The sequence below is a fragment of the Cervus canadensis genome, chromosome 18 (assembly GCF_019320065.1).
Source record: "Cervus canadensis isolate Bull #8, Minnesota chromosome 18, ASM1932006v1, whole genome shotgun sequence".
Lineage (NCBI taxonomy): Eukaryota > Metazoa > Chordata > Mammalia > Artiodactyla > Cervidae > Cervus > Cervus canadensis.
The window spans coordinates 29,439,224-29,552,428 of record NC_057403.1 but is presented as its reverse complement, the minus strand read 5'-3'; the positions used below and the strand labels follow the sequence as shown (position 1 = coordinate 29,552,428).

Genomic DNA, 113,205 nt, shown 5'->3' with positions numbered 1-113,205 from the left:
AGAAGGAAATCCTGGCACTTGTGACAACATGGATGGACTTTTAGGACATTATGTTGAGTGACATGTCAGTGAAAGACAAATGCTATACTATCTCACTTATATGTGGAATCTAAAAAAATCTCATAGAAAGTGGTCAGAGGAGCAATCTTCCAGTTGTAAGATAAATAAGTTCTAGGGATGTAATGTACAACATGATGAGTACAATTAACAATACTGCATTATATATTTCATAGTTTCTAAAAGAGCAGATGGTGAAACTTCCAGGTGGTCCAGTGGCTAAGACTCTGCCCTCCAATGCAGGGGGCCCTGGTTCAATCCCTGGTCAGAGAACGAGATCCCTCATCCCGCAACTAAGAGTTTGCATGCCACAACTAAAGATCCTGCATGCCGCAGTGAGAATTGCAGATCCTGAGTGCTGCACCTAAGACCTGGCACTGCCAAATAAATATTTTTTTTAAAAAGAGTATATGATAACAGAGGAAGAGAACAGACTTGTTGCCAAGGGGTGAGGGAGGGAGAGATTGGGAGCTTGGGATTAACAGATGCAAACTCTTATATACAGAATAAACAACAAGGTCCTACTGTATAGCACAGGGAACTATACTCAATATACTATGATTAAACCATAATGGAAAAGAATGTGGAAAAATACATATTTCCAACTGAATCACTTTGCTGTACAGAAATAAACATTACAAATCAGCTCTACAAAAATTTTTTTAAAGTCAGAAAGCTAAAAATGTTTAAAATTCAAAGGTTGAAAAACAAAACATTAATAAAAGTAGGAGAATACAAACAATTGAAATAATTTTTTTTTAAACTTACAAAAAAAAAAAAAAAAAGAGTAATGTCCTTGGTGGTCCAGTGTCCATACTCCCAATGCAGGAGGTGTATGTTCAATCCCTGGTTGGGATCCTAGATCCCACATGCTGTAACTAATGATCCTGCACACTGCAAAGATTGAAGATTCTGAGTGTTGCAACTAAGACCTGGTGCAGCCAAATAAACATCTTTTTTGTTTGTTTGTTTGTTTTAAACATCTTTTTTAAAAGAAAAGAGTAGATAGGAAGTTTTTGTCTCTAGGGGAAAAAGTTTTTTTAACTATGTTATATAACTAATGGATATTAACTAAACATACATGGTAATCATTTTATAATATATACATCTATCAAACCATTATGTTGCACACTTCAAGCTTATATAATGTGATTAGTCAATTACATCTCATTTAAAACTGAAAAAAAAATTAAACCTAATTATAAGTTGCTTAAAAACAGTCTTGCATGAGGGCTAAAAATAAAAAGAGGGAAACAAAGCAAAACCTCAGAGAGTACTAATCAAATGAAATTCATCACAGGAAGCAATAAGTTAATTTTAGTTTGTATGTACAGTTAGAAATGGAAATATGAGAATCTTTCAGTGAGTAACACAGTATTGAGCTATGGAAAAGGTATATCAGAAACAAGGGTAATCAGACAGATGTATAGTATCAGTGGAAACCATGAAGAAGACCTTCTCTGATGGACAGAGCAAGTCCCATCAAAGATAACAGGTGTCTGGGGAAAAACTCTGGACAGGCACCAGGCTTCTGCTTTTGGGTTGAATGCCATAACGTCAGCGTTCACTTCCTCTTGATTAATGCAGAATAAAAGAATTTAAAAAGTTCCAAATCAGGTGACAAAGTAATGAAGCCAGCTTTTAAGGCCAAACTTGTTTTTTATCCCTTTTAAAACAAGAATATTTTAAAACTGGGAAAGTACACACTGCTTATGAGTACTGATGACTCAAAGGTAAGATCATCTGAACTACATTTGGTGGAGGAGGGACCTGGGAGGGAGGGGAGCAAAGAATGTCCCCATCATGCCCGTTTTTTAGAATTATGTCAGTACTGGAAAACTTAGATCAGCTTCTCCCAATACCTCTCAAGCCACCATGAGCACACCAACAGAAGAGACTGGTCTAGCATGACTACAGGTTCTGTTAACTCAGACTCCTCCTCCTGCCATTCCTAATGCTTTGTCTTCTCTCCCGTTCTCCCTTCTCTTGGGGCTGGGGAGCAAAAAAAATCTAAGAACAGCTCTCTCTCCACGAAGCCCTTTGCAGAACCAGAGTATCATTCCCAAGATGGGGAGCCCTGTCATCTCCCCATGGTGCCTGCGAGAGCCCATCAGTTCAACTGATGGTTGCTTGCTGGGTCACGAGCTAGCCATGTTCGTGACTGACCAATATTAAACCTTCCTGCATTCCTAATTTTTTTCTGGTCTTAGGTTTTACTGGTAGCATTTTATTGGGATTTCAGCACCTTCATTGTCTGGAGTTGTGTTATCTTGGTCAGGGTTTGATACCAGAATTAAACCACTTTATAAAAATGCACCATGCTAAAATCTTTTTGTATTCATCTTATCTTTCCATCACTTTAAAAGTGCTTCCCACTAGCTGTGGGAAGGGGAGACAGGTACAGATACTGACGCCCTTCAGCCCCCAGAGGTCTGTGTGGCTGAAGCCCCACACAATGACTTCCCACTGCAGCAGTCTTGATGCTTCAGCCCAGACTGACAAGTATTTTTGTTTCTGTGAGCCATGCTGTGAGAAGTTTGCGAAACACCATATAATAGCAGGGTATCTAATCAGTGATACCCACCAGGGTTCTTGGCCTTCCCCAATCAACAGAAATTGACTAGAGAAGGCAGATAAATTCAGGCAGGGCTTTAATGGGGCCCCTGTACCCCTGAGTATGTGTGGGGCGGTGAGCTCGTTCCTTATTTGGGGTGAGGGTAGGGGTGTGGCCAGGGGTCAGGCTAGAGGGATGGCCTAGGTGGTTTGCCCACCTCTTTGTGATGTTGAGTGCAGGTGGCATGTGCAGTACTCTCCTTTTGCTCCAGACACCCAGGTTTTTGCTCCTAGCTCTTAAGAAATGGCAGTTGGGTTTTTTGGTCTCTATATCATTTGGGGCCAGAATTTGCCCCAACCACACAGTTATTTTTAGCCCCATATAGTTTCTTCATATTTTTTAGCTGGTGGGGAGGTGTGTTCAGACGCATGCTTTGCAGCACTGCAGCAAAGAGCCCCAGTTCAGTTCAGTCGCTCAGTCGTGTCCTACTCTGCGACCCCATGAATCGCAGCACGCCAGGCCTCCCCGTCCATCACCAATTCCTGGAGTTTACTCACACTCATGTCCATGGGGTCGGTGATGCCATCCAGCCATCTCATCTTCTGTTGTCCCCTTCTCCTGCCCCCAATCCCTCCCAGCATCAGGGTCTTTTCCAGTGAGTCAACTCTTCACATCAGGTGGCCAAAGTATTGGAGTTTCAGCTTCAGCATCAGTCTTTCCAATGAACACCCAGGCCTGATCTCCTTTAGGATGGACTGGTTGGATCTCCTTGCAGTCCAAGGGACTCTCAAGAGTCTTCTCCAACACCACAGTTCAAAAGCATCAATTTTTTGGCGCTCAGCTTTCTTCACAATCCAACTCTCACATCCATACATGACCACTGGAAAAACCAGAGCCTTGACTAGACAGACTTTTGTTGGCAAAGTAATGCCTCTGCTTTTTAATATGCTGTCTAGGTTGTTCATAACTTTCCTTCCAAGGAGTAAGCGTCTTAATTTCATGGCTGCAATCACCATCTGCAGTGATTTGGGGGCCCAAAAAAATAAAGTCTGACACTGTTTCCACTGTTTCCCCATCTATTTGCCATGAAGCGATGGGACCAGAGGCCATGATCTTAGTTTTCTGAATGTTGAGCTTTAAGCCAACTTTTTCACTCTCCCCTTTCACTTTCATCAAGAGTCCCAGGCCTGTCTCAAAAGTAAAAAAGCATCAACTGGCTGTACTCTGTATCTACTTTGGGGCTTGAGAGCTGCCTCAGGGACTGCCTATTTAAAACAGACCTGGCCATTTCCCATCTTTTTTTGACAAGGTTTGGAGCTTTCAGGTGCTCTGGTCCTGACAGGTGCCTGACTGGGGGGGTGGGGCCTGGTTAGCCCAATTCAGCAACAGGTGAATTTCATGTACTTCCTGTTGTGTTTTCCTCCTGACTGGCGACCACAGGCACATGGTTCCTCTCCAGCTCTCCTGCTTGAAGCTTTAAGTGAACGTTTGCTTGACTTGTAAACTCAAGCTTATATTTAAAACTGGAAGCTTGAGACTTCCCTGGAGGACTCTGCCTTTCAACGCAAGGGGTGCAGTTTCTAATCCCTCATTAAGGAACTAAGATCCCACATGTCTCCTGCCCAAGTAAACCAAAACATAAAACAGAAGCAATATTATAAAAAGTTAAAAAAACAACTTTAAAAATGGTCCACGGTAAAATAAATTAAAAAGCTTGAAAGCTTTTGAAAGCTTCATTGAAAGCTTAATGAGAATCTTCTGTTTCCCAAATATATAACACTACAATTGTCATGTTCTTTCTAGACTGGTGCATCTTTTGCCATCTTGTTGACATGAGTGTAAGAAATTTTTGTGGTTTTTTTAATCTGTAAAACCACCTAGGCCCAGCAACCCCCCCCCCTTTTTTTTTTTAAAGCTGAGGTTCCTTCGATATTTAAGTAATATTCTTTTACTTTCCTGTTTGTTGGCTTACTCAAGCCTTGGAAACAGATCCCTGGGACAGTAATAAAAGTTAACCTTCCTTGAGTGCTTCTTGGGTGTCCTTTATTTCACACAGGGTGAAAGTAAAGTGAAAGTTGCTCAGTTGTGTCCGACTCTTTGTGACCCCATGGACTATACAGTCCATGAAATTCTCCATGTCAGAATACTGGAGTGGGTAGCCGTTCCGTCTCCAGAGGATCTTCCCAACCCAGGAATTGAACCCAGGTCTCCCGCATTGCAGGCAGATTCTTTACCAGCCATCAGGGAAGCCCCTCACACAGGCTGACCTCATCTAATTCTGAGAACCACTGAATCCTAAGTTTCAGGTGAGATACCAGAGGTTTCCAAGCGTTGAAAACTTCTAAGAACCCTATGGCGCTTCAACAACAACAAAAAACAACACATCCGGGCCAAAACATGGTCCATGACACCGCAGTCTGCGATCTACGGTGATCACAAGCGTATCCAAGACACGTGGGGAGGACTTCCAGGTGAGGGCCAGGTGGGAGGGAAGTGGGGACTAGGAGCCATACCGGAAGCTGGAGGTCGGAAAGGATGTGGTCAGGAGACCAGGAAGGCGGGAGGCGGGGTGGGGAGCGAATGGGGGTGGGATGGGGGAGTTGGGTCGGGGGTGTGTGTGCTCAGGGACCCTTCCTAATTCTCAAGGCCATGAGATGGACTTTGGACAAAGTGGGAGTCGGAGGACAAGGGCTTTCTAGGCGGCCACTCCGCGCCACGCCGACTCGCGCGATCGTGGGGTCGCCGGAAGCTCGCGTGGACCCGGGAACGAGCCACGTGACGCCCCTCCCCGAAGCTCCGCCCCCCGACCCCCCAGCCCCTCTGCCCCCGCCTCCAGGCGCCGTGCGCAGGGCGGCGGCGGTTGTCCGGCCGTTGGCGTCCCTGTGGTTTTTGGAAGTCTCGGGGGTTCTGCGGTCTGGGGTTGGGCGGCTGGGGGCGGTGCGGGCGCCGGAGCGTGCCGCCCTCACCCCCGCCGGCGGCGTCCGGGTGGGAGCGCTGCGAGTCGCCCGCTGTCCGGCGGTGCGTGGCCGGAGCTGGGCTCGCGGACTCCGCGGCGCTGACCCGGGAGGAGGCGCGGCCCCCCTCGGACGCCGGCCCTGCAGGTTTTCGCCTCCAAAGTTCGTCGCGAGGGAGTAGCGACAAGGACAACAGGACTGGGGCGAGGCGGCGGCGGTGCGCGTCTCTCCAGGGCGAGGCCGCCGGGCGGCGGGCGAGGCGCGGGGAAGATGCTCCAGGTCCTGGTGCTTAAGGTGAGCGAGCGCGAAGCCCCGGGCCCGGCCGTTCACCCGCTCGGGTGCAGGGGCCGCCCCGTGGGGACCCGCGCGAAGGGGTTCCGGATGGGCTTCTCCTGGACGCTTTTCAGATTAACAACCGGAAATTTTCATTGACGGGGTGCTCCATGCAGTATTTGGGACGTACTTAGGAATAAAGTTATTCGTTGTTTCCCGAAATTCAGATTGAACTAGGTGTCTTGTATTCAGAACCTCGGGGGGAGGGACGGAGTCTGACACCTTCTCCCACGCACCCGGTCCGGGACCCGCGCAGGGGGAGCCGCCGTCCCCTCCGCCCCGCGTCCGCAGGGTGTAGACCTGTTCCTCTCCCCGGATGCGGGTCTTCTCCGGCGGGCCCCCATCCCCGTTGGACAGGGAACTCTGAAAGCTGCAGGCTGGGACCTCACTAAGGTGATAGAAACAACTCTTCTGCTGGCTGAATGTGTGACTTAAGTACTGTCAGTGAAATCCACAAACAATGTCAAGAGTGGTTTTTCTGCTGGAGCTGCTTACCAGGGGGGTGGTTTGCCCACTGGAGGCTGGATTGAGATTGAAGCAGTGTCTGTCCAGGGACTTTTCACGACAGCACGACCAAAAGTGGACCAAGTGTACATAGTCTGGCATTTTTATGACGTTTTCAAATTAACATCTTAATTCTTATAATTGATGTTGGAAAGTGAGCTTGACTGAAACATCTGAAGTCATTATGCAAATACTGTATACTAAGGGGAGCTGAACGTGAATTGATGATTAATGATGAGTCCAGCTACTGATGTTCTAAATTACACTTAACCCACTCCTGTTACTGAATGTGGGAAAAGACGCACTCATTACATAGTTACTCAGATAAATGAAGGTAAAGAAAACTATAGGTAGGAAAGATAAGTTACTATTCCTGAGAAATAATAAAGAACACACTTTAATTCAATTAAATCATATTAATTTAATGGTGTGGGGTATTTCTCATGCCGGATAGCTAATCCTACTTTTACTTGAGTAATAGCAAAGTATTCAAGTTTGAATGGTAGAGGTAAGGAGAAGAAAGTGGACCAAAATTTTACATAGATAATATTTTTCAAAGGGCTTCCCTAGTGCCTCAGATGGTAAAGAATCTGCCTGCAATGTGGGAGACGTGGGTTCAGTACCTGGGTCGGGATTTATCTAACGGAAATTATGTAGACATGCAGGGGGAAAAAATGTGTAAGGTGATGACTGAGTGTGGGCAGCTTTACCTATGGCACTGGCTGGAAGCAGGAGGCCCTGACCTTGGTATAAGAGGTGGATGGGGTGACCCTGAGTGTTGGGATGGGGGAGGGCGGTGGGAGGGGGGTTCAGGATGGGGAACACATGTAAACCCATGGCTGATTCATGTCAATCTATGGCAAAAACCCCTACAATATTGTACAATAATTAGTCTCCAATTAAAATAAATAAACTAATTTTTAAAAAAAGAGGTGGAGGTGGGGGGAATTGTGAGCCCAGCAGGGAAAGTAAGCACAGGGAAGAAGTTGCAGTTTGATACCGTTGTTCTGGCTGGTAAAACTGATCCTTTGTACATTTTTTAGGTTCTAGTAGCAGATTTTTTTTAGTTTATAGTATTTTATTAGTTTCAGGAGCACAGCACAGTGATTATGTATTTTTATAGATCATGCTCCATTAAAAGTTATTACAAAATAATGGTTGTAATTTCTTGTGCTGTACAAGATATCCTTGTTGCTTATGTATTTTATGCATAGTAATTTGTATCTCATCCCTTAATCCTTTTTTGGCCCCACTTCCCTCTCCTGACTAGTAACAACTAGCTTGTTTCCTGTATCTGTGAGTCTGTTTTTCTTTAGTAGCAGATTTTTTGGAAAAATTTAAACATTCTAGAAACTTCAAAGTATCTATGGTACCTTAAAAATTTTTTTAACGTCCAAAATTTTTTAAAAACATCTTTCTTCAACGTGGTATTTTGTAGTTTCAAATTCCTTGAAAACAGTTTACAAAAGCAATATTTGAGAATAACCATATACTCTATACCTAGCATCAAAATTGTTAACATTTTTGCACATATTTGCACATTTCTTTATGCACGCTAAGTCACTTCAGTCATGTCTGACTCTTTGCGACCCTAGGGACTGTAGCCCGCCAGGCTCCTCTGTCCATGGGATTCTCCAGGCAAGAATACTAGAGTGGGTTGTCATGTCCTGCTCCAGAGGATCTTTCCCACCCAGGGATCAAGCTCACATCTCCTGTGACTCCAGTATTGCAAGCTTTACCACTGAGCCAATGGGGAAGCCCATATTTCTTTATTTTATAGAATTGTTGACTTCTTTTGTTGAACCATTTGAGAATAAGTTGTGAACTCTAAATACTTATGCATGTGTTTCTTAAGAACAAAAGACTTTGTCTTACATAACCATAGTATAATTATCACACTTGAGAAATGTAATGTTGGTAAAACAATACTAATACATAGTCCATACTCAAATTTCTCCAGTTGTTTAGGTAATATATTTTATAACTTGTTTTCACTGATCCAGGATCCAATAAAAAATTACACATTTAGTTGCCATGACCTGTTAGTCTCCTTTATTTTGGGTTAGTTCTCTGACTTTTTTGTATCTTTGATGTCATTGAAACTTACAGAGTTACTCCTGCTAGGCAGTTGCTTTGCAAAATATCCTTCAAGTTGAATTTGTCTGTCAGTTTCCTCATGATGGTGTTCAGGTTGGACATTTTTAGTAAAAATACTGCATAGGTGATGCCACATCAGAGGATAAGAAGTTTTTTTTATTATTAAAAAATCATTACTTTTGAGTAAAAATAATTTAAAAATGTAACTTTCTATCAGGAAATACTTTAGACATATAAAAAAGCATAGAAAATATTATAAACCCCTGGACATCTGCCACCTAGCTTTGCCAAATTTTAACATTTTGCCATATTTGCCTCGTATCTTTCTTACTCATAAAATGTTTTATTATTTTTAATATAGAATTCTGTGATATTTTGAAAAATGCATAGTCATGTAGTCACCATCATGATCAACATACAGAACAGGTTCTTCACACCCTGAAATTGTCTTGTGCTCCTTTGTATCATTCCTTTTCCCCACCTCTTGTCTGTGACAACCACTGATATGTCTTCGGTCCTTGTTAATTTTGCCTTTTTCAGAATGTCATAAAAATGGGATTGTGCACATGGAATCACAGTGGTATGTAACCTTTGAGTTCGGCTGCTTCAACCCTAAGGCATTAGAGGCTTATCTACCTTGTGGCACTTTTTAGGGTTGAGTAGTATTCTGTTGTATGGATAGGTGACTATTTATACAATCACCAGTTGAAGGCTGACTCAATTGTTTCTACATCATGTTTCCATTGCTTGTTTTCCCAATACATCTGTCTTTTTTTGTCAAGTATCTCTTCAGGTCTGCCCATTCTTCTGACATGGCGGGTTGTTTTCTTATTGACTTTGAAGAGTTCTTTATATATTCTGGTTAAAGTTATTTGGATATGTGACTTGTAAATATTGCCCCAGTTTGTGGCTTATCTCTTTATTCCTCTAACAATGTCTTTCAAAGAGCTTTAAGTTTAAAAGAAAGTTTAAATTCGGATTAAGTCCAGTTTATCAATTTTTGCTTATACAAATTGTACTTTTGGTGTTTTATCTAGGAAAGTTTTGCCTAACCCACAGTCACAAAGATTTCACCCCATGTATTTGTCAAAAAATTTTTATAGTTTTGTGCTTTACATTTAGATAAATGATCCCTCAGAGTTAATTTTTATATACATTATGAGGAATGGATCAGGGTTCATTTTTTTTTGCATATATGTCTAATTTTTTCAGCATCATTTGTTGAAAAAAACTGTCCTTCTTCCATTGAATTGCCTTTTTGCCATTATTGAAAGTCAGTTGAGCACATATGTGTGATTCTGTTTCTGTTCTGTTGATTTATATATTTGTACATTCTCCAGTACCACACAGTTCTGATTGCTGCAGGTTTATCAGTTCAGTCGCTCAGTCGTGTCCGACTCTTTGCGACCCCATGAACCACAGCATGCCAGGCCTCCCTGTCCATCACCAACTCCTGGAGTCCACGCAAACCCATGTCCATTGAGCCGGTGATGCCATCCAACCATCTCATCCTCTGTCTTCCCCTTCTCCTGCCCTCAGTCTTTCCCAGCATCAGGGTCTTTTCCAATGAGTCAACTCTTCTCATCAGGTGGCCAAAGTATTGGGAGTTTCAGCTTCAGCATCAGTCCTTCCAATGAACACCCAGGACTGATCTCCTTTAGGATGGACTGGTTGGATCTCTTTGCAGTCCAAGGGACTCTCAAGAGTCTTCTCCAACACCACAGTTCAAAAGCATCAATTCTTCCGCGCTCAGCCTTCTTTATAGTCCAACTCTCACATCCATACATGACCACTGGAAAAACCATAGCCTTGACTAGATGGACCTTTGTTGGCAAAGTAATGTCTCTGCTTTTTAATATGCTGTCTAGGTTGGTCATAACTCTCCTTCCAAGGAGTAAGCGTCTTTTAATTTCATGGCTGCAGTCACCATCTGCGGGGATTTTGGAGCCCAGAAAAATAAAGTCTGACACTGTTTCCACTGTTTCCTCATCTATTTGCCATGAAGTGATGGGACTGGATGCCATGATCTTAGATTTCTGAATGTTGAGCTTTAAGCCAACTTTTTTCACTCTCCTCTTTCACTTTCATCAAGAGGCTCTTTAGTTTTCCATAAGGGTGGTGTCATCTGCATATCTGAGGTTATTAAGTCTCAAAATCAGATAGCGTGAGTGTTCCAACTGTGTTGTTCTTTTTCAGAATTATAGGAGCTGTTGTAGTTCCATTGGCCTTCCAATAAGAATTTCAGAAATAGTTCGTTGATTTCTTAACTCCTGCATTTTGAGGGGAAATCAGAATCTTAACATTCCATGGGTACAGTACGTCTGCATTACAGGCCGCCTTTGATTTCTTTCATCAGTGTTTTGTACCTTTTAGCATACATATTTTGTTAGATTTCTTTCTAGGTAATTCCTGCTTTTTGGTGCTGTTGCAAATGGCACTGTTTTTTAAATTTAAATTTCGAATTTTTAATATAGACATACAGTTGAATTTATTATATGACCTTGTACCCTGAAACCTTGCTAAAGTCACTTGTTAGTTCTAGTATATTTTTTGTAGGCTCCTTAGAATTTTCTCCATATATATTCTTATTGTGAATAGAAACACTTTTCTTTCTTCTTTTCTGATTTTCCTAACAATGTTTATTTTGTAATCACTTATTTTTGGCTGTCCTGGGTCTTCATTGCTGCATGGGTGTTTCTCTAGTTGTGGCGAGCAGAGGCCGCTCTGGTTGTGATGCGGTGGCTGCTTTTGTTGAGGAGCATGGACTGTAGAGTGCATGGGCTCAGTAGCTGTGGTACATGAGCTTAGTTGCTCCGCTCCATGGGGTGTGGGATCCTCCCACATCAGGGGTCAAACCCATGTCCTCTGCATTGGCAGGTGAATTCTTCACCACTGAGCCACCAGGGAAACCCACATCTTTTTCTTGTCTTACTGTGTAAGTAGGACCTTCAGCACAATGTTACTGAGTAGGCATGGTAAAGATATCACTAATAAAATTTTTGTTTGTTTTAATTTTTGGTTCTAAAATTGCTGTTTTCCAAAGGTTTCTTTTCTTTTTTTTTTTTTAATAGGTTTCTTTTCTTTTGTGAGATTCTTCTTTAAATAAATTAAAAAAAAAAACTTGCTACAGCAGTCTTCTAAGTTTTTTAACTTGGTATTATAATAGCTGCTTTTAAGTCCTTGCCTATACAACTTCAGGGGCTTTTTAGGTGGCACTAATGGTAGAGAACCAACCTACCAGTGCAGGAGACGTAAGAGACGTGGGTTTGATCCCTGGGCTGGAAAGATCCTCTAGAGGAGAGCATGGCAATACACTTCAGTATTCTTGCCTGGAGAATCCCATGGGCAGAGGAGCCTAGAGGGCTACAGTCCATGGGGTCACAAAGAGTCAGACACGACTAAAGGGACTTAGCACGCATGCATGCTATTCACCTCATCTTCTGGGCAGTCTTGGGTTCAATTTCTGTTGGCTGCTGTTTTCTTGGCCTTTCAGACATGCTCATTTCTTTGCTTGTCTAATATTGTTCATGCTACCCTGGGGGTTGTGATAGGGAGCCACTGTATAATCAGTCTTTGCTTTGGGAGGCTCGGTTTATAGTACTTTGGAGACTTCTTAAGATGGCGGAGTAGAAGGACATGCTGTCATCTTCTCCTGTGAGAACTCCAAAATTGAAACTCACTGCTGAACAACCATCGACAGGAGAATGTTGGATCCCACCAAAAAAAGATACCCACGTCCAAGGGCAGAGGAGGAGCCCCAACAAGATGGTAGGAGGGGTGAAATCACGTTTAGAATCAAACCCCATACCCACCAGAGATGCTCAGAGGACTCAAAATTTTGTGTGCACTGGGACCAGAGACCCCACAGAGACTGAGCCAGACCTACCTTTGAGTGTTTGACTGTCTCCTGTGGAGGCACGGGTGAGCAGTGACTGCCATGGGGAGGGGGGCTCTGGCTGCAGCAGACCTGGGAGGCACAGCATGCGGCATAAATCCTCTTGGAGGAGGTTGCCATTAGCTCCACCATAGAGCCACTGAGCAAATGACCCACAAACTGGAGAACAGTTATACCAAAGAAGTTCTTGCACTGTTACGAAAGTTCTAGGACTCACAACAGATTTCCCAACCTGGGGATCCTTCAAAGGGACTGAGAACCTCCAGGGAATTTGACTTTGAAGGCCAGTGGAATTTGATTACAGAACTGCGACAGGACTGGGGAAACAGACTCTTGGAGGACACACACAAAGCCTCGTGAGCACCAGGACCCAGGAAAAATGAGCAGTCACCCCACAGGAAACTGAGCCACACTTGCCTGTGAGTGTCCAGGAGGCTCTGGTGGAGATGTGTGTCAACAGTGGCCTGCTGCAGGGTCAGGGGCACTGAATGCAACAGTCCTGGGAGCCTCGGCATGCTGGCCTAAGTCCTTTTGAAGGAGGTCTCCATTACAGCCATTACCCCTACCATAGTTTGGCCTCAGGCCAAACTACAGGGAGTGAACACAGCCCCACTCATCAACAGAAAATTGGATTAAAAATTTACTGAGCATTCAGTTCAGTTCACTGGTGTCCAGCTCTTTGTGACCCCATGGACTGCAGCACGCCAGGTTTCCCTGTCCATCGCCAACTCCCGAAGCTTACTCAAACTCACGTCCGTTGAGTTGGTGATGCCATCCAACTATGTCATCCTCTGTCATCCCCTTCTCCTCCCGCTTTCAGTCTTTCCCAGCATCAGGGTCTTTTCAAATGAGTCAGCTCTTTGCATCAAGTGGCCAAAGTATTGGAGTTTCAGCTTCAGCATCAGTCCTTCCAATGAATATTCAGGAGTGTTTCCTTTAGGTTGGACTGGTTTGATTTCCTTGTAGCCCAAGGGACTCTCAAGAGTCTTTGCCAACACCACAGTTCAAAAGCATCAATTCTTTGGCACTCAGCTTTCTTTATAGTCCAACTCTCACATCCATACATGACTATTAGAAAAACCATAACTTTGACTAGATGGACCTTTGTTGGCAAAGTAATACCTCAGCTTTTTAATATACTGTCTAGGTTGGTCATAACTTTTCTTCCAAGGAGCAAGTGTCTTTTAATTTCATGGCTGCAGTCACCATCTGCAGTGATTTTGGAGCCCAAGAAAATAAAATCTGTCACTGTTTCCATTGTTTCCCCATCTATTTGCTGTGAAGTGATGGGAACAGATGCCATGATCTTAGTTTTCTGAATGTTGAGCTTTAAGCCAGCTTTTTCACTCTCCTCTTTCACTTTCATCAAGAGGCTCTTTAGTTCTTCACTTTCTGCCATAAGGATGGCGTCATCTGCATATCTAAGGTTATTGATATTTCTCCTGGCAATCTTGAGTCCAGCTTGTGCTTCATCCAGCCTGGCGTTTCTCATGATGTACTCTGTGTATAAGTTAAATAAGCAGGGTGACAATATACAGCCTTGACGGACCCCATTCCCAATTTGGAACCAGTCTGTTGTTCCATGTCCAGTTCTAACTGTTGCTTCCTGACCTGCATACAGATTTCTCAGGAGGCATGTCAGGTGGTCTGGAATTCCCATCTTTGAAGAATTTTCCACAGTTTGTTGTGATCCACACAGTCAAAGGCTTTGGCATAGTCAATAAAGCAGAAATAGATGTTTTTCTGGAACTCTTGCTTTTTCAATGATCCAACAGATGTTGGCAATTTGATCTCTGGTTCCTCTGCCTTTTCTAAATCTTGCTTGAACATCTGGAAGTTCACAATTCACATACTGTTGAAGCCTGGCTTGGAGAATTTTGAGCATTACTTTGCTAGCATGTGAGATGAGTGCAATTTTGTGGTAGTTTGAGCATTCTTTGGCATTACTGAGCATGGCCCTGCCCATTAGAGCAAGACCCAGATTCCCCCACAGCCTGTCCCTCCCATCAGAAAGCTTCCACAAGCCTCTTATCCTCTTTGATCAGAGGGCAGACAGAATGAAAACCACAATCACAGAAAACTAACCAAACTGATCACATGGATCATAGCCTTATCTAACTCAGTGAAACCATGAGCAGTGCCATGTAGGGCCACCCAGAACAGATGGGTCACGGTGGAGAGCTCTGACAAAAGATGGTCCCTGGAGAAGGGAATGGTAAACCACTTCAGTATTCTTTCCTTGAGAACCCCATGAACAGTATGAAAAGGCAAAAAGATATGACACTGAAAGATGAACTCCCTAGGTCAGTAGGTGCCCAATATGCTACTAGAGAAGTGTGGAGAAATAGCTCCAGAAGGAATGAAGAGGCAGACGCAAAACGGAAACAGTGCCCAGTTGTGAATGTGACTGGTGATGGAAGTAAAGTCTGATGCTGTAAAAAACAGTTTTGCATAGGAACCTGGAATGTTAGGTTCATGAACCAAGGTAAGTCAAACAGGAGGTGGCAAAAGTGAACACAGACATTTTAGGAATCAATGAGCTAAAATGGGCTATAATGGGAGAATTTAATTTATATGACCATTATATCTACTGCTGTGGGCAAGAATCGCTTATTAGAAATGGAGGGGCCCTCATAGTCAACAAAAGAGTCCAAAATACAGTAGTTGGATGCAGTCTCAAAAATGACAGAATGATCTCTGTTCATTTCCAAGGCAAACCATTCAATATCACAGTAATCCAAGTCTCTGCCCCAACCACTAATGCCAAAGAAGCTGAAGTTGACCAGTTCTATGATGACCTACAGGACCTTCTAGAACTAACACCAAAAAAAGATGTCCTTTTCATCATAGGGTACTAGAATGCAAAAGTAGGATATCAAGAGATACCTAGAGTAACAGGCAAGTTTGGCCTTGAAGTACAAAATGAAGCAGGGCAAAGATTTTGTTTTGCCAGGAGTACGCCCTGGTCACAGCAAACACCCTCTTCCAACAGCACAAGAGACGACTTTACACATGGACCTCACCAGGTGGTCAATACTGAAATCAGATTGATTATATTATTTGCAGCTAAAGATAGAGAAGCTCTATACAGTCAGCAAAAACAAGACCGGGAGCTGACTGTGGCTGAAATCGTGAACTCCTTATTGCAAAATTCAGATTTAAACTGAAGAAGGTAGGGAAAACCACTAGGCCATTCAGGTAGGACCTTAATAAAATTATTTATGATTATACAGTGGATGTGACAAATAGATTCAAGGAATTAGATCTAACAGAGTGTCTGAAGAACTATGGATGAAGGTTTGTAACATTGTACAGGGGGTGGTGATCAAGACCATCCCCAAGAAAAAGAAATGCAAAAAGGCAAAATGGTTGTCTGAGGAGGCCTTACAAATAGCTGAGAAAAGAAGAGAAGTGAAAAGCAAAGGAGAAAAAGAAAGATATAGCTATCTGAATGCAGAGTTCCAAAGAATAGCAAGGAGAGATAAGAAAGCCTTCCCAAATAATCAATGGAAAGGAATAGAGGAAAACAGTAGAATGAGAAAAACTAGAAATCTCTTCAAGAAAATTAGAGATAACCAAGAGAACATTTCATGCAAAGATGGGCATAATAAAGGACAGAAACAGTATGGACCTAATAGAAGCAGAAGATATAAGAAGAGGTGGCAAGAATACACAGAATTATACAAAAAAATATCTTAATGACCCAGGTCACTGTGATGGTATGATCACTCACCTAGAGCCAGACATCCTGGAGTGTGAAGTCATGTGGGCCTTAGGAAGCAGCACTGCAAACAAAGCTAGTGGAGGTGATGGAATTCCAGTTGAGCTATTTCAAATCCTGAAAGATGATGCTGTGAAAGTGCTGCACTCAATACATCAGTCAATTTGGAAAACACAGCAGTGGCCAGAGGACTGGAAAAGGGTCCGTTTTTTCATTCCAGTCCCGAAGAAAGGCAATGCCCAAGAATGTTCAAACTACCACACAGTTGTGCTCATCTCACACGCTAGCAAAATAATGCTCAAAATTTTCCAAGCCAAACTTCAACAGTATGTGAACCAAGAACTTCTATGTGTTCAAGCTGGATTCAGAAAAGACAGAGGAACCAGAGATCAAATTGCCAACATCTGTTGGATCATAGAAAAAGCAAGAGAATTCCAGAAAAACGTCTACTTCTCCATTGACTGCACTAAAGCCTTTGACTGTGTGGATCACAACGAACTTTGGAAAATTCTTCAAGAGATGGGAATATCAGACCACCTTACCTGCCTCCTAAGAAACCTGTGTTCAGGTCAAGAAGCAACAGTTAGAACCGCACATGAAACAACCAGCTGGTTCAAAATTGGGAAAGGAACACGTCAAGGCTGTATATTGTCATCCTGCTTATTTAACTTATATGCAGAAGGCATCATGCAAAATGCTGGGCTACCTAAAGCTCAAGCTGGAATCAAGGTTTCCGGGAGAAATATCAATAACCTCAGATATGCAGATGATACTACCCTTACGGCAGAAAGCAAAGAGGACTAAAGAGTCTCTTGATGAAAGTGAAAGAGAAGAGTGAAAAAGCTGGCTTAAAACTCAACATTCAAAAAATGAAGATCATGGCATCTGGTCCCGTCACTTAATGGCAAATAGATGGGGAAACAATGGAAACAGTGACAGACTTTATTTTCTTGGGCTCCAAAATCACTGCAGATGGTGACTGCAGCCATGAAATTAAAAGACACTTACTCCTTGGAAGAAAAGCTATGACAAACCTAGACAGCATATTAAGAAGCAAAGATGTCACTTTGCCAACAAAGCTATGGTTTTTCTAGTAGTTCTGTATGGATGTGAGAGTTGGACTATAAAGAAAGCTGGGCACCGAAGAATTGATGCTTTTGAACTGTGGTGTTGGAGAAGACTCTTGAGAGTCCCTTGGGCTGCAAGGAGGTCAAACCAGTCCATCCTAAAGGAAATCAGTCCTGAATATTCATTCGAAGGACTGATGGTGAAGCTGAAACTCCAATACTTTGGCCACCTGATGCGAAGAACTGACTCATTTGAAAAGACCCTGATGGTGGAAAAGATTGAAGGCAGGAGGAACAGGGAACAGCAGAGAATGTGATGGTTGGATGATATCACTGACTCCAATGAACATGAGTTTGAGCAAGCTCTGGGAGTTGGTGATGGACAGGGAAGCCTGACGTGCTGCAGTCCATGGGATCACAAAGTCAGACACGACTGAGCGTCTGAACTGACGGACTGCGTTTCCCCTTGATGACAGAGCATGTTGTCTTTAACCTGAAACATGGGCTTTATTTCTCAGGCCTGACACTGCACGGGTTCTGAGGGAGCCTGAGGTATTTACTGAGCCTCCTTAACTTGGTAGGACTCCTGCTCCAAACTCCGTTTTCTTGTGATGGATGTCAAAGAGAATCAAAGCTTGTGGGTTCTTCACTGACTCAGTTGTGTCTGACTCTTTGCGACCCCATGGACTGCAGCATGCCAGGCTTCCCTGTCCTTCACTGTCTTTTTCTTTTATTTCAATTTTATTTTCTCTTATTTTTCTTTTTCTCACAATTTGTTTTTCTTTTATTTTTCATCTACTGATGAAAATCTTGATTTTTAATGGCACTCGTAGATGATATCTATTCTTATTCTCTGAACAGAGAAGTCTGACTTTCATTTGTATCCCTTCTACCCCATTCTTGGCTTCCTCTGTAGGTAATAATTTGTATGTTTTTTTTTGTGGTTGTTGTTCATTTGACATCATTTGTTTCTTTGAAAGTGAGAAGAATGTACATGCATTCATATTTTCTTCTCTTTCTTACAAAAGAGATGGAATACTGAAAACATTGTCTTGAACCTTGCTTTTGTATTTTATTATGAATATTTTCAAAATACTGATCAAAGATTTTGGTCTTTGCTTTTTGAATCACAGTAGACAATTTAAAATGACAAAAAACCAATAGAGTTACTTACATATTTTTGGTTTCATGTTTAACATTTTTGTGTTTACATCTTTCATCTTTTTTCCCAGTTTTATTGAAATATAGTTGACTTATCATGTTGTATAAGTTCAAGATATACAAGGTGATGATTTGATATACATATATATTAAAGGTCTTTTATCTTCTATCTAACCCTTTAAGACAGAGGTACTCATCAAGAATTTGTTAAAGCACTTAATTTTGAAAGTTACTGTGATTCTGAGGTTTTATAGTTCCACTTTTAAATGATGGATTGTTTTGTCTTTTGAAATTTTTACAGATTGAAGATCCAGATTGCTTCTGGGTTATTATAAAAGGATGTAGTCCTTTTTTAGATCATGAAGTTGACTATCAAAAACTAAATAGTGCCATGAATGACTTCTATAATCGCATGTGTCAAGATATAGAAATAAAACCACTAAAGTTGGAAGAAGGGCAGGTATGTATCAGAATGTGCTTTGAACACTGTGTCTTGAAATACTACTCAGAATATAGACTGTTTTGGCAGCTAAGTTGGTATTTCAGTTGTTTTTAATTACTGTTTTGTATTGGGTTCTTTTGATTGCGTAAGTCGGGCTAGTCATGAGAAGTGGCAGCTGTGTTAGGTTCACGTGGGGCAGCGGGAGATGGAGTGTCACGTAAACCCCGTCATTGGGGCCCTTGGCCTGGGGCTGGGAACCGGAGGATGATTCTGGATCCTTCATGGGGGCCTTAGCAGAGAGAGCTTGGAATTTCCAGTCTGGTGCTGCGATGAACATTGGGGTACGTGAATCTTTTCAAATTATGTTTTTTTCTGGATATACGCCCGGGAGTGGGATTACTGGGTCATATGGTAGCTCTGTTTTTAGTTTTTAGGGAACCTCAATACTGTTCTCACAGCGGCTGTTACCATGGACATTCCCACCAAGAGTGGGAGAGTTCCCTTTTCTCCACACCCGTTCCAGCATTTATTATCTTTAGAGATGGCCATTCTGTAGTTTTGATTTGTATCTCTCTAATAATTAGTGGTATTGAATATCTTTTCATGTGCTTTTTAATCATCTATAGATATTCTTTGGAGAAATGTCTATTTAGATCTTCTGCTAACTTTTTGATTGGATTGTTTTTTTGACATTGAGCTGCATGAGCTGTTTGTATATTTTGGAGATTAATCCCTCATCGGTTACTTTGTTTGCAAATATTTTCTCCCATTCTGAGGGTCATCTTCTCATTTTGTTTACGGTTTCCCATAGCTCAGTTGGTAAAGAATCCGCCTGCAATGCAGGAGACCCTGGTTCACTTCCTGGGTCGGGAATATCCGCTAGAGAAGGGATAGGCTTCCCACTCCAGTATTCTTGGGATTCCTTTGTGGCTCAGATGGTAAAGAATCCACCTGCAATATGGGAGACCTGGGTTTGATCCCTGGGTTGGGAAGATCTCCTGGAGAAGAGAAGGGCTACCCACTCCAGTATTCCAGCCTGGAGAATTCCACAGTCTGTATAGTCAATGGGGTTGCAAAGAGTCGGACACAGTGAGCAACTTTCACTTTCACTTTGCTGTGCAAAAGCTTTTACGTTTAATTAGGTCTATTTGTTTGTTTTTATTTTTATTACTCTAGGAGGTGTGTTAAAAAAGATCTTGCTGTGTTTTATGTCAGAGACTGTTATGCCTGTGTTCTTCTCTAAGAGTTTTATGGTATCTGGCCTTACATTTAGGTCTTTAATCCATTTTGAGTTTGTTTATGTGCATGGTGTTAGGGAGTGTTTTAATTTCATTCTTTTACATGTAGCTGTCCAGTTTGGCCAGCACCACTTATTGAAGAGACTTTTTCCTCCATTGTATAGTCTTATTTCCTTTGTTATAGATTAGGTGACCATAGGTACATGGGTTTGTATCTGAACTATCCATCCTGTTCCATTGATCTATATTCCTGGTTTTTTCTTTCTTTTTTTTTTTTTTTTGGTCCCAGTACCATACTGTTTTCATGACTGGCTTTGTAGTGTAATTTCAAATCAGGGAGCCTGATTCCTCCAGCTTTATTTTTCTTTCTTAAGATTGATTTGGCTGTTCATGGTCTTTTGTGTTTCCATGCAAATTGTAAAATTTTGTGTTCTAATTCTGTGAAAAATGCCATTGGTAATTTGATAGGGATTGCATTGAATCTGTAGTTTGCTTTGGGTAGTATGGTCATTTTCACAATATTGATTCTTCCAATCCAAGAATGTGGTATATCTCTCCATCTGTTTGTGTCATCTTTGATTTCTTTTATCAGTGTCTTATAGTTTTCTGAGTATGGCTAGAGAATTTAACACTGAAGTTTTCTTTTTATTTTGTAGGTTTGTGTGGTTTATTGTCAGGAACTAAAGTGCTGGTGCAGGGCAGTTATTAAGTCAATCGTGTCTTCAGCAGACCATTACCTCACAGAGTGTTTCCTTGTGGATTTTGCTAGATACGTTCCAGTGAAATCCAAAAAGTAAGTACATATTTATTTTGCTTTATGCTCTCTGGAGGGACAAATGTCAGTTTTGAAGGAGAGTGTTAATTTTCAAAGAAAGGGATGAGAAGTCATAAACTGGAATTTCTTAGCTTCAGGAAGAGCAGATTGCAGGTCCCAGTTTTACGAGCAGTGAATGTAAGAGCAGGTGGTTGGGATGAGGGGTCAGCAGGCGGCTCCAGCCCTCCTTCCACCATCCTTCCTGGAAAGGGCAGGTGCTCTTGGCCAGGCATTGCCTGGCCTGGTGTGACCTGTCCCCTGCTCAAGTGATGGAGTGGGTCCTTTAGGAAGACCTCTCTTTACTACACATGGGATGGCTTGCTGGCACGGCTTCAGATTACAGAGGTAAGAACATGTGTCCCTGGTTGTCCCACTTAGCAGAGTGAGGGTGTGACTGTCACAGAGTGATCCTTGCTGACTCTAGGACCACACATTGCAGTTCCCTAGAAAACACTCTCAGCAAGTCAGTCTTGGTGTTTTTGCTAATTTTTTCATGTTTCCTGCCCCAGTGTCAGCGGATGTCAGTTTAATAAATAATAAATAAATAAATGTGAGGACTCTTCTTCCGAAAGAGAAAGAACAGTCCCAGCTACAGGAGAGGCGACGCCCTGACAGGGAGTCTGTACTAGGAGGCTGCTCCCACATGGGAGGCTGGCAGGTGTTCACGGGAAAGGTGATGCCTCTCCAGCTTATGGTTCTGCACCTTTATAACCATCAGTTCAGTTCAGTTCAGTCGTTCAGTCAAGTCCAGCTCTTCACGACCCCATGGACTGCAGCACACTGGGCTTCCCTGAGCGTCCAGCACCAACTCCTAGAGCTTGCTCAAACTCATGTCCATTGAGTTGGTGATGCCATCCAACCATCTCATCTAGCCATCTCACTTTATAGCCATACTGGTTATTAAAAATAACATGATAATTAATGGCTTGGGAGATTTCCTGTTAGCATTTGGGTTTTTAAATTTAGTTTGTTTTTGGCAAAAGAATTGTTTGATTAGAGCAAGGAAGCCTGGAGGGGTGGTTAGTGCAATCACTTTCTCTTAGCTGTTTGAGACGAGGTGGCCAGGCTGCCCACACGTGGCCCTGAGAACATGTTGATGTCGAAACTATGTGCAAATGCTCTATCATTTTCATGAAGGAGAATGGAAATAAAAATGTGCAACAACTTACTTATCAAACTGCAGTCCATCAGCTCTTTTGTGCAGAGTTGACAAATAGGGATTCTGAAAACATCTGCTTATTTATAGAAACTTAAAGGTAATTCTGGTTATGCGTTGAAATTGAAATTTTAAAATCTTAAATAAAATTTGCTTCCAGGTTTGTTCGTAATTACCCAGTGTTTCTCAATCTAAGGAGACAGTATTTTTCTAATCCCTCCCTGCTGCCATGCCATGAAATTTTAATGCCAAAGATTACTGCGTATCTTTTAGGTACTGTATGTATTTATATACTACATGCACTTTTGTGCTTTATACATAGAAAAGTAAGTTTTTTTCCTCTGCTCCCAAGAACCAGTTTTCACCTTATTGGGCAAATGTCTCCAAGCATTTGCTGTTGTTGGTGGCTGTATTAGAAATAGAATCCGATTTTGTGTATTTTTTGTTAAGTATGTTAATTATATAGGTGGACTTTAAAGAAATGTGTTACATATAATTTTATTTTAATCATGAAACTGTTTCTGTTTCACTGTTAAGCATCCGAGTTGCCATAGAAACTTTTATGCAGCTTCCCTACAGAGCAAAAAAATTCAGACTGTACTGCACAAAACCTGTCACATTGCACATTAACTTCTGTGAAGACAGTGCTGAAATTGTGTAAGTACAGCTTCTAATATATGCTGAATCATTAGTAAAAGTCTTAAGTTGAGTGTAGGAAGTTTATGTGAAATCAAGTCTTTATGTGAAGTGCTAAAACTATTTCAAAGGTCTCTTTGTCCTTCAGGAGGAATCTTCTGAATCAGCCTGTCAACCCTGGCCGTGCAGCCATCTCCAGAGGCTGCAGTGTAGGGGGTTTAGAGTAAGACCCGAGCTCTGTTTTTTGTTTTTTTGCTTTTTACAAAAAAGGGCCAGTTAACTGCAAAGAGAAACATGGATACATCGGATCATGGAGCATTAGCGAAAAGTCCAGGCATCCTTCTCCAGCCCTGTTTCCTCCCTCCTGCCCTCCTTCCTGGGAAGCCTCTGTGACCTTTTCAGGCTCTGAACTGGCAGACCTTTGTTGGTGCTTTTATGCTTAGTCACATTCATGGAACTTTTAGTGAAAATTAGAGTGCAGTGTCTTATTGGCGAATTTACCAGCTGGCTTAGTATCTTTTGGTGTGGATCCCAAGGCAGCTGCAAGAGTGATGTTTTCATCGGCCCAAGGGAACTACAGGTGACGAGGGCTGGGGCCATGGAGATGGGAGGGTCTCCACAGACCTCACAAAAGCATTGATAATGGAGGCAGCCTCCAAGCTGAGAGAGAACAGGCCATGCAAGCCGAATCAGAACTGTGCTGCTTCCTGCAGCTTTATCCCCCACAAAGCCACAGTGATGGAGGAGGAGGAAAGACAGAGTGCCAGGGCGGGGTGGGGGGCTGCCCCCAGGACCTCAGGTCATGATCATTCAAGACAGCAAAGATCACAGTCATAACCCTGACACACCACTGCCCAGTGCAGGGACCCATCCCATACAAACACCTGCAGTGTGATCAGATCACGAGATGGGGCGGTGTGTGTGAGAGATACATGTGTACACATGTGCATGCATGTGTGTATATATCTCTACGTGTATATGTTTTGTTTAGATGTATCTGTTTTCTTACAAGAAATGTACAATGCAGAATTGTTTGGCAACAGCCTAGCTGGCTAGCAAGAGAGGAATGGTTAGGGGCAGCTAGTTTGCCAGTTATATGCCCCCAGGAGAAAGACTGAGAGTAGAAGGGAGTACATGTCTTGGCAAAGAGCTTCAACAAACATTCTTAAGGTAAATTCGCCAATAAGACAGTGTACTCTAATTTTCACCAGTTTAGTATAAATGAAATAACTTGGGAGCAGCCAGATGGAAGAGATGCACGGGGCAAGGTCTGGGGAAAGGAGCTGCCTTCCCTCCAGGCACACCTGTTCCCCCACATTTCCAAGTGTTCACCAGCCCAGAAGCTCCCAACCTAGTCCATTTTAGTGTTTATGGAGGCTTCATTACCTAGTCATGATTGATTAAATCATTGGCCTTTGACAGTTGATTCAACCTCCAGTATCTCTCCCCTCCCCAAAGGTCCAGGGAGTGGGATTCAAAGTTCCAACCTTCTAATCACAAGCTTGGTTCCCCTGGAACCAGCCCTCATCTCTGTTACCTAGGCACTTTCTACAGGTCGCCTCATTAACATAACAAAAGACACCTTTTATCACTCTCATCACTGAGCTCTGTGCCAGAAACAGTGACAATGACCAAGTTTATATTTCTTACTGTCAATCACAGTATCACACAGAGGAAAGGACAAGATGATGGGGAGAGATGGGACACAGTGAAAGGGAGTCGTCAGAGTGAGGAATACCATGAGACAGCAGGGCCTGGGCTCCCCATGGCCACTCTTAGAACTTCGGTTTAACCAACGGGTAGGGAGCCATCACTCTGCCAGCCTGTGCTGAGCGTTCCGCACTCAGGGTCCCCGTCCCGGGGAGTTAGCACCCTGGCTGGGGAAACGGATGTTGCAAGTAAATGGGACAATGGTGTTGGGATGGATGATGCCGTGGAGGTGGGCACGGTAGCGCAGGAAGCCCCACAAAGGGCCCATTCACAGTGAGTCTCTACACTGGCTCAGAAGTTGGTGGGAGAGAAGCCTGCTGTGGGGTGCAGCTGGGGTCACCACCCCAGGCCAGAGCTAGACTCCCCATTTCCTGCATCATATGTCCCATGTGTAATGTCTGAAACATCCAGTGTGAAGTTTCAAAGTGATGTTAGCATGACTAGCTTTGGCTTTTATTTAATGAGATTGCCTTTGTTCTCTGTTCCAGACGGGCCAAGAAGTGGGACAGTGCAGCTATTCAGTACTTCCAGAACATCCTGAAAGGTGAGGCAAGTGCATGACCACAGCTGCCTGCTATGAACTGACACCCAAGGGTGTTTCACCTTCTGTTGGGGAAAGGGTTTGAGATGTGCGTGCTTAGTGTTTGACCTCCCTCCTCAAGGGGATTCATAAGTCACATGGAGCTTTTTCCACTCCAAGTATCACAGTGACTCTGCACCCTTGGAATTTGAGGGATGGATGTGGACATCAGTAATTGACAAGTGAAATCAGCAAGGAATTGTGTGGGTGAGGCACCCTTACACGATGATAATGCCTTTCTCTTAGTCTGTATCAAACTACAGCACTGCAAAATAACTTATGTGCATTTCATTGAACCAACAATCATGAAAAGCCTACTTTTTGGCAGGCAAAGGGTAGTAAGTGGGTACTTACTGTGTGATCCCCATCCTTGCTAATGAAGATATATAGAATGTCTCAGCACCTGTTTAGCGTGCTCTCTGTTTAAATCGTTGGCCATAAATTAGACTGTCCTTTGTGGCATCTGTCCTAAGCCCTGGTAGTCTGAGCCAAGTAACTGGGCAGCCTCTAGGGTCATGCTGAGGAGTAGTGGGTGTGCAGTGGCTGGGCTGCATCCTGACGCCTCTTGGGGCCCTGGCCCCTCTCCTTCACTGCCCTGCTGTCCGGGTGAAGGAGCAGCCAGAGACATTGTTCCTGGAGAAAAGGGAGGTGGGGGCGCCTCTGGTTTTGTCGTTCGGGCCCTTGTGAGCCCACAGGGGCCCTGGGAGGCTCAGATTTGGAGGAGGCAGGGTGCTTGGGTTGAGTACTGTTCTGCTACCTCTGAGCAGCCTTCTGAGAGCCTGGTCCCCTCACCTGTAAAGTGATACCAGCGCTACCTCGGAGGCTTGAGGTGAGAGGGAAGTGGGACACGCTGGTAGAGTGAGCAGCGTGCCTGTTGGCACCCACACGTGGAGCTGCTCTTCAGGCGTTCGGAGGGCGGCACGACTCGGGAAGACTCTGGCTGGGCGTGTGGGTTTAGGGATCACTGGAAAGAAGAGGGGCCCAGAGCTGTGCTCGATCGAGGTGCTGTCACAGGGCGGCCGGAGGAGGATGGGGCTGGGGGGACAGAGGACATTTGGCTGACTGCCTGGAGAGCCTTCACCTTGGCTCGCCTGCTGCCAGAGCCCTTCTGAGGGAGGAAGCTGTCGGACAGTGTGGCACTGGGTAGTCGTGAGTAGTTACCAGAGAGTAACAGGCGAGAAATAGTCATAGTTGTTTCACCCATTCTTATTTTTTTGGCCATGAGGCATGGCATGTGGGATCTTAGTCCCCCGACCAGAATTCAGACCTGTGCCCCCTGCAGTGAAATTGCGGAGTCTTAACCACTGGACCCCCAGGAAAGTCCCTCAAGCATACTTTTAACATCATCTTCTTTATGTTTTCATTTATGCTATTTAGCAACTACCCAGGTAGAAGCCAAATTGTGTGCTGTGGAAGAAGATACTTTTGAGGTTTACCTTTATGTAACTCTAAAAAATGAAAAGGTAAGTGAAAGAGTTGTACTTTTAAAGTATTTTATTATTATTAAAATGCTGTTTTAATAAAACAACGCACACAAGAAAAACAGTATCATTCACACTTGCTCTTACCTCAGGCTGTTAAAGAGCAGAGGCATGCTCAGCAGAGAGGACTGACAGTGGGTGCATGAGGTCATAATTGCTAGAAAAAAAAATTGGGCTGACAGTTCTTTCCTAGCTCCTAAAGGAAGGAAGCACAGGGATGTGTCCAGGGTGTTCTCTCTCTCTCTCTTTCTTAAATGTGTTTTCTTTCGCACAGAATTTTTAGGAGACATGCATGTTGATCCTTTTATTGTCAGTATCCTTCTATCGACTGGATATACTACAGTGTTTACCCATTCACTTGTTAATGGACACTTGAGCTGTGGCCTCTGTGGGGCAAGTGCAAGTGAAACTTCTGTGGTGATTCATGTGCAAGTCTTCCTTGGACCTGTGCTTTCATTTCTCTTGGGTAAATACCCAGGAGTCACATTTTTGGGCAGTTTTATAAGTGTTAAGAGACTACCAAACTGTTTTCCAGAGTGACCATTGCACAGTCCCATCAGCAATGAGAGTTACACTTCCTCCACCTCCTCTCCATTACTTTTATGGTCATTCTCATTGCTGTGTAGTGATCCCTCACTGTAGTTTATTTGCACTTCCCTAATGCATTTTCCTTCTTGGAGAAGGAAATGGCAACCCACTCCAGTACCCTTGCCTGGAAAATCCCATGGACAGAGGAGCCTGGTATGCTACAGTCCATGGGGTCACAAAGAGCTGGACACAACTGAGCGACTTCACTCACTCACTCAATGATGTAACAGTCTTGAGTGTCTTTTCATATGCTGTTTGCAATCCATATATCTTTAATGAAGTATTCAGATATTTTACCCTTTTTTTTTTCATTTTCTCTGTTTAAAAATTTTTCATCCTTTTTAAAAATTGAGGTATAATTGATGTGCAACATTCTATTAGTTGCAAGTGTACAACACAATGATTTAATGTACATATGCGTTGCACAGTGTCTAGTTAACATCTATCACCATACAGTGACAGAATGTTTTTTCTTGTTCTCATGACAAGATTTACTCTTAGCAACTTTCAAATATGCAGTACAGTATTGTTAACTATAGCCACCATGCTGTACATCATATGCCGTGACTTACTTATTTTATAATGGAAAGTTTTTACCTTCTGACTCCCTTCTCCCGTTTCACCACCTTCTCCCTCTATGCTCCCGACTCCGGCTCTGGCAGTCACCGGTCTGTTCTCGGTGAGCTTGTTTTGTTTTGTATTTAGATTCCACATAGAAGTGGAGATTATGTAGCTTTTGTGTTTCTCTGACTTAATGTCATTTAGCGTAATGTCCTTAAGGTCAGTATATGTTGTCACAGATGGAAAGATTTCATTCTTTTTTGTGGCCAAATAATATCCCATTGTGTATATATGTATATACACCACATTTTTTTTTATCCATTCATCCACTGATGAATACTTAGATTGTTTCCATAATTTTGGCTATTGTAAATAATATTGCAGTGAACATGGAGATGCATGTGTCTTTTCAAGTTAATGTTTTTGTTTTTCTCAGATAAATACCCAGAAGTGGAATTGCTGGATTGTATAGTAATTCTGTTTTTAATTTCTAGAGGAACCACGGTACTGTTTTCCAGAGTGACTGGGCCAATTTACATTCCTACCAATAGTGCCTAAGAGTTCCTTTTTCTCCACATCCTTGAAACACCTGCCCTGGGTGTTTCTTGTCTTTTTAATAGTCACCTTTCTGACAGATGTGAAGTGATACCTCACTATGGTTTTGATTTGCATTTCCCTGGTGGTTCGTGATACTGAACATCTTTTCTTGTCCCTGTTGACCATCTGCATGTCTTCTTTGGAAAAATGTTGATTCAGATCCTCTGCCCATTTTTAAATTGGATTATTTGTGGGTTTGTTTGTTCCTGTTATTTATGAGTTTTTATGTATTTTGGATATTAACCCCTTATCAGATAGTAAGTGACTTACAGATGTTTCTTCTTACTAAAAATCTTTTTGTTTTATTGGTGCTTTTTTTTGCTCTGGAGAAGCTTTCTAGTTTGATGTATGAGTTCAGCTGGTTTATTTTCACTTTTGTTGCCTTTGCTTTTGGTGTCAAACTCCAAAAATTATCACCAAGACCAGTGTCAAGGAGCTTATTACCACCTATGTTTTCTTCTATGAGTTTTATGGTTTCAGATCTTATATTCAAGTCTTTAATCCATTTTGAGTTTGTTTGTATATGGTGTGAGTTAATGGCACAGTTTCATTGTTATGCGTGTAGCTGTCTAGTTTTCCCAACACAATTTATTGAAGAGACTGTCATTTCCCCATTATATATTCTTAGCTCCTTTTTAGTAATTTTATTGACCATATATATCTGGGTTTATTTTTGGGCTATCTTTCTGTTCCATTGAACTATGTGTCTGTTTTTATGCCGGTGCTGTACTCTTTTAATTGCTATGGTTTGCCCATTTAAAAATTGGTTTTGTTTTCTTTTAATTGAGTTTTTTGAGAGTTCTTTATGTATTCTGGATACATGACCATCCAAAGGTATTATCTAAAAATATTTTCTCCTGTTTTTCTTCTCAAGAAGGTTGGCCAGAAGTGTGTAGTTCACCATTATGAAAGCAGAAGTCACGAGATCAATTTCTGTCAAATTCTGTTCTATAAAATAATTTTTCTGAAGATTAAAATTTTCAGTTAAGTTCGGCATGTATTATGAACAGTCACATGACTGTCTGTCTTATTCATGAAATATTTATACAGGTTTGTGTTAACGATGATCTGGTTGCAAAGAACTTCGCTTGTTATGTGTCGCCTTTGGAGAATAAGAACTTTGATTCTTTGGAGAAGCCAAGATTGAATATAAAGTCAGCATCCTTTTCCAATAAGCTCAATCCAGCACTTACTCTTTGGCCAATGTTTTTGCAAGGAAAAGGTTCTCAAAGGATGGAAAGTGAGTGGATTTCACCAATGTATGTTTCCCTTAAGCTGTCTTATTTATAGAAATCTTAGTGTATTAATATAAATTGTTGTATTGACTTTTCCCCTTATGGAGACAGAGACTTTGATTCTGAATTTAATATTTTAATTTTTTTTGAAATATTTTAATTTTAATCCTAGTGAGTTTGTTAGGTTTGAGTTTTGAGGTTCTAAGAGAGCTGTTGTGGTTTGTTTTTATGAGAGCAGGAAAAAAAGATTATTATTAATTTCTTATTAACTTGGAGTTATATTTTCACTCTGTGGCTAGGTGGGTAAAGAATCCACCTGTCGTTCAAGAGACACAGGAGATATGGGTTCAATCCCTGGGTCAGGAATATCCCGAGGAGAAGGAAAGGGCAAACCGCTCCAGTATTCTTTCCTGGAAAATCTCATTGACAGAGGAGCCTGGTGGGCTACAGTCCATGGGGCCACAAAGAGTCTGACTTGATTTAGTGACTGAGCGGAATTACACGTGTTTTCAGAAGTCTGTATGTTAGTAGTGTAACGATATTATCAAAACAAGGGTGTTTTTTATAATTTTGAAAAAGAGCCATTTGTTAGCATGAAAATATGAGAAGAGTCTGTCGTGGACAATGGAAACAACTGTAAATATTTCCTCTACACCCATGTTTCTTAGTCCCCTCACGTTGCTCCCCTGCTCTGTGTTAGGTATCCTGTAAATCATACAGCAGAGGTGATTTACAACAAATTCACGTTTGTATTTTGGGTTTTATTTCATGCTTTAATCTTGAAATGTATTCTTCCTATCAGAGTCATGTGGTTTAACTTTTCTAGCGGAGTCTCTCCAGCATCCGTGGGCCCAGGGTGCAGGTGACCTCAGGCCAACCAGTAGGATCCTGGGTGAGTTTTCCTCTCTTGTTCCTTTCATTATAAAAGAATACTCTTAAGTATCTTAGGACTGTAAGAGTTGTTTATAAGGGCTGTGGTAATTCTGTCTCTCTTTTTCCCTTAATTTAATGGGACCAATTTATGCTGTAGTTGCTGACAAAGATAATTTGCCTTGTAGTCTGTAGGATTTTGCTGAACCTAACAGGCACTTGTTTCTGTGTAGGACTGATTTATTCCAGCCCAGCCATAGACCAGTGGCTATTATTTGTCATCAGAATATACCTAAGGATTTGATTGGTTTTTATTTTAAGCAATAGGATGAGTAAAAATAAGAAAGAGGCATTTGTGAAACCAGATCTCTCCCATCTTTAACTCCGTGTCTCCAAGTCCTTGAATGAGTTGGAGTTGCTGGACGAGGGTGACACTTGCTCAGCTCGCCCTCTGTGGTGACTGCTCTGTGCTCACCCCACGTTGGGGGTGTGTGTGCCTACCAGTACTGCAGATAGAGCCATAGTAAACCTCTACTGAACTAAAACTTTTAAGTGCGTGCTCAGTCGTGTCCAGCTCTTTTGCAACCCTGTGGAGTGTAGCCCGCCAGGCTCCTCTGTCCATGGGATTCTCCAGGCAAGAGTACTGGAGTGGGTTGCCATTTCCTACTCCAGGGAATCTTCTGGACACAGGAATCAAACCCATGTCTCCTGCATTGGCAGGCAGGTTCTTTACCACTAGCGCCTCCTGGGAAGCACCACCTTTGATGTACCTACTTATTAAAATTTTACAGTCTTTTTTCTCCCAGTTTTTCAGGTGTGAGGGTGTGTCTTATTTCTTAAGAAATAAGATTCTGCTGTACAAATGTGTATGTGGTGTTTTTCATCTCTCTGTAGGTTAGCTTCATCCAGTGTGATGTGGTTTGAGGCTGTGGACTCTGCCATGAGACTGTCCGTCTGCCCCCTCCTCTGGCACAGGGAACATCATTCCCTGCTGCTGGGTTGGTGAGATGAGCTCTCTGCGTGCAAAGTTTGTGTGGCAGACTTGGGCGCATGTGGCCCCACCTGCATTCTGGTGTGCCTTATAGGAAGCATCGTGTGCCATAGGAATTCCTGCTAAATGGAGCCCATTACTGATGGGGATGTTATTTCCATTCTTGTTTCTTCCGATTCCATGGAAGCAAGAAAAATACCAGGCATTTACGTTGTGTTTAACCACTGCACAGCTTTCCATTGTGTAGAAAACTAGGAGGGACTTTTGCTTCGCGGCATGTGAGATCATACTTCCCTGACCAGGAATCATCCCCATGTCCTCCGCACTGCAGGGACGAGGACACTGGCCCACCAGGGAAGTCCCTCCTAGTTTTCTTTATTACAGTCAGTGTTGGAATTAACCCTGCATATCTTTGAAAAGGAAAAGTTTGATGGTAAACAAAAGAAAGCTCATATGAGATGTGACCAGACGATCATGTAGAAAATTATTGGATGTTATCTAATCAGGCAAAGATTTTTTTTCCTTTTTAATTTTTGTGAAAAGCTATTTCAATTTCAATTATATTTTTATTAAATTTTGATACTTCTCTTTGAAGTTTCTTCAGTTCAGTCAGTTCAATCGCTCAGTCGTGTCCGACTCTTTGCGACCCCATGAATCGCAGCACGCCAGGCCTCCCTGTCCATCACCAACTCCCAGAGTTTACCCAAACTCATGTCCATCGAGTTGGTGATGCCATCCAGCCATCTCTATCTTCTGTCGTCCCCTTCTCCTCCTGCCCCCAATCCCTCCCAGCATCAGGGTCTTTTCCAAGAGTCAACTCTTAGCATGAGGTGGCCAAAGTATTGGAGTTTTAGCTTCAGCATCAGTCCTTCCAGTGAACACCCAGGACTGATCTCCTTTAGGATGGACTGGTTGGATCTCCTTGCAGTCCAACGGACTCTCAAGAGTCTTCTCCAACACCACAGTTGAAAAGCATCAATTCTTCGGTGCTCAGCTTTCCTCACAGTCCAACTCTCACATCCACACATGACCACTGAAAAAACCATAGCCTTGACTAGATGGACCTTTGTTGGCAAAGTAATGCCTCTGCTTTTTAGTATGCTGTCTAGGTTGGTCATAACTTTCCATTCCTTACTTTTTCAAAAATCAAAGTTCAGTGCTTTCTAGCACTTGGCTAAACAGTCAAATAGTGCAGAAAGTCTGTAAAGGAAAGTAATTTTTTCTTGTCCAGCTTCTTCTCACCCAGGCTCCTTGCTTGAGGTAAACCTTTTTTTTTTCTTAGCTATTTATTTTGGCAGTTATCCCTTAAGTTTTAAAATACCTGTGGTTATTTTACTTTGTCCATGCTTACGCATTCTGGACCCTGTCCTGAGTTCTGCAGTGGTTAGCTATCACACCCCTAAGCCACACATCTTCAGACACTGTTCTAGGGATTCACCAGAAAAGGAATCAAAGTCTGTTTTCATGGAGTTTTCTTTTATTTTCTCAGTAAACTTTTGTTTTAGAATGATCACAAACTTCCAGATAAGTTGGAGAGCATTACAGAGAACTTGTTGCACCCTAAACCACATGAGAGTAAGTTGCCGACTGGAACGCCCCATCTCTCCCCAGTACTTGAGTGTGTTTTTCCTAGAAATAAGAGTACTTTGAGAAACATTCACAGTATAGCCATCTACATCAGAGGTTACCGTTGCTACATTGTGATCGTCTGACTTTCAAATAACCCCTGTAATTTTGCCAGTCATCACACTGATTCCTCTGGGGAAGGAAGACGCAGCTCAGCATCAGGTGGAGCATCTCCTCTCCTCCCTGGGTCTGCAGCAGTCCTCAGTCTTCCTGGACTTTTCTGACTGTGGCACTTTGGCGGATTATGAACCTGTTATTTCGTAGCATGTCCCAGTTGTGGCAGATGATTTCCTGTTTCCATTTTCATTGATTTTTGTTCTGAATTTAATTTTTTTTGTCTGCTTTCTTTACCTTTAATTTGCTCTTTTTTTTTAGTTTTCTAAGGTGGAAGCTTATATTATTAATTTAAATTTTTCTTCTCTTCTAATACAAACATTTAATGCTGTCAACTGCCCGTCACTGAATCCCATAAATTTTGATAAGTTGTATTTTTATTTTCATTTTGTTAAAAACATTTCAGAATTTCTGTTGATATTTCTTCTTGATCCATGGATTATATAGAAGTGGGTTGCTTAATCTCCCAAGTATTGGGGGATTTTCCAGCTCTCTTGTTGTTACTAAGTTAGTTTAATTCCGTTGTGGTCTGATAGTGTACTTTGTACAATTTCCACTCTTAAGTTTATTTAGGTATGTTTTATCTGGACTCATTAGAAAAGACCCTGATACTGGGAGGGATTGGGGGCAGGAGGAGAAGGGGACGACAGAGGATGAGATGGCTGCATGGCATCACCGACTCGATGGGCATGAGTTTGAGTAAACTTCGGGAGTTGGTGATGGACAGGGAGGCCTGGCGTGCTGCGGTTCATGGTATTGTAAAGAGTCGGACACGACTGAGCGACTGAACTGAACTGAACTATATGGTCTACCTTAGTGTCAGTTCCACTTGAGCTTGAGAAGAAAGTATCTGCTGTAGGATGAAGTCATCTGTAGATACCAATTCTGACCACTTGAGGTGGTGCTGTTGAATTCTGCTTTACCCTTACACTGATTTTCTGCCCGCTGGATCTGTTCATTTTTGGTAGAGGGCTGTTGCTGTCTCTAACTGTAGTGGTATTCTCGTCTATTTCTCCTTGCAGTTTTATCAGTTTTGCCTGACATATTTTGATGCTTTCTTGTTAAGCACATACACAATAAGGTCTCATATGTCTTTTTGAAGAATTGGGTTCTTTATTACTGTGTGATGCTTCTGACCTTCATATTTTCCCTTGTTCTGAAGTCTGCTCTATCTGAAATTAATACAGATACTTCAGCTTTTTTTAAGCTATAAAAATTTTACTGAAGTACAATCGATGTATAATATTATTTGTTTCAGGTGTACAACATAGTGATTCACAATTTTTAAAGGTTATATTTCATTTATAGATATTTTAAAATATTGCTTATATTCCCTGTACTGTACAGTATATCCTTGTAGGTTATTTATTTTATGCATAGTAATTTGTACCTCTTAATCCATTGCTGTTTTTTGGAACCTCCCCACTTCCCTCCCCCTACTGATAACCACTAGTTTGTTCTCTGTATCTATGAGTCTGTTTCTTTTTTGTTAAATTCACTAGTTTTATTTTTTTTTTTAGATTCCACATATAAGAGATATCATACAGTATTTGTCTTTCCCTGTCTGACTTAATTTCACTAAGCATAAATCCATCCATGTTGTTGCAAATGGCAAATTTTCATTCTTTTTATGGCTGAGTAATATTCCAGTTTGTGTGTGTATGTATATACACACCACATCTTCATTATTTGTGTATGGCTAGTTAGATTGCTTCCATATCTTGGCTACTGTGAATGATGCTGCTCTGAACATGGGGTGCATGTTTCCTTTCAACTTAATGGGACCACATATTCTTTATCCATTCATCTGTCAGTGGACATTTACATTGCTTCCATGTCTTGGCTGTTGTAAACAGTGCTGTCAGGCTGAGGTGCGTGTATCTTTTTGAATTACCATTTTCTCCAGATACACACCCATGGATGGGATTACAAGATCATCTGGCAACTCAGTTGTTAGTTTTTTAAGGAACCTGCATGCTTTTCCCCGTAGTGATGCAGCAGTTTACATTCCCAGCAGTATACGTAGGTTCCCTTTCCTCCATACCCTCTCCAGCATTTATTGTTTGTGGACTTTTAATGAGGGCCATTCTGACAGGTGTGAGGTGATACCTCATTGTGCTTTGTTAAAGTTCATTTCTAATCGGAGGATAATTGTTTTACAGTGTTGTGTTGATTTCTGCTGTACATCAAGATAAGTCAACCTGAGGTGTACATGTGTCCCCTTCCTCTTGACTCACTGTGCTTTTGGTATGCATTTCTTTGGTGATTAGCAATGTTGAGCATCTTTTCACATGCTTGTTGGACTCTGTATGTCTTCTTTGGAGAAAAGTCTATTTAGGCCTTCTGCCCATTTTTTAATTGGTTGGGTTTTTTTGATGTTGAATTGTATGAGCTGCTTGTATATATTTGGAAATTAAGCCTTGTCAATCATGATGTTTGCAAGTATTTTCTCCCAGTTGTCTTTCTGTTTATGGTTTCCTTTGCAATGTAAAAGCTTGTAAGTTTAATTAGGTCCTGTTTGTTTATTTTTGCTTCTGTTTTCCTTTGCCTTGGGAGACTGACTTATACAAATTGCTAGAATTTGTATAAGTATTTGTCTTTTATTTGGTGTATTTAGACCAACACCATTTAAAGTGATGATTGATTTAGTTAGATTGATACCTGCCAAACTCGTTACTGTTTTCTATTCATTGCCTTTGTTTTTTATTCTTGTCTTCCATTTTTTGTCATTTATAGCTTTAGTTGAGCATTTTACAGAATTCTGATTTCTTTCCTTTCTTACCACATCAGTTTGCTTCTTTTTTCACTTTTTTAAATGAGTACCTTAGATATTGCAATATTTACAACCAGTCCAATCTACTTTCAGATAACACTGAAACACTTTGCGGGTAGTGCTAGTGCCTTATAATAACAAAGTATTCATAATTCCTCCCTCCTGGCCATAATGTCATTGTTATTCTTTTCATGCATATGGGTATGTGTGTAATAAATGTACAATTACTTATTTTATATGTATATGCATAAATAATGAAATACTTTGTTGCTATTATTTTGAACAAACTGTTATCTGCTATATCTGTTTTCAAAAAGAAAGACTTAAATTTGCCTTGACTTATTCCTTCTCTAATGTGCATATCCTCAAGTCCAGTGATTCTTTCCACAGATGAATACAGTCTACTAAGTTCATCAAAGGCATTCTTCATTTCTGTTAGTGCTTTTGATGTCTGGCATTTCTTCTTGATTCTTTCTTATAATTTTCATGTCCCTGCTTATATTACCCATCTATTTTTGCATATTGTTTGCTTTTTCTATTAGAACCTTTAGCATATTAATCATTTGTTGTTGCTGTTGTTCAGTTGCTAAGTTGTATCCAAGCCGGGTTCCTTGGTCCTCCACCATCTTCCAGAGTCTGCTCAAATTCATGTCCATTGAGTCTCTGATGCTATCTAACCTTCTTATCCTCTGCTGCCCTCTTCTTTTGTCTTCATTTCCCAGCATCAGGGTCTTTTCCAGTGAGTCATATCTTTACATCAGGTAGCCAGAGTGTAGGAGCTTCAGTTTCAGCATCAGTCCTTCTAATGAATATCCAGGACTGAGTTCCTTAAGGATTGATTGGTTTGATCTCCTTGCAGTCCAAGGAACTCTGAAGAGTCTCCTCCATCTTCACAATTTGAAAGCACTAGTTCTTTGGTGCTCAGCCTTCTTCATTTTCCATCTCTCATATCTGTACATGACTTTACATCCGTACATGGAAAAACCATAGCTTTGACTATATGGACCTTTGTCAGCAAAGCAGTGTCTCTGCTTTTTAATATGTTGTCTTGGTTTGTCATAGCTTTCCTTCCAGGGAACAAGTATCTTTTAATTTCAAGACTGTAGTCACTGTCTGCAGTGATTTTGAAGTCCAAGAAAATATGTCACTGACTATTTCTACTTTTCCCCCTTCTATTTGCCATAAAGTGATAGGACCAGATGCCATGATATTAGTTTTTTTTTAAATGTTGAGTTTCAAGCTATCTTTTTCACTCTCCTTTTTAACTTTCATTAAGAGGCTCTGTAGTTCCTCTTCACTTTCTGCCATTAGAGTGGTATCATTTGCATGTCTGAGGTTGTTGATATTTCTCGCAGCAGTCTTGATTCCAGCTTTTGGTTCATCCAGCCTGGCATTTTGCATGATGTACTCTGGATATAAGTTAAATAAGCAAGGTGACGATATATAGCCTTGTCATACTCCTTTCCCAATATTGAACCAACTCATTGTTCTATATTCAGCTCTAAAGGCTGCTTCTTGACCTGCATACAGGTTTCTCAGGAGATAGGTCAGGTGGTCTGGTATTCCCATCTCTTTTTTTTTTTTCCCCATCTCTTTAAGAATTTTGCATAGTTTGTTGTGATCCACACAGTCAAAGGTTTTAGCATAGTCAATGAAACAGAAGTAGCTGTTTTTCTGAAAGTCCTTCATTTTCTCCATGATCCAGTGAATGTGGCAATTTGATCTCTGGCAGCTCTGCCTCTTAGAAATCCAGCTTGTACACATGAAAGTTCTTGGTTCAACTACTGCTGAAGCCTAACTTGAAGGATTTTAAGCATTACCTTGCTAGCATGTGAAATGAATGCAGTTGTGTGGAAGTTTGATCATTCTTTGTCATTGTCCTTCTTTGAGGTTGGAATAAAAACTGACCTTTTTCAGTCCTGTAGCCACTGCTGAGTTTTCCAAATTTGCTGACATGTTGAGTGCAGCATTTCAACAGCATCATCTATTAGGATTTGAAATAGCTCAGCAGGCATTCCATCACTTCCACTTTGTTTGTAGTAATGCTTCCTAAGCCCCTTGGACTTCACGCTCCAGGATGTCTGGTGCTAAATGAGTGTCCACACTAACGTGGTTATCTGGGTCATTAAGACCTTTTTTGTATAGTTCTTCTGTGTATTCTTGCCACCTTTTCATAATCTCTTCTGCTAGGTTCTTAGCATTTCTCTCCTTTATCGTGCCCATCCTTTTATGAAATGTTCCTTTGATATCTTCAGTTTTCTTGAAGAGATCTCTAGTTCTCCTCATTCTGTTGTTTTCCTCTATTTCTTTGTATTGTTTACTTAAGAAGGCCTTCTTACCTCTCCTTGCAGTTCTCTGAACTCTGTATTCAGTTGGGTATGTCTTTCCCTTTCTCCCTTACTGTTTGCTTCTCTTTTTTCCTCAGCTAGTTGTTGAGCCTCTGCAGACAACCTCTTGGCCTTCTTGCATTTCTTTTTCTTTGAGATGGTTTTGGTCACTGCCTCTTGGACAGTGTTACTAACCTCTGTCCATAGTTCTTCAGACACTCTGTCTGCCAGATCTAATCCCTTGAATCTGTTTGTCAGCTCCACTGTATAATCATAAGGGATTTGATTTAGGTCATAACTTGAATGGCCTAGTGGATTTCCCTACCGTCTTCAATTTAAGCCTGAAATCTGCAATAAGCATCTCCTGATCTGAGTTGTCCTAAATTTCTGGTCTGCCAGTTTCAGCATCCCTGCTCTAACTCTGATTCTAATTCTTGTCCTGTTTCTTCAAATTGTCTCTTTTTTTGCTTTTTGGTATGCCTTGCAATTTTTTTTTAAAATTTAAAGCCAGACATGATATTCTGGATGAGAGGTGGGCCTTTAGAGGTACAGTTATAAAGTATAGAGGGAGGGGAAGCATCCTTTAAAGCTGTGTTTAGATCTGCATCTTTTTGAACCTTTGCATCTGGGTTGTGACCTTCACATGTGCTTTTCAGACCTCCACCTCTCCTCTTTAGGAGGGCTAGGATGGCCTGAGTGGGTGGGGGAAATATTTCCTTTCCCCCAAGGCAGTTAGTCTCTGATAAAGCCTGGGTAGTTCAATTCAGTTCAGTTGTGTCCGACTCTTTGCGACCCCATGAACTGCAGCACGCCAGGCTTCCCTGTCCATCACCAACTCCCGGAGCTTACTCAAACTCATGTCCATTGAGTCAGTGATGCCATCCAACCATCTCATCCTCTGTTGTCCTCTTCTCCTCCCACCTTCAGTCTTTCCCAGCTTCAGGGTCTTTTCCAATGAGTCAGTTCTTCGTGTCAGGTGGCCAAAATATTGGAGTTTCAGCTTCAGCATCAGTCCTTCCAATGAATATTGAGGACAGAGTTCCTGTAGGATTCACTGGTTGGATCTCCTTGCAGTCAAGAGTCTTCTCAACACCACAGTTCAAAAGTGTCAGTTCTTTGCCACTCAGCTTTCTTTATAGTCCAATTCTCACATCCATACATGACTACTGGAAAAACCATAGCTTTGACTAGATGGACCTTTGCTGGCAAAGTAATGTCTCAACTTTTTAATATGCTGTCTAGGTTTGTCATAGCTTTTCTTCCAAGGAGCAAGTGTCTTTTAATTTCATGGCTACAGTCACTGTCTGCAGTGATTTTGGAGCCCTCCAAAATAAAGTCTGTCACTGTTTCCACTGTTTCCCCATCTATTTGCCATGAAGTGATGGGACCGGATGCCATGATCTTACTTTTCTGAATGTTGAATTTTAAGCCAACACTCTCTTCTTTCACTTTCATCAAGAGGTTCTTTAATTCTTCTTCGCTTTCTGCCATAAGGATGGCGTCATCTGCATATCTAAGGTTATTGATATTTCTCCCGGCAATCTTGATTCTAGCTTGTGTTTCATCCAGCCTGGCATTTTGCATGATGTACTCTGCGTATAAGTTAAATAAGCAGGGTGACAATATACAACCTTGATGTACTCCATTCCCGATTTGGAACCAGTCTGTTCAGTCCGGGTAGTTCAGGCTCTGGTTAGTTTCTCCTGAGGGCAAACCTTGCTGAGAACAGAATGCACTGGCATATTTCAAAAAGGTTAATTTTCCCCTCCCCCTACCAAGCCTCAAGGGGATTTTTATATGATCTTCACTATGAGAAGCTGTGGAGTTCCAGCAGGTGAGAATCACAAAGTGTTGGGAGTCCTCTTGGAATTGTTCACTTACTCTCCCGCACTAGCTTCCAGTAGCTGGTCAACTTACAATTCAGATTTTGCTTCTCTGGTGTTAGGTTCTATGGAAATTTCTGCTCACATCAGTTGTGATTATCTGTTTCTCCAGTTGTAGGTGAGAAGGTTTGCCCTGTGGCCTCATATTTTACGTCAGATATAAGAGTTGTTATTTTTCACTTGGGTTAGCTGTTTACTTACTGTTATGATGGAGTGGTGAATTCCAACCTCCTTACATGCTGGGATAGAAACTGGAAGTTAAATTGAGCTTTGAAATGTAAGATTGCTAAATAGAAGATGACAGCATTATTTCTTCTTGGAGATTCTAATCACTTTTCTTCTTCCTATTTATATTGTCTATCTCTGTTGACTCCTTAAGTTGTTCAAGATTCTCAGTTGAGTATTCTATATCTTTTAAAACTTATTGAGACTTGTATTATGACTCAGTATATGGTCTCACTTGGAAAAGGCTGTTGGATGTACTTGAGAAGAATGAATATTGTGCTGTTGTTGGGGAAAGTGTTACATAAATATTAGTTATGTCATGTTGATCAATAGTCTTGGTCAGGTCTTCTCTGTTTATGATTTTTTTTTGTCTACAGGTCTATCAGCTACTGAAGGAGAGGCATTGATATCTCCAACTATACAATTGTTTTATTTATGTCTCATTTCCATTCTGTTAGTTTTGCTTCATGTATTTTGAAGCTGTCACTTAGGTACATGGAAGTTTAGAAGTTTTATGTCCTCTTGATGAATTGATATGTGTCATTATTAAATGACTCCTTCTTTGATCTGAAGTCTACCTTGTCTCTTCTGGGCTATCATCTGAAATATATGTAGTGGCCTTTCCAGCAGTTGCTTGGGCTTCCTCGTAACATGATGGCTGGGTTACAGAAGTGAGCATTTAAGAGAGCAGATCGTAAGCGTATGACTTTTTTGTGCTCCAGCTTTGGAAGTCACATAACATCACGTCTGTGTTTCTAAGCCCACCCAGGCTTATGGGAATGGAGTATGAGCCCACCTCTCGTGGGAGAAGTGTGAAAGTCACATTGTGAGAACAGCATGTGTGTTGGGAATCATGTTCTGGCCTCCTTTGCAAAATAGAGTCTGCCAATTTGGGAAAATAAATAATGGTTAAATTTTTAGTAAGCCAGTAAGGAATTTTTTTCAACTTTTTTCCTTTTTCTTTTTCCCAATAAGGATTGATACAAGATTTTTTAATTTAATCCCCTCAAGTAAAGTTTTATACAAAATCTTATGCCATAATAATTTTATGTATTAAGGTTTTATTATGATATCACTTTTTTAGTAAGATCCTTTTGGTCCTGTTTTCTATTTATTTATAACATTTCCTAAGATAATTTTTATTATTATTTTTGTGTTCCAGATAAGACTGTAAAATGTAATGTGGATTCATTGAAAGGTTCACCTGGAAAAGAATCTGAAAAGAAACAGCAGCGCATCTCCTTGAAAGATGTAAATAAGGTGCTGTTTTTAAATGTTCATTAAATATAAAGTTTATATAGTGTTCATTTTAGAATATTCTCCTTTAAAATCTACCAGGAGCCAAAACTGTGGCTATGATAGTTTATTTATGAAAAAAACTTAAGTTTACAAGTTTACTCTGATTCAGATGAACAGGATAACCCCTGTTCCTCCCTTTTCAAGTCCTTGTTCTTGGCCTGCTGACCACTTGACAAAATTGGGTGCATATTCTCACTTTAACAAGGGTATAAATATCTGGAATTGTGGGACACTTTTATAGTTAAGGTCAAGTTTTCCCTGTCCCTCCAGTTCCTTTGACAAGACAGGTGAGAGTAATTCCAGGACGTTTTAAATACTGACTATCTGAAGTCTGGCTACCTGCTCTTTAGACCCTTCAGTCTAGTGTTCATAGTGGTGGCGTTATCACCGATCTCTCCAGTTCTTCGTCTCCTCATAACACATTGCCTGGACCTTATCTAAGATCGTTGTCTATGAGAACAACTCCCAAGGAATTTTGATGCCTCAAGAACACATACGTTGCTAGCGTAAATAGTCATCCTGGAAAAAAAATTTTTTTTTTTTACAGTGTGTTGAATCTTCAGTGTGCTGGCCAACAAAGAGAGGCATAACCATATATGCCAATCCAGACACATCAGCTGCAGGGTATGATCTGAAAATCTTAGTGTAACTGACTAGAGATTTAAGTATAATATTGTTTTATACAGTGTTCAGTAAGATTGATGATGGGAGAATATTCGTTTTCAAAAAAAGAGTGACCCTGGAAATTTTGATTAGGCATGTATTTAAAATAAATACGTTTGACAGCTGGCTAGCAGCACAGTTTCCCAAAAAGTGGTAGTGATTCTGGAGTCTCCTTGTTGACTCGTCAGCCAGAACTGTGTCTGTGAGGCAGCTGTCTTGATGTGAAGGGCGGGTGTATGTGGGCCGGTGGCAGCTCAGGTTGGTGGAAGGTGAAGAATGTTTTCTTATATTCTTGAAGATGAGCTTCCAAGTCTTTGTAACCCTGTCCTCAGGAAAATCCATGTCAGTGATGTTAATGGGAAAATGTGATATTATGCACTTCGTGTATAGTAAAGATCTTAAAATAGGAAGCTTCCATTTGTCCCCTCCTGGACTTTACGCTAGTGTTGTCATACATTGTATTTATGCATTTGTTATAAATGCTGGAATCTGTTGTTGTTCCTATTTAAACAGTCAAGTTTTTCTTTGAGGGATTTGAATAAAAAGAGAAATTATCATGTATTTACCTATGTGGTTATCATCATGCTTTTTACTTTTTGTGTAGATCCGGATTTCCCTCTGGCACCATCTTCCTTTTACTTGAGGGACTTCCTTTGCTATTTCTTGTATATTTCTTCCTTTACTCTTTGTTGGGTCTGCTGGTGATGAACTCTTTCAGCTTTTGTATGTCTGAAAAAACTTTGCTAGGTCGAATTCCAGCTTTCAATTTCTTTTTCCCTGTATTTTAGCGGTGTTGCTTCACCATCTGCCCGCTCATATTGTTTGCAGTGAAAAATCTACTATCATATTTTTTCTTTATTTCTCTGTTTGCAGCATGTCTTTTTCCTCTGTTTTTAGGGTTTTCTCTTCATTGCTGGTTTGAACAATTTAATTATTGTATGTCTTGATGAAGTTTCTCTTACATTTCTTATGCTTGAGATTCATTAGGGCTCTTCATTTGTATTTTTCTGTCTTTTCATTGGGGCTTCCCCAGTGGCTCAGTGGTAAAGAATCCGCCTGCAATGCAGGAGACCCAGGTTCGATCCCTGGGACGGGAAAATCCCCTGGAGGAGGGTATGGCAGCCCACTTTAGTACTCTTGCCTAGAGAATCCCGTGGATGGGGGAGCCTGGCAGGCTGCAGCCCTTAGGGTCGCACAGAGTCAGACACGACTGCGCTGCGGCTGAGCAGCAGCAGCAGTCTTTTCATCAGATTTGATAAGCATTCAGCTGTGTTAGTCTACAAATATTTTTTCTGCACCTGTCATTTTCTTCCCTTTTGAGATTCTTATAAGACAAATGTCTCTGAGACTCTGTTCATTTTTTCAATTTTTTCTTGCTGTTCTTCATATTAATGATTCTACTGCTCTGTGTTTAATTTAATTGTCACTTCTATTATCTCCATTTTGCTAAGCCCATCCACTGAATATTTTATCTGATATATTATATTTTTTGTTCTAAAATTTTCATTTGTTTTTTTTATAGTTTCTATTTTTGCTGAGAAGAAAATAAAATTCTGATTGTGTCATTTAAGAGTGCTCACCTTTCCTTTTCTTATGGAGCATGGTTATAATAGCTCCTGTAGGGTGTTTTATAATTCACACTTCTGTGGGGTTGGCCCCTGTTGGTTATTTTTTCCCTCTGCAGCTGATCTGATTTTCCTTATTCATTGTATGTTGAGTAATTTTGGATTGTACTCTAGATACTTGGAATATTACGGCATGAGACTCTGGTGTAGAGTCTTCTGGAGAATGTTGATTTTGTTGTTTTAGCGGGAGGTCATCACTCCCTTAAGGTTCAGACCTCAAACTCTGTCTCACTTGCCCTGGGTGGTGATTGTGACACTGTTTCCAAGTCTTTGGTCCACTGCTTTGGGCCTGTTCTGGACACACTCAGCTTGGGATTGGAGTAGGACTTGGAGTGGGTATGGGGCTCCCCCCACCCCCAGCTCTCTATCTCTTTTTATCCCCAGGACTTTTCCTCACATTCACCATTTTCTAGATGTTCTCGCTCCCTGTTCCTCTGACCAGATAGATGGTTTTTTGTTGTTGTTGTGGAGAAGCTACCATGCAGTTCGTGTGACTGGGGCTGCTTATGGAATAAAATAGCAATAGAAATAAAAGAAGAAGAAAAGATGGAAATTTTTCCTCATCCAGTCTCTAGACCACTGGGTCCCCATTTCCTGGTTCATTAGAGGGAGGCAGAAGTTTTCTCTTGAGGTTTTAAGTGACCATATGTGTGATTAGCACCACTGCATGCATCTCCGTGATTAGAGCTGGCCTTGGGGTTAGAACAAGAGGGGAGAGGGCCAGGATTCCTCACACCCTCTGGTCTCAGGCCCCTCTTCTCTGTTCTCTGGCTTGAAATATGTTCAGCCGTCCTCATCTGAAGCTCCTGCACCTGCACTGATGCAGATTCCTTGGTTGTGGAGGGTCCACTGTACTACACTATCTTATATAAGGGACTTGCGCATCCTTGGATTTCGGTATCCCTGGGGCTCCTGGAATCAGTACCCTGCAGATACTGAGGGATGAGGGTAGAGCCTTTCTCGGGTTTTTTGACGTCTGCATCCTCTGCACCATTCTGCAACTTGGGCCACCCTCATGTCAACACCGAGAGATAGAGAAATGTGAAAGCCAGGACACTCTCCATGACTTTAGTGGTTTTCCACATTGGGACTTCCTCCCCTGTAGTTTCATACTTCATCCCGAGTTTCTGGTCGTAATCTGTAAGGGAGAGAGGCTGTAGGGGGCTTGCTCCCTCTTGGCAGCCCGAGGACTGTCAAAATGGTCTTCATACTCAAAGGACTCAGTTTCAGTTCTCAAAGAATTTACTTAAGTTGATCCACTTATTCTGTAGTGGTACTTCTCAAATTTTCTCCCAGAAAATAAAGGTATTTTCAGATTCGTAGTAAATGGATTCAGAAATTTTAGCAAATGTTTTTGATTTTTAGTGCTTCATGTCAAAAGTCAAGTGAGAAGCCACTTAGATCAGCTGAGAAGAAGGAATACAATGAGAAGAATGGCTGTGTGAAGTATGGATTTTGTTTTCTTGGCCTAAATTTTTTATTGAAATAATTGTAGAAAAATTATAAGCAGAAAGAATCTGTATGTGATTTTATTATTAATTTCAAACCTGCATTCCCAGTGACTCAGTGGGTAAAGAATCCACCTGCAGTGCAGGAGACACAAGAAACACAGGTTCCATCCCTGGTTCGGGAAGATCCCCTGGAGGAGGGCATGGCAACCCACTCCAGTATTCTTGCCTGGAAAATCCCATGGACAGAGGAGCCTGGCGGGGTACGGTCCTTAGGGTCACAAAGAGTCGGACACGACTGAGCAACTGGGCACAGCACTGCACATACACAGTGTCTTCAGGCTTTGAGGTTAGTTTTTTCTTTTTCATTTACTAGGGCAGATTGTTCTGTTTAAAGTTTTGTTCTACTATAAATAGTCATTCTCTGCCTCCCCTTCCTGAATCTCTTGTCAAGTGAACAGTTTTATGAAACAAATCAAGTATAGTTGATCTTGTGGGGCTGTTGATTTTATATGGGTTGGCACTTGCTTTCTTCCTAGTTTTCAGATGTTAAATGGATCTACCACCTGCTGGAGAAAGTAGGTATTTATAGTGTGGAACTTGGGACGTTTCTTTTTTTTCCTGTCCTGCCAGATTCACAAAGTACTCACTTGGTAGTAGTTAACAGTAGAGGAATCTCTTCATTTTATACTTGTTTAATCCACAAAGTATTTTTGTACAAATTTTTATGATTTCTTGCCTCACCAGCCTAAAAACACTCTCACATTCCATGTAACTGTGGCTGCTCTGAAGCCATCAGCGTGACAAAGCATCTAAGACAGTTCAGAAGTGGGTAGATGGTACAGTAGCCGCTAACTGGGATGACGGGGGAGAGGGTCATTGACCATATGGCCATCTTGGTGTCCTGACACCCTGGAGGCTGCTGTGTGGCCCTGTGACATCCCAGCAGGAGGGCCTCATGGTGTCCGTGGCCAAGGGCTCTGAACGTTGCCCCATGGAGCCCATGGGTCTTGGGATGGTTGTTCATGCACCAGAGTTGACATCCTCCTACCCAGGCATCCCTCCACCTAATACCTGGAAGTAGTGATGCTCCAACAGGTTATTTTCCTTGAACCAAAGACTTTGTGTTATCCATGTAGCTCATTTCTTTCAGCCTCATGCCCTTTACTTAGAACCCTCTGATGAAATGACATCAATTATTCTATCAGTCTGTTTTGAGTCCCAAAGAACCTTGAAGTAATTGAAGATTAAACAGCAGAAAAGGAAGGAGGCAATGGGTTTCTTAGAAGAAACACAAGTGAGTGATCATGCAGGCTTTCTTCTTGTCCGGAGCAAGTGGTCCTGGGATTGGCACTGCTGTGCAGAGCAGGGCCCAGTGGGGGAGGGAGAAGGGGCAACATGAGACTGGCAGACCCGCCAAAGCCCTTGTGTAGCAATGGACAGGGTGAAACAGAGCAGGCGGTAATGCCATGGCCATGCCTGTAGTTCATGTTACCTCTGTCAAGGAAGATACAGAGTGATAGCTGAACTGAAGAGCACTTCTTTTTCCTTCAAATGATCCCTTTGATTATTTTATAGATTACTGCAGTTTTTAAATCCTGATCCTTTAAGAGCTGATGGAATCTCTGATCTGCAGCAGGTATTGCAACTCCCCATCCAACCCCTGCCGCCAAAAGAAAAAGCTGTTTACTCTTTAAATCCCACCCCTCCTTTCCTCTAAATTTTAGATATAAAGAAAAATTCCTTGCATGGAGAACTTTACCTGAAGATGTACTTTTAGAAATCATCTAATAAATTATTGCTTTAGAGACATGGCTCTTTTTCTGTTTGGGTAATAGATAATCTTCCTTTCATTTTGGTCATTTTGATGGGTTTTGATAAGCATATAAACCTAGGGTTTTACACTGAAACCAGACTCTCATGTCCTCTTCATCTCTGTAAAGTTCTTGGTATTCTATGCTAACACCATTGGGCAGAGCCGTCTAACACCTGTGTTCTTAGTTGCAGAAGCTGAAGTCGTGGTCCCAGCAGACCATGGCAGTTTTGCGAAAAAGGGTTGAGCCCTGCTTGTCCATCGAGACAGCACCACTCTCAACAGCCCTGAAAAAGGTGATGGGATTCATAAAGGAACTCTGACCTGTTGTAATGTAGAGAGATTTTTAATAAACAGTTCTGAGGTTGCATTTCCATAATTTCTTTGCTTTTGAAATTCCCTTTTAAGATTTTGTTATTAATTTCTCATTTAGTCTTAAAGTCCAGGTTAACTTCTTATAAGTGAATAATTCTTTTTGTGGGGAAACCTAAGTGCTTTAGTGAAATAAGTTCTCAAATGTGCCTCTGAAAAGGGCTCAGAAGGAGCACAAGCAGTTGGGGCAGTTAGAATGTTCTCCGCATCCTCTTCAGAATTGCGTTCTAGAACTGTGGTTTCACTTAGATCATCAGTTTAGAGCATCAGTTTAAATCATGTTTATCTGCTTCCCTCTTGATATTGGAAAAAAAAAAGTAAAAAAAAAAAAAAAAACCCACAAGGATGAATAGAATGAGAGTGAAGTCTTTATTGGACAGGAAATTTCTTACAGGCTTTTGGAAGGTGGAAAAGCAGCAGCAGAGGGTGGCTGACCACTGAGGAAGGGGTGACGTGTGGAGGGCACTGACCTGCCCGCCTTGTTTCCTGAGCATCCACAGCCAGGTTCTCAGGAAGGACATTGGAGGCTCTGTTTGGAGAAACTGAATGACCCTTGAGAATAACCTTCAGGCAACGCTGTTGTTCAACCCTCCCAGTAAAAATGCCTGCTTGCTGCCCGTCTCCCTTCAGTGATGGGACTCTGACGTGGTGCTGAGCTCCAGCCTGCCTACAGGTGTAGCCCAGCATTTGGTGTCCTTGATGTGAGCAGTCTCCAGGGATCCTTGGACATTTTGAAGAAAGCCTTCCCCTAAGGAAAAAGGAAAACAAACTCTGAAAGAAACAAACGATGTAGGGAGTGAAAGAAAACATGAGAAAATAGATATCCTCAGAGATAAGAGAAGATATTGCTTGGCTTTAACAATAATAAGTTGCTATAAAAAAGAGAAACAGATAAAAAAGGGGTCTTAGGAATTAAAAATGCTATAGAAAGAAGAAACAGATATGAGAGGTAAAATAGAAGTTAACATCAGAAAGTAGAACAGAAAGATGGAAATGAGGGGAAAAGAGAATTTGAGAATCAATTTGAGGTCTCATATCTGAAAAGGATTTCTAGAAAGAATGATGAAAGAGGGCAGAAAATCCTGAGCATAGCACATGGACACTCCCTGGACTTAATGGATATGGCTTTCTAAATTAAGAGAGTTTGCTGACCACAGACCCAGAACAACTGAGGAGCAAGAACATAGACACATTGCTACGAAGCATCTGAATTGAAAGGGCTTCAGAGATGCTGAAAGCTTCCAGGGAGAAGAAACCCATCCCTGGAAGGGTCAGAAATCAGAAGAGCTTCAGACTTGTCCACGGGTCACCAGAGGAGCACTGACTCCAAAACACTGGTGAAAAGTGACTTCCAACATGGAAGTCTCTGGCCAAACCACTAGTGAAGAGTGAGGATGAAATGAAAGCACTTTCACATGTGCAAAGTCTGAAATTTCCTTCTTCTGTACCCTTTGTTGAGAAGCTGCCAAAACCTGTTCTCCACCAAACCAAGAAATTCACCTGAAAAAGTTATAGAGAAGAGGTGACGTTGCAGGAAAATCCCAGTCCCAGGTGAAGCTGGGGCTCAGGGCTGGGGGATGAGGTCTTCAGAGAACCAACGGGCTGGTGGTGCTTTCAGGCTTGTGGAGGAGCTCGTCCATGTGGCTGGAGAGCTCTCTGGAACATTTGGGGGGGTTCCAGTGACAGTTACATACAAAAATAAGCAAACAGAAGGCATGTTTGTTTTGGGGGATTAAAAAAAAAAAAAACCTTTGCTAGTGGAGCTGATGCACTAGCAGTTTATCAGAAGGAGGATGAGAAACCACACCCTTGCTCTGGTAAGCATTAAACACCTGGTCCTTCAACACACTGCCTATTGGATCCTTTCAGTTTGAAGCCCAGAAAAGCAGAGTCTCTTTGAGCAGGAGTTCACTGCTGGAAAATATCTGGGGGGACTTACTGAGTTAGGTGTTGGAAAATCCCAGATTGAGCAGTGAGTACTTGTTGTTGGGGTAAGGTAAGCAATGAGAAGGGTCTGTTAGCTTTCTGTACTTTATTGTCTTGGTTGTCATTGATGTTTTGTAGGCTCTTCAAAGAAAGAAGTTTCCAGGCCCCAGCCACACTGAATCTTACTCTTGGCCTCCCATAGCACGTGGCTACGACGTGGTGGTCATTTCTCACTGTGGAAATGACCCTTTGTTGTACCTTCCACCAATGCTTACAATTCTGCAAACAGGCGGCTGCTACAAGTCTTTGCCAAGTAGAAACGGAGTAAGTTGAAGACAGTTTTGTTTTTCAACAAAATGGGTTAAAAGTTTATTTTAAACTTGACGCCTGACTTTTGGTTAAGTTTAGGTTACATTAAAACTGAGGACAGAGACTGTCCTGTGAGAAACTCTTCTCAACACAGACACTGATTCTTACCGAGAATCCCTAGTTGTTGGCAGTTGTCTTGAGTCAGGAGAGTCCTGGCTTTTTGTGATGAATATACAGTTTATGGAATTATTTCACTGACTGAATCTAATTGTCACAGCAACCCCTTGAGATGGTCAGACTGTGTGTTGTCTTCACTATTTTATAGGTGAGAAAATTAAGCTCATAAAAAGTCCTTACCTGCTGACAAGTATGACAAGACATGGGATTTGAATTTAGATTATCTTTTAAAAATTTTTATCTTTTTGGCTGCATGAGGTCTTAGTTGTGGCCTGTGGGCTCTTTCGTTGTGGCGCACAGCCTCTCTAGCTGCAGCGCATGGGCTCTTTAATCGTGTGTGGGCTTCCGAGCTCGAGGCCTCAGTAGTTCAGTGTGTGGGTAGTTCAGTGTGCGGGTAGTTCAGTGTGTGGGTAGTTCAGTGTGCGGGCTTAGTTACTCCACAGCATGTGGGATCTTAATTCCCTGGCCAGGGATCAAACCCACATCCCCTGCATTGAAAGGCAGATTCTTAACCACTGGACCATGAGGAAGTCCCATGAATTTAGATTTTCTGTCATCTTGTCCCTATTCACTGTTTTGGAATCCTACTTTATTTTTCCCAAGTGTTAGAATTGGAAAATAGCTGAGAAGCCAGATGGAAAGGGGAGAGGTGGATGTGAGGCTCCAGTGGTGGGGGTGGGGAGGAGCATCCGCTTTGTTGGGGTCTGGCTGTCAGGGAACTGATGAGTGTGATCTGTCTCAGCTCTTCTCCCCAGAGATACACTACGGGTGGTTCCATCACTCATTATAAGGTGAAAAATAGCGGTACAGATTTCATCTTAGAAAAGATACTGGTTTATGTAATGATGCCTTGTGGTTTTATGAGTTTTCTTCAGAAATCTGCATTGTCTGCGTTATGATGTGTTGACTTAATAATATTAAGTGGATGCATTTATGTCACTCAGGTAGCAGCTGACCCCATTGATGAGAGGCAGCTTGTGTTGAGATTGGCCCCTGGCTGGGCCAGGAAGGAATGTCCGGGTCTGCCGCTCGTGGCCCTGCTGTTTTGTCCGTGTCTCCAGGGTCAGCCTGCATTTAGGTGTGAGCCCCGGAAGCTGGTGCTTGCCTGGATCTGCATAACAGAGGCTGTGTGTTCAGGAAGGTGTCGGCAGACAGTGTCCCTTCTAGAGAGAGCCCTGAGGGATAGAGGAGGGCAGGATTCAGGCGGTGCAGCGGGAATCTTGCTCTCCTAAGGAGGAGATGTTAACCTTTTCCACAGCCCTTTTCAGAGGCCGTTAGTTCATCCTTGTGCTTAGAAACAGGCAGTCTGGAGCCAGATCGCCGGGCTTGAAATCCGGTTGCTACTGTGTGTTTAGCTGCGCAGCCTCGGGCAGCTGCTCCCACCTCTCCGCGCCCTCGGCTGCTCCTCTGAAATGAGATAGGCCCTCGCCCACCTGTAAGGGAACTTTACAGATGAAATGATTTTTACTTGTGCATAAGTGATTTTTAGTTCAGACCCTATCAGAAGCTGAGTCACTGTGTCTGAATCCATTCTAATGAGATCGTGTTTTGGCTTTTCTGACCTACATGACAGTGATGATGGCAAAAACAGTAGTGCTTACTGCATACAGGGAGGTGTTCTGCATGCTTTTACATACACTCTCTGTGGTTTTTAACCTTTGTCCAAAATTATATTGAATTTGTTTGTCTTTGCAGCCTCTGGCAGTCATCGTGTGCCCTGGGTGGAAAAAGGCCCAATTTATTTTTGAATTATTGGGAGACTATAGAGCGTCCTCCAGGCCTCTTCATCCTGTGTTGTTAACAATCGGACTCCACAAAGATGAAGCCAAAAATATGAAGCTTCCAAGGGGGTGTAAGCAGCCTTTCCAGGCTATTTGGTTTCCCTAGAGAACACAGTGCAGCCCGGATCAGGCAGACCTGGGAGCCACCCGAACACAGGGCTTGTGTGTTGGCCGACCTCACTTATCAATTATGTATCTGTGTAGGTAGTTAAGGTTTACTCTTGACTTAACATCTGTTTTACTGAAAAAGCTCTGTCTTTTCATTCATTTATCAACTATGCAGTAAACACCTACTGTTTATTTAGTGTTGACTAAAACCCCACCCTGCCTTTCAGGAACTCAAAACCTGGTGGAAACCCAGGTATTTAATCAGAAAATACAGGCCTCTTGTGTACCCACCTGAGTAAGAAAAACAGGTTTTTATTTTATTAAAAGGCATTTCTAGAAAGTGTGTGAAATTTTAGCAAAGGAAATGTTAGAAACACTTGTGGAAAATCTAAAATGTTAACTGTTTTCTTTTAAAATGTAGGCGATGTGATTGTTGCAACACCACATAGTCTCCTGAGACTTCTCCAGTATCAGAGCTTATTATTTCTTAGGCTCTGTCACCTAGTTTTGGATGAGGTGGAAGTATTACTCTCTGAAGCTAATGAGCAAGTAAGTGTGTCTCGTTCATTTAGATGTCATTACTACTTAGAAATATTTACATATATGTATATATAGAGAGAGAGAAGATTGAAAGTCTTTTAGAAATCAGGAAATGTGTTTAGTTGGGAAGAAGCTGGTTAATCTAAAAAAATTTTCCCTTTAATTGCTGTAATTAAGATGAGAGAACGTTTATATGAATTTTCTACCCAATGTTAAAGTGCTTTGAAAAGCAAAAATTCTTTCCTAGGGAGATTTTTCTAAAATACTTAATATTTTTCTGGTTATAAAATCAATAATTTTGTTTTAGAAAATTTGGAAAGTAGAGAATACTTGAAAACTCCCCACATGTGTAGTCTTAACGCTCAGAGGTAATTAGTTGTTCTAATTTAGAGTATTTCCTTCCTTTTTGTAATTCTGGTGTCTGTTGATACATAAAGTTAATATTATCAGGACCAATTTTGTGTGTTAGTTTGTAACTTGCATCCCAGTGAGCAGCATCGTGAGTGTTGCTACTCACTGTGCCCTAGCATGACTGTTACTGGCCACTTAATGTTGAATCCTATGGGCGCAACATAATTTATTTTATAACTGCCTTATATTTGGATATTTAGGATCATTTGTGTGTGTGTGTGTGTGTGTGTGTGTGTATATGGCTGAAGAAACACATCTTTTTTGCACACATTTTTCTTAGGATAAATTCCTAGGAAGGGGATTAATGGATCAGAGGCTGTGAATTCTTAGAAGGCATTTGTTGGAAGCAGTGTCATGTGACAGCCTGGAACATTCCTGTGGGGGCAGTGATGGCCTCAGGGTCAAGTCCAGGCTTTGTTACTTACTGACTGTGGGTCTAGGCAGGGTTCCTGAACTCCTCTAAAGTCACAGTTCTTATTTGTTAATATCTGGACCACTGCCTTGTACACTGGCCCTTCTGAAAGTGTAGATGAATTTGCACTCCATCAGGCAGTGGACCAGAGGCCATACACGCTGGACCCCAGCAGTAGGAGGCCCTGGTCCAGCTTCCTTTTCCAGGTTGCTTGTTACACGTGGAGTCTGATTTACTTGATCTCTGTGTCCTTGACAGTTTGCTAAATTGAGCATTGATTCATACTGGCCATTTGTACCCATTCTTCTATGAGCTGCTGTTTCATTTCCTTTGTTTTCTTTCAGTGGGATTATCTTTTTCTACCTAGTTTGTACAATAGAAGTTTTTATATAAGGCGATTAATCCTTTGTTACCTTTGTTACCCCTGATTCTGGGAAAGATTGAGGGCAAGAGGAGAAGGGGGCCACAGAGGATGAGATGGTTGGTTGGTATTACCGACTCAATGGACATGAGTCTGCGTAGACTCTGGGAGATAGTGAAGGACAGGGAAGCTTGGCATGCTGCAGTCTGTGGGATTGTGAAGAGGTGGACACAACTTAGTGACGACAACAGCAAATTAATCCTTTGTTACCTGTGTTATCCATATATACCCAGATGATGTTTGTTTTAATTTTGTGTATATTTAACATTTTTCCTTTTTAGTTTTTTTTTTTTTTTGCTTTTGCTTTAATGTTTAAAGACTTTCCCCATTCTGAGAACAGAAAATATACACTCTTTACCTTTTATGTTCTGTCAAACTAATTCTTAGTTTCTTTAAAAATAAAAATGAAATTAATTATACTAATTTTTTAGATGTTTGCTATATTAGATAACTTTAAAAAAAACATTGAAGTTGAAGAACGGGAATCTGCCCCACATCAGATTGTTGCAGTTGGAGTTCATTGGAACAGACATATAGAGCATTTAATCAAAGAGTTCATGAACGACCCCTACATTGTGATCATGGCCATGGAAGAGGCTGCCCTCTATGGCTGCGTCCAACAGGTAGTGAGTTGTGGGTGTGCATGATGGGGGCTGGTGAGCACAGGCCAGTAACCTTTATTCACGGCTTAATATTTAGAGATTACTGCACTGATTTCATATACAAACCTGGAATTATGTATTTGAGTTTCTATTGCTTTTTATACCTTCTTCTCTATTGAAATTATGACTTTCCCGTAAAAAGGAAAGCTGGAGCACTGTGAACATTTTAAAAAGTCCCACTGTTTTTGCGTTTCTTTACCAGGTAGTGCATCTTTGCTTGGAAGGTGAAAAAACTTCTACTTTACTCCAGACTCTTGATTTCACCCCAAGTCAGGCAGAGAAGACCTTGATCTTCACCTGTTCTGTAGCCGAAACAGAAACAGTGTGTAAGGTGAGCCCTTCCACACATAAGATGTTTTCATTGCTTATTTACACTGTGGTTGAGTCTTGAGTCAGAGAATTATTGGAATAGTTAAATATTTGACAAGAAAATAAAATTTTATAAATTCAACCTCAGAACAGGCTCTGCCATAAAGCAAACCTGGTGGCAGTGAGAAAGGACAGGGAGGCCTGACACTGAGAGCATCAGAGCCGGGGGCAGCCCGGCTGAGTGAAAAGGATCTGGTTCATGACGAAGTGGCAGCCTCTTCTGTTCCCTCTGTTTAAGAAAATAGAGATGATAACAGTAAAATGTATCATCATTTTAGCCAGAAAAGCCAAATAAATTGGCCAAAGATTTAATCTAATTGTGTATAAATACTACAATGTAGAAACGAGGCCACATGCAAAAGAAGCAGTAGTGCATCCACATTACAGCAAAAATGAACTAGGTGGTGTAGTGAAAAAACCCTTCTTAAATTAACAATAGTACCATAAATTTCATGTGTTCATATACATACCTCTACAGAGGTAAGTACACATACACTTAAGTATATACACACACACACACATACACACACACACATATATGTATGCACACATTATTTTAAAGGGAAGAAAAATAGTTTTAGCAAAATAATATTTGTTTCACTGGAGCAAGTTTTTAGATATAAACAATAGAATTTTGAAAGTATATTTATTTAAATTTACAACCATCTCATTTGTAAGAATTAGTGGATCAGTGAGGTAACACCCTCACAGAATTTTAAATGGTTTATATTGATATAGATAATTATTGATGAAAAATTATCTCTTAAATTTATATTCCTGAGTGTGAACTGGCCCCTTTGGTTTCATCTTCAGGTGGTAGAAAGCAATTCCATATTTTGCTTGAAAATGCATAAAGAAATGATTTTTAATTTAAAAAGTGTTTTAGAACAGTGGGAGAAGAAGTTAAGTTCTGGTTCTCACATTGTATTAGGTAAGTATTTTAATTTCTACTTCTATTTAGAGAAGGCTGAACTAATAGGAATTATTCTTTGATTCATTTATTTACTTCTTCTCCAAATTTCTCATTCTCAGATTTACTGAGAATGTATTAGTAATGTTAATTTCAAAGTGAAAATTAGCTTCAATTAATTGATATTGAGGTGAAATTCAGGTATCTCCAGGGCAGTGGTCAGCAACCCTTGGTCTAGATGTGCTCCCTGGAGTTGAGTTTAAGGATCACTGTCATATATATGTTATGCCTATGATGAAACTTGTCATAAACAAATGCTAAATTTGGTATTGGAAATACAAAAGTCAATTTGTATTAAATAAGTGAAAACATTACATGGGCAGCTTAGATTTGTAATAGAGGCATTTTTCAAGTTAAAAAGGAGACTATTTTTCTCTGAAATTTAATTACCGAGTTTTGAAATTTTGGGAAAAGAAATGGGAAAGAAGTTTCCTTGTATCTCAACAGTAAAATGAAATAAATGTTTTGAAGTTTGGTTCCTGGAATTTTCTCTGTGAAATGTGTGTGGTAAAATTCCAGCCTCTCTTGAAATTGTCACTTCTTTTTCTCCAGCCTTAACAGATGATTGCATCCCACTCTTGGCCATCACCGATGCCACGTGTGTTATTCACTTCAGCTTTCCTTCCTCACCAAAAATTTTCGGTGGACGCCTATATTGCATGTCCGATCATTTTCAGAGTTTAACTGAACAGGTTTGACTCATGTGCATAATTTAATATTTCACTGGCATTTTCCACGTAATGACAAACTCAGAGTCTGTAAAGTTTTATTGTTTAGACTGGTATGGATGATTCACTTCCTTTATTCGCCCGCAATTTTAAGGGTTCTGACGAACAGGGAGATAAAAAGACCAAATCTGTCTTGCTGCTGTCGGAGAGAAATGCCTGCCACGCAGTTGGGGTCCTACGCTACTTGGAGCGAGCAGATGCCAAGATCCCTTCAGAGCTGTACAAGTTTACTGCGGGGGTTCTGGAAGCCAAAGAAGATAGAAAAGCCAGAAGGCCTCTTTGTCCGTATCTTAAGGCTTTTGGTTTTTGCAAGTAAGCCAGTCATCTTTTTTTTTGAAATACAATGTGCAGTAAGCTGCACAGATGGTAAATTTATAGCTTGAGGGTGGTTATATAGGTACTGCAACCCATGTGAACCATACCCAGCCCTGAGGGACCGTCTTAAAGGTCCTCTCCATCTCCTTCCCAGTTTGTTCCTCCTCCAGAAGTAACCACCCTCGTTTTATCTACGAACACTGACTAATTTGCTGAGTTTTGAATTTTATATAAATGGAATTGTGGTATGTTCAACCAACTATCTGTGGCATTTGTGTATTGGTATTTTATTTATTTATTTTGTGGCTCAGAATTCCATTGTATGATTATATCTACATTCATTCCATTCTGAATGGGCCTGCGAGTTGTTTTATGTATAAAGCTGCTGCGAACACTCTTATACATGTCTTTTTGTGGAAATGTGCACCCATTTCTCTTGGGTATATACTTTGGAATGGGATTGCTGGGTCATGAGGCAGACGTGTGTACTTTACCAAAGTGGTTGGTCATTTTATCATCCCATCAGTTGTTAAGAGAGAGTTTGAACTGCTCTGTATCTTCACCAACTCTTAGTATTCGTGGGGGCATGGGGTAGATGACTGTGATTTTCATATGTATTGCTCTAAGAATTGATGATGTTGAATGTCTTTTGACATGATTGTGGGACATGTGACCGTCCCTTTTTGTGAAGTGCCTGTTCAGGTCTTTCTCCCATTTTTAAAATGGGAGAGAGATGTTTATGGGTTTATAGGAGTAGTTTGTTTATTCTAGATATAATTGCTTTGTCAGAGATACGCAGGTATGCATTGAGAATCTTCTCCCAGTCCGTGGCTTGCCTTCTCACTCTTTAAGTTAATTAATAAATCTTGGCTGCACTGGGTCTTCGTTGCTGTGCTCGGGCTTTCTCCAACTGCAGCGAGCAGGGGTTGTTCCCTCGTTGTGGTGCGCAGGCTTCTCACCGGTGGCTTCTCTGGTTGCAGAGCTCGGGTTCTGAGGCACGCGGGCTCGGTAGTTGTGGCTGCGGGCTCTAGAGCGCAGGCCCGGTACCTGTGACACATGGCCTTTGTTGCCTCATGGCATGCGGAATCTTCCCAGACCAGGGATGGAACCTGTGTACTCTGCATTGTCAGGTGGATTCTTAACCACTGAACCGCCAGGGAAGTCCTCACTCTTTCAAGAGTCTCAGTGAACAGATATTTTTAATTTTGATGAAGCATTTTAGAGTTACTATGTTTTGTGTGTTCTTAGATAAGAAATATATGCCTATCTCTAGGTTATGACATTCTTCTCTGTTTTCTTCCAGAAGCTTTATAGAGTTAGCTTTCACATCTAGGTATGTAATCTATATTGAATAAATTTTTGTGTATAGTGTTTGACATGGACAAGGTTTACTTTTTTCTGTATGGATAATCCCTTGCTCCAGCTCTCCAGCTTTCTTTACTTAAAACATCGTCAGGGTGGGGGGGAGGTAAAAAAAAACATCGTCATATTCTCACTGAGTTGGTGCCTTTGACGTAAACAGACAACAGTATAAGTGATCCATTTGTGGTTGCTCTCTGTTACACTGGTCTACTCGCCTGTTCTTAAACCAGTACTGCACCTTCTTAAGGTAGCTTGTACTGTAGTGGGTCTTGGAAAACGGTATGTAAGTCCTCCAACATGGCTCTTCTAATGGTTATTTTTGGCATTTTAATTCTAATGCATCTCCATATTCATTTTAGTATAGGCTTGTCACTTTCTTCAAAAACACTGCTGGAGTTTTGACAACTGCATTGATTCTGTGGATCAGTTTGGAGAGCACAGGTGTATCTTAGCACTCAGGAACTCTCTTAGGGATCCAGACACGATACCAGTAGCTGATCAGTGGATCTCTGGGATTAGATAATAGATGTCTGATAGATATCTACTGGATGGAATTTAAAGATAACTGTTGAAATTAACTCATTTTTTTGATTGTGGTACACTATACCCATTATTAGCAACAATCTCCATAATGCTTTTAAATAAAATACTAACTTTTAAAAATGAAACTTTAACTATTTCTCAGTTTGGGTTAAGTGGCTCCTGGTTTAGAGGTTCATTGGCCTCTGTTGTAGGTTCAGTTCAGTTCAGTTGCTCAGTCGTGTCTGACTCTTTGCGACCCCATGAATCGCAGCACACCAGGCCTCCCTGTCCATCACCAACTCCCGGAGTTTACCCAAACCCATGCCCATCGAGTCAGTGATGCCATCCAGCCATCTCATCCTCCGTCATCCCTTTCTCCTCCTGCCCCCAATCCCTCCCAGCATCAGGGTCTTTTCCAATGAGTCAACTCTTCACATGAGGTGGCCAAAGTATTGCAGTTTCAGCTTCAGCATCAGTCCTTCCAAGGAACACCCAGGACTGATCTCCTTTAGGATGGACTGGTTGGATCTCCTTGCAGTCCAAGGACTCTCAAGAGTCTTCTCCAACATCACAGTTCAAAAGCATGAATTCTTCGGTCCTCAGCTTTCTTCACAGTCCAACTCTCACATCCATACATGACCAGCGGAAAAACCATAGCCTTGACAAGACGGACCTTTGTTGGCAAAGTAATGTCTCTGCTTTTTAATATGCTATCTAGGTTGGTCATGACTTTTCTTCCAAGGAGTAAGCATCTTTTAATTTCATGGCTGCAGTCACCATCTGCAGTGATTTTGGAGCCCCAAAAAAAATAGTTTGACACTGTTTTTTTTCACTGTCTCCCCATCTATTTCCCATGAGGTGATGGGACCAGATGCCATGATCTTAGTTTTCTGAATGTTGAGCTTTAAGCCAACTCTTTCACTCATCTTTCCTTTCATCAAGAGGCTTTTTAGTTCCTCTTCACTTTCTGCCATAAGGGTGGTGTCATCTGCATATCTGAGGTTATTGATATTTCTCCCGGCAATCTTGATTCCAGCTTGTGCTTCATCCAGGCCAGCGTTTCTCATGATGTACTCTGCATATAAGTTAAATAAGCAGGGTGACAATATACAGCCTTGACATACTCCTTTTCCTATTTGGAACCTGTCTGTTGTTCCATGTCCAGTTCTAACTGTTGCTTCCTGACCTGCATACAGGTTTCTCAAGAGGCAGGTCAGGTGGTCTGATATTCCTGTCTCTTTCAGAATTTTCCACAATTTATTGTGATCCACACAGTTGAAGGCTTTGGCGTAGTCAATAAAGCAGAAATAGATGTTTTTCTGGAACTCTCTTGCTTTTTCGATGATCCAGCGGATATTGGCAACTTGATCTCTGGTTCCTCTGCCTTTTCTAAAACCGGCTTGAACATCTGGAAGTTCATGGTGCATGGATTGCTGAAGCCTGGCTTGGAGAATTTTGAACTTTACTTTACTAGCATGTGAGATGAGTGCAATTGTGCGGTAGTTTGAGCATTCTTTTGGATTGCCTTTCTTGGGGATTGGAATGAAAACTGACCTTTTCCAGTCCTGTGGCCACTGCTGAGTTTTCCAAATTTGCTGGCATATTGAGTGCAGCACTTTCACAGCATCATTTCTCAGGATTTGAAATAGCTCAACTGGAATCCCATCACCTCCACTAGCTTTGTTTGTAGTGATGCTTCCTAAGGCCCACGTGACTTCACATTCCAGGATATCTGGCTCTAGGTGAGTGATCACACCACTGTGATTATCTGGGTTGTGAAGATCTTTTTTATACAGTTCTTCTGTGTATTCTTGCCACCTCTTCTTAATATCTTCTGCTTCTGTTAGGTCCATACCATTTCTGTCCTTTATCAAACCCATCTTTGCATGAAATGTTCCCTTGGTATCTCTAATTTTCTTGAAGAGATCTCTAATCTGTCCTATTCTGTTGTTTTCCTCTATTTCTTTGCATTGATTGCTGAGGAAGGCTTTCTTATCTCTCCTGGCTATTCTTTGAAACTCTGCATTCAAATGGGAATATCTTTCCTTTTCTCCTTTGCTTTTCGTTTCTCTTCTTTTCACAGCTATTTGTAAGGCCTCCTCAGACAACCATTTTGCCTTTTTGCATTTCTTTTCCATGGGGATGGTCTTGATCCCTGTCTCCTGTACAGTGTCACAAACCTCCCGTCCATAGTTCATCAGGCTCTCTATCAGATCTAGTCCCTTAAATCTATTTCTCACTTCCACTGTATAGTCATAAGGGATTTGATTTAGGTCATACCTGAATGGTCTAGTGGTTTTCCCTACTTTCTTCAGTTTAAGTCTGAATTTGGCAATAAGGAGTTCATGATCTGAGCCAAAGTCAGCTCCTGGTCTTGTTTTTGCTGACTGTATAGAGCTTCTCCATCTTTGGCTGCAAGAATATAATCAATCTGATTTTGGTGTTGACCATCTGGTGATGTCCATGTGTAGAGTCTTCTCTTGTGTTGTTGGAAGAGGGTGTTTGCTATGACCAGTGCATTCTCTTGGCAAAACTCTTATTAGCCTTTGCCCTGCTTCATTCCGTACTCCAAGGTCAAATTTGCCTGTTATTCCAGGTGTTTCTTGACTTCCTACTTTTGTATTCCAGTCCCCTATAATGTTGTAGGTTATAGTGATGTGTTTCTGATTCAGAATCTTTATTTTGAAAGTATGTTTTATTTATTTACATATTACATTTAAGGCTGTCTGGAGAAATGATGTAGTAACTCTGTCCTTTAAGTTTAGTCAGTGCCAGTTAATTTTTAGGATTCCTTTCCACTCATTTACATACTGTTAGTGTCATCTAAAGGATTTAATATGGTTACTTTACAGAATCTCTAATTTCAATTATAGATTAATTGTCTTGAAGGATACTTTAAAAACCATGTTGAAAATTATTATTTTTTTCTGGGCTTAAAATCCTGTTCTTTTTTTTTTCAGAGACAGAAGGATGTGTCCTGACCGGCACCGTCTTAATCCAGAAGTAGACATACCAAGGAAGTTATCCAGCCAAACTCTACCAGTGCTTGGATACATAAAAGTAAGTTCTGTTAAAGATCCTTTGTCCAATGATTAATGGTTAGTTTTAGTGAACAAGTTTCATTTTTAAGTGGTAGAATTTAATAGAATGTAATTATGACAGTATTAACGTACCTCCATTAATCTGACATCAGGCATGGGTTCTTATATGGTGCCTTATTTCAAGGTACCAGTTTGTTCAGAAAACGAAGACTAAATTGGGAAGATAGATAAACCACTTAAACAATTTAAGGAATTTTTAGTTTTATATATATATATACTTTAAATTATATATATATGAAATATATATAAATTTTATTTTTAAATATTTTATATTTTATATAAATTTTATATTTAAGCATTTTAAATATATTTTTATGTATAAATATTTTCTATTTTAAATTTTTTAATATAAATTTTATTTATTTACTGACTGCACTGGGTCTTCATTGGTGCACATGGGCTTTCTCTAGTTGCAGCGAGCAGGGTCCACTCCTCCCTGCAGTGCATGGACTTCGCATGGTGGTGGCTTCTCTTGTTGCAGAGCACGGGCTCAGTAGTTGTAGAGAACAGGCTTAGTTGCACCACAGCATGTGGGACATTCCCAGACCAGGGATCAAACCTGTGTCTCCTGCATTAGCAGGCCGATCCTTTCCACTGGACGACCAGGGAAGTCCTCAGTTATATTTTAAGAAAGAAAGTCATTTACCTCTGGGGACTATTAAAAATAGGTAAACCTCAGGCCGATTCATGTTGTTGTATGGCAAAAACCATCACAATATTGTAATTATACTCCAATTAAAATTTAAAAAAATTTTTTTAAGAAAAAAAAAATAATAATGTGATGCTTCAGTTCAGTTCAGTTGTTCAGTCATGTCCGACTCTGCAACACCATGAATCGCAGCACGCCAGGCCTTCCTGTCCATCACCAACTCCCAGAGTTTACCCAAACCCATGTCCATTGAGTCGGTGATGCCATCCAACCACCTCATCCTCTGTCGTCCCCTTCTCTTCCTGCCCCCAATCCCTCCCAGCATCAGGGTCTTTTCCTATGAGTCAACTCTATGCATGGGGTGGCCAAAGTATTGGAGTTTCAGCTTCACCATCAGTCCTTCCAATGAACACCCAGGACTGATCTCCTTTAGGATGGACTGGTTGGATCTCCTTGCAGTCCAAGGGACTCTCAAGAGTCTTCTCCAGCACCACAGTCCAAAACCATGAATTCTTCAGTGCTCAGCTTTCTTCACAGTCCAACTCTCACATCCATACATGACCAGTGGAAAAACCATAGCCTTGACTAGATGGACCTTTGTTGGCAAAGTAATGTCTCTGCTTTTTAATATGTTGTCTAGGTTGGTCATAACTTTCCTTCCAAGGAGTAAGCGTCTTTTAATTTCATGGCTGCAATCACCATCTGCAGTGATTTTGGAGCCCCCCAAAATAAAATCTGACACTGTTTCCACTGTTTGCCCATCTGTTTCCCATGAAGTGATGGGGACCAGATGCCATGATCTTAGTTTTCTGAATGTTGAGCTTTAAGCCAACTTTTTCACTCTCCTCTTTCACTTTCATCAAGAGGCTCTTTAGTTCTTCTTCACTTTCTGCCATAAGGGTGGTGTCATCTGCATATCTGAGGTTATTGATATTTCTCCCGGCAATCTTGATTCCAGCTTGTGCTTCATCCAGGCCAGCGTTTCTCATGATGTACTCTGCATATAAGTTAAACAAGCAGGGTGACAATATACAGCCTTGACATACTCCTTTTCCTATTTGGAACTTGTCTGTTGTTGAATGTGATGATTACACAGCCCTTTTCAGAACATCTATGGCTATCCCTTTGGGGATATTCTGAGATGCAAGTAGAATTACTGAGTTGAGTTGTCACTTTCCTGTGACCCTGTTTTATTACTTTGCTTCCTTTTGAGTTTGCGTGTTCTGTTCTCACCTTCCCTCCCCCCTAAGGTGTATCTGTTAGGTTCGTTCATACGTGCTCCCTTCTTGTGTGGCTGTGCTGTATTTGTTTCCTGGGGCTGTTGTACAGAAGTGTATTCCCTCCATCCTGGAAGCCAGGGTCTAAAATCAAGGTGCCCACGAGAGGCTGTGCTCCATCTGAAGTCTCGGGAGGCCCGGCCTCTCACAGCTCCTGTTGACTCCAAGTGTTCCTTGGCTCATCTCAGCTCCTACTGCGTGCCTCCAGCCTGTGCCTTCACCGCCGCATCACTCACCTCTCTCTCTGCCTCTTGCAAAGCACACTTGTCAGTAGATGAAAGGCCCAGCGAGATAATCCACAGTAATCTCCTCACCCAGAGATGCTTAATTACATCTGCAAAGACCTTTTTCCCCAATGAGGTCACAGTCACAAATCCTGGGAGCTAGCACAGAGACAGTTTCCTTTGGAGCAGATTGGGCAGGTGGGGTGAATCTCTATTCAACCCCAATACAGTTTTTATTGCTGAAATGATTTTTTTCTTTAATTTCTAATTATTTCCCAAGTTCTGTCACTTCATTTCTACAGTTAAAAATTCTGATTTATGTTATTGTTTTATATCATATATCACTTTTCTTAATTAATTAATTTCTTAATTAACAAGCTGAAAAGCAGCTTGTTTTGAAAGCGAAGGTTACAGTTTTTATCTGTTTTGAGGATACACATTCCTAGTGGCTTTCATTGTGTCTAACAACTTATTCTGCTGCTTATTCTCTTTTTTATTTTATAACTTAATATGGAATTTGATCTTGATACTTTGCTGTTGTTCATTTTTAGATAAAATTCCTTTCCCCTAAATTTAAGGAGGTGATGTGGGTCAGGATTCTATAATTTCACAGAGTTTTCATTTCTGTTGTTTCCATGTCTTGTTAAAAAAAAAAAGAAAGTGAGGACATAGTTTCTGAGATTTTGAAATGCCCTGGCTCTGTGTCCCTCCCCCGAGGTGCGTCTGGCCTTTCTCCTCCTTCGTCTCTCCTGTCCCTGGGTGGACAGTGTGGGTGAAGGGGCCCAGCCTTCACCCTCTGTCAGAGTGCATGGAGATGTTCCAGTGTCAGCTGCCCTCGTCACCAGGCCCAGTGAGCTCTGGGTGACTACCTGCTGCCTCCTGTGGGGTCTTCCTGTCCTCAGTCCTTCAGGCACACTCTTGCCGCCCAGTGCTGCTTCCTGCACGGACAGGCATACCTTGCAGGTCTTGTGGTGTGGGTGGTTTTTACACCTCTGCTCTTTTGTTGTTGTTATTTTAATTAATATATTTTATTTTTTCAAGCAGTTTTAGTTTTACAGAAAAGCTGAGCAGAAAATACAGAATTCCCCTTTTACTCCTTCCTACCCCGACCCCACCAGTTTCCCCTGTTGTTAATATCTTCCAATATTGTGGACATGTGTGACATTGATGAGCCAATACTGATACATGATTATTAACTGAAACCTATGGTTTAAGGTTCACTCCTTGCAGTGTTCGTTCTGTGGACTTTGCAAATGTATGGTGACACATGTCACCATTACGGTGTCACACAGAGGACTTTCACTGCCCTGAAAGTCCCGTGTGCTCCACCTGACCCTTCCCCAGAATTACTAGCAGTCACCTATCTTTTTACTGTCTGTGTAGTTTTCCCCTTTTCAAAATGTCATATAGTTGCTGTCATAGAGTGTGTAGGCTTTTTCCACTCACTTTTCATTCAGCAGTTTACATTTAAGATTCCTCCTTGCCTTTTTATGGCTTACTAGGTCACTTTTATTGCTGAGTATGCTACAGTTTATCTGTTCACCTACTGAAGGACATCTTGGCTGCTTCCAATTTTTGGATATTATGAATAAAGCTATGATTAATACTCAAGTCCAGGTTTTTGTGTAGGCAGAAGTTACTTGGGTAAATAAATACAAAGGACTGTTACCTGTGATTATATATAGTAAGACCATTTTGTTTTATAAGAAACTGCAAAACTTTCTAAAGTGACTGTACCTTATTGCATTCCTACCAACATCTAATGAGTTTGTTTTCTGGATATGTTTACTGTTTATGGGCTTCCCTTGTGACTCAGCTGGTAAAGAATCCACCTGCAATGCGGGAGATCTGGTTCGATCCCTGGGTTGGGAACATCCCCTGGAGAAGGAAAAGGCTACCCACTCCAGTATTCTGGCCTGGAGAATTCCATGGACTATATTCCATGGGGTTGCAAAGAGTCGGACACGACTGAGCGACTTTCACTTTCACTTTACTGTTTATATTTCAGATAATACCCTTTTATGTTTTGAATGCAACAAATTACTTTGGTCGTATAGTTGATAAACATGAGGATCTTTGTGCAACTCTTAATGCTGAGATGAAAGAGTATTTTGAAGACTCTAATAATAAAGCAACTGTTGAAAAGATGGAGAAATTTGGATTATATGGGTTAGCAGAAAAATCAGTTTTTCACAGGTAAAATGTCTCTATTTCATCTCTACAAGTTGTGAAGCACAAGGTAACGTTAAATGGTATTGAATCCCTATTTTCATTGCTGTCCATCTGAGCGGTTTGCGTGCATATGCTGAGCCTGGCTGCCTCCCAGGAGGGTGGTGGCAGGGTTGTGTGCCCACATGCCCAGCTCAGCTCTACTTCCGAGCTCGTCGGCCCCAGGACCGCTGAGCCCAGAGCACTGATAACAGTGTGGCATTTATATGACCGTCATCGAGCTCTCACTGTCCTGCACACACATGCATCTTTAACTCATGGAATTCTTACAAATTCCCATAAAATGAGCACAGTTCTCATTTTACAGATAAGCAGACTGAGTCCTGGGCTTCCCTGGTAGCTCAGCTGGGCAAGAATCTGCCTGCAATGCAAGACACCCTGTTTCAATTCCTGGGTTGGGAAGATCTGCTGGAGAAGGGATAGGCTACCCACTCCAGTATTCTTGGTCTTCCCTGGTGGCTCAGCTGGTAAAGAAAGAATCTGCCTGTAATGCGGGAGACCTGGGTTCGATCCCTGGGATGGGAAGATCCCCTGGAGAAGGGAAAGGCTTACCCACTGCAGTATTCTGGCCTGGAGAATTGCATGGACTGTATAGTCCATGGGGTCACAAAGAGTCAGACACGACTGAGCAACTTTCACTGTGTGTGTATACTGAGCCCTGGCGAGGTTATGTAAGTTATCTAAGGTCAGCTCAGGAAGCGGCAGTCAGTGTTCCATCCTGCCTCACGTGGTGTGTGCTCCCATGTCCGCTGAATGCCACACCTGTCCTCTCTTGATGATAGCCCAGATTGAGAACCTTGGAACATTTAATTTGTCAAATAAAAGAATTTCCTCTTTTCGGAATGCTACACTGTCTTTTATACATAGGTATGAAGTGAAAGAGGAAATGGCTACCCACTCCAGCGTTCTTGCCTGGAGAATCCCATGGATGGAGGAGCCTGGTGGGCTACAGTCCACGGGGTTGCAAAGAGTCGGACACGACTGAGTGATTTCACTTCACTTCATGAAGTGAAAGTGAAAGTGTCAGTTGTTCAGTCATGTCTGACTCTTTGCGACCACATGAACTATAGTCCGCCGGGCTTCTCCGTCCATGGAATTCTCCAGGCAAGAATACTGGAGTGGGTAGCCATTTCCTTTAACAGGGGATCTTCCCAAACCAGATATCAAACCCAGATCTCCTCCATTGCAGGCAGATTCGTTACCATCTGAGCTACTAGGGAAACCCTTATACTTGAATTAAAAAAATAAATCATGGCTAAGTGCTCTGGCTGACTCTAGCTATTTTATTTCTAGTATGGAGTTAAGCCATGCAGTTTAGGGGAAACTTCTGTGTGGTTTGCTTTTAGCAAGTAAGTTGAAGCGACAGTTATTTCCCTTTGGTTCTCTGTGTTGGTCTGAGGCCACTGTTGTTCTGCAGGGTTCAGGTGTTGGAGATGAGCCAGAAGGAGGACACATGGGCCCTGGATAATGTCCTTGTGAAGTTCATAGATGAAGGCAGGACTGGGCTCGTCACAAGAGACCAGTTGCTACACCTCCCAGAAAGATTCCACACACTGCCCCCCCAAGCTGTGGAGTTTATTGTTTGTAGAGTGAAACCTGTGGACAATGAAATTGAATGGAATCCAAAGGTGGGTAATTTGGGCTTTTTGTATTTGTTGACTTCTAGAATATATTTAACCCAGAATAAACATGGAGTTGAGGTGTATTTGAATTTGGAGTACTGGGTTTGGGTGAAATGCTTCATATTTCTGGGCAGGGATGCACTTCCCAGCGCTGTGCTCTGAACGTAGCTCTGAACCCTCAGAGGGTGCCAGACATGATTGGCCATCATTATCGATAGTGCTCCCAGGCTTAGAATTGGTATAAAATAGGCACTATGCTAAAAATAAACTGACTGTCACTTAAAGAGAATAAACAGTACAAGCAGCTACAAGAGTGGGTACCCTGTACCTCTCTGGGGGACCAGGTAATTCCACTGGAGTTGGGAAGATGGGCAAGGAAAGAGAGAGAGTCCAGAAGAGCTTCCAAAGGAAGGGACGTTTCCTCTGGGTCCTTCAGAACAGGTAACTGGGATGTCACCAAGTAGACCAGATAAGGCACTGAAGGTGAAGAAGCCCCACTGTGCCAGGACATGGTGCACACGGCTGTCCCAGGTGGGTGGGGGGACCAGGCAGACAGTCTTGCTCATCACCAGAGCAGTGATTCCTATTCATAACAAGGCCTTTAATTCTTCAGAAGAAGGTTACGTTTCATACAGTCTGATGAATAGGGTATGAAAGAAGCCATTACACATGGCAAAGTAAAAAGTTTGGGTTGTAGACAGTGGCGCTGAGTGAGGACAGATGCAAGGGTGCATCCCGAGTGCAGGTCCAGGCTGTGGGCTCCCCACACCGCGTGTTTCCCAGTGTGGGTGCACAGCTCCCATTCCTCCATCAGCTGTCAGCCTGTCTTTAGATGATGGATGTTTATTTCTTTAGAAGTTCAGTGAGCGTGAAGAGAGAGTCCCACTGGTAGTGGAGACCAGGGCCCCTCAACCCCAGTGTCGCTGGCGTGAGCAGCCCCAGTGTGTGGCCTCCTAGGGAGTAGCAGGAATACCATGTGCTTGGGACTTGGCACCTGTCCTCGTCCTTCTCCACCGTGGTTACCCTTGTTGGTGTCGGGGCATTATGGCCTCCATAACCTGCTTCATGGAGTGGTCATGAGGCTCAAATGAAAGGCATGGAAAAGCTTTTTGTGAAACTACTGAGCACATGCACAATTAAGTATTTCCTTAAATCTTCAGATAAATTTACTTATGTATATTTTTTTTTCAGGTTACTAGGTACATTCATCATAAAATTATTGGAAAACTGCATGATGCAAAAGTGGTACTGGCTTTAGGAAATACAGTTTGGATTGATCCAATGGTAAGAACGCAGTTTTCTCAGAAAGAAACATGTGTTTGAATGTGCTCAGTCCCTAAGTCATGTCTGACTCTTTGCGACCCCATGGACTGTAGCCTGCCATGGGATCTTCCAGGCCCCTGAAATTACCCAAATTATTCTAACCTGTTGGTTAAATAACTCTTTGCCTCACTAAATGGAGGCTTATTTGATAAGGGCTCTGTGTGAAGGAGCCCTTGTCTCATGTTATTTGGGTCATGAATGTGTGGTCATGGGTTTTATGGTTTAAGGGAATCTTTTATGTTATAACCCAGCACTCGCAGGCAGGTCTGTATAAATCGCATGTACTCACACATACAACCAAGAGGAAATTCATGAAACTGTTGTTGGCACGTGCGACAGTCTCTGCCATTTCCAGTTCTTTTCCGGGTGTCAGCTGTGCCCCATTAGTCTCCTTTCACAGCCCTCTGCGGCAGCGTGGGAAGCCCTGGGGCAGGCCCTGCCCTGCAGGAAGGAGCGCAGCTGTGTGCTGGGCTAGTTGTGAATGATCTTAACAGTGGTCAACAGCGTGGAGAAGTCCTCAGGCTTTCCAAGACAGGTTTTATCGTGTTCATGGTTTCTACCTCATCCATTCACCGAATATTTATGGAACACCTCCTGTGTGCCGGGACCTGTATGGGGCACTGGGGTTCCACACATTAACAGACAGCTGCCCTGTGGAGCTGCTGTGGGGGTGGGCAGCGAGACAGAATGTGAGGCCAGGGCCTCGGGCGTCCCCTCTGAGATCCGCTCTCAGGCCCTACTCTGCTTGCACCCCGGGGACTCTACTTTTCACTTCAGAGTTTTGCTCTATTAGACTTAAATCTTAATTATTATGATAATGTATAAAGTTTGAAGGAATTCAGTTTGTAAAAGCTGTTTTGTTAAAAGTTTTTTTTTTCCCTAAGAGTGAAAAAGCCTTAACACTGAAAAAGATGAGTTTGGGTATAAGATTTACAAGTAAGAGGAGAAAATGATTTTTGGAAGGGAAGGTAGAGACCACCAGTGCAGGTAAATGAAAAGATTGGAGGTGGGGCGGTTCTTAGTTGATGTCATAATAATATTGTGGTGGTTCTTTATTACAGAAATAAAATGGAAACTTTATTAATAGGCAAGGATTTTTTTGTAAACTACAGCCAAGAGAATGAAGCAAAAAAAGAAAACCTACGTGGCAAATATGCTTCCTCAGCTCCAAAGTGTAACCGTGTCCATGGCACCTTGGAGGGGAAACAGACATACCCCACCTCCTTCTCCCCCCACAGCAGCGTGGTCCCCGGGCTGAGAGGAGAAAGGTTCTTTCCTTTTCCTGAATGGGAGAGCGTTCCCAATTCCTGGTCCCTGGGGAGGTGTGCCTTTCTTGCTAGCCTGGTCTGCTCCCCCAACCCAGGAAAGTCCTGGGGCCATACCTCCCACCAACAGGAATCAGACAATTGCAGATTTCCATGTTTTACTTAATTTTGTGTAAACTGAAACGGATGAGAATATTTTGGTTGCAGAAAAAAAACAAATGGAGGAAACTGCCCAAGATACAGGATCTAGAGCCTTGGCATAGGCCCTTTCTGGGCCTCTAAAGAGCCTGAGGCTTCTTGTTAGGAGAGGTGAGCGTATGAGAGGGAAAATCAGAAAGATCTAAGAGTTGTGTGTGTGGTTACAGCATCACAGATGGGTCTTGTCTGGGGCTTTACCCCAGGACTTGATCTTGGCCCCTGCTCCACACCTGATCTTATCTCCCCAGTATGCGGCTGGGTTCTGGAAGACTGATGAGGAGACCCTGCACGTGGTGGCATGTGCCCTGGTGCATTGAACACTGCACAGTGAGATAGGGAGGCCATGAGAGAATGTTTGTGATTCATCTAAAGTTCTAAGTGTGGTTCTTGTAAACTTTGTATTTTTTCTTTGATTCAAGGTGCACATTACAAAACTTTCAAACTTGAAAACTTCTGTCATTGATTATAATGTTCGAGCTGAAATTTTGTCAATGGGAATGGGCATTGATAACTCAGAACATGTAGAACAACTGAAAAAATTATACAAAGGAGCTAAAATGCCATCTTCTGAAGAAAGCCTGAACCAGACCCTGTAAGTGGATTTTTGTCGCCCTTTGGAAGAGCTGTTTTGTGGAAATAGAACTCACAAGTGGTATGGACGTTTTTGCTGAAAGTAGAGTAGTCTAATGAGTCTCTGTGTTCCCATCACCCAGTAATTGCCAATATTTGGGGAGTCTTATTTTATCCACACTCCAGCCCACACTTTTGTTTTTGCTTGACTATTATAAAACAAGTTCCAAATATGTTATTTCACCATATCACTTACAGAAGGAACTTTTGTTAGCTTTTTATTGACAGCACACATCCAGGAAAGTACACACATCCTAAGTATGGCTTAGTGGATTTTCTGAGCAGGGAAACCAGCCCAGATCAGAAATAGGGCGCCACTCAGAGCTGCCTCCTGCTCCTCCCCAAGGCAGCCGCCTTTCAGACACAAAGCAACGTGGATGACTCCTCCTGGCTCGTTCTTTGAATGGAGCCATGCAATATGTCTCTTGTGTCTCCTGACATCTTTAACTGTTACTTGTGGAATTCATCCATGTTGTGCGTGCAGCTGTAGACCATGGATTCTCATTGCTGTGCCATATTCCGTTGTTATGAGTGTGATTTATTTCCCCATTCTGTTGATGGGAGGAATTTCCAGGTCTGGGCCACTTCAGGTGGCACTTTAAACGTTCTCCTCCATGTGCTTTGGTTCACTTACAAATGTATTTTTGACAGAATGGAATGGAAACTGCTCTGCAGTTTTCCGGATTGGTTGTACCAGTTTTCATGTCCACAGCAAGATATGAGAGGACTTTTGAAGTCTCTGAGAGAGTATACTGCCAGCCCCTAGACGGGAGGATGGACTCAGCGTGTGTGTCCACCAAAGGACTTGCATCAAGAGCTCCTTTCAGTCAGAAACAGCAGACACCTAGTAGAAACGGAACAAAAGATGTGAACAGACACTTCACAATGTCCAATTCATTAATTAGCTGTCCAGTAATTAGTATATGAAAGGGTCCTCAGGCCCATTACTCATCAGGGAAATGCAGATTAAAACCACAGTGGAGCAGTACCACTTCATAGCCATGGGAAATGAGAGAAAGGAGATACCAAGTGTTGGCGAGGATGTGGAACAACAAAAGGCTTTAAAAAACTTGACTTAGGTGCTGTTAGCACAGCTAGTAAAATTATTGGTAATTTCTTAAATTGCATTTTAATTGTGTTAAAATATACATAACAATTTCTCATTTTTGTTTTTTCAAAGTGTGGTAAAATACACATAAAATATATCACTGTAACTATTTAAAAAAAGTTTATTGGAGTGTTGTTGCTTTACAATCTTTTGTTAGTTTCTGCTCTATAGCAAAGTGAATCAGCTATGTATATACACATATTACCTCTTTTTTAAATTTCTTTCCCATTTAGGTTACCACAAAGCACTGAGTAGAGTTTCCTGTGCAATATAGTAGGTTCTCATTAGTTATCTGTTTAATACATAGCAGTGTATATATGTCAGTCCCCATCTCCCAGTTCATCCCATCCTCCTTCCCCCTTTGGTGACCGTGTTTTTTCTCTGTGTCTGTGTCTCTATTTCTGCTTTGCACATAGGTTTGTTTATCTGTCCCATTTTTCTAAGATTCCACGTATATGTGTTAATATACAATGTTTTTCTCTGACTATTATTAAGTATATAATGCAATGACAGTACATACATTCACACTGTTGTGTAACCATTTGTGTAACCACAGTCCATTTGCAGAAGCTTTCAACATCCCAGCCAGACACCCTGTACCCATTAAACCGTAACTCCCTTTCTTCTGTTCCCTCAGCCCCTGGAAACCTCCTTTGTTCTTTCTGTTTCCATTAGTTTACCTATCCTGGGCACCTCATACGAATGGAATCATGTAATATTTGTCCTTCTCTGTCCGGCTTATTTCACTTAGCGTAATGTTTTCAGGGTTTATCCATGTTATAGCAGACGTCAAAATTGTGTCCTTTCTAAGGCTGAAAAATACTGCACTGTATGGCTGTACCACACTTTGTTATCCATTCATCTGTAGTGGGCATCTGGCTGTTATAGTAGTGCTGCTGTGAACGCTGGTGTGCGGCTATCTAAGTTCCTGCCTTCAGGTCTTCTGGGATTTCTGGATCACATGGCGGTGCTGTGTTCAATTTTTTAAACTGACAGACTGTTTCCACAACAGCTAAGTGTCGTGTTCCCACCAGCAGTGCAGAAGTTTCCCGTTTTCTCCACATTCTGGCCTAGAAATCAGCCTGAGGTGAAAGCTTAGGGTCGTCTTAGGACTTTTCTGAGCGAGTGTCTTGTCTTGGCTCCAGGCAGCTTAGAATGGACTACACAAATAATTCACAAAGTCGGCTCTGCCCTCTCTGGCGTCAGGGGTGGAGCTGGGGGAACAGGAAGTTGGTTCAGACAGCTGGTGGTTCTTTCAGTGTTACCTATAGGGAAATAGGAACTTGGAGTTTCCTAATCCACCATTTTGTTTTGGATGCTGGAATGTTTCTTCAGTCTAACTTTGTTTCAGTTGACCTGATAAATACTTTTAATTGATGTTTCGGTAGGTAAAGTTGAAATTTTAAAATTCATTCATTTATTCAGCAAACATTTATTGTCTACTAGGCATGCAGTAGTGAACTAAATAGATGAAGGACTTACATTTTAATGGGGAGAGAAAGACGATGAAGATGTTACAGAGATACATAGGGGATCAGATGGTGGTATGTGAGATGGAGCAGATTAACGCAGAAGGGAAGGGAAGGTGGTTTGGGGTCTGAGATGGTGAGCCCCAAGACACCAGAGCTGAGTCCTGACCCAGGCAGATGTCGAGAGGCGAAGACTTGAGTGGGCAGGAGAAGGCTTGGTTGTTCCTTGGTTCCAGGAACAGAGAGGGAGGTACAGTGACCAGAGGAGCAAACAAGGGGAGAGTCTAGGTGTGAAGGGTGCAGTGGCACCGGGGTCGGATCTTCTCGGACCCTGTGGCCGGTACAAGGATAGGCTCCTCGGAGGAGGAAGTGGAGCTGTGAGAGAGTTTTGAGCAGAGGAAAGACTTATTAATCAGAGCACCCTGGGCTGCTGTGTTGAGAAGAGACTGGAAGGGACGAAGTCTGTGCCCAGAGTTCGGGACAGGATGACTGTGGCTCAGACTGGGGTGGTAGTGTGGAGGTGGGAGAAGTAGCTGGTGTCTGAATGTACCTGTATGGGGTGTGGTCAGCAGATGCTGGGTGTCGAGAGCGAGCTGCGGGGTCTCTAATGCTGAGAGGTGGCTGGCAGTGGGCACCTGAGAAGATGCAGCCTGGAGCCGGCTGGGGTCAGGGGGAGCATCCAGGATGACAGTGAAGAAGGAGTTTCACGGAGCAGGGAGCCATGAGCTGCCCGGTGCTGCTGAGGCCACATGGAATAAGGACTGAGAACTGACAGGCGGATTTAGTGCTGTGATCGTGGGAGACCTTGAAGTGTTCCTAAATTATTGCTCAGAGTAGGGGAATTTCAGAGAACATGGCAAAGATGAAAACTATCTGAAGTTTACAGGGTTTTCTATCCTAATAAAATTGGGTACCTGTGGGATTAGAATATGTTTTGGTTTCTGTACACTTTCAGGAAACAAAAATTGTTCCATGCTTGCTTTTTTTTTTTTTTGCTGTGCTGGGTGTTCTTTGCTGCTCGGGCTTTCTCTAGCTGTTACAGACATGGGCCTCTCGTTGCGGTGGCTTCTCTCGCTGTAGCACACGGGCTCGAGGTACGCGGGTTGCAGTCGTGGCCGCGCTCGGGCTCTCGGGCACAGGCTCAGTGGTTGCAGCGCACAGGCTTAGTTGCCCTGCAGCTCTGGAGTCTTCCGGGCCAGGGATGAAGCCCGTGTCCCCTGCCCTGGCAGGTGGACTCCTATCTACAGGGAAGTCCTCCATACTTACTCTTGAGATACTCTTTTAAAACTGAAGATGCCACTGCAGTTGAGTAGGGTTACTCAAGACAGAGGTGGGTCACTTATAGGAAACCCCACAACTACTGTTGAGCCCCGGCTCTGAACCAAGCACGCTGCTCAGTCCCTGCACAGATGATTCTGCAGTCTTACAGGAGTGTTGGACACCTGTGGTCATAAACATAGATGCAGGGAAGTGCAGAGACCACGAGAGCTACCGAGGAAGCTTGCCTCCCAGGAAGGGACTCCATTTCAGGAGATGAATAGGCAGCTGTGGTATTTGCTGGACCAGAATCGAGGAGCATGGCGCCATTCTTAGGTCAGATTAGAAAGGGGGACAGAGACTGGGGGTCTGAAAGGTTGACAGACACAGGGGAGTGTGTATAATTGTGTCACTCTGAGTCCTCAGGACTGAGAAGATAGTGGCAGGGTTGGCTGTTCAAGGATGTTTCTCAGAGAGCAGCCAGCTCAGAGCAGAGGAGACACTGAGTGGGTTTTGGACTTGAGTTTCAGGTTATTGAAGGTATAAACCTAGAGTGCAGGAAAGTGGGTGGGGAGGCTCTAATTGGCTGGTGTTTGAGGACAGTCATGACTTGTGTACGTGTGGGAGGAGGAAGGAACTGATCCCCAGTAAATGAGGGCTGAGGAGGTCAGAGCCGTGGTGGAGGAAGAGGGTGGGCGACGGAGGGTCTAAGGCCGCACAGTGGTGAAGGGAATGAAGCCTGAGAAGGGGTCCACGCCTGAGTGGTTGGACCATGGGACACTGCCCTCCATGCCACAGGCTTCACATGTGTCAGTCAGATGTGCTCTTGGAGACACACGTGCACACTCCCTACCCATAGGGGTGTAATACATGTGTTCGTGTAGATTTGCTCCTTTAGGCTTCAATTAACTCAGAAAGGATGCACAAGAAATGATTTATGTTTTCTCCCTTCAGAAAGGAAATCGGTGGCTGGGGAACAGAGGGGAGGGGAGAGATTTTTCTAAAATACTGAACAACATGTATGTGGTTACCTGTTAAAACAACCAAAAGAAAAACACAATTTTTTGTAAGAATGAGATTGCCCTCTATATATTGATATGGTGTAATTTCCAGTTATTAAGTACAATAAAGTAAGGGACAGAGAAAGAGAATGTAATGTAGTAGGTTCCCATGTGTTTAAACATGTGTGTGTGTTTTAGATAGAAAGATACAGAGGGCAGTATTTGCTTTTTCTTGCAAAGAATGTTCCTAGCAATAGACCAGGAGTGGTAAGAGGGTGTCTGGGAAGCTGGGGCAGGAGAGGAAAGGAGATGGCTTGTACTTTCTGCTCTTTGAAGTGGGCAGCGGTGCATACAATTCTCAGAGTTAAGCGATTTGAAAAGAACCTTATTTTGGCAAATGAGTTCCTGCACTTGTTGGATGATGTATGTCCATCAGTCACTCGGCTGACGCCAGTGCCCAGAGCTGGTGACCTGCCTGTCGTCTGTCCGTGAGCTGTAAGTTCTGTGAAGGCGTGACTGCTGCAGCAGGCTTCTCAGCCATGCCTGGCTGGCCTGCCTCCCTCTTCTTGCTGGAAATCCCTGTAGGGAGCCAGATTTTTCCTCTCTTCATCTCATGGTTAACCTCTGCCTCTTCCGCCCAGGATACCTTCTTCCAGAGAAGACAGTGCTTGCCTGCCGAGCACATGGCAAGAGGACAAGGGCTCGGAGAAAGGAACTGACTCCAAGACAGACTCAGAAAACCGAAAGCACGGTTGGTTATATAAAAGATGGGTAACTCAAAATCACTAATGCTTGGAAATTTTCTGATGTTTAGGCTTTCCGCTTTTAGATGAATTAGAAGGTGATATAAACTGATGTTACCTAACTTTCTATTTTTGACAATTCAGCTTCCAATCTTTTTTCTGTAACTTTTTTCCTTTTTGTTATTTGAGGTATAATGCTTATCCAGTAAAAGTGCACAGATCTTAAACATAGAAAATTTTCCTGTGTGCACATGTCCATTACCCCACCCAGGTCAGGCTGTTGGCCATTTCCAGAATCCCAGTGGTCTCCCTTACATACCCTTCCTGTCTGTAACCCTGCCTCGGAGCCCCTGTTCTTACTTAGCCCCTGTTCTTACTTACTATACCATCAGTGTTGCTGAATTAGAAGCACATGGTATACACTCTTGTGTCTTCTTTCATTCAACATTATGTCTGTGAAATTCATTTAGATTATTGTAAGTAGCAGTGGTACTTTATTGCTGAGTCATATTCTGTGATATGGGCTTCCATTGTGGCTTAACTGGTAAAGAATCTTCCTGCAATGCAGGAGACCTGGGTTCAATCCTTGGGTTCGGAAGATTCCCTGGAGAAGGGATGGGCTACCCACTCCAGTGTTCTAGCCTGGAGAATTCCATGCACCATATAGTCCATGGGGTCGCAGAGAGTCGGACATGACTGAGTGACTTTCACTTTCATTCTGTGATATGAATATACTGCAATTTATTTCCCCATTTGCCTGTTGAAAGACATTGTTTTCAGTTTTTGACTATTGTTAACAAAGCCCCTTATAAACATTTTTGCTCAAGTCTTTGAAAGCCTCAGACATTTTAGACTGAGAATTTCAATTGCACTGATTTACGAAGTGTTATGTACTGGAGTGGTCCTTGCATGTACTGATTGCTGTTCTGGAAATTGTTAGGGGTCCTAGCAGGTTGAGATAGCAGTGGTGTCCTATGGCCAACAATTACATGTGGTCCTTTTTCAGAGAGTTTACATTCCCGATTGTTGATTGTTTAATCATAATACTAGTCAAGGTAAATAGTTCTTTTCTTAATCTAGTATTTGTTTAATTGGTTACACTAAGTGATGTACATTTTTTTTAAATTGTTCTTTGCAACTGGATACTTTGGTTACTATGAAGTTTATGCTAATATTCTTAGTAGTTCCTGAACTAAAAGTTGCATAAAATGCCAAAAGTACCTATAATATATATATTATATATATAATGGAGTCATATTTGTTATTTGTAATATATATATGTGTTATATATGATATATATATAAATATTATGAAGTCACATATAAATAACCTATAGGAAAATTTGACTTTTTGTACAGAAACGTTACCGGAAAACACTGGAGGTGCTTCCATCAACAAAACTACAGAGCCGCCGAAAAGGTACACTCATTGCTGGGGTCTGCTTTCCTTACTTGCCTAGCAAATACACAGAGATGAGTATATAATCCTCTTCCCTTTCTTCCAGCTTCCACCCACAAATAAAATGGTTCCAAAAAGAGGATGTGGTCATACTGAAGATAAAAATAAGGAATGTAAAAGATTACAAATGTAAATACTTTAGAGATAGAGTCGTTTTCAGGTGGGTTTATGTATAGCTTATAAAATAAAATAGAAATAATTTCTAATGTTTGAAAAGGCTGACTTTATTTCTTTTTGTAAATCTAGTGCCTGGGTAGGAGAGAAATTTTACTTGGCTGATTTGGAGCTGCAAGCCAACATAATAAAAGATGATTGCAAATGCATAATTAAATATGACGAACCTGTAATCACTCTTGCAAAAGAGCAAAAAGAGTCTTGGTGTGGCTTACTCAAACAGAGGGTGAGTAGAAGTCAGCCATGCTTGGTCTTAACACCCTGAGTACATTTTATTCTCTTAAGTAATGTAAATTGTTATGTTGAACAGAATCCAAATGTGGCTTTTGATTTTGATCACTGGGAAGACTGTGATGAGGATAAGGAGGATAGCCACTTTGCCAAAGGTAAGAGGAGGTGCACCCACTCCCCAGGAGAATTGTAGGACCTGAGCATCATGGGGGTGGACGCAGCCACTCAGCAGATCCCAGGAATGCAGCCTTTGTAAGAAGGGGCAGTTAATGTAAAGCCCTCAGGCGTTAGTTTTCTCCTTGTGGTTGATCTTGGTGCTAAATGTTCTGCTTTGAGAAAATATCAACTCTTGGTTATAAACACACCTCCTTATAACACTTGTACAAATAATTCTCCTAGGAAAATAACTTACCCATAAGCAGGCAAATTTTACTTGCATGTTTCTTGCTTAAAATAATGAAAACTTGAGTCATAAAATAGAGAGCTAGAACCCAAGGGATTTTTTCTGCAATGACCAAACTAATGGGGGTGGGGGAAGATTTGCTAATGAATCTATAATTATTAACATATTTTTAATAACATCTACCTTTTTTAGTTGTAAATTCTAAAAACCTGTCCTGCAGTGTGGCAGGCTTGGTTGAGACCAGTGACAAAAGTTCCGATGAAGATGAAAGTGATAGTGAATGAGAATGTGAATTAAAACCTGGAGAGCAGCCAGAGGGTTCTAACCAGAAATGGATATTGCTGTGTGACCAGAAGACAGGCCTTTTTTCCCCTCAAGGATCAAGCGTTACTGTCACCTTGCGGCACTGGGATTAGTAATGGTGATAAATTCTTAACTGATAGAAAAATGAGTTGATGATGAGACTCTGGAAGGAAGGTGGAAGCAGAGACACTGTGAGTGCTGGGCTGTCCTGCTGGTCGCCTGGTGTGAAGCCTGCCTTGACACTCAGGCATTCAGGTAATGAACTGTACCACCTGGGGTTCATTGTTATTTTTTCATCTGTGTTTGGTACATTCGTAAAACCTGATCTTGCACATATAAATTGGGGTTTCTTAAAATTCATACTCTGCACTGCTTAACAGACCTCAGCGGCTTCCCTGGTAGCTCAGATAGTTAAGAATCTGCCTGCAGTGCAGAAGACCTGGGTTTGATCCCTGGTCAGGAAGATCCTCTGGAGAAGGAAATGGCAACCCACTCCAGTATTCTTGCCTTAGTTCCATGGGCAGAGGATCCCGGCAGGCTACAGTCCATGGGGTCGCAAAGAGTCAGACATGACTGAGCAACTAACACTTCGCTTCACTTTCAGCCATGAGTTGGTTGGCATTCAACATAACTGTGTGTGCTAACACTCCTAGTAGTCTTTACATATTGATAGCCGGTTACCCAGGGTAAGCTGACATCTTGCGAAGAGACAGGCCACGGGTGAGAATGGGCTTGCCTCAGCAATGGCACCCTGACCAGGGCTTCCTGGAGGTGAAGCTTCTGAAGTGCCCTCGGAACCTACAGCGTCCGGGACAAACGGGACACAGGTCTCTCTCCAGTGGAAACGGAAGAGGACTTGTGCCTGGAGGTAACGCTCAGAGTACCTGCACATGGCGAGCCCTGAAAATATTCATGACCTCATCCTGGGGTGAGGCTGCAGCACCCACAGTCACGAGGTCATCAGGAAATGTGCATTTGTCATGAGCACTTAAATGTGGGAATGCCCAGAGCCTGGCTTTCCACGTTAACTGGAGAAGTTAGGTGGGCAAGCTGTTGGCAAATTTACACCCTGTGCACTGCTTCAGTGTGGGTCTGGCAGCTTTGCCTAGAATTGGAAAATAACATGATAGAACATGACCGTTAGGACGGCCCCCAGAATCTTTATTCTTTTTTACACATCAGAAAGCACAGGTGCCCACGTTTGTCTATGTCCCAGGTGTGAAGCACCACCTGAACGGGAGGTAACCTTTGTCATCAAGCTGTCATGCCCCATGAGCAGGCGTGACCGTCCTTTTGCTCTCAGTTTCCTCATCTGTAAAATAAGACGGCCTGCTCCTTGGTGGGCACTGCCCAGCAGTGGGGCCTGGAGTGCTGCTGGGCGGAGGCATGCCGCTGCCCTCTGAGGGGAGGGGTGGTGTCCAGCCGGGACAGCTGCCAGAGTCGCATCCTTGCCGCCACTGTGAGCCCACGGTTCACTGGCACATGAGGTACACTGGGGGTGATTGTCCTTTTTTCCTGGCTGAACTGGGCCGGCTCTTCAGGAAGTTGTGGTGTCTTTGCTGGCAGAGGTTCTGGTCTGTGAAGCTCTTGTAACATTCTTATCCCATGTACGTTTCGGTAAATACAGCTTTCACTCCCACTGGGGAGGCCACTGGGTCGGTGGCCAGGCCTCCTGAGCTGCACTGGCTTTTGCCCTGAGGTTGTTGGGCACCTGCAGTGTATGTGCCATTGTATTGTCTCTTTCATAAAACGCAACACATAATAATAGCAGGCAGTAGAGCCGCACAGATGTGTGCCCAGGTAAAAACGATGGGGTTTCCTGTTCTCAGAGAAGATGTAACGCTGATTCTCGTTCACTAACAGCTGAGTGAAAGTATTGGGCAGAGGATGGCTACATGTTTAAATTTCAGTTTCTTTTTTCAGACATTTAAATTTACGACTATTTGAAGTTCTGAATTACGTTCTGTAAGATACAGGACTACTTGCTTGTGAAATGTAAACAATTACTAATTGTTTTTTGTTGTTGTTGTTCTCTACTATTAATACATACTGATTTCATGTTTTGGGAAAGTTTCTGAAATGCATGGTAAAAGTACCTTTGTAATGCTTCAAAAATTGCTCATGTTCTTAGTTTTGGTGTGAAAGTCTTTTGCAATATATCAATAAAATTTCAGTGTTTTCATGGAAATGTTACTTTTTCCATTCTTTTAGACCATATTTTGTCTGGAATATTCCTGAGTGCCAAATGCAATAGAATTTTATACACCATACTTCTTGGTTTGACTAAAATACCAGTGAAGGTTGTCAGGGGACCTGTGACACTGAGCTTCTTGTGGACACAGGCTGCAGGTGGTTCTGGGCAGTCAGCTTTGCCCTGTAGGCCTTGACATCCAGCCTAGGACGGACCTGCCACATGTGTCCCAGGTGAAATATAGGAAGGGGTGGGGGTAGGTAGTAAAGCATTCATACTTGAGTATTTTAAAAATCTGTTTCAGTCAAAGCCAAGTTTCATCAATTTTATATTTAAATGTATATATGCATGTGTGTGTGTGTATGCACCTTTCTGATGGTGGAGCTGAAAGAACACCCTTTACTGAAGTAGGTGTGATGTGCCCCTTGCTAGAGTCATTGTGTGTTGGCACTGGCCCTGATTTAGTCCTTCCCACCACCACCGTTCTTCTGGTTATGTCCTCGCCTGCTGATTTCAGCCAGCACCCACCCAGAGAATTAAGGATAGCTAAAAATAATAGTATCATACACGTGTGAATATGTTTGTTTGTTTTTTTCTTAAGAAAAACATCAGGAAGAAATAACCACAAATATTGCTTACAAAAATAAGTTCCTCACAGCTTGGATTTGGCACAAGAGGCAGAGCTTGTTACTCTGGAGCTTCCTCTGGGGGCACGACTTCCATCAGCATCTGAAGGTGCATGGTGAGAGGCTCTGGGGGGGAAGTGCAGTTAGAAAAGCGTCAATAAAAATCAGCTTCACCCCACTTACTGGTGAGCAGTGACACTGTTACTCCTTGGTGATGTGTCTCCCGTTAGACCTGTGCTCGGAGGACACAGGTAGGTAGAGATGGGCAGACCATCCTGGGAGCTGTGGTGGTTCTTTGGAGATAAGTTATTTCCCATGAAAGCATTAGGAACCTGCTAAATATTTTACTGCCACCAGACCATTTATAGGAAAAACATGAATGACTCAGTTATATGTGTATATTTAACTACGGTTGACCAAGGCTGACTGTGTAGTCTGAAGTCACTTAGTCGGCATTTCCTTTAACATACAGGTGGTTCATTCGCTCTGCTTCCTTAATTCTAACTTAACAGTTTTTGCTGGGAACAGCTTGGCTAAACACTCCAAAGCTGAGAAATAAGGCGTATTTGGGTGGGGCCTTTAGGTTGTAAGTTATCCTGGCTAGATTCTCTTTCAATATAATCAAATGCAAGTCCACTTTCAGAGGCATAGGCAAGTGGGCTGGTTTTCTGATAGTTATTAACCTTTTCTTTTGTTTTTGTAGTAAAGCACCAGCAACCCCTCAGCTTTAGGCTTAGGTCAGCGTAAAGAGGCTGGAGGCAGAAGGAGCTCTTTCAAGAAAGGAGCAAAGTCCTTGGGAAATAATAGAGGCCACAGGTGGACCCCAGGGGTGTCACCCTGAGGGGAACAGGTCACGTGTCCTCCCAAAGAGGAGATGAAATTTGTTAGCTGTGTGAGACCTGTGACAAGAAAGCCCTGGTAGCATCGGGGCAGATGAGGCTGCGGGGTGCTGGGCTTGCCTGGCTTCACTAACAGCACAGCGGTCCCCCGCCTGATACTTACTTGAGATTTTCTGAGCCCATCCAAACTTATAGTGGACAAAGAGGAAATAAAATACAAGGCCGCTCAGCATAAACAACACACAGTAGAGATACTCCCACGCAGGTTTGCTGATGATTGGAGCCAGAACCAAAAACACGGATAAGAGAGTCACCAAGATGGGGATGAAAATGGGCACCTGCAGGCAAAACAACAAGGAGTCACGACTTGGCCGTGTGCATTTGTTTCCCTTTTGAAATTTTTCATACCCTTGATAGAGAAAGAAGAATGTAGTTAGTTTCAATCACTTGTAAGTAAATTTGCTGACCGCATTTCACCTGTTCTTTTTCTTTTCCCTAGATTATAAAGAAAACGCCTTCACATCATTTTACCTGTAAAATACACATCACACATTTCTCACTGACAAGGACTTCGATTTTAACATGTTGGTTCCCTCCTTGCTCTGTCTCATGATTAATTTGTTGTCGGAATTGGATGGTGTGTCCTACACTGTCTTCATCTGGCTCTGCTGATAACTTGCTCCTCTGTCCCTCTCATCTGCTCTAAACCGGTGATTAGACCTGGAGGCAAGCGCCCTTTGTGGTGGAGCGGTGCACTTCCTTTCGTCACCTCAGGAAGCAATTAAGGTCTGACTGCCACACTTTCGAATCCCTGAAGTCAATCAGTGAGTTCAGGGGCTGGAGAGACATCCAGTCCTAGCAGATCTGGATTCACCCATTTCTCCAGGAAGCTGTTTCTTTTCGGTAGGAAAGGGACACTTAGAAACCATCATCTGGGTGGATGGAGTATTCAGTGTTCTTTCACCAGGACAGAGAAAAATTATTTTTTTTCAAGAAGGGGAAAACATTGCACAAATGATTCTAATAGTTTTGATTCAAACGTAAGATTGCACTTTTTTCCTTATTTTACTCTAGACTTACATTTTCTTTCCTAATGCTTCTTTTTGAAAATCTTCATAATGGCTTTCACATGATTACTTATTTTCTTTATCTTACAATGTGCCTATAACAAAATAACTATACCAGTTCAGTTCAGTTGCTCAGTCGTGTCTGACTCTTTGCAACCCCATGGACTGCAGCATGCCAGGCTTCCCTATACCAGTACTACCACTGTAAGTAGCATGAAGTTTAAGACTTTTTTTGTAGTTCTTTTTAACAGAAGAGTATAAGCCACAAGGGAAGTGCTATTAAAAGTCATGCACTTTAGTATCAGTTCTGGTAATTATGCTCTGTGTGGTTATGTCATCTACTTTTTATAGAGTAATATTTTTTTATCTCCATTTGTTTGGAGTTTTCAGGGATTTGCTCTTTCCCTTTTCAGTGTTTTATTTTTTTATATTATAAATTTTTTCTTGAGTTTGCTTTATTCTTCCAGTATTTCTTTTTGAGAATAAGCACATGTATATGCACAAACATGCATACACCTGTTCATCTTCCACTACGTTTACATGAAAGGTAGCAAATACATAAAACACAGTGTTACACCTTGTTTTTTTCCATTAATATACTTCAGAGATAGCAGTGTTGTATAAAATTACTTATCCATTTTACTGCTGCATACCACTCTACTTGGTGGATGTTCCAAACTTATTCAGCTAGTCTTCCACTAATTGACATTTGGTTTGTGTTGAGTCTTTTTCTTTTACAGTTAATGCTGCAATAAATGACCCTGGGTATGTTTCATATTTTTTGTCAACTTCACTTGGGGATGGATTACCTCAAAACAAGATGACTGGTTCATAAGGTAAATGCATATGTAATTTTGCTGGATATGGCCAGGTTTCCATCCATAGTGGCTATATCATTTGAATTCCACTAGCAGTGTTGGAAAAGGCTATTTTCCCCATGGCCACCTCCATGGGGTGTGGCCAAACTCTAGGATTTCTGCCCCATCTTATAAGCAAGAAATGGTAGCTCGTTAGAATTCTGGCGTCTGTCTCTTGTTAGGAACAAAAGTGTGTGCTGGGGTCCATTTGTTTCATGTTTAAGTGTCACTGCATTTTTCTCATTGAACTGTCTTTTGTGAATTGTGTCCATTTATATCAATATATTTTGTCCATTTCAGTTGTTAGTAACTCCCATCTCAATTTTAGGAACTCTTTAAATGAGGGCTGTTAGCCTTTTTTGTGTGTGTGATATTATTGCAGATATTTCCCCTAATATCATATATATGTGCTTTCAATTTTCTTCTCCTTATTTGAATGCATGCATTTTTATTTTGGCCAGGAGATATGGTTGCCCTTTTTAAAAAATTACTTCTTGATTTTTGAGTTACTGGAAAGGTTTTCTCCATTCTTGGATTACAAAACAGTTTATGTTTCCTTCATGCATCAGTACTGTGATATTTAAATTTTAGAATATATATTTTAATATTTAAATTTATTATTTAGTGGCCAGGTTTTCCCTGGCCATTCTTGCTATTAATAGTTTGTTCTTCAATATGAACTGTATAATCAGCTGGTCTAATTCCAGAGAAAAAATTAGATGCTGTTTTTTATTGTAGTTACATGAAATGTCTAAATGAACAATGCTGAGTTTCCCTATCCAAGATGATGATGAATTTCCATTTGTTCAAGTTACTTTTTTTGTCTTGCGGGAGAATTTTACTTTTCCACTGAGAAGTCTAACCTCTTGTTAAAGTTTATGGCTAGGTTTTTGTTTTGGACAGAGTTGGGGAAAGATGAGGTGTTGTCTTTCATTTTCTTTTAATTGCCCATCATTTTTATAAATAAAGGCAATTGATTTCAGTGTCTTAATTTTATGTCTTATTACTTTACTATATTTTCTTGTAGTTTCTTCTTTGATCCTTTTGGGTTTTCCAGGTGTACAGTTTTTTTTATTTTCTTTGAATGGAGAAAGACTTTCAAAAATCTTCTCTAATCCTTACGCTCCAGATTGCTTTCTCTTACGTAATTGCCTGGCTGCTATCTTCAGAACAGAGCTAAGATTGCTTTTTGCCATAAGGTATGTTTGTGTGTGTGATCATACCAAGGACAAGATATTGCATTTCTATTTGTGTCTCTATCAGTGATGTACGTTGAATTTTATCTGGTGGTTTTTGGCATCTGTGGGAGGTGATCATAGGGGTATTCACCGTAGGTATATTAATATAATGAATTACATCCCCCATGAATTAAATCCAGTTCATTCTGATCTTTAACCACGTTCGTACAGACTGGACTTAGTCGTGGTATGTTTTTAATAGAATTGGATTCTATTTGTTAAATTATTTTATGATTTTTCTATCAATATTCAAAAGTGAGATTGGTCTGTGATTTTTCTGTGCTGTCTTTGCAAGGTTTGGTATTACTGTTACAGTCCATAAAAATAATTTGAAAAACCAGTAAAACAACCTGTAGCTTACCTGAAAAAAAAACACAAAAACAGCATAAATACACAGATAAACAAAAATGGAGAAATAATCTCCAGAACATAGGAAGTTTTTTTAAAAAAATCATAAACTTATTTTGTATAGCTGTATACAAATAAATTCAAACACCTACATGAAATGGACAGTTTTCTAGGAAAATACAGCTTACTAAAACTAACCCCAGCAGAATCTGAGTTCATGGTGAAATTCTAAAAAATAATCCAGTTAAGCATCTTAAGTTCTTTCTTTAGCTTTACTGATTCCTTCTACACTCTTTTGGTTTTCTTAGTTGATTTTTCTCTTGCTTTTTGAGTTGTCTATTTAATTTGTTTTTTGTTGATGTAAGTAATATAGCAGAACTTCCTTAAAGCACTGATCATAGATTATATGTCTTGTTTTCATTATTGTTATTTTTAGGAGTTTATGCACTTTGATTTCCTGTCTCCATTTGGACCGAAAAGAATGTTAATTTTTAAAATTGATTTCCTGTTTTATTGCATTATAGACAGAGAATGTACTCTGTATCATTTCTGACTTTTTAATCGGAGTTTTTCTTGGTGGCATTACAGATTCAGACCTGTCCCCTCTTTACCTGAAAAGGTGTGACTGCTGTTTGGGGGACTCAGAATTTGATAGGAATCTCTAAAATGTAACTGTTATATTGTTTTAGATCTTCAGTCACTTTTACTAGTGATGTGCCTGGATCTATCCTGCTCTGAGGCAGATGTTTTAAAGTCTTCTATTTGTGTGTGTCTGTTTCTCCTTGTGTTTCCTGTGGTTTTATTTCGTAAAAGTAATTACATGGTGTGGTAAATAGGTTTTCATAACTCTTATCTCTTTAGCCATTATTACTAAATGGTCTTTGTCTTGTGTTCTGGGTCTGAGTGCTTGTCTGATAAGATCACAGCCCCTATTTTCTACGTATTTTCATTTGCTTGGTTTTTCTTTGCCTATCCTTTTAATCTTTCACCACTTTGTAAACCTGCCTAAAAATTATTTTTTTCTTTTAATGAGCAATTTAAACTATTTAAGCTGAATAAGCCAGTTTATTCATACAGCTGGTAAGTTTGGTCTTCATATTGTTTCACGTGTCTATATAAAGTACCTTCTACTTAACTGTCAGTTTCCTGCTCTTTGAAGAGTGACATTCTATGGGAAAATTCTCACCAGAGGCTCTACTTCCTTTATTGTTAAAGTGGGAAAAATTACCATGTATCAAGTGAAATCCCAAACTTCTATGTAGAGTTTTCAGATATAACTAAAAGACAGTAAATGCATATATATATCCAACATGTGTTCTGGGCTTCCCTGGTGGCTCAGTGGTAAAGAATCCACCTGCAATGCAGGAGACAAGGGTGCAGTCCCTGGGTCTGCAAGATCCCCTGGAGAGAAGGAAATGGCAACTCATTCCAATATTCTTGCCTGGAAGATGACATGGCTGGAGAAGCCTGGCAGGCTGCAATCCATGAGGCCATAAAGAGTCAGACATGAGTTAGTGACTAAACAACAACAAATGTGTTACACCTAGAAGTTAGCTGCTTTAAAAAATGATTTCCTGGGCACCAATTAGTATGACTGTTAGTAAATGGTTACCTTTAATGCAATAACATGTTTCCCAATGTCTGCTTTTCAATACACCTACACATGATGGTAACTTGTGTCGGGTTTGGAATGTCATTTGAAACTTTTCACACACATGTATTAAAAATACTATAGCGGGCTTTGGAAATTTAAATACTCATTTTTTCCCATATAACTATCAGTTAGACATAAGACTATTAAGAGATTCATAGATTCTGTAAAGTTTGGGAATGTTAAACAACTAATAAGCAAAAAAACAACAGTAACAACAAAAAACCTTAATAAGCATTTTACTGAGAAAATGTCAACCAGGAAGATATTCTGATTTGTTCCCCTGTTTGAGTCTTTATATATAGGTTCTTTCATGATGATGTTTCATGGGTATGTGTGTGTGTGTGTTGGATATATTTATCTACACTATTTTTCTTGCTTCTCAACCCAGGGATCGAACCCAGGTCTCCCACATTGCAGGCAGATTCTTTATCGACTGAGCCACCAGGGAAGCCCTTTCTTCTGAGCATTACCATTATAAATAGGTATAATATAATACCTTTGTCTCCCCTTTTTTTGTTCATAATAAGCAGTAATGAAGTAAGCTTTCTTCTCCCCCATCCAGCATCTAATTTCTTTTTTATTGTTGTTGTTGTGTCAGTTCATTTTATTTATTATTATTTTTTTTTCCCCAGCATCTAATTTCAAATGGTATCCTAAAGCAGTTTCTCTGACACACTTCCCTTAACTTGAATACTTTCCTATGCTTTCTCGTCCACTTTTGTTATATTATGTTGTCGGTGCTTAATAAGTACATACTGTTTTGTCATCCTTATCTCCTCTCGTTAAGTCTTAGTTCTTAAATATATTCACCTTATGCCCATGACTTTTTGGTTTCTAAAGCTCATTCTCTAGTGATGCCAAAGGAAGGAAGGTCTCATATAACAATGTATGCTTTGAGTTCTCTCATTGGTAACTTTATTCTTCAAGGTCAGCTTGAGTAGATATAAAATATTTGACTTACATTTTCCTTCCTTGAATATCTTAAATAAGTTGCCCACTGTCTTATGGCATAAAGTGTAGCTGGTAAGAACTCTGATGCCTGTATATTTCCTTTTCTTTATAAGTGAATTGGGGTGGAAGAGGACAAGAAAGAGGATGTGATATACCCAAAGTGTTTTAAAAAAAAAAAAAAATCCATAGTTTTATCAGAATGTATTTATTGTTGCCCACTCTAGTTAGGATACCCCAGTTACACTGTATGCCTTTCAGTGTGTTGATTCAAGTCTCTGCCTCCTCTTAAGGTCCCCTCTCCTCCTTTCCTTCCAAATTCAGGAAATGTTTCTTAAATCACATCTTTTAAGAATTCTATTACTTGCATTTTCTTCTTCAGCAACTCCAGTTACACATATGATAATCTCTCTCATTTTCTTTCCTGTCTCCTTATTTTTTCTCAAATCCTTTTTATATCTGTTTGAGAGGTTTTGTGCAGATTACAAATCTGTGCTACCATCATGATTTTACATGCTTGATTTCCTGATTGAGGGGAACTGCCTGATCGCAGCAGGCCACTCTACACCTCTGCTGACTTTAGCAACTGGGTAACAGTCAAGCTACCGTGCCAGAAAGACTTTTAACCAGATTTCTGAAACAGAATTCCAAAGATAAAGACACTATTTTTATTCTTGCTATATAGTTTCTGAAGCCCTCTTCTTGCCTACCTTTTTCTTAAATCTGTGCTTGTTATCATAAGAATATATGTGCTAAGTCGCTTCAGTCATGTCCAACTCTTTGCGACCCTATGGACTATAGCCCTCCAGGGTCCTCTGTCCATGGGATTCTCCAGGCAAGAATACTGGAGTGGGTTACCATTTCCTTCTCCAAAGAATATATGCCATAGGTTTAAAAAAAAAAGCCCGTAACCTAAGCAAAACACAATACATTCTCCTTCCCCACCGGTATATGGACCCACAGCAGCCATGGAGGCAGGTGGGAAGGAGCCTAAGACAGATTGCAGAAGTGGACTGTAGGTGGCTGCATGCACAGGAACAGGTCTGGGTCTGAGTCCGAAGTTCCCATCAGTAGACAAAAAGTGTATGCTTGAGAGATCCTGGAACTGCCAGAACTGGAAATCTCCCTTTGCTTAGACAGGTCACAGGTATTGCTGATAACGTTAATAAATGAATAGTGAGATGGCTGACTGGATCATAATTTATATGAGATGAAGAGGAAACTCCACTCTTAAGTATGACATTCAGGAGAAAAGGTTGAAAATAGAAAGCAGACTCCTAGAACTTAAAATAGTTACATCTAAATGAATAAATTAGTTACCTCTGTCTAGCTCACTTCAGGAAAACAAAGCCACTTGTGACATTTGGGGAACTAAACCTACCTTGATAGGTCTTTTCAGTTCTTTCCTTGTAAACCTCATCACAATTAGTCCAGTGATCGTCAAACCATAAAACAGCCATGCAGCAAAACTGAAGTAATTGACTAATGAGTTTATGTCACCAGGGATGATGTAAATGATCGCTATCATGCTCTAGAAGAAAGAAGAATGAATTCTTAGGTCATCAGTACATGAAAACATTACCCTTACGACTTCACAAAAGACAAAAGAAGCAGTGGATAAACACCTTAATGTGAAAGAAAACTTTTGTTTATCCCATTATATTTGGGGTCAAGTCAGACTGGTGAAATTATAGCTCTTTTCTTTGAGGTGTGATGGAAAGGACTTGGAAGATAGGTAGCTCTTTTCAACAGGAGAAAAACAAAATGTATATCACATCAGCTTCCTAATTATTAATTTTCCCGGCAGAGAGTTTTCACTAGGGGAAAGAACCCTGCACTAGAAAACCCAGGCTGTCTAGGTCTGGTATTGACTGCATTTACTGCACTATCCTGGACTTGTAATTCCTGTAATTCTGGATCTGTTTTCTCATCTCCAGAGGGAGTAGGTTGACAGAGAACAGGGGCTCTCCTCAGGATGGGAGGAAGATTCTGGCCCTTAAGCTATGGTGTGGATGGTCCAGAGTTGCCCATAATAGATACATACAACCAAGGACTACCCCTCACTGAGAAATTCCAATCAGAAAATGTAAAAGGGCCTTTAGTTCACAAGCGTCCCATGACTTATGAATTATTGGACCACAATGAGAAGCTGTTGTCATTAGCCACCTCGTAAAATGCCTGACTCTCCTTCCCCATAAGCTAGTGGGGTTTTGTACAGTTTGTTACCAGGGACCCAGAGCACACAAATGTGCATGTAAGACATGTAGAGGGTACAAGCTTGGAAGATTCAAACAGTATCTTTCATAGATAAATTTAGAACAAGGAGCAGAAATTGGGTAAATTATTTTAATTGTTTTGAACTTTTTTATATACCTGAGGACTGGGGAACCTGGGTCATTTGAAAATCACTGAACTTAGTGATCAGGTTTATACTTTATCATCCAGACTGAGGGACCCTCTGCCTTAAGAGGGTGTTTTCATGGGAGAATTCATACTTACATGAAAGATGATGGCAGGAGCTGGAGTGAGGCGCTTGACACTAATGTAAGACAGCACTTTTAGCATGTGGCCTTCCCGGCCTGCAACGAAAACAAGTCTGAAAGGGCAATAATAAGGAAGTCAGTCGATGAAAGAGTATAGGTTACAGTATGATCACAGAGCAAGTGTGTCCTAATCTCACTACTGAGGCCACAGAGAAAAGGACTGAGTTATGACCCTGGTATTTTCAGATAGGAGTCCAGTCTCTGGAATAAGTGAGTTTTGCACAAGTAAGCTGATTAAATGCATCTTAGAGGAATGCCTTTTCACATTGTTCATGGGGTTCTCAAGGCCAGAATACTGAAGTGATTTGCTGTTCCCTTCTCCAGAGATTTCTTCAAGAAAATTAGAGATACTAAGGGAACATTTCATGCAAAGATGGGCACAATAAAGGACAGAAATGGTATGGACCTAACAGAAGCAGAAGATATTAAGAAGAGGTGGCAAGAATACACAGAAGAACTATACAAAAAAGATGATAATGACCCAGATAACCATGATGATGTGATCACTCACCTAGAGCCAGACATCTTGGAATGTGAAGTCAAGTGGGCCTTAGGAAGCATCACTATGAACAAAGCTAGTGGAGGTGATGGAATTCCAGCTGAGCTATTTCAAATCCTAAAAGATGATGCTGTTAAAAGTGCTGCACTCAGTATGCCAGCGAATTTGGAAAACTCAGCAGTGGCCACAAGACTGGAAAAGGTCAGTTTTCATTCCAATCCCAAAGGCAATGCTAAAGAATGTTCAAATTACATCAAATACCACACAATTGCACTCATCTCACACACTAGCAAAGTAATGCTCAAAATTCTCCAAACGAGGCTTCAACAGTATGTGAACTGAGAACTTCCAGATGTTCAAGCTGATTTAGAAAAGGCAGAGGAAGCAGATATCAAATTGCCAACATCCATTGGATCACAGGTAAAGCAAGAGAGTTCCAGAAAATATCTACTTCTGCTTTATTGACTACGCCAAAGCCTTTGACTGTGTGAATCACAGCAAACTGTGGAAAATTCTTAATGAGATGGGAATACCAGACCATCTTACCTGCCTCCTGAGAAATCTGTGTGCAGGTCAAGAAGCAACAGTTAGAACTGGACATGGAACAATGGACTGGTTCCAAATTGGGAAAGGAGTACACCAAGGCTGTATACTGTCACCCTGTTTATTTAACTTCTATACAGAGTACATCATGCAAAATGCCAGGCTGAATGAAGCACAAGCTGGAATCAAGATTGCTGGGAGAAATACCAGTAACCTCAGATATACGACTTCCCTGGTGGCTCAGATGGTAAAGCATCTGCCTACAATCCAGCAGACCCGGGTTCGATCCCTGGGTAGGGATGATCCCCTGGAGAAGGAAATGGCAACCCACACCAGTACTCTTGCCTGGAAAATCCCATGGACGGAGGAGCCTGTTAGGCTACAGTCCATGGGGTTGCAAAGAGTCAGACAGGACTGAGCAGCTTCACTTTTGCTTTTTTCAGATATGCTGATGACACCACCCTTATGGCAGAAAGTGAAGAGGAACTAAAGAGCCTCTTGATGAAAGTGAAAGAGGAAAGTGAAAAAGCTGGCTTAAAATTCAGCATTCAAAAAGTGAAGATTATGGCATCTGGTCCCATCACTTCATGGCAAATAGATGGGGAAACAACAGAAACAGTGACAGACTTTATTTTCTTGGGCTCCAAAGTCACTGCAGATGGTGACTGCAGCCATGAAATCAAAAGACGCTTGCTCCTTGGAAGAAAAGTTATGACCAACCTAGACAGCATATTAAAAAGCAGAGACATTACTTTGCCAACAAAGGTTCATCTAGTCAAAACAATGGTTTATCCAGTAGTCCTGTATGGATTTGAGAGTTGGACCATAAAGAAAGCTGAGCACCAAAGAATTGATGCTTTTGAACTGTGATGTTGGAGAAGACTCTTGGGAGTCCCGTGGACTGCAAGGAGATCAAATCAGTCAACCCTAAAGGAAATCAGTCCTGAATATTCATTGGAAGGACTGATGCTGAAGCTCCAATACTCTGGCCACCTGATGCAAAGAACTGACTCATTGGATAAGACCCTGATGCTGGGAAAGGTTGAAGGCAGGAGGAGAAGGGGACGACAGAGGATGAGATGGTTGGACGGCATCACCGATTCGATGGACATGAGTTTGAGTAAGCTCTGGGAGTTGGTGATGGACAGGGAAGCCTAGTGTGCAGCAGTCCATGGGGTTGCAAAGAGTTGGACACGACTGAGCGACTGAACTGAACTGAGAGGAATGCAGCCTGGTACAGAGGGGTCAGCTGAGGGAGGGGTAGGTGAAGTGGGAGGTTGGGGAGGCCCTTTCAAGGAAGAGATACCTGATCTAAGTCCTGAAATTTGTGCAAGAAACAAATGTAAAAACTATTCCAGGGCTTATGAACCACAGTTCTTGATGCACTTGACAGATGCCAACACAGCTGTGCCTTGCAATTCTTAAATCTAGTTTGGTACTTTTCAAAAAAATCAGAAAATTAAGGATGAGTCAGCTGATGCAAACAAGTGGCTTAATAACCCCTACCCTTCCCCAGAACTCCTGATTATTCAAGAATATGAAAGGCAGTGTCTAAAATGGTAAGTTAAAGGTGAAGGAGAGCTAAATGGAATTCCTAACAAAACAAAAAGTTACTGTAGTTAAGAATTTAATCAACAGAAAAATACAAATTTAAAAAGTACTTTGGCCACCTGATGCAAAGAACTGACTCAATGGAAAAGACCCTGATGCTGGGAAAGATTGAAGGCAGGAGGAGAAGGGGATGACAGAGGATGAGATGGTTGGATGGCATCACTGACTCAATGGACATGAGTTTGAGCAAGCTCTAGGAGTTGGTGATGGACACGGAAGCCTGGCTTGCTGCAGTCCATGGGGTTGCAAAGAGTTAGACACAACTAAGTGACTGAACTGAACTGAGACTGAATATGAAGCATAGAGAAATAGAAACTATAGCCAGGAAATTAAGAAAGAAACACAGGAAGAAGCTTGAATATATTGAATGGGATAAGGAAGTTCAAAGAAGAGCAGAAAGGGACTTCCCTGGTGGTCTGGTCCAATGGCTAAGACTCCATGCTCCCAATGCAGGGGACCTGGGTTTGATTCCTCATCTGGGAACTAGATCCCACATCCTGCAACTAAGAGTTTGCATGCTGCAATTAAAGATCCTGCATGCTGCAACTAAGAGTTAACATGCTGCAAGTGAGTTCACATGCAACAACTAAAGATGCTGCATGCTGCAACTAAGACCCAGTACAACCAAATAAATAAAAAACAACAAAGAAGAACAGAGAGCCTTTACACAATCAGAACATTCTGAGCCTTCAGACTGAACCCAGCTCAGGAAATAAAACATACCCAGATATAAACATTATAGTGGAAGGGAAAAAATTTAAGCTACCGAATTTAAAAGATTAACTACAAAATTAGGACGGTCAGAACAATAGCCATCTCATGAGAAATAACACTTTGAAAGTGATGAGGGAAATTGATTAGATTTTCAGATTAGAATTCTGCATAGCTAAATCATCATTCAAGACTACTGGCAAAATAAATGTTTAAATAAACAATAGCTATGAGACATTTACTTTTCTTCAGTCCTTGTTGGAAACTATTAAAAAGTCTACTCCAACAAAAGAGGACATTGAACTAAGTTTATTGAAGAAGTAATGTTAAGGAGACAGCAGTAAAACACATTTTGTATATATGTAAGTATTGGATTTTTTATTTCTGTCATGATAGACTTTTTTGGAGGATTGGTTTACTTTATACACACGGTGTAGCTGATATACTAGATGATATGAAAGGGAAAGCCCTTGCAAGAGAGGAAAGAAAACTGAGATACTGATAGACTCTAGTAGGTATTCATGTTAAATTTTAAAGGGAATTACTAAAAGAATAGAAATATAACTTCCATCTACATCAGCACAAGAAAAAAAAAAGGAATAAAAATATTTGATGGTTAATAAATGAAGGTAAGATTTTTTAAGCCAAGAAAACACAAAGGAATATGCTAGGAATTAATCTATCTGTAGCAGTAATCATATCCAATGTGATCAAATTCCACTTGCTCAGCTGGAGACTCTCAGGTTGGGTTTGTTGAAAGAGACACAAGCCAGAACCCATATCACTGAGAGGTAGACAATAAAAGGGGTTAGACATGTTACTAAAAGTAGCAATCTGAAAGACAGCTGATTCAGCAATATCAATATCAGATTAGAATTTAAGGCAAAAAGAGCATTCCTACTGAAAAAGGAAATAATCTCCCAAAAAGATATAAAAAAACAGGAGCCCTTGCAAATAAACAGTAAAGGTAGAAAATTAACCACATACAAAGCTAGTAGGAAGGTTAAAAGAAGGTAAAAAGTCATCTATATATCACAACAAGTAGTTAAATACACAAAACAATTAGATGCAGTAAAACATGTTGTCAAAAGCAGTACTCATAAGTGGAGGACAGTACAAAGGCGGGGTTGTTCAATGCATTTGAAATTAGATCAGCAACTTAAAGCAGTCATGTTTTGTGTGTGTGTGTGTGTGTGTACTTTGTTATATATAAACTTCACATAACTCAAACCAAAACTATAATAGATTCAAAAATAAAAAGGAATTCAAACATAACACAAAAGATTACCATCTAATGACAAGAGAGGAACAAAAAAGACCTATTAAAACAACCTCAAATAACAAAATGGTGATAAGAACATACATTTATGTAATTACTTTTAACTGTAAGTGGACTAAATGCTCAAAAGACATACAGTGGATATAAAATGGATGGATATATGAGTGGATATAAAAATAAGACCTGTATATATGCTGCCTGCAGGAAATTCACTTCAGATCTGAAGATACACATAGATTGAAAGTGAGTGAATAGAAAAAGTTATTCCATGGAAATCAAACCAAAACTTGGGTAGCAATACTTATATCAGGCAGAATAGAGTTTAAAGACTTACAAGAGATGGGCATTACATAACAATCAAGGGATCAATCCAAGAAGATATAATGATGGTAAATATAATATGTGCTCTCAACATACTAGCACCTAAATATATAAAACAAATACTAACATGTAAAGGAGAAAATAAAAGTAACACAATGATAGGAAGGGACTTTAACACCCCTGCTTATATAAATGGACAGATCAGACAGAAAATCAATAAGCAAATGCTGGTCTTAAATGACCTATTACACCAGATGGACTTAGTATATATAGAACATTCCATCCCCAAACAGCACAATACACATTCTTTTTAAGTACACATGAAACACTCTTTAGGAGAGATCACATGCTAGGCCACAAAACAAGCCTTGGTAAATTTATGAAGGCTGAAATCATAGCATCTTTTTTGGCCACAATGCTATGAGAGGAATCAACTACAAAAAGAAAAACTATAAAAAGCACAAATATGTGGAAGCTAAACAGTATGCTACTAAATAACCAATGGATCACTAAAGAAATCAAAGAGGAAATCAAAAAGTACCTGGAGACAAACAAAAATGAAAACACAATGATCCAAAATCTACTGGACATAGCAAAAGCAGTTCTAAGAGGGGAGTTTACAGTGATAAAATCCTACCTCAGGAAATAAGATTCTTTAGTCAATCAATAAGATCAATTAATCAAAGTCAATCAATTAATCTTATACCTAAAAGAACAAGATCAAAGTCAATCAATTAATCTTATACCTAAAAGAACAAGAAAAAGAACAAACAAAATCCAAAGTTAGTAGAAGGAAATAAATGATAAATATAGAAAATAGAAAAGATCAATGAAACTAAAAGCTGACTCTGAAAAATAGAATCAAGAAACATCAAGAAAAAAAGAGGGCCCAAATCAATATCATCAGAACTGAAAAGGGGAAAGTTATAAGCAAAACCATAGATACACAAAGGGTCACAAGAGATTACTGTGAACAATGATATGCCAATAAAATGGACAACCAATTAGAAATCGACAAGTTCCTAGAAATGTAATTTCTCAAAACTGAATCAGGAAGAAACAGAAAATATGAATAGACCTATTCCCAGTAGTGAAATTGAGTCAGCAATTTGAAAACTCCCAAAAAGGAAAAGTCTGGGTCCAGATGGCTTCACAAGTGAATTCTACCAAATATGTAGAGAAAAGCTAACACCTATTGTTCTCAAACAATTCCAAAAAATGCAGAGGAAATGCTTCTGAACTCATTCTGTGAGACCAGCATTACCTTTATACCAAAACCAGACAAAGATATCACACAAAAAAGAAAATTACAGGCCAATATAACTGTTGAAAATAGATGCAAAATACACAATGGAATATTACTCAGCCATTAAAAAGAATTCATTTGAATCAGTTCTAATGAGATGGATGAAACTGGAGCCCATGATACAGAGTGAAGTAAGCCAGAAAGATAAAGACCAATACAGTATACTAACGCATATATATGGAATTTTAAAAGATGGTAACGATAACCCTATATGCAAAACAGAAAAAGAGACACAGATGTACAGAACAGACTTTGGGACTCTGGGAGAAGGCGAGGGTGGGATGTTCTGAGAGAACAGCACTGAAACAAGTATACTATCAAGGGTGAAACAGATCACCAGCCCAGGTTGGATGCATGAGACAAGTGCTCAGGGCTGGTGCACTGGGAAGACCCAGAGGGATGGGATGGAGAGGGAGGCGGGAGGGGGGATCGGGATGGGGAACACGTGTAAATCCATGGTTGATTCATGTCAATGTATGGCAAAAACCACTACAATATTGTAAAGTAATTAGCTTTCAACTAATAAAAGTAACTGAAAAAAGAATAGTTTCAAATGACCAAACGGGAAAAAACTATTTTATAAAATCATGGAAATTAATAAATACATAATTAAAGTTAAAAAAAATAGATGCAAAAATCCTGAAAATATAAACAAACTGAATTCAGCAAATGTTTAAAAATATCATACACCATGGTTGAGTGGTGAGATTTTTCCCAGGGATGCAAGGATGGTTCAGTATCTGTAGGTCAATCAGTGGAATACATCACATTAACAAATTGAAGAATAAAAATCATATGATTATCTCAAGAGATGCAGAAAAGCTTTTGACAAAATTCGATATTCACTTATGACAAAAACTCTCCAGTGGGTATAGAGGAAACATAACATACTAAAGGCCATATATGATAAGCCCACAGCTAATGTTATACTCAATGATGAAAAGCTGAAAACATTTCGTCTAAGATCAGGAACAAGACAAGGATGCCCGATCTTGGCTTTTATTCAACATAGCATTGGAAGTCTGAGTGACACACTCAAACCAAAAAAAAAGAAAAAAAAAAAAATACAAGGAATCCAAACTGGAAAGGAAGAAGTAAAACTGTCAGTCTTTGCAGACAATGCAATCCTATACAGAGAAAATCCTAAATACACTACAAAAAAAAAAAAAAAAAAAACTACTAGAGCTCATCAATGAATTTGGCAAAGTTACAGGGTACAAAATTAGTATACAGAAACCTGTTGCATTTCCAAATAGTAATAACTGTCAGAGAACTTAAGGAAATGGCAACCCACTCCAGTATTCTTACTTGGAGAATCCATGGACAGGGGAGCCTAGTGGGTTGCAGTCCATAGGGTCACACAGAGTCAGACATGACTAAAGTGGTTTAGCATGCATGCACAAAATTAATATACAGAAATTTGTTGCATTTCTATACACTGACAACTGTCAGAGAAGTTAAGGAAACAGCAGCATTTACAATTATGTAAAGAATAACATACCTAGAGATAAACTTACCTAAGGAAGTATTAATAGAAGACCTACACTCAGAAAACTATAGCACATAGATGAAAGAAATTGAATGTAACATTAACAGATGGAAAGATATACCATTGTTAAAATGACCATACTACCCAAGGCAATGTACAGATTCAGTGCAATCCCTATCAAAATGCCAAAGGCATTTTTCACAGAACTAGAACAAATAATTTTAAATTTTGTATGGAAACACAAAAGGCACCAAATAACCAAAACAATCTTTAGAAAGAAGAAAAGAGCTGGAAATATCACACTCCCTGACTTTAGACTACAAAGCTACAGTTATCAAAACAGTAAGGTACTGGCAGAAAAACAGACACAAACACACAGATCAATGGAACAGAACAGAGAGCCCAGAAACAAATCCACATACTTGTGGTCAACTAATCTACAACAAAGGAGGCAAAAATAATACAATGGTGAAAAGACAGTCTCTTCAACTAGTGGTGCTGGGAAAACTGGACAATTACATTCAAAAGAATGAAATTAGAACATATGGTCATAACATATTCAAAAATAAACTCAAAATTAAAGACCTACATATAAGACCCAAAACCACAAAACTAGAAGAAAACATAGGCAGGATACTCTCTGACATGAATTGTAGCAATATCTTTTTGGATCTGTCCCCTAAAGAAAAGGAAATAAAAGCAAAAGTAAATGAATGGGAACTAACTAACTTTAAAAGCTTTTGCACAGCAAAGGAATCCACTGATAAAAAGACAACCCACTGAATGGGAGAAAATATTTGCAAATGATATGGCCAATAAGGGGTTAATATCCCAAATATATATAACTTATACAACTCAATATCATAAAAACAATCCAATTAAAAATGGGCAGAAGAACTGAATATTTTTATGAAAAATACACAAAGATGGCCAACAGACACATAAAATGATGCTCAATATCACTAGTCATCAGAGAAATGCAAATCAAATCAAAACCACAATGAGATATCACCTCATATCTGTCAGAATGGCTATCATCAAAAAGACCATAAATGACAAATGTTGGCAGGGATGTGGAGAAAAGGGAACCCTTGTAAACTGTTGGTGGAAATGCAAATTGGTGCAACCACTGTGGAAAACAGTATGAAGTTTCCTCAAAAAACTAAAAATAGAAATACTATATGTGCGTCTGTTAGTTGCTCAGTCGTGTCCAACTCCTTGTGACCCCATAGACTATAGCCCACTAGGCTCCTCTGTCTGTGGAATTCTCCAGGCAAGAATGCTAGAGTGGATAGCCATTCTCTTCTCCAAGGGATCTTTCTGATCCAGGGATTGAACTCAGGTCTCCTGCACTGCAGGCAGATTCTTACCAATGGGAAGCTATGATATTCAAAGATGCTTGCTCCTTGGAAGGAAAGCTATGAAAAACCTAGACAGCATATTAAAAAGCAGACATCACTTTGCTGACAAAGGTCCATATAGTCAGAGCTACAGTTTTTCCAGTGTCATGTACATGTTGGCCCACAAAGAAGGCTGAGCACTGAAGAACTGATGTTTTTGAACTGTGGTGGAGAAGACTCTTGTGAGTTCACTGGACTGCAAAGGGATCAAACCAGTCAGTCCTAAAGGAAATCAACCCTGAATATTCATTGGAAGGACTGAAGCTGAAGCTCCAATACTTTGGCCACCTGATGTGAAGAGATGACTCATTCAAAAGGACCCTGATGCCAGGAAAGATTGAAGGCAAAAGGAGAAGGGGGTGGCAGAGGATGAGATGGTTGGATGGCATCATCGACTCAGTGGGCATAAATTTGAGTAAATTCCAGGAGATAGTGAAGGACAGGGGAGCCTGACGTGCTGCAGTCCATGGGATTGCAAAGAGTTGGACACAACTTAGTGACTGAACAACAAACAAAAAGAGTTGTACCTGAAACAGACTAATCAGAAACTGAAATTTTTTGCATTTTAAAAAATACCATTTATAATAGCATGAAGAAATACAAAATATTTCAGGGTAAATCTGACAAAATATGTGTAAGAATTATATACTGAAAACTGCCACTCCAAAAAAAAAGAAGACCTAAATAAATGGCGATATAAATCCATGCCCATAAATTAGAAGAATCAGTACTTTGAAGCTGGCAGTCCTCTCCAAATTGAACTATAGATTCAGTAAAGTTCTAATCAAAGTCCCTAAGGCTTTTTTGTAGAAATTGGTAGGGTAATTCTAAAATTCGGATAGAAGTGCATAGTATCTAGAACAACCAAGACACTTTTGAAGAAGTCTTAAAGGACTAGCACTAAGGAATGATTTTGTGGTATAGATTTCATTTTTTAAAGTGTATACCTATATAACCCTTGGCAATTTCACTCTCAGGACTATACCGCCCAGAATGCTGGAGAGATGAACAAAGACATGCTCAGAATGTTCCCTGCCAATGTCTGTGAAAACCCCCCCAACCCAGCCCATGAGTGGAGGTAATGTGAAATTATGCTACATTGGTCAAGAGGATTCCAACATAGTTAACTGTCTCTAGACCAGGTAGGGGCCAGAGGCCCCGCAGGGACTGGCCAAGTGCCTGGTTATGTAAATATAAAGTTTTCCTGGACCATAGCCACAGCTGTTGGCTTTCCTACTGCAAAGACAGAGCAGGATGGGTTTACATGGCCTGCAAGCCTAAAATCTTCACTATCTACCCTTTAGTTTACCAATTCCTGATCTAGACTCTGTATGTGTTAACATGAAAAGATGTTCAAGAAAGCTCATTCCGTGAAAAGTCCCGTAAGTAAACCTCGCTCACCCGGGTCGCCAAGCCCTGCCTTGCGCTGGGGCGGGTGGCCCTGTCTCCACTCGCTCTGGACCTCTGGGATCAGCGCCACGTGCCAGCCCGCTCCACGTGCCCCCTCCCGCCCCGGGTATGCTTTCCGCTCCATCACTGGGGACTCAGGCCCGGCCCTGGCGCCGCCCCGCGTGCGCGCGAGCGCTCCACCCCAGGGGAGGTGCCGGGCCCTACCTGCCCGCCGTAAAGCACGACCCGTTAGCAGCGCCGATGGTTGAAAACGCCACGAAGAGCGGAACGATCCACGAGGCGGGGTAGAGGACACGGTCACCAAACGTCTGAGGGAGAAGTGGGTGCGTCTTGAGACCGTGCGCCCCCAAGAGCCACCGGCCCTCCCAGCGGCCCCACGGAGCTGGGTTCCAGGACGCCTCCCTGAGGAACTGCGGGGCACCAGTCTGGAGAAAAAGACCGCCCCCGCCCCGCAGCCCACCTCTGCGGATGGTGATGGAGAGCTCTTCTCCCCTGGTGCCTGGCATGATTCTCAGTGTTTCCACAGCCTCTGACTCCCTCGCTCTGCCTTCCTCGGAATGACCTGGTCTCCCCCCTCCCACCTGAGCCGCCTGGTCTCAGGGTCAGTGGGCCGGTCACCAAGCCTGCCTCTCTCCGCTCCCTGCCATGTCACCTCACTGCCGGTTTTCAGCTTCATTTCCTGTCCTGCCCCAACTCTGCAGGTCTTCTCCAGCACGTGGACCCCGCCCACCTTTCCCCTGTCCGTCATCCCCATCCCCCTGTCCCTGCTTCCCTCCTCACCCAGATGAATTCCACAATCCGTTATCATCACTCCCTCCTTCAATGACTCCCCTGATCTTGCTCTCCCCCACACTTGCCTGTCAAAGTCCCAACCCTGGTGAAGTGGAGCCCTGCGCCCTGTGTTGACGAGGCAGGTAGGGTGTGCTGGGAAGGCGGGACCTCCCAGCTGCTGGCCACCTGCAACGTAGGCCGGGTCTCTGGGGCTGCCCTAACCCATCTCCCCGTGTCTGGCCTCCTAGACGATTATTCCACCCCGGCTACACACACAGGGTCCTTCAGCTTGAGCGTTTATCCTTTGCCTGTCCGCTCCCACAGAGACCCCGGCACTCACCACGGCCACAGCCTGGGAGTGCAGGAGCTCCGTGGCGGTCATCACAGTGAAGTAGGACACGTTCATAAGGATGTAGCAGCCTGTCACCAGTGAGATCCCGATGATGATGGCCAGGGGCAGATTTCTGGGAGGGGCGGGGACCCAGAGACCCAGTCAGACCAGAGCATCCACGACAGACTCACAAGACTGTGGTGTTAGTCTAGTCCTTTCTTCCACCTGCCCGGCTGGCCCTCTACCTGCTCCCTGGGGAACTGCCCTGCCCGAGGCTCTTATGCTCACCAAGAAGCAGGGGGCTAGAGGGACAGCAGAGCCCCAGTGGGGACATTGACATTTTCTAATAAGAAAGAACTCTCCCTCTCCTGAGACTCCAGGGCAGTAAAACTGAATTTGGTCATAATGCAAAATAAGCTAGAGTTCTTCCTTCCTCTTAGCAACCATTCTACTACCTCAAACAAAATCAAGGTCTGACTAATGTCAATGAGCTGATAGGAAACCATCCACTGTCTGGAAGTGGGGGGTGGGTGATTAGGGGAAGCAGTTCCACCTTATGTTTGGGGGAGAGAAGCATGCTGACCTGTCCACTGTCTCCTGCTCTGACTCAGCTTTCTTACCTGGAAGGGTTTCTAAGTTCTTCTGTGATGTAGTTGAGCTGATTCCTACCGGGAAAAAAAGTAACATGAGTAACATAACTTTGACTTTTTTTGCTAAGATTATGAAACACAAAATAATAAGTGTATGCCTCATTTAAACTGTTGAAGTGCTGCACTCAATATGTCAGCAAATTGGGAAAACTCAGCAGTGGCCACTGGAATGGAAAAGGTCAGTTTTCATTTCAATCCCAAAGAAGGGCAATGTCAAAGAATGTTCAGACTACCATACTAGCAACTGTATTAGTTTGAGCTAGTAATTGCCAACAATTGCTAGCAATTGCCAGGGATCAAATTGCCAACATTTGCTGGAACATAAGAGAAAGCAAGGAAATTCCAGAAAAAAACATCTATTTCTGCTTCATTGACTATGCTAAAGCTTTTGACTGTATGGATCACAAAAAAAAATGTGGAAAATTCTTAAAGAAACAGAAGTACCAGACCACCTTACCTGTCTCCTGAGAAACCTATATATTGGTCAAGAAGCAACAATTAGAACCAGACATGGAACAACAGACTGGTTCAAAATTGGGAAGGGAGTACATCAAGACTGTATAGTTGCTGTTCAGTCACTAAGTTATGTCTGATTCTTTGCAATCCCATGAACTGCAGCACATCAGGCTTCCCTGTTCTTCACTATCTTCTAGAGTCTACTCAAACTCAAGTCCATTGAGTCAGTGATTACATCCAACCATCTCATCCTCTGTTGCCCCTTTCTCCTCTTGCCCTCAATCTTTCCTAGCATCAGGGTCTTTTCCAGTGAGTCCGCTCTTCACTGTAGGTAGCCAGAGTATTGAAGCTTCAGCATCAGTATCCATCCTTTCAGTGAATATTCAGGGTTGATTTCCTTTAGGATTGACTGGTTTAATCTCCTTTGGTATATTGTCACCCTGCTTATTTAACTTATCTGCAGAGTACATCATGCGAAATGCCAGGCTGGGTGAATCATAAACTGGAATCAAGATTGCCAGGAGAAATATCAATGACCTCAGATATGCAAATGATACCACTCTAATGGCAGAAGGTGAAGAGGAACTAAAGAGCCTCTTGATGACAGGGTGAAAGAGGAAAGTGAAAAAACTGACTTGAAACTCAACATTCAAAAAACTAAGATCTTGGTATCTGGTCCATCGCTTCATGGCAAATAGAAGGGGAAAAAGTGGAAACAGTGTAGATTTTATTTTCTTGGGCTCCAAAATCACTGCAAATGGTGACTGCAGCCATGAAATTCAAAGATGCTTGCTCCTTGGAAGGAAAGCTATGACAAACCTAGACAGCATATTAAAAAGCAGAGATATCACTTTGCCAACAAAGGTCTGTATAGTCAAAGCAGACTATTAGTTTTTCCAGTAGTCATGTATGGATATGAGAGTTGGACCATAAAGAAGACTGAGTGCTGAAGAATTGATATTTTCAAACTGTGGTACTGGAGAAAACTTTTGACTGTCCGTTGGACAGCAAGGAAACCAACCCTGAATATTCATTGGAAGTACTGATGCTGAAGCTCTGATACTTTGGGCACCTGATGGGAAGAGCCGACTCATTGGAAAAGACCCTGATGCTGGGGAAAGATTGAAGGCCAAAGGAGAAGAGGGTGGCAGAGGATAAGATGGTAAGGTAACATCACTAACTCAATGAACATGAATTTAAGCAAACTCTGGGATATAGTGAAGGACAGAGGAGCCTGGGGTGCTACAGTCCATGAGGTCACGAAGAGTCAGACATGACTTAGCAATTGTACAACAGCAACATCATACAGAAAATTCCCCTGTAGGAATCTTTTTCCCCCTGTAGGGCTTTCTCTTTTAAAGAAAGCCCTGGTGGTGGTGGGGCTACTAAGATCTGCACATTCTTTAGTTGGTAAGTCTGTACTCCGTGGGAATTTTGTAACTTTTCAACAATTATTGGGAGTAATGAGTCCCCAGCATGCTTTGTAAAAAATGCAAGATTCATTGTCTGAAAAGCAAATGAAGCCTGCAGGTTCTCTGCACAAGGGAAAGGCCAGTGTCCTGGATGGCCACGTGTATTTGCAAAGTGGAAAGAAAAGTGCTACCCAACAGTCTTGCCTTGTCCCATGCCTGGCAGCCCTCATTGCTTCCAGTCCAGCTGAGCCTGTGTTTGTCTGGTGAAGTTTCTGGCGTGAGGCCCCACCAGTGGGGGCTCATGGGCCACTGTGTCGAGGTCTGGTGCCAGGTAAGTGGCTGGGAAAGGGGCAGGTGCCTCTGGGGTTCAAGGAGAACAGAAGGGTGAAGGGTAGGATACTTAACAAAAGGGAGATGTGAAGGTATATGTTAGAGCCCCATCAAACCCCCAAAAGGAGAAGTCATTGCTTTCCATGTGGTTTCAGGAAGATAGCCTAAAGAAAGCCACAGGCAGATGTGTGCTGTCTTAGACTGAGTGCCTTACCATCCATCATACGCCCAGAGTCCATTATATAATGCCAGACTGATGGAGCCCACAGACGATGATGCGCCTTCAAAAGAGTTTTCAAAATTCTTCGTATTTCCTGTAATCAAGCCAGATAGTTATCAGCTGACTAGACTGGAACTGTGTGAAGGAAGTGGATGACTAGTGACCTCAGCCTATTAAACAAACTCTGAACAACTGGGAAACTATTTCTGTTGAATTCCTGCGTGAAATGTATGCTTAGCAGCAAAACCTCCAGGTGGTCTGTGGCGTGTGGCCCCACCCTCCCCTCCAGCCGAAGGTCACCTTGGGCCAGGAGGACAAGTCCACTGATGATGATAATGACCACGATCACCATCTTGGTCGCCGTGAACACGTTCTGGACATAGCTCCCCAGCCGCACACTCAGCGCGTTCACCGTGGAGATGAGCACTGGGAAGTCAGAGGTGGGCACTGTTCTGTGTCTATGGGCTCAACATCTCCCTCCTTTCTTAAGGCCCTGGAAGGAGTCTCCTTTCCATTCCCAGGCCCCATTCCCCCCCAGCCTCCCCTCTCCACTGCCATATCCAGGCACCTTTGAAATCCAGCCAGGGCTGTCCACCCCCTGGTCCCCCACCTCTAAGAGCAATAGAGAAGCAGCCAGACTCCAGCCAAGCGCTGTCCTGTGGGGCTCTGATGGCCCCGGAGAGCGGAGACCGGATGGCAAAGGCCATCAGGCTTGGGACCAAGGCCAGACCTGGCCCTGCTCCCTACTGGCGCCTCCAGGCCCACCCGGCCTCTTTCTGGGTGTGCAGGAGCCCAGTTTCTCCACCCCCAGCGGTACCAGGTCTCTGCCCCCTGCGTGGTGTTCCTCACAGGTACTCACAGATAACAGCGGCAGCCAGGAATTTAATGACAGCTTGGGGAGGGTTGCAGCCCGGGTAGAAGGGCGCACAAACGTACTCGGAGAAGCTGAGACAGATGATGGCAAAGGATGAGGGCTTTATGACGAACAGGCTGCTCCAGGAAAAGAGGTAGGCCGGAATGGGGCCAAAGGCCTCCATCAGGTAGGGGTACTCGCCCCCCGACTTGGTGATCATCGTGCCAAGCTCCGCGAAGCACAGGGCGCCTGGAATACAGAGAGAAAGGGGGCCCCGGGCCCCTCGTGAGGTCTTGCCCTGGTCAAGGGGCTCCCAGGGCCCACCACGTGCCCCTCATCCTGAGCTCTGGCCGTTGGACATTCTGTAAACCCCAGTTTACACACATCTGCACACAAGCATTGAGGGGGATCTGGGCAGTGACACTACCCCACACAGAGCTCCAACATCCTGCCCCACATGCAACGGGGGGTCATCGCCAGGGTGGGCGTCTTTGTTACCCAGTGTCGCAAGAACCCCACACATGGTCCATATGATGAGACAGGGTCCCACGGCTTCCATGTTGCTGAGCACAGACTTGGGGGAGATGAAGATCCCAGAGCCGATGATGGTGCCCACGATGAAGCAGGTGCCGCTGAACAGGCCCAGCTGGGTTGTAGAGCAGGGGAGAGAAGAGTTAGTGCTGCTGCAGGGTGCAGCTCAGAAGGCCGGACGAAGCCCTCTTCCTTCCATCCTCCTCCCCTCCCACGCTGGGTACAGCCAGGCAGCCCAGAGTCCCAGGCACCTTCACCCTGTACTGTTAGAAGGAGAGTACCAGGGTGCTGCTCCCGGGGATTTGCGTGTGTGCCTGTGTGTGCACACATGCTCAGTCATGCCCAACACCTTGCGACCCCACCAGGCTCCTCTTTCCATGGGATTCTCCAGGCAAGAATACTGGAGTGGGCTGTCATTTCCCCCTCTCGGGGTTCTTCCTTACCCAGGGATCCAACCCAAGTCTCTTGCATCTCCTGCACTGGCAGGCAGATTCCTTATCACTGTGCCACCTGGAAAGCCCCGTGCTTGTGTGGATTAAGTCCGTTAACCCTCACAGCAACAATGAGTCAGTTATGCCATTATCATATCTATCTACAGAGGAGAAAACAGAGGAACAGAAAGATCCAGCTACTGCCCAGGGTTCACAGCCCATGCAGTTCACAGGCCTGGCTGAGGTTCCAAGCACCAGCTCTTACCGCTCTTGACAATGAGGCCCAGGTGGTAAAGCCTGACTTGACAGTCACTCACCAACAAAGGCCCTTAGGACCTGCCTCTGAGCTGGGCCGAGTGGCATGGAGTTCCTCCCCCAAACTAAGAGTGAAGTCAGGGTTTGGGGCTCCTGGCCAGGGGCGTGGGGGTGAGGGGTGAGTGACGAGGCCTCCGGGGACAGAAGCACTCAGGGGTTGTGAACCTTCTCTGATGCCCTCTTGTAGAATACGACCTTCCTACCAATGAGACCAGGCTCGGACACACCCCGTATGATTCCATTCCCATGAAATTCCACAAGAGGCAGAACTAATCTGCAGAGATAGAACATAGAGGGGTGGGGGGGTTGCCACCTGGAAAGGGGCAAGAGGGAAGTTTCTGGGGTGACCGCTTTGTCAAACTCATCAAACTAAACACTGAAGGTCTGTGCGTTTCACTCTGTGTAAATCCTACCTGAATCAAGAAAAAGTTTCTAAGGAAGAAAACGGTCTGTTTCATGTTCCTGCTTATAACATCAGCCCCCCGAAGTTACCAGCCTGATTTCTGGAGCCTAAGTTGAACGTACATATGCCTGTCTCTCTGGGCACAGGCTGCACTCAGGGTTCCAACTCAGAGAACGTGGAGGAGCCCAGCTGTGACCAGCCCCCAAGGGACACACAATTGGAGGAATGGGGGTCCAGAGAAGTGTCAGCTTCTGTTTCCCATAGCCATCTCAGATTTCCTCCTCTGATGGCCCAGGTTGACTCACCAATGCCTTGGACCTTCTACCGAGCTCTGCATTCACCCTGAAGCTGCCTACCCAAGTTTAGGACGTGCAGAGGGTTTGCTTGGCTATGCTTCTCTCACGGCCAAAAGGAGAGTATTGCTGCTCATCAGCCAATTCCTGGGGCCCCGAGATCCCAGGGTGACACACAGTCAAGCCACATGATTCCCCCTGTCAAGCCCCTGGTCCCTCCTTCCTCTCCTCTGCAGCCAGACATGGGAGCTCCGGAGGCTTTGCCCAGAGCCCAGCCCGCTCCTCCTGCCCTTGACTCCATCCTGACCTCACTCTAGGGGCCCTTGCTCCTCATCCTCTGAGCCCGAAGCTTGTCCATGCACTCCCCCACACCCCCAAACCTCTCCCTCCTCACAGGTCCAGTGACACCCCCATCTGACTCCTCTCAAGGCTGCAGGCAACTCCAAGTTCAGCCCTTGTGTGTGCTAAGTTGCTTCAGTTCTGTCCAACTCTTGTGGCCCCATGGACTGCAGCCTTCCAGGCTCCTCAGTTCCATGGGGATTCTCCAGGCAAGAATACTGGAGTGGGTTGCCATTCCCTCCTCCAGGGGATCTTCCCAACCCAGGGATCGAACCCATGACTCTTACATCTCCTGCTTTGGCAGGTGAGTTCTTTACCACTAGCGCCACTTGGGAAGCCCTGGTTCAGCCCTTACTACATTCCAACTCAGAGGGATCGCCTATGTCACTCCCATGTCAGACTCGCCACCCCAGCTACTGGCTAAGAAGAAATAGGATTTCCCTACTGCCGGAGGAATTCAAACTTAAGAGGACACATGTGGTGAAGGTGCTGTAGCAGGGATCCGACATCCGAAGTTGTCTCTGACTATCTAGGAAAAGACTGTTGGCCTGAGCAAACACCAGCCTTCTAGGTGCTTACCCAGCACATACAAGCACACGCATATTAACCTCACAAGAATATGCTGAGTTCACTGGCAAGAAGGAAGGGGGTGTGAGTGCGAGAAATTGTTTAATCAGAAGTGCTGTGTGTGTGTGGTGGAGGGGGAGGATGACTTGGTTGCGTACACCCACCTTGATTGGACCTGGGAAGGGCCTGTCCCCAAGGATGGCCTTACCTCCTTTTGGAGACTCATGGTCTTGGGTTCGCTGCTCTGGATCGACTTCTCATCCTCCTTCCTTTTTCTCAGGCTCGTCTCTTCCATTTTCCCCTCCTACCAGTTCTAGGAGGCTGCAAGGAGGCCACGGGCGTTCACTCGGCAAATGCTCTAGCGGACAAGATGCAAATAGAGTCAGCTGTGGGCTGTGAGCACTGATTTCACGAGCAGATAATTATCTACAGTTTTACAGTTGAGAAAGTGCAGCTGTTGACTTCGTAGGCATAATTTGCTCAGGTCCAACAACATTCTGACTGTCCTTCAGACCCTGGGGCAACTGGGGTTCCAGGCTCTTTTCCAAACTCCTCCAGCACCCCCACGCTCCCTCTCCCATCCTCTGGGTCCTATATCTCAGCAGTGACATGCCTAAAAGTCATTCTGCAGCCCAAGCTCATTTTTTCAAAAGCTTTTAGTAGAGAGGGAGGTGGGAGGGGGGAATCAGGATGGGGAATACGTGTAAATCCATGGCTGATTCATGTCAATGTATGACAAAACCCACTACAATATTGTAAAGTAATTAGCCTCCAACTAATAAAAATAAATGGAAAAAAAAAAGAAATATTTTAAAACATTCTAGAATCTACTTAATGGAGTCAAGTCTGAGGAAAGAAAGCTTTTCTCAAAATTAGTTTCAAAGTTTAAGGCCCCTCGCACATAATAGATCTACAGTACAGGTATTTTTTCATTGAGTGATGCAAAGAGCATTGATGAGAAAATAAAACAGTACAAGGCTGAACTAGTTGGTGGTCATTTCCTGTTCCCTTTCTCCAGATAAAGGCCCTCTCGGGTCCCCGGCCAGGGGCTCTGCCAGCCTTCCCATCACCGATGGCCTTACCTTCACCTTGACCTCGAGGAGCCCAGGGATCTCCCCTGGGTGTCTGACCACCTTCCTTCACACAGCTGTGTCCTAGGAATGGCCATGTCTCATGCCCAGGAGAGGAGTAAGCCAGAAGGTACAGAGGTCAACAAAGGTAATTATTAAACACCTTTTCTTTTTAATCTATGAAACTTGGGTAGACCATGCAAAAAAGGGGAGGGTTGGGCAAGCCAGTTTCTCTCCAAAATGTTTTTGTTTTGTTCGTTTGTGTCCAGACCGGTTTGTTTTAAAATTAACCAGAATGCTCCAAATCAACTGCATCTTGTAAGCAGAAATCTCTTTCTGAAAGATGAACCAGAGGAGGTCAATTTTGGAACCCACTCTTCTGTTATCTTAATAGGCTGTGTTTACAACTCCAGGCAGGCAGCACAAACAACAGCAAAGCTGCATGTAGACCTCTTTCAAGGCGGAGGGGGGGTGGGGGGAGGACGGGAAGAAATTTCCCTCCCCACTGAGGAATTTCCTACAGCATCCTTGGTCCGCCATCCCTCTGGTTCTGACCAAGACCGCGGGGTGGTGGACGAGTCCTTCCCATTCACCTTGGCCAGTGGCTGGATTTTGGCACCCTCTGGATCCACAAGTTTGTCCAATAGGGACACAGCGAGGCCTCTGCTCTGCCCACATCTGCAGCCCTGGCCACACGCCTCTGTGATTCGTTACTGCTGCTGCTCAAGTGGCCCAGGCCTGTGCTCATAGGATTTTTTTAAAATTAATTTTTTAAATCAAAGTGTAGTTGATTTACAGTGTTTACTGCAAAGTGAGTCAGTTATACAAAATACATCTAGCCACTTTTTTTTTTTTTTTAACTTTTTATGTTGTGTTGGAGTATAGCCGGTTAGGGACTTCCCAAGGAGACCCAACTAGTTCATCCTAAAGGAAATCAGTCCTGAGTGTTCATTGGAAGGACTGATGCTGAAGCTGAAACTCCAATAGTTTGGCCGCCTGATGCGAAGAACTGACTCATTTGAAAAGACTCTGATGCTGGGAAATATTGAAGGTGGGAGGAGAAGGGGATGACAGAGGATGAGATGGTTAGATGGCATCACCGACTCAATGGACATGAGTTTGCGTAAACTCCAGGAGTTGGTGATGGACAGGGAGGCCTGGCGTGCTGCAGTGCATGGGGTTGCAAAGAGTTGGACACGACTAAGCAACTGAACTGAACTGAACTGATGGCTCAATGGTAAAGAATCTGCATGCTAAGGCAGGAGATGCAAGTTCAATCCCTGAGTCTGGAAGATCCCCTGGAGAAGGAAATGGCAACCCACTCGAGTACTCTTGCCTGAGAAATCCCATGGACAGAGGAGCCTGGCGAGCTATAGTCCATGAAGTTGCAGAAGAATCAGACACTTAGCAGCTAAACAACAGCAGCAACATAGCCAGTTAATAATGTGATGGTTTCAGTGGACAGCGAAGGGACTCAGCATACATATACAGGTATCCATTCTCCCCCAAACTCCCCTTCCATCCAGGCTGCCACATAGCACTGAGCAGAGTTCCTCGTTGGTCATCCATTTTAAATATGGTGGTATGTACTTGTCAATCTCAAACTCTCTATCTCCCCAATCCCATCCTTCCCCCCTTAGCCACTCTTTTTTATACTCTATCCCCATCTAGGCCATTACAGAGTACTGAGTTCCCATTGCCATACAGCAGGTCCTTATTAGTAGTTTATTTTATATATTATAGTGCGTATACGTCAATCCCAATCTCCCAGTTTATTCCTCCCCCCTTTCTCCCCCTGGTCACAATGTTTGTTTTCTACATCTGTGGCTGTACTTCTGTTTTGTAAAGAGGTTCATTTCTTAGATTCCGCGTATAAGTGATATTATACTTGTCTTTCTCTGACTTCACTCAGTGTGACAATCTCAGGTTGAAGGACTTTAAAATGAAAAGGTGTGCAGATGTCATCAATTTCGCATTCTTGCTTACTCTCACTTGGGGAAACCGAGGCCCCAGAGGGAGGGAAGCACATCAAGGGGTCTGGAGACCTCTCCTCTCGGAGAGGGAGCAGAGGGGCTGCAGTTGTGATCAGCGGGGCTGGGGGCAGACCCAGCCCTCCCCACTGACACCAACTCCTCCGCTTCTCTAATCCCTTATCTCAGATGAGATCTTATCTGAGACGGAAGAGCCCAGCCTAAAGCGTGGTTGCTTATCACTGGGCTCCTCCGGCGGCTGTGCTTGGGGGTAAATTTAACAGCATTCTAGATA

General features: G+C 42.2%; 2 protein-coding genes across 6 annotated transcripts; one reads left to right on the top strand and one right to left on the bottom strand.

Moving 5' to 3' along the window:
- The first annotated feature begins 4,816 nt into the window (after positions 1–4,816).
- TDRD12 (tudor domain containing 12) lies at positions 4,817–80,756 on the top strand. 5 transcript variants are annotated; one of them, XM_043435503.1, is made up of 32 exons: positions 4,817–5,082; positions 18,645–18,803; positions 20,680–20,816; positions 22,531–22,650; positions 24,828–24,883; positions 26,297–26,382; positions 29,197–29,386; positions 30,184–30,273; positions 41,353–41,450; positions 42,037–42,113; positions 45,143–45,223; positions 46,804–46,864; positions 47,227–47,334; positions 49,475–49,660; positions 51,518–51,674; positions 52,133–52,260; positions 53,927–54,121; positions 54,360–54,488; positions 55,340–55,457; positions 56,049–56,188; positions 56,319–56,536; positions 61,384–61,483; positions 65,683–65,870; positions 67,321–67,531; positions 68,717–68,809; positions 70,731–70,903; positions 76,418–76,527; positions 77,878–77,938; positions 78,024–78,137; positions 78,224–78,377; positions 78,462–78,537; positions 78,978–80,756. In XM_043435503.1, the coding sequence occupies exons 2-32, from the start codon at positions 18,735–18,737 to the stop codon at positions 79,067–79,069; spliced, it is 3,816 nt and encodes a 1,271-aa protein (XP_043291438.1). In that variant the 5' UTR covers positions 4,817–5,082; positions 18,645–18,734; the 3' UTR covers positions 79,070–80,756. The 5 variants fall into 5 exon arrangements, with proteins under 5 accessions (XP_043291438.1, XP_043291435.1, XP_043291439.1 ...); XM_043435500.1 differs by lacking the exon at positions 4,817–5,082 and adding an exon at positions 5,215–5,859; XM_043435502.1 differs by lacking the exon at positions 4,817–5,082 and adding an exon at positions 5,216–5,859 and having other exon boundaries at positions 30,208–30,273.
- A 1,099-nt stretch (positions 80,757–81,855) lies between these two features.
- On the bottom strand, positions 81,856–111,067 carry SLC7A9 (solute carrier family 7 member 9). Its single transcript, XM_043435505.1, has 13 exons — positions 110,953–111,067; positions 110,079–110,228; positions 107,490–107,637; positions 106,998–107,240; positions 106,439–106,564; positions 106,133–106,232; positions 103,691–103,735; positions 103,080–103,203; positions 102,173–102,276; positions 91,356–91,452; positions 90,238–90,387; positions 82,908–83,082; positions 81,856–82,031 (listed from the first exon to the last, which is right to left on the bottom strand). Exons 2-13 carry the CDS (start codon positions 110,163–110,165, stop codon positions 81,967–81,969), a joined length of 1,464 nt encoding a protein of 487 aa, XP_043291440.1. The 5' UTR covers positions 110,166–110,228; positions 110,953–111,067; the 3' UTR covers positions 81,856–81,966.
- Positions 111,068–113,205: the final 2,138 nt, after the last annotated feature.

Bases quoted from the DNA above. Each gene is read 5' to 3' on its own strand.
- TDRD12 (XM_043435500.1), top strand. From the start codon at position 5,836: ATGCTCCAGGTCCTGGTGCTTAAG. The intron at 77,939-78,023 runs GTACACTCATTG...CCTTTCTTCCAG, and splicing joins ACTACAGAGCCGCCGAAAAG to CTTCCACCCACAAATAAAAT. The intron at 78,378-78,461 runs GTGAGTAGAAGT...TATGTTGAACAG, and splicing joins GTGGCTTACTCAAACAGAGG to AATCCAAATGTGGCTTTTGA.
- SLC7A9 (XM_043435505.1), bottom strand. From the start codon at position 110,165: ATGGAAGAGACGAGCCTGAGAAAAAGGAAGGAGGATGAGAAGTCGATC. The intron at 106,233-106,438 runs GTGACCTTCGGC...GCTTGATTACAG, and splicing joins ACTTGTCCTCCTGGCCCAAG to GAAATACGAAGAATTTTGAA. The intron at 103,736-106,132 runs GTAAGGCACTCA...TTTTCCCGGTAG, and splicing joins CTCTGGGCGTATGATGGATG to GAATCAGCTCAACTACATCA.